This window comes from Antedon mediterranea, chromosome 3, assembly GCF_964355755.1.
Source record: "Antedon mediterranea chromosome 3, ecAntMedi1.1, whole genome shotgun sequence".
NCBI lineage: Eukaryota > Metazoa > Echinodermata > Crinoidea > Comatulida > Antedonidae > Antedon > Antedon mediterranea.
The window spans coordinates 30228407-30372585 of record NC_092672.1 but is presented as its reverse complement, the minus strand read 5'-3'; the positions used below and the strand labels follow the sequence as shown (position 1 = coordinate 30372585).

Here is a 144179-nt window from a genome sequence, read left to right as displayed (position 1 = left end):
CATTTCTTGATGTTGCGTCTTGCAAAACTTGGGATTTTACGAGAAAATTAGACTTTTATACCCAATTTATAACTACCTCATGTCGTATTATTGTGTACAGCGAATTCGACGAAGCGTGACTAAAATTACGAGACGCCGTTAGCGCCCGTTGAAAAATGCATTAACAAAGCTAAAAACCTACAAAATTAATAGTTTATACAATAATTTAAATATAGTTTACAATAAATTGTATAATAAAATACATAACATATAAAGAAAACCCAAGTATAATCTCAAATATTTACAGATATGTGTTTAAAAATGTACAAATCAAAATGGCCTTCCATAAAATAAAGTGCGCCCTCACTCGTCATACTTTTATCGGACTTGTATGGATGGTTATACAAGGCATTAATATATGAAACACGATGCGGTTTGTTAGTTATTGCCTCTGCAAGAGGCAGAATATTATATTTTCACAAATATATTTCCAATTTTTATCATGGAAAAAAAGAATTGTATATATTTAAACACATTACAACCTCCAGTATACCATCATGATGGATTAAGTGTATATTTGTATATCTGCTGAAGCGCCGAATGATCTACTAGTTTTTCTGGTTTTATTTTTAGACATTCTTTTTTTTTAACAGCATTACTTGCGTGGATATCACAATGCATTGCATATTTTAAACTATCATTCGCGATTATGATCTTAATTAGTGTAAGAACCAATCATTTAAGGATAATCCATTTCGTGTAGGCCTATACGAAAGATACTAGGCCCTACCTCAAGTAGCCCTACTTTCACTTTCCAACAATTATTAAGAGCGTATCAAAGGGGCTGGTTGGCATTCGTCTGAATCAACATTTATCATTTTTCCCTTTCACCCGCCGATGCCCCCACTGCCAATGGGGAGGAGGAGCCGGTTTGATCCTCTCTGAATCCGTCTGGCCTTCACATCGTACCGATGTGTGAAGTTTGAGCCAATAAACGTCATTCATGACGATTCTTTAAGTTCGAAGTCGTCTTCCAGAATTCAAAGCATTCTAAATTTAAAGTATTTTTCCGTTTTTCCACCGTTCACATTTCACTAAATAAAAGAAAGTGAGAATGTTGGAGTGTGATTCGCGAGAAACGACATACTGTATTACCCAATTCTCCCAATTTTTTAAGACGTGACGTATATTAAATACATTCTAATATAAAGTGTTTTGGTTGAGAGTAGTCCTACAATTATTATTGGACATTTTATACACAAAAGCATGTCATAAACGATCGGTTCACCTCCACGGCCTGAAAGTTCTCACTTGGGACAAAAAAGTAAAGTCCAGAACAAAAGTTTTATATGCATTTATTTCAAATATTGTTATCCGCCGAGTCCGACACATTTTAATGCATTTAAATAAAATTTAAAAAGCTTGGGAGAACACAGTAGTTTAATTTGTTGGCTTATTCAAATGCTTATAAATGACGTTTTAAACATAAAAGATGTAGGCTATTTTTCCCAAAAGTGAAGATGAACATTAATTAATTAATTAAATGTAAAAGAATAACACAGTTATCCGTCAGAGGTCTTCGAACAGAAAGAATCTTCGGTGGCAGGATTACATTTTCTAAAACACGAAATTGTCTCACACATCATACGATGCCAATAAACAATTCAAAGAAAATTAAACAAAACTAACAATCACAAGGATTCTTTGTTGCGGATAACCAATGAGAAAATATTTCAGAGTACTTTATTAATTTAAATCTTTATTATATCGTATACGCGAAATGGACTGTCATTTAAAAATGATTCTTACTCAAATTAATATTGACTATAATCGCGAATAAACAAATGCATTGTGATATCCACGCAAGTAATGCTGTGAAAAAAAGAATGTCCAGAATATAACCAGATAACTAGAAGATCATTACGCTATAGCATATACAATACGGCGCTTCACTTAATCCATCATGATGGTAGACTGGAGGTTGTAATGTGTTTAAATATATACAATTCTTTTTTTCCATGATAAAAACTAGAAATATATTTGTGAAAATATAATATTCTGCCTCTTGCAGAGGCAATAACTAACAAACCGCATCGGGTTTCGTATTATTAATGCCTTGTATAACCATCCATACAAGTCCGATAAAAGTATGACGAGTGAGGGCGCACTTTATTTTATGGAAGGCCATTTTGATTTGTACATTTTTAAACACATATCTGTAAATATTTGAGATTATACTTGAGTTTTCTTTATATGTTATGTATTTTATTATACAATTTATTGTAAACTATATTTAAATTATTGTATAAACTATTAATTTTGTAGGTTTTTAGCTTTGTTAATGCATTTTTCAACGGGCGCAAACGGCGTCTCGTAATTTCAGTCACGCTTCGTCGCATTCGCTGTACACAATAATACGACATGAGGTAGTTATAAATTGGGTATAAAAGTCAAATTTTCTCGTAAAATCCCAAGTTTTGCAAGACGCAACATCAAGAAATGTTATTACCTATATACATAGAACCTACGGATGAAATTTTATTAGGGTACGTTCTTATACCATGGTGAGGGTGATTTTTGACTGGACTAATATGCCTATTCTTTAAATAACATGTGATGTTACATGCTTGTATCGGCCCCAAAATCACTAAAACGGAACATTAAAGGTTTAGTGGACTATTTGATGAAGCCAACATCAGGCGACTATGATAAGGCGCGCGTTATAATACGATGGATAGCTACCAATATAAAGTATGACGTTAACTACCTGGCAACCGGCCAACGCGGCTCATCAGATCCCCAGGACGTGTTGAACGAATGTACTGGTGTCTGCGCGGGATATTCAAATCTGGTCTTCGCAAGGTGTCGGTAAGAAAAACACTCTACATACTATTTGAACATTAGTTTTGGTTGTGATAAAAAACATGACAAACCGAAAATGAAATAATTGGTAGCAAAATATATTCTACAAAATAATATAAAAATATAAACAATTGTAATTGTAATACTATTTTTTCCTAGGCCTACATAAGCAGTACATAGTAGGTCTACATATACACAAACTAATTAACAATTTTAGCTCATTTCATTTTCTGCATAATGTATAAAACAAGTGACAATTAATTAGCATCATCCGTGTTGATCCGTTTTTAACAAGGAAAATATATTTCTAATTTTAGATTGTGTGATCTACACTGTGAGAAAATTTCAGGTATAGTAAAGAAATACAAAATCGGCGATGACGTGAATGGAAGAAAACGAATATCCAGACATATGTGGAATCGCGTCAAGATATCAAATACGTGGTTTTTGTGCGATGCCACTTGGGCATCTGGTTTTGTAGGTATATACCCTGTATAAACAAATACAAATACATTTATTCATCAAATCACAAATCACAATGAAATATTAGTATTTACGAAGTTTCAAGAAAATGATGGAATGGGGTCTCAGGAAACCAGGTGGTTTGTATGATAGAGAACCCAGATTACTTTAAAACAAAATATTTTTATGGTTGTACAAACTAATAGTTCAATTTTAACAGTAAAAAAGATAATGCAAAAAAAAAATCCTCTATCAATATGGCTGTGAGGTTCTCCTAAGAAACTTTAACTCTCTCAGCTATGGACCCACATTGATCAAACATTGGTCGGCGAATTGACGCTACTCAAAAATTATCAGTGGTAATCTTGATATTTTCATGTTATAACAGAGAAAGTTGATGGCATATATACATATGTTTTCCGTTGGAACGAGGGCTACTTCGTGACACCGCCCGAAACGTTTCGTTATTCTCACAAACCAGACGACAGTGCACTTGCAATGGTTGACGATCAAGTAAGTGATGTAGATGAATGGATGAATCAGGTGCGGGTATACCCATCAGCATATTTTTACAAGGTACATTTTTGTAAAAACCAATTGTTTCCCACTGTTCACGTGTCCACACCTAGTAATAATATACTTTACTAATGTTATATGTTTTAGGTGTCATGTGTAAAACCATCGGTAGCTGAAGGCTATATAAAAACCGATTCCAATAGAATAGAGCTGATATTTCACAGCAAACACAAGATGACATACGAACATAATTTAAAATGCGAAGCAACGAATCAGACAGTTAAAAATTCGACAGCATTGATAGAAAACGAAAACACGGCAACATTATTACTACGTTTGCCACGTGCTGGAGTTTATAAGGTCATATTATTAGGTGAGCCTGTTTGTCTGTCGGACCGTGCAAAAAAAGATGGGCTTGATAAGCTAATGGCATTTATAGCGCATGCGACGGGTGTTACTGGTTCCCAACTATTTCCAGAGTTTACATATTTTCTGGGATCAGTTTCATGTTTTATCGACAGAGGATTTAAATCATCTGTAACACATCCTATTATTGAAACAGTAAATGGATACACTAGATTTACAATCGAAAGACCAGGCCGATGGCTGGTTAATGTTATTAAACTATATGAAGGCAACGTGTTTGCATTTGGCAAAAACAAAGCATGGGGGCCTTGTACATTTAAAATGATTGCTCATAATCTACAAGTTAAATCGCCAACTTCTTCTACGATTTATCAAAAAGACGAAGAGCCTGGTTTAGTGATAGCTTCAACGATTAAACGACGAACAGGAATTACTTTTAAGTTTAAGAATGGCTCCGGTACTGATTTGAATGATTGTGTCGTGGCTGTTTCTGTTGAACAAAATGATGACACAATATTATATACATTTAAGTTTTATCCACCCACGTGTGGGTTTTATTGTCTTGACGTGTTTAGTCAATTTAGTGGTACTTGCATTGGTAGTTGGTTAGTTGATGCTAAGAAAAAAACAGTCACTACCACTTCCTTCAAACGACAGCCGACCATGGGGCCCTGTACAGACCCTTTTTGACTATAGGTTTTCTGTTATTCAGCCAAAATCAGCCGTTATTTCATCTCCTCTAGGCAAGGACACAACACTGACTCTAACATCTTGTACCCATGGAAAGATTCTTGGAAGACTGAATTTTCACAAGCAAACGGAAGATCTCAAAAACGAGTTTGATGTTGCTTATTCCACAGAAGATATACATTGTAATAAAATAGTTATAACGTTTAAATTAGCGCGCACAGGTTATTATAAATTCAGATTATTTGTCAGAAACAAGGAAGAAGGTAAATATGATTATGGTGGAGCCTGGCTTGTACACTGCATATGAGATATAAGTACAAGAACAAAATGTCAATTTCCATTAGCAATGATATGGTCAATTTTAATCTAGTATGGTAAAAATGTTATAATAAATACCCTGATTTACATTAGCTAATGGTAGGTTGACATGTGCTACTTTCCTTATTGTATCAGATTTTAATGTGATCAAGTTTGATCTATGTATTATGCTGCATTCCAGAATTCTCACGTACAAGTACAAAGTAACAACAACAATGTAAGTTCATTCGTACTTCATTTACTACGATAGCCTTCTTTTTATGCTATACGTAAGCTACGTCGTTTTTAACATGTATGTGTAATCATGCATGACGAAGATTAACTAGCGCCATCACATATCTATATTATGTATTTCAAATAACTGTTCTTCATGAACGATGTATATTTTAAAGACTCGAATCATAACATGGAGATGGATGGAGAAATAGTTAAAAACTGAACTTGAGCATACATATGCCACGTGTCAATCTACGTATGAAGCCGAACGCCGATTTCAAGTCGGAACGACTGTGTATTTACTCTCTCAAACTGTTTATTATCGAAAAAGAAAAACAGTAAGTTAAGAATATCTCGACGTTTCGGTTGTATGCTTCTATCCCGAAACGTTGAGATACTCTCAACTGTACATTATTTCCTTTTTGGAACACAGGGTGTACCACAAACCCGAATATTGTTTATCCGACATTATACAAATTTAAACAATATCTAATAATGTTGCTGTTACTTTGTTTACACCAAAATCAATGTACCCGATTCTCATGTATGTAGGAAAATTCCGTAATGCAGCATATATATGTATAACATTGTACGTAAAACGATTATTAGACTTGTAAATGCTTAAAGAAAAAATATATATAAAGCAAGCAATTGACGTGAGAAGTCTGCCTCTATGGGCAACTTTGAATGTATAATGTTAGACATTTGACATAGCATATTATGTTTATCGAAAATAAATTGATACTGATCGTAAGTTCATCGTTTTTAAAAGTCATTTAACAGCACTGGTACACTCGCGCGTACTTTAGTGTCACTTGTGTCACAAGTAGGCCTACACGCATGTCACTTATGAGGCAGTGGTTTAATATCATTATTTTAATTCTTTACCATTAAATTTTGAATCGGCATGGCACTCAAAAAACAAAAGAAAAACGTAGGCAGGTAGTATTAGGCGCTACACTCCACAATCCAAATATATCACTAACTCGTACGTGATTAGTATAATCAATACAATCGTAAAATTACATTCCATGAAATTGTACTCATACGTGACAATTACACGCTGCGGCTATTTTTACTCCAGTTCATTCATAGGAGAAGGAATCTTCTACAAAACCAAAACTTAGCTTTTTATGAAGTAAATTCTGCAGGAAAACCTGACACAAAACGAAAGGCTCTATAGGCCGATAGTTAGGTGTATACTCAACCTTTAAGTCAATGTTTTTGTACGCAAAAACGTAGTACGGATGACTACTATCCTCTAAACTGAATGCTAATAATATTATTAATCATAATCACTTCTTGTACGAGTTACAGTGAGTACATCAAAAGACAACGAGCCTGGTTAAAGCTACAATCACTCTTAAACGAAACTCGGTGCAGCTTTGTCAACAAATAATTCCTCTATGGTTTAAGAATGGCGCAGGAATTTATTTGAATCATTAATATGGCTGATTCTGTTCAATAAAACGATAATTATGTAATATTACAAACTGTTTTGACCTGTTTGGTTAACCCAGTATTACAGCTAGTTGGTTATTTGGTGTTAATAAAAAAAAAAGTAATCCCTCGGACGATTGATGGCCACGGGTTTACGTAGGACAGATAATTTGTTTTTACTAGAGTATGGCTTTTCTGTTATACAATAATGAACCTATACATTAGCGTCACCGTGGTTATACAACAGCCAAGGCCGGCCGTTATTGTCTTTTAATCCCTGTTTGATAGTGGGATAAAAATAACAAACAATTTTCTATAATATCATGATGCCTTAATATTCTATATTCAAACTTTTCCGGGTAAAGCACAATGTTGTGTTCTTATCAATAGACTATACATAAAAGAATCAATCATGCTAGTCTCAAAAACTATACCAACGCTACAAGAACCACCAATACAACACTATTCATTCATATCGGAGCCATTTTGTTTAGATCTGAAAGCTATTGGGTCTGTCACAACTATCAAACACTAATATATTGAAAACATCAAAAGGTAAGTTAGTTAGTAAGTTCTTCGGTCTATTTTGTAGAATTCCTTGTTCGGATTAGTGCACCGTTTTCTTTCTACATCCGCCAAAGTTGTACTTGAAGTTCTGCAAAGGGCTCTAGCCTACTGACCGCATATTTTATTTGTTTTTTTTAATCTGTATCATATAATGTCATCGTCATTATTCAAAAGTGCAAAATTGCATGCGGAAGCCGCTGTTGTCAGATGTAGCATCGTTCCGGTATTCCGGTCGAAAATTAAACCGACACCGCGCTCTCGATGATCGTAAAAATAGTTCACTTATTTTTTTTATCATGTGACTCATATTCGTCTAATCAAATGACATGAATCTATGTACTTTATATAGTTAAATGTTATAAACACACAAAGGATCCGATCGCATTGTATGACACTTTGGGGTTACTCAGTGAAGGTACTTAACTCATTTAGAGTTTATTTTAATAATGCTCTACTGAAATTGTTAGGCTCTCCCTATGGATGTAATCTGAAATTGAAAAAATGGATGAATAATCACAAAACCATGGTTACATTTTATATCGCCACCGTTATTTTTCTTTAAAATATTTTTTCACCATAATATTAAAGTTTGATGGAAAATCATTACCGTGTTATTCTTTTTCAATTTAAAGTTCAAAAATTTAAAACATAAAAATGAATGATTAAAATATTGGCAAATGCATTAAATTATACCATAAATGCACAATTATAATAAAACAAGAAAATAACCTATATATTATTGAGGAAAATTATAATTTTTTTACAGATCAATCCAAGATGGCTAGCGGTGGTGAGTTGGCTATTGGTGAAAAAGTTCTAGAGTGCAAAATATGCTTTAATCGACTCAATGAACACAGAACCTTAACATGTCTTCACAGCTTCTGTCTGAGTTGTCTTGACAACTGGTTGAAGAAAACTAACAAAGTAAGCTGTCCAACTTGCTCTAAAACTTATCAGATTCCAGAGGGCGGTCTAAAAAAATTACCCCCCAATACGTTTCTGAAAAATTTGTTAGAAACAATTGAACAGTTTTCAAATACAGATCAGATAAATTGTATTTGTGGAAAGGAAGGTCAAGTTAAAACCTACTGTCAGAATTGCAGACGATATTTGTGCCAAGAGTGTAGTGACCATCATAAGAACATACCACCTTGCAAAAATCACAAATTGCATTCAGTGGAAGATGTTCGATCTTTGAGTGTAAGTGAAATCAATGCCATACATCCGCCCCTGTGTTCTGTCCACAATGAGCCTTTAACTGTGTTTTGCAAAATATGCAATGTTGCCATTTGTAAACACTGTTCGATCAAGGATCACAAGGAATGGGAAGGAAAAGACAAACACGTGACCATCAGCATAGCAGATGCGTTTAAAACGTTTAAACAAACATCAGCGGAATTGGAAAAAGAGGCAAAACAATGTACAGCTAAATTAAATGATGATCTTAAAGTAATGACTGATCGTGTTAAGAAACTAGATGAAAATAGAGAAATGAGTTTGAGAGGATTGATAATCAAGTGAAGGAATTGGTATCAAGAATAAAAGAAAGTGGTGACAAACTAAAAAGTGAGGTGGAGGAAATTTACATAATCAAGAGAAAAGCAACTGATGCCGAACTAGAAGAAGTGATAACGAAAATATCGTATATAAATACAGACATCAATTTTCTACATCACATAGAGAAGGCCAATGAAGCAACGGCGATGATATCCGGTAATGACGTCATTACAGCACTGGATGAAAGGATCAAGGCAGTACCTAAAACAAAACCTGATGTTAATGTTGAGATAAACTTTGTGAAATACAATCAAGAAGTTGCTTCATTACAGACGGATATTGGAATGGTCAAACAATCAAGGGCAGTCGACTGTTTAGAAATAGGAGAAGCTGAGAGTATGACATTGCCAACAATTGATGTAAAAATAATGAAAACTGATGAATGTGAAATACACGCAAATGACATAAAAGCTACATTGACACAACCAACAGGAGAAACTATCATCTCTGAAGTGGAAGAAGATGACAGCGGTGACCATGTGATAGGTACAAGTGCATGGACTTGGAAGGTTGATGTTAAAGTTGATGGTGAACCCATTAGGAAGTCGGCACCAATGACTGTTAAAGTGGAGAAAGGACTATTGAACACTATAAAAATAAATAAAGATGTTTTTGCTGTAGTTAAATATGGAGACGAATGCTTGCTTGTTTCAAGTATGGAAAATGCCATTCACAAATACCAGCAATCAGGTAAATACATTGGTAAGGTTACACTATCAGAAGGTGTCCTGGTCAACAGAATGTTCGCAATGAACAATGATAATATAGCATTCAGTGATGATTGTAATAAATGTATCACAGTATGCACTATGAATGGTGAGGTGGTTAAATCATTTAGTAAGGGGGAGTTGACATATCCAAGTAGTATCCATGTGGATGAAGCATCACGTGTCATGTATGTAGTTGATCATGGGAATGTAGCCATGTTTAACATTGAAAGCGGCAAACACATTAAGAAAATAGCACCATGGAATAACATGGGTTTCATTGATATCATTGATGTCACCCTTACAAGACAAGGATATATTCTTGTACTTTACTGTGTACAAAGCTGCTTAAAACTATTTGATAATGAGGGAAAGTTTATTAAAGTTCTTGTCAGTGAAGGTGATGAAGATGGTATGGTGAAGCACCCACAAGGAGTAGCAGTTGATGATAATGACAACATCATAATATCAAGTCACCACAAACTACAGCTATTTAGTAATAGTGGGAAGTTTATAAAAAGGATTGATAGCAAAGAAGAAGGAATCACATTTCCTTATGGATTATGCATCGTATCTCACCATCCACGTAGACTAGCAGTGGCAAATTATGGACACAGAAATGTAAAAATATTTAATTATTAAACAATGGTTAGATACTAGCACATATTATCATTAAAGTTTAGACAGAAATATTTATGTTTAAATAAAATACTGAAATATTTCGAATTATAAGTTTTGTTCATATTGAAACATAAATTGATTTGAAACTTTTGGTTATATTAAGAATGAGATTGCTATTTTTAAATATAGTACCAGTTCTAAACATTATTTTACTTCCGAAAATATAATTTTAATTTATTTTGATGTTTATACAGTAGCAATTGTCAAATATATATTTCTAATTACTCTAGGTAACTTTACTTCTTCCATCATTGTATTGTATTTTTAATACTCTAAATATTAATCATTTTTAATGTAAAACATAATTAATTACATACTAATTAAATGTTTAATTGTAATTTAATATAAATGTTATGCAAATGTGAGGCACTAATCTTAGATGACAAACAATATGTACCTTATTAATGACTAATTACATTAACATTTCATTTTACATCGTATTTTGCTTGATTTGAATTGAATTGAAAATAAGTGTTTAGTCCATTTGTTTTAATGGCTGCTCTGTTTAGATGGTCGGGTTAGAGATGTGTTGAAATAAGTTGGTTTGAGGAAGCCTAACATAAAATAAAATAAATAAATAAAATAAAAATAAAATAAAGTATTGTACATTTAAATTACAAATAAAAGAAAAAATTAATTTAAAAAATAACAAAAAAATTGCATGTGTATTGTAGTTCAACCGTATTATGCTATTACAAATGAATATCTTAATTACGATAACCCATACCAGTGCTACTAATTTACTGTTAATAATGAAGAAGCTACATCGTTATTCTTCTACCTGTCATTCGTTGATATTGTCTAGGAATCGGTATGAGACTGCTGCTACTAATTTACTATTAATAAGAGCTACATCATTATTCTTGATTGATGGATTGATTGATTGAAATATATATTTATACTGGGTAACCTCTTCAGTCAAAGACTGGTCTCCCAGAGGGCCCAGTTGGTGATCAGTGGCTGTGATGTACTAATACAGTAACACCGGGGTAACCCCCTACTCGTCTCGAAAGATGTACTAGGTTCTTTAAAGTGCACACGAGCAAGTTGTGTACACTGGACCTACGGTTTATAGTCCTTATCCGAGAAGACTCGTTCTACCACCAGAACCATGGAGTGAGTGAGCCTCGAACCCCTGCCGATGTTATGGCTACGTGATTACGGTTCCACTGTCTTAACCACTCGGCCACTCACCTACCTGTCTTTCGTTGATATTGTCTAGGTATAGGTATGAGACTGCTGCTACTAAGTTAATACTGAATAAGAATGAGAAAACTACACAGTTACTCCCTACCCTACCACTCTGACTTTGAAGAACAAATAACAAATATTTTAAATATCATTAGGCACCACAGCACATTTGGAAAGAAAAAAATGTGTTTTAAATATTCCAAAATAAGTGGGTTTATACTGAAACACATCGAAAAGGACCGACTGTCAGAATACAACAAAAGTTTCCTGTTGACGTTATAGGCTTTATGAAATAAATCTATTTGCATACAAACTTGACAAAAAAAATGGTTGAATGTACAGCCCGATGGTTGTAATGTCGTAAATCATTGCGATATGCTTGAATTGCAATTATCAAAAAACAATGACACAAAATGCATTTATATTTCATTTTTCCAAAAAATTACAAAGTTTCAACAATCATGCACACTATTTAATAATTTACGTCCGCATGCCAAAGATACAATAACCAAACAAGAACAGAGAATACATATAAAAAAAACATCACACGTTTACAACGTGATCTCACATTACACTAGGATAATTCTGCATTTAATCGTAGTTAATAAAGTACAAATTATAACAAGTACGATATTGTCATTTCTTTGGAATATGTGATTATTTAGTAGTTTATCAATGTAATCAAATTAAACATGTTAAACTACAGAAAAACAAAGCCATAGTATGAGCCTTCTCTGAGAGTAGGGTGAACATAACTTATTAATCCTTTATTATAATCATGGTGGTGTCTTTCGCAGGCCTATATGATTCTTAACGTTTCCGCTGGGTACAACACAACATTATGTTAATAGACTACTGTATATAGACGAATCAATATGCTATAATAAAACGTCACAGGAAGCATGACTATAATTATTAGTAAATCATATCGGAACCATTTTGTTTCAACTTACACATGAGAGCATTTGTGCCTGTCTACACAATTAAAGACTAATTAATTGACAAACAAAAACGTAATTTAGTATAAAAGTTCTTCAGCCATTCTGTTCAGAGGTTTTATTTGTTTAATTTTGTTTGCACATCCGACGGCAAGTAACTCACTAATACAGGATAGATAAGCAATGTTGTTTTTATTAACCAAATCTTATTTGAGGCTTAGGGAGTGAAGAAGAAAACAGTCGTGAGTTCACCCTCGCAAAGATTGGATCTTGGAAGGCAAGAACGTTAACAAGGTAAGGCTCTTTTACAAACTACTACTTTGCTCTTTGACAACATTCGCCCTTTCAGAAGAATGGGTTAAACACTTTATATTATTTATTATATAAATAATAAATGTCCTATTCAACTCGTTGAACATTCAATTGTTCAACTAAATATTCTCACAAATCAGCGAATGTAATATATTCACTAGTTAACACACCTACTATTTATAAGTAAACTTCAATTCAATCTAATCATCTGCTTCCATCTTGAATCGAATAATATCGAAGGCTAGGCCATGCACACAATTATTCCGAAAAAAATAGTGAATAGTTATCACTATAGTATTAGTGATTTTTTCAGTGATAAATGCTAATTAGAAATGTTCATTTAAATCATTACCGTATATTATTACATACTGTATATATATTACTGTATTTATAGACTTTTTAAAACGTACGCGTATTCAAGATATCAGAAAGAATCTGAACGCATGTTTAATGTAAATCCTCAACAGTGTCTATCAGACTGTATTATTAAAGTACAATGAAGTATTCTAAACAGTACCAAATTTGAGGAATGCGTTTTACCACAATACGCACATCAATTAAAACTAGAATTTAATTCGTCAATTTGACGAATTATAGGTGATCATTTCATAATTTTACTGATATTTAATTTTTTTTTTCATGCACGTACGTTAAATATGACTGCAAAATATTGATTTATGCAATCCTATTACCTGATGCATATATGCTTATGGTGCTGATTGGTGCCTATTATGTTTCATAGAATATACGGTACAGTGTACTCTATTATCTATATAGAGTGTAACATAGGTGAAATTACGGGAACCATACCATGTTCTAATTTTTTGATATGACGATGTTGCCACAATAAACTTGAAGATCACAATTTCGAAAGATAATCCATTGAGCAAATAGATATAAGAATTGGAAGAAAATTGGCCACGTAGAAGCGCAGTGCGCCCTATTTGAAAATTGTATAACTTTGACGAAAGAGATGAAAAAACTACTTTGTAAATTCAACAGGCCATATATATATGATAACATCACGACATCCGATAGGCTTAATTTTTATATGAATTCATATCTACATTTCATCAGCTTTCATAATAAATTATAATCATCAAGGTCACCTTTAATTCTATAGAGCTGTGAGATATTAAAAAATATGGTGTAGGTGCAAATACAATGACCTACGTTATTCAAATTGTTACGCTTGACGTCATCAAAATGAAAATGTTGACAACTCATGAGAAAGATAATTAATTGAGGAATCATATACTAAAATTTCAGCGAAAATCGGGCACAAAATAACCGAGATGCCCTCTGTTGAATGTGATATATATATGTTATATATCTATGACGAAAGAGAAAAAACCCTAATTTTTAACATTTTGTACGTGAAATGTGTACATTAATTCATATCTACAACTCAATGGCTTCCAGAATAAGTTAACAAAAAGTTTAACAAAAGTTAACATTCTGAAGAATTATTTTCTTTTTAAAAATGTCTTATTTTTCAACATTTCAGCCCTTTGATGCAATTAATGTTGTGACATTTTGGTAATCGTTAACACTAAACTTTTTGAGATATTTGTTCTGTACAATCTGTACAGAGAGAAATAAAGAAGAATCATAAGAAAAAATATTCCAAACAATCATTTTATTCTAAATGATCACCTAATAAAGAGGAAATAACCAATATGCATTTTGTTTTCCACATTAAAGATATATTATTTATTGTTCACAGATCAATCCAAAATGGCTACCAGTGGCCTGGCTAAATTTCTAGAAGATATTGATGAGAAGGTTCTAGAGTGCCAAATATGCTTTAATCGACTCAAAGAACCCAGAACCTTAACATGTCTTCACAGCTTCTGTCTGGGTTGTCTTGAAAACTGGTTGAAGAAAACTAACAAAGTAAGCTGTCCAATTTGCTCCAAATCTTATCAGATTCAAGAGGGCGGTCTAAAGAAATTACCACCCAACACGTTTATGAATAATTTGTTAGAAACAATTGAACAGTTTTCAAATACAGATGAGACAAAATGTATTTGTGGTAAGGAAGGTCGATCTAAAACCTACTGTCAGGAGTGCAGAAGATATTTGTGTCACATTTGTAGTGATGCTCATAAGAACATTCCAGCTTGTAAAAACCACAAGTTGCATTCAGTGGAAGATGTTCGATCTATGAGTGTAAGTGAAATCAATGCAATGCACCCGCCTCTGTGTTCTGTCCACAATGAACCTTTAACAGTGTTTTGTAAAATATGCAATGTTGCCATTTGTATACACTGTTCGATGATGGATCACAAGGAATGGGAGGGAAACGACAAACACGTGTCCATCTACATAACGGATGCGTTTAAAACGTTTAAACAAACGTCAACAGGATTGAAGAGAGAGGCAAAAAAATGTACAGCTAAATTAAATGATGATCTTAGAGTAATGACTGATTGTGTTAAGAAACTAGATGAAAACAGAGAAAAGAGTTTGAGAGGAATTGATAATCACGTCAAGGATTTGGTAACAAGAATAAAAGAAAGTGGAGACAAATTAAAAAGTGAGGTGGAGGCAATGTACAAAATCAAGAGGAAGGCGACTGATGTCGATATAGAGGATGTTACAACGACGATATCGTATATAATTACAAACATTAATTTGCTCCACCACCTTGGAAAGGGCAATGAAGCAACGGCAATGTTTTGCGGTAATGACGTCATCATAGCACTGAATGATAGGATTACGGCAGTACCTAAAACAAAACCGGATGTTAATGCTGAGATTAAATTTGTTAAAAACAATCAACAAATTGATTCATTACAGAAGAATATCGGAATTGTCAAACAATCAAGAGCAGGCTATTTAGAATTAAGAGGAGCTGAGAGTATGACATTACCAACAATTGATGTTAAAATAATAAAAACTGATGAATGTGAAATACATGCAAATTACATAAAAGCTACATTGACACAACCAACAGGAGAAACTATCATCACTGAAGTAAAAAAAGATGACAACGGTGACTATACTGTGATAGGTAGATGTACAAGTGCAGGGATTTGCAAGGTTGATGTTAGAGTTGATGGTGAACAAATTACGAAGTCACCAATGACTATTAAAGTAGAGAAAGAAGGATTATTAAACACTATTAAAATAGGTAAAGTTGTTGCTGATGTAGTTAAATATGAAGACGATTGCCTACTTGTTTCATGTTGGGACAATGTCATTTACAAATACCATCAATCAGGTAAATACATTGGTCAGGTTACACTATCAGAAGGTGTGTGTGTCTACAGCATGTTCCTAATGAAAAATGGTAATATAGCATTCGGTGACTGTGGTAATATCTGCATAACACTATGCACTATGAATGGTGAGGTGGTTAAATCATATGGTAAGGGAGAGTTGACACGTCCACGTGGTATTCATGTGGATGAAGCATCACGTGTCATGTATGTAGCTAATAACCATAATGTAGCAATGTTTAACATTGAAAGCGGCAAACTGATTAAGAAAATAGCACAATGTGACACTCCAGGGTTGAACTATATACATATCTGTGATGTCACCCTTACAAGAGAGGGATATATTCTTGTACTAGTGGTCTGTGACCCAAACTGTTTAAAACTATTTAATAATGAGGGAAAGTTTATTAAAGTTCTTGTCGATGAGGGTGATGAAGATGGTAAGGTGAAGTACCCAAGAGGAGTAGTAGTTGATGATAATGACAATATTATAATATCAAGTGAGGACAAACTACAGCTATTTAGTAATAGTGGAAAGTTTATTAAAAGGATTGATAAAGCAGAAGATGAAATCACGTGTCCTCAAGGATTATGCATCATATCTCACAATCCACGTAGAGTAGCAGTGGCAAATTATGGAGACAACACAGTGAAACTATTAAATTACTAAACAATGATTAGTACATATTATCATTAAAGGAATGTTTATGTTTAAATAAAATACTGAAATATTTAGAATTATAGGTTTTGTTCATATTGAAACATAAATGAATTTTTAAACTTTTGATTATTTAAGAATGTGAGATTGCTATTTGTTAATATAGTACCAGTTCAGCTTTCCAAAAAGAATTACCAAGTTTCAACAATCATGCACACTATTTAATAATTTACGTCCGCATGCTAAAAATACAATAACCAAACAAGAACAGAGAATACATATAAAAAAACATCACAAGTCTACAACGTGATTTCACGTTACACGAGGATAATTCTGTATTTAATCGTAGTGAATAAAGTACAAATTATAACAAGTACGATATTGTCATTTCTTTGGAATATGTGATTTTTGTGGAAGTTTATCAATGTAATCATTTTAAACATGTTAAACCTACAGACAAACAAAGCCATAGTATGAGCTTTCTTTGAGAGTAGCGTAAAAATAACTTATTAACCCTTTATTATTATCATTGTGGTGTCTTTCGCAGGCCTATATGATTATTAACGTTTCCGCTGGGTACAGCACAACATTCTGTTAATAGACTACTGTATATTGACGAATCAATATGCTATAATAAAACGTCACATGACTACATTAGTAATTCATATCGGAACCATTTTGTTTCAACTTACATATGAGAGCATTTGTACCTGTCTACAAAATCAAAGACTAATTCTATTGACAACAACGTAAGTTAGTATAAAAGTTCTTCAGCCATTCTGTTCAGAGGTTTTATTTGTTTAATTGTGTTTGCACATCCAACGACAAGTAACTCACTAATACAGGATAGATAAGCAATGCTGTTTTTATTAACCAAATCTTATTTGAGGCTTAGGGAGTGAAAAAAAAACAGTCGTGAGTTAACCCTCGCTAAGATTGGATCTTGGAAGGCAAGAACGTTAACCAACAAGCTACTGCTTTGCTATTTGACAACATTAGCCCTTTCAGAAAAATGGGTTAAAACAAACTTTATTTTATTTATTATATAAATATTAAATGTTCATGGATTAAATGTCTGGCTGTCCTATTCAACTCGTTGAACATTCAATTGTTCAAATAAATCTTCTCACAAATCAGCGAATGCAATACATTCACTAGTTAACACACCTACTATTATAAGTAAACTTCAATTCAAATTATCATCTGCTTCCATCTTGAATCGAATAATATCGACAATATTTATTTTTTGTAGACAAAATTGTAATATTTCGACAAAATTAGCAATGTCCCCAATTCAAATTATCATCTGCTTCCATCTTGAATCGAATAATATCGACAATATTTATTTTGTGTATTTATTTATTTATTTTTATTTTATGTCTTTAGGCACTGTGGCCAAGGATTACCAATAGTGAATTAATCACTGTCCTATCAGATAGGTGGTAATCCCCCTGATACAGAGGCTATTGTGTGAACCAGTTCACCGGGGTAACCCCCTACTCTTTTTCGAATAATGAACTGGGTTCTTTAAAGTACACACAGGTTATAACTGTGTACACTGGACCTACGGTTTATAGTCCTTATCCGAGAAGACTTGTTCCACCACCAGAACTAGGAGCGAGTCGGCCTCGAACCCTTGCCGATGTTGTTGTTGGCTCTTTAGGTACGATAAACGGCGCCCCTGCCTTAACCGCTCGGCCATATGACTCGCCATTGTGTAGACAAAATTGTAATATTTCGACAAAATTAGCAATGTCCCACACGGCGCCCCGTACTACTAGAGTGCCAAATATGCTTTAATCGACTCAACGAACCCAGAACCTTAACATGTCTTCACAGCTTCTGTCTGCGTTGTCTTGACAACTGGTTGAAGAAAACTAACAAAGTAAGCTGCCCAATTGCTCAAAATCTTATCAGATTCCAGAGGGCGGTCTAAAGAAATTACCACCCAACACGTTTCTAAATAATTTGTTAGAAACAATTGAACAGTTTTCAAATAAAGATCAGATAAAATGTATTTGTGGAAAGGAAGGTCAAGTTAAAACTTACTGTCAGGATTGCAGACAATATTTGTGTCACGACTGTAGTGATTATCATAAGAACATTCGAGCTTGCAAAAATCACAAGTTGCATTCAGTGCAAGATGTTCGATCTTTGAGTGTAAGTGAAATCAATGCCATGCATCCGCCTCTGTGTTGTGTCCACAATGAACCTTTAACTATGTTTTATAAAATATGCAATGTTGCCATTTGTATACACTGTTCAATCATGGATCACAAGGAATGGGAGGGAAAAGACAAACACGTGACCATAATCATAACGGATGCGTTAAAAACGTTTAAACAATCGTCAGCGTAAGATTGGAGAAAGAGGCAAAAAAATGTGCAGCTAAATTAAATGATAATCTTAAAGTAATGACTGATCGTGTTATAGTAGAGAAAATAGTTTGAAGGGAATTCAAAAGCACGTCAAGGATTTGGTAACAAGAATAAAAGAAAGTGAAGACAAATTAAAAAGTGAGGTGGAGGCTATGTACAAAATCAAGAGGAAGGCGACTGATGCCGATATAGAGGATGTTACAAAAGGACGATCTCGTATATAAATACAAACACCAATTTGCTTCAACACCTAGGGAAGGGCAATGAAGCAACGGCAATGTTATCCGGTAATGACGTCATCACAGCACTGGATGATAGGATCAAGACAGTACCTAAAACAAAACCTGATGTTAATGCTGAGATTAAATTTGTTAAAAACAACAAACAAATTACTTCATTACAGAAGAATATCGGAATTGTAACACAATCAAGGGCAGTTATAGACTGTTTGGAATTAAGAGGAGCTGAGAGTATGATTTTTTTATTTTATTTTATTTTATTCAATTTCCAGGTAACATACAAAAATCATAAACAAGGTACGGCATCATTCAACAAAACAGAACAAAAGTACTATCAGCACCTGCGGGTAACCAAAAGTGGACCAGTTCAAAAGAACTGCACTGTCGAGTGGCTTTCCCAACTAATAGTACGAAAAACGCAATAGACATAAAAACACAGTGATAGTCTAGATGAATTCGATATCAGTAATACATTTTTTCAAATCCCTTCTAAACCCCCCAAAGTTAAACAGGACTTTGTTACGAACTTCATGCGGGATACATTCCCATATTCGAGGGAAATTAACAAACAGGGAGTATTTAAATGCATTAGTTCTAGCATACATGTGTTTAAAGGTGAGGGACTCTGGATACCGAGAATTAATTGTAAGGTATTCAAATATATCAAAATCAATTAAATTATGCAAACACTTAACTACAAAAATTATACTATGAAATTTCATTCTTTGAACCATATCTGGTAAATTTAGAATCTTAAGCCTATCAGTGAAATCGCCTTCAACACACAATTTAGGAGACGGGTTGGTGAATTTTGTCCAAGATGGGGAAATTTCTGTCCAGAATGGGGAAATATTTTGTCCAGAATAAGGACAAAAGCGATAGGTGGCGCTATAATCGTGTCCAAGATGGGGAAGCTGTCCAATATAGAGAAATCCGATTTGTCCAAAATGGGAAAATTTCTGTCCAAGATGGGGAAGTGGTGGCGCTATATCGTGTCCAAAATGGGGAAATTTCTGTCCAGGATGGGGAAGTGGTGGCGCTATATCGTGTCCAAAATGGGGAAATTTCTGTCCAGGATGGGGAAGTGGTGGCGCTATATCGTGTCCAAAATGGGGAAATTTCTGTCCAGGATGGGCTTATGCTGTGTCAAAAATAGGCAAGCTGTCCATATAGAGAAATCAGATTTGTCCAAAATGGGGAAATTTCTGTCCAGGATGGGGAAATTTCTGTCCAGAATGGGGAAGTGCTGTGTCCAAGATGGTGAAGCTGTCCAATATAGAGAAATCCGATTTGTCCAAAATAAAGACATTTCTGTCCAAAATTGGGAAATACTGTGTCTAAAATAGGGAAGCTGTACAATATAGAGAAGGCAAAACATTAACACAACATAAGAAACTTTTTTTTGTTTTAAAAACTTTAATTAAGTTCACACTTCTAATCTGAAAACATTACAAAATGTACACAATAATAACAGTACTATGTTAACACTTTAAAAGTACATTTGAAGTGGAAAAGTGTTCTATTAATTATATAATTAACACCGTTATCAGCTAATTTTAAGTATAATAAACATTTAGTGACGGATGTGGTTCCAATTTACTTCTAAAGTAAATTTTCACTGAATGTATACATTTATCTGACGTTAAAAACTACAGTATATTATATTAAATTCCAACCATAAAAACCACAACAGAAAGTAGTACCGTCACCGCCCTTATTATACCACATCAAGAAAGAGTACAGGATATTTATTAATATAATTAATACAGGTTGTCACTTCTTTTTTTTATCATCTTCAATTTCTTTTTATTTCCTTCTCTATCTCTACCTTTTTATCTTTTTTTAACCTTTTTTTCGACCACAGACCACGAGTATTAATCTATCGTCCCACAGGTAAAATTCAGGCTCAAAATAGGCTCTTATCCCCTTAAAATAATTACGTTACTCAGCCTGGAAACAGTTTCAAAGTACAGGTTGGTAAATATGTGACACCTTTATCAGCTATTTTTAAGTATAATGAACATTTATTGAGTGAAATGGTTCCAATTTACCTCTAAAGTAAATTTTCACTGATTCTATACATTTTTATCTAACGTTAAAAACTACAGTATATTATATTAAATTCCAACCATAAAAAACACAACAGAAAGTAGTACCGGCACCGACATCATTATACCACATCAAGAAAGAGTACAGGATATTTATTAATATAATTAATACAGGTTGTCGCTTCTTTTCCTTCTTTTTATCCTTTTTCTTTTTTTTATTTTTTTCTTTATTTTTTATTTTATTTTTTTTACCACAGACCGCGGGTATTAATCTACCGTCACATGCAGTAATTCCACATGGAATTTCGACCACATGATGGAATCCTTGAGTTATTATAGTAACTCAATGGTTTAAAATCAAACGTACACGCCGAATCATTAATTTCCAGCTATAAACAAAGTGATATCATTGACAAATCGTGCAATATTTGGCCTAATTTTTCTCATTTTACAATAGTATACGAGTGTTTGCATATTAGTAATATTAGTGCTTTAATTGCGTTATTTCCTACTCCAAATAGGCATAGTTTAGGGCTAATAATTATGTTGATATTAAAATATGATTACAGCCAGTGCTTTGCATTTTCTGTAAGGTTTATCATGCTCAATTAGATTTATTTTTTTGTTACATTTCTCTCAAAAACTTTGTGTCTATACAAATGTTATTAGTGAGCAACTATTCTATCAATGTGTATTCCTTTAAATTTACCAGGGAGTGAATTGCTATGCTGATTTATTATGTCTACTTATGTTAATCGTTAAAAACTACAGTATATTATATTAAATTCCAATCATAAAAACCACAAAAGAAAGTAGTACCACATCAAGAAAGAGTAGGCCTACAGGATATTTATTAATATAATTAATACAGATTGTCGCTTCTTTTCCTTCTTTTTATCCTTTTTATTTATTTTTTTTTTCTTTCTTTGTTTTTTTATTTATTTATTTTTTTTTTACCACAGACCGCGGGTATTAATTAATAAACAATCAATGATTACAGTAGCCTATTCAATACAAACATTACATTACAAAATGTACCGGTACTGACAAGTGTTCCTCTTGCAAAACTTTATCAGTGGCCCTACGAATAACAAATAACCAATCAAAAGCACCTGTTAATACAAAAAAAAAACAATGAAAATGATGTGACTACTTATTCTAATAAAATTACATAGAATTGTAATAAAATGAAAATATTTTACTAGGATATGGATTTATTTATTATTTTATCATCAGGATACGGTGATTGTTTTTTTATTTCAAAGTAAAATACTCAAATTCACGTTTATAGTTCATTAATTAAATTAATAGATCATAATTTTTTTTAAATGTCACCAACTGAACCAACTAGGATATGCCCTACAGTTGCTTCATGCCTCGATCATATATTATGTAATAATGAGAATAAGATAAGCCAATCGGGTACAATCGCAAGAGGTCTAAGCGATCACTTAATGACATTTTGTACAAGGAAAACTATTAAACTTAAGTTCAATGGACATAAAAATGTATATATCAGATCACTAAAAAACTATACCGTTGATCAATTTAGAAACATACTAATAGATATCGATTGGTCAGTAGTTACCTCTATCGGAGATGTAAATGAAGCTCTGTATAAATTTAATGCATTACTTTTGGCTGCTATTGATTCCATTGCCCCCCTTAAAAACATTAGGATGAAACAAAGAACGGAACCATGGTTAACTAGAGAAATATTACAAGACATTGAAACCAGAGATAAATTATTAAATATGTATAATAAAAACAAGAATAATACCGACTTATTAATACAATTTCGCAAACTAAGAAATAAAATACAGCGTGATATAAATAAAGCTAAATCAAATCATTTGTTAAACAAGGCTGAAGAAAATAAAAATAACCCTAAAAAATTATGGAAAATGTTTAAAGGTCTAGGCTATAGTAATACATCTAAGGATAGTGCTAAAACGGTTATTGACCTGCCCAATGGTACTAAATGTTTCGACCCAGCCAAAATTGCTTCTTGCTTCAACGAATATTTTACTACTATTGCAGCCAATTTGGTCAGTAAACTTCCATCCCCTAAGAATGTGTATGACTGTACGTCGTCCAAACTTAAGGATTTCTATAGAACCGTTAGTGGCAATAACTTTATGCTCAACTCAGTGGACGAAGACTTTATATATAGTGAATTAAACAAACTTAATGCGACAAAAAGCACGGGTGTCGATAAGATACCTCCCCGCTTCATAAAAGATGGGGCTGAAATTCTAAAAGTTCCCATTACCTACATAATTAATTTATCAATTAGTACCAGTACAGTCCCAGAAGACATGAAAAAGGCCAAGGTCATACCTCTTTATAAAAAAGGTAGTAGAACCGATATTGGAAACTATCGCCCTATAAGTATACTCAGTACAATGTCTAAAATTTTAGAGAAGGCTGTTTTTATTCAAATCGAAAAATACCTTACTGAAAACAACGTATTGTATAAATATCAATCTGGATTTCGAGCTGCCTTCTCTACTGACACATGTTTGATAGACTTAGTTGATTCCCTTAAAACCCAAACTTCTAAGGGAAATTTCTCGGGTATGGTGTTGGTCGATTTAAAGAAGGCATTTGACACTGTAGATCATGACATTGTATGTAATAAGCTTAAATTAATGGGTATTGGATCTATTGAATGGTTCAAATCTTACTTATCAATAAGAAAGCAAATAGTAACTGTTGATGATCATTGCTCTCAATCTTGTACTGTTACATGCGGGGTTCCTCAAGGAAGTATCCTTGGACCCCTTTTGTTCTTATGTTTTGTTAATGACATGGTAACTTGTATTGATCCTGATTGTAAACTCCTTCTATACGCTGATGACAGTGCAATTGTTTATTCACACAGAAATCCAGATATTATTTCTAAGAAGCTAGGGTCAACACTAGACTCCTTGTGTGATTGGCTTGTAGACAATAAGTTAACAATTAACCTGGATAAAACTGAGTGTATACTATTTGGTTCTAAGAGAAAAACTAAAAATGTTAACAATTTTAATGTCTCAACAAATGGTAACAATATCAACACTAGTAATTGTGTCAAGTATCTGGGTATTGAAATAGATCAAAATTTAACGTGTTCTGAATATGCATGTAAAACCATTAAGAAAATTAATAATAGGCTTAAGTTTATGTACCGCCAACGTAAGATACTAAGTTGTAAGAATCGTAAACTATTATGCTCTGCTCTCATCCAATGTGTTTTTGATTATGCTGCATCTTCTTGGTTCTGTGGAACCAGTAAAGCTATCCAAAGAAAACTACAAATTGCTCAAAACAAAATGGTTAGACTCATAAAAGGAGTTGAACCCAGAAGACATATAGGTGCTGATCAATTAGACGATTATGGATTGTTAAATGTAAAATATCGAGTAAAGTTCTTGCAAATTAGCCAAGTTCATAAAATATTTATGGGCAGAAGTGCTTCATACCTAAACGAAAACTTTCGTAGAGTTAATAACTTACATGGTCACTTCACTCGTGGTAGTAAACTCAATTTTGTTGTACCTAAAGTCCAAGGCATAGAATGTAATACGTTCTATTTTAATGCAATCAGAGAATGGAATAACCTTCCTGACTATATTAAACAAATTTCCAACACATCTAAATTTAAAACTGAATTGAAACAATATTACAAAATTAAACATAGATAAATTATTATTGTGCCATTATATCAGATGTTTTGCTTATATGCTTATATATTTATGAACCCCGTCTTATAATGTTTGTTTTGTTAAAATTATAATTACTATCTTTTTAGGGACCACATTGGAATTAAGTTGTTTTACTTTAAACGACTTTATGTGTTTTCCCGTGCATCGTCAGACTTCATTAATCCCGCCATTTTTATTTGCTTTTTTGATGTATATTAATATTTAAGGTGATTTTATTTATTATTGATGTATTTTTAATGTTATTTATTGAGATGCCAAATAAATGAAAGAAAGAAAGAAAACCAAATATACAGTACACTCATCTTGACCAACTTAATTTACGACATGTATTTACTTGCATTTACATATTATGCAGATCGGAATATTATATCACTCTTAGATATGATAAATAATTACTGTATGTGATTTTAAACAAACTATTCTTGAAAAGACCTAATAATAAACAGTAGAATTTCCCAAATTGTATTGCAAAAGATAGGACATCAAACTAGTTAAGCACTTACTTTCACTACTTTTAGGCCCTGTCCTCCAATTAAAGAAAAGGGGAATAACCCCCCCCCCCCCCCCCCCCATCACTGGTGCTGCAATAACAACCTGAAACTAAACATAAAGAAAACAAAAGAAATGCAAATTGATTTTAGGAAAATTAAAGAACCCTTAGAACCTCTGATTATAAATGAAAATGAGATTGAAGTAGTAAATGAGTACAAATATCTGGGTTGTATAATTGACAATAAGCTAAATTGGATAAACTAGATGGTACGCTCGCTTCGCTCGCGTACCATCTAGGTCGTGCCCACAGATGGTTCTCGAATACATAATAATTTCAGCGTTAAAAAATTGGCGATTTCAAATGCACGTACCGCAGGACAATAATACATGTCGTTTACAGGAACGAATAAATAGCACTGTGATTTATGTACTGAACTAAAAGTAGCACCCTGGGAATTACTTCCGAAAGAGAAACTTGTCACAAAATGAGACCAATTGTTTAAGTAAAATTTAAACAAATTTAATTTGTGTTTTGTATGTAACATTAGGGTTGAGGGATGGGAAAGAGGATGGGTGCAAAGAGGAACAATTTTTAAATATATTCTTTATCCATGTAGTAACGAAATATTAATTGTTTTCATATAATATACCACTAAACACAGTAAAACATTGCGATGTAACACTTTGTTGAAACTATCACCGTCCTAGTCGATTGAAATATAATGTAACGATACATCACTACGACGTGTATAATATGTTTATATAATGTAAAACAATTTGTGAAAACCACCCCTATTCGTGGCAAATCATAAATTCGATTTAATCGTCAATAAATATTAAATTATCTAAGTCAACTTAATTAGTAGGCCTAATGGTTTTCAATTGTTTCTTAGAGCCAATTCATACTTAATTGGTTCCTAACCCTACCCACCAAAGTTGTTCTGCGTTTAGGGCATGTGATGCACCGTAGGCCTATCCTCTACTGGCTTTACAACGCTACTCATGCCAGTGAGGGAAGGGTGATGATGTCACGTGCGTGGTTTAACTGCAATAATAAAGATTTGTACATAATATACGGCGAATGAAAACGCTAGCTCATTATCCGTTAAAAAAAATCTATATCCAACCTCTGCAGCACAGATTGAAAAAAAAAATGGATCGAATTTCTGTTATGAGTATACAGTACTTGCCTTTACGACGCCTGAGGGAATAGACAGTTGTGGAACAGAGATTGGAATGTTCCATTCATTTCAAAACAATACATTTGCATAAACGTATATTAAATCTATCAAAATAGAATTTTTTTAAAGAAAATCGGCCTGTCTTCAACATTATGATGCTGTACTCTAGCTGTTCAACCGGTTTTCAGCGATTAAAAACAATTATCGTAGGAAGAGATAGGAAAATGCGAAGCCTCCTCGCATTATTGTCTGCGGGTATTTTTCAAGATGGACATCAATTAGACAGTGTATACCACGATCGGAAAACACCCCTATTTGGGGCAAATCGTTGAACCTAAATTCGTTTTAATCGTCAATAACTAATTATCTAACTTAATTTAATTAGTAAACAGGGTTACATCAGGTGGTGAAAATCAGTACCGAAAGTACGAACCAACTTTATATACCATCGAGTAAAAATTCCAGAAATAAACCGCGATTTATCTAATTTTGCCCTTACGTAAATTTATATATAGATAATGTAAATAAAGCCACATGCAAAGCCAACCAAAGGATGTTTATTTTAAGAAAAATGAAGTACCTACAAATTGACAAAACTATACTTAAATTGTTTTATAACTCTGTAATTCTCAGTGTAATACTTTTTTGTAATGTTTGTTTTTATGGTAATACAATGCAAAAAGATAAAATTAAACTTAATCGAATAGGAAATAGAGCAATTAGACTAGTAGGAGAGCACTTACCTGATGTTGAATCCTTGTATAAAGAAAATGTGTTAAAAAAAAGTAAAAAGTATCATTGATGATGAAACACATCCTCTTCACAAACAATTTGCTCTCATGAATTCTGGCATAAGACTACGTACACTTAATACTCCAAAACAAAACGGTTTAGGTGCTCGTTTGTACCTAATGCTATACACTTATATAACTCCAGAGTACAAAGGTAAAATGTAACCGATAATTTTTATCTAATTTTAACAATTTTTAGCCTCTTAACTTTTTGTGTGTGTTTTTGTAAATTGTATTTTATATTTTTGTATTTTGCCAGTTTTCAAATCACATTTCTATTTTTTAAATGGCAATAAAGTATATATGACTATGACTATGACTATGACTATTCTGGACAAAATTTACCCATTTTGGACAAATCGGATTTCTCTATATTGGACAGCTCTATTTTGGACACAGCACTTCCCTATCTTAGACAGAAATTTCCCCATTTCGGACAAATCGGATTTATCTATATTGGACAGCTTCTTTATTTTGGACACAGCACTTCCCCATCCTGGACAGAAATCCCCATTTTGGACAAATCGGATTTCTCTATATTGGACAGCTTCGCTATTTTAGACACAGTATTTCCCCATTCTGGACACAAATTTCTTCATTTTGGACAAATCGGATTTCTCTATATTGGACAGCTTCTCTATTTTTGACACAGCATTTCCCCATCCTGTACACAAATGTCCCCATTTTGGACACAATATAGCGCCACCACTTCCCCATCCTGGACAGAAATTTCCCCATTTTGGACAAATCTGATTTCTTTATATGGACAGCTTGCCTATTTTTGATACAGCATAAGCCCATCCTGGACAGAAATTTCCCCATTTTGGACACGATATAGCGCCACCACTTCCCCATCCTGGACAGAAATTTCCCCATTTTGGACACGATATAGCGCCACCACTTCCCCATCCTGGACAGAAATTTCCCCATTTTGGACACGATATAGCGCCACCACTTCCCCATCCTGGACAGAAATTTCCCCATTTTGGACACGATATAGCGCCACCACTTCCCCATCTTGGACAGAAATTTCCCCATTTTGGACAAATCGGATTTCTCTATATTGGACAGCTTCCCCATCTTGGACACGATTATAGCGCCACCTATCGCTTTTGTCCTTATTCTGGACAAAATATTTCCCCATTCTGGACAGAAATTTCCCCATCTTGGACAAAATTCACCACACCTATTGCAATTTAGTAACCCGTCTTAATGACTTGTTAATAGCTATATTATGTTGTTTTTGATGTGGATCCCACACAGGAGCACCATATTCAATAACAGGTCGACATAGTGCATTAAAAAGTCGTAGTAAAATTTCGGTGTCATTGAAACCTACAAACCGTTTGATAAACCCAAGCATTCTCATAGATTTCATCGATACATCATTAACGTGAGCAGACCATGTTAAATCACGTGAGAAGTTATTACCAAGATATTTATGTGAATTAACAGCTTCAAGGGGATTGGATTCGATTGTATAAATAAAATGAGGGATATAATTACGTTTCCTAGTTATGTGCATGACTTTACACTTCTTTGCATTTAATTTCATTTTATTATCCTCACACCATTTGGAAATTTTACAAAGATCCTGTTGTAAGGTAAGTGCATCATGACGACTGAATACAGGTTTATAAATTACTGTATCGTCTGCATACTGCTTCATAACAGAAGAGGTATTTAGAGGTAGGTCATAAACAAAGAGATTAAATAGAAGCGGGCCTAACACGGATCCCTGAGGAACACCCGAGCCCACTCTATCCCAATCAGAATGCTCCTTATTAAGAACAACACGTTGGAATCTGTCACTGAGAAAGGAGTGAAGACACTTTAGAAGAGATCCACATACTCCCATGTTGTGCAGTTTCTTGATTACTAAATCATGGGGAACACGGTCAAAGGCCTTCTCCCAATCAAGGAATATTGCATCAATTACAGGAGGTTGTCTAACATCCATTGTTTGTGACCAATCATGATATAACGCTGAGGCCTGTGTAATACACGATCTACCTGGATAAAACCCGTGTTGCGTGGGACTTATAAATCCAAAAAATTGAAGATGAAAAAGAATGTTATCTGCTATAATACGTTCAAAAACCTTACCTATAATAGAACATAGCGATATGGGTCGATAATTATTAACATCGTTCCGATTACCTGACTTAAAAATAGGAGTGACATTCGCGAGTTTCCAATCTTTTGGTACAAAGCCATCCGTTACGAACTTGTTAAACATTTTGCACAACACTGGGGCAATAATTGGAGCTGACATGGATAACATTTTAGGTGTAATCCCGTCTGGTTCAGGGGATTTGTTGGGTTTCAATGACAACAGAGCCTCGAAAATAGTTTTTTCAGTAATATTAATGTTATTAAGGGGAACAATATCTGGGTGAACACAATTACAGATCTCATGGTTAACATTGAAATTACGATTAGGTTCGTTAAAGTTTGACGCAAAGAATGTGGAAAATGCATTTACCGCATCAATATCGGAAACCAAGGGTATACCGTTAAAAACAAAGTTTTTGACTTGTCCAGTCTTACGCCTAGTCTTAACATAACTAAAAAAACGTTTGGAGTCACCATTTACACCGGCGGCACTTAATTTCCTAATATATTGTAAATGAGCTTTTTTTGTTAGGTTTCTTAATTTATTACTAAACTTTCTATATTTGTCCATCTTACTTGGGTTATGAGGATGACGATAAGCCTCTTTTAGCATTCGTTTCTTTTTACGAGCCATGATAACCATTTCTTGAGTTATCCAAGCTGGCCTGTTTCTTTTTTTACTTTTGACTTTAGGGATACAATCGTTGATAGTGGCGAGAAAGAGGTCTTTAAAATTTTCCCACATTTCCTCACAGTTTGATTGTTCCAGGCACAGTCCCCAAGGAACCGCCCCCAACGTTGTAAAAAGATCGTCATGGTCACATTTACTATATTGATAATAATATCTATCTACAGGTTTAACTTTACTGCATCTAGCGTTAATATTAAAATAAACCCCAAGGTGGTCACTTGTACTAAGACAACGATTACTTCTGAAATTACATACAATGTCAGGGTTATTGCACAAGACCAGATCAATAATGCTACTTTTGGTGTTAGATACACGAGTAAAAAAATCAACAAATTGTATAGTATCAAGTGGAGCAATAATTTCTTTAAATTTCTTATAAACTAAGGGACTATCAACACCGTAATCATAATTAAAATCACCAGTTAAAATTATACCACAGTACTTATGTAAAATAGATAGGATAAAATCAACGACATCGTGGAATTGATTGAGCCAATCGTCATTTGAACTCGGTGGCCTATAAACAGCACATATTAAAACGTTAAAATTGTTATTTACAGTTATTTCAATAATTTTGACCTCAATGTTAGTAGGAAAGTCAACAATAGAGGATTTAAATGCGTTCTTCAAAGCTAACAGAACACCACCACCGTGTCTTGAACGGTCTTTTCTGTACACAACGAATGAGTCTGGAAACAGTTCCGTACTATCAATAGAGGAGTCCAGCCACGTTTCTGTGACAATCAATATGTCCAATTCATCAATTGCGATACGCGCATGGAATTCTTCGATCTTATTCACCACACTTCTGGCGTTAAATAAAGCAACTTGAATAAGGTTAGTTTCAAAGATGGAAGAATCAGTTGATGTATTGCTGGATGCAAGTGACAATATACTGTTGTTGATCAATGAGTTGTAAAAAAATGAGTCCGATAGTTGTGGTAGGGAGCAGATGTTACACGCCCATGGATTATCTTGATAAAACACATAACTATCGCTGCTCATAGGTATGCACTTGATATGAAATATGTGATGACATTCACAGCAAATCAGACATTTTTTATTGCGTCTCGTCGTTTTAGCGCAAGATTCACATGTATTCTTCGTACTATTACCGTTTCCAATATGCTGGCTCTTGCTCAGCTCTGGGCCTGGGTGAGGATGAATGTCGCCACTAACCAACAAACATAGGTTAAAAGTCGAATAATGATTGGCGTAATATCTCACAGGCCTACTTATATATCGTTTTCTTGTGGTGTTATTGATGCTAGCACATGTATGCAAAAAAAGAGAACATGACTCACCGACACGGATGTTATAGTGAACATTTTCGTTATGATAGCTGAGTTGACGAACCAGACAATCAAATGAACCTGGTTGAAATATGATTGATCTCAGAAATAATGTGCAGAGTAATGTCATCAAACAACTAAATAGAGCCATTATGTTGTTAAATAAGGCAATTCAAATAGGTCCAGATTTGTGTTTGTTGTACCGGTACAGCTAATCAACTAGCGAGTCAGTGTACTACACCGTACTACAGCAGCTGGTTTGGCGCGAAATGCAAATCACGGCGTGATCCGGAATTCCTTAGTTCCGATGGCACAAATACATCAAAAAACATCTAAAATTCACGAAATTGGACCACAGATCAAACATAAATACCATCAAGAATGTTCACAAGTGAAATAATAACGACTGGAAACATCCAAAACACCAAAGCAAAGTCAAATTCACAAGGAACAACTGAAATTCCAAACACACTGAGGAGCACGATTAAAAACACGTCCGTGTCGTTCTATACGTCCTATCAATGATGACAACTGGTCAAGCAATTTATGTTAAAATAATAAAAACTGACGAATGTGAAATACATGCAAATGACATAAAAGCTACATTGACACAACCAACAGGAGAAACTATCACCAATGAATATTAGAGTAGAGAAAGATGGATTATTAAACAGCATACAAACAGCCTCGGATAGTTGGCGTGGTGTTCGTAATGTAGTTAAATATGGAGACGATTGCTTGCTTGTTTCATGTTGGGACAATGTCATTTAAAAATACCATCAATCAGGTAAATACATTGGTCAGGTTACACTATCAGAAGGTGTGTGTGTCAACAGAATGTTCTTAATGAACAATGGTAACATAGCATTCAATGATCGAGGTAATAACTGTATCACGTTATGCACTATGAATGGTGAGGTGGTTAAATTATTTGGTAAGGGAGAGTTGACAAATGCATGTGGTATTCATGTGGATGAAGCATCACGTGTCATGTATGTAGCTAATAATAAGAATTTAGCCATGTTTAACATTGAAAGTGGCAAACACATTAAGAAAATAGCACAATGTGATACTACGGGTTCTGGATTTATAAATATCATTGATGTCAACCTTACAAGACAAGGATATTATATTCTTGCACTTTACTATGACCAAAGCTGTTTAAAAATAGTTGATAATGAAGGAAAGTTTATTAAAGTTCTTGTCGGTGAGGGCGATGTAGATGGTAAGGTAAAGCACCCTAAAGGAGTAGTAGTTGATGATAATGACAGCATCATAATATCAAGTGACCACAAACTACGGCTATTCAGTAATAGTGGAAAGTTTATTAAAAGGATTGATAAAGCAGACGATGGAATCAACTATCCTCGAGGATTATGCATCATATCTCACAATCCACGTAGAGTAGCAGTGGCAAATAGTGGAGACAAAACAGTGAAAATATTCAATTATTAAATAATGATTAATAAGCTTAGCTTCCTTAAGCTTACGACATACACTTGTATGGTTAAATAAAACACTAAAATCATATTCAACCCATAGTGAACATTATTAATTATTAATTAAAAAATAATAACTTGTGAAAACAAATATAATTATAATAAAAATGCAATGTGTAATTCTTAATAATTTTATTAAGAATTAGGTTTATTATTGGTGACGCTGTGTAGCGCCACCAGTCGTCCTGTTGTTGACAGTACAGTACTGTATAATGTTTAAGATTACTTAGAGTTATAATTATTTCTTTATGCTACATAGTAAACGTTAGGGCAAATAAAAAAAGAAATGTTTGCATTACGGCCATAATTTGAATTAGAATATTAGTTTAAAATGTTCATTTAACGTTTACACACATTTGAACATATACACGATTATTCCAGTTTTATTCCCGATTATTTTGTATACGGTATAAAATGTTTATTTAACGTTTACATACCTCGGAACACAATCGAGATCATACAATAATTTGAACGATTATTCCAATACCTTATTTATTCGAATTATTCGTTTATTCAAGGTATGCGTTTATTCGAGGAGGCGTTAATGTTTTGGGTGTAATGGTAACACATTTAATATCGAAAAGTGATAATATACAGTAAGAATTGTATCGAAATGATTTGTAAACTGTATATTATTATCTTGTCAATTAATAAATTCTACTACAAACAGAAATGTATATAATATGCATGTGGCGGTGTGTTTATTCGAAGAAAAAATAAAAGCCCGAGGAGTTTATTCAAAATGCTTTTCTATGGGGGGAGGTTATTCGAGGAAGGCGTTTATTCAAAGCGGGCGTTTATTTGAATAATACGGTATTTATGAAAAAATAACTGAATATAATATTATTAATATATATTTCGGCTCCACAATAATAGATAAAAGAAGGGGAGGTAAAACTAACTTTTCTTTTTTATTTGTTCTCATTTCTTCTCAGTTTATGATTGTAATCCAACCCTTTCAGCTCTTGCTGCTGGTTGGAATTTGATGTTTTTTATACCTTAAATAAATAAATAAATGTTAATTTGTTAACACCAAAGTCAATATACATTGAACGGTGATCCAATTGATATAAATAAATACAAACATGTTGATGAATAATGGAGGAAACTCCCCGGTGACATGAATAGAACAACCAATACATATATTATCGGATTTCTTCCGTACAATAAGAGAGACCGGTACCAATGTTGTGTAAGAAGATTAGGCTCTTGTAAACGCGAAGGAAAAAATTTGAAAAATTCAGTTGGGCATTCTGAATATTTGAAAGAATATTTGGAATATTTTTAGAAACTCCCGAATATTGAGATAATTGATGTGTTCGTTATTGTTAAATGATTAAGAGAGGTCTCTTCCAAGTGTTCTCCCGAAGCAGGTTTTGTCAGCAAGAGACTAAATTGGCTCCAATCGATATTAAAAATGGTGTAAGAAAAGTATATATTAAAAAACAGATCTAGTAGTGATAGATTATGCCTAGCCATCAAAAACATAGACCAAGAGCAATCGAAGGCTATTTGTCAATCGGATAGACAAATGTTATTTGACATTTTGTGTACTCTAGATTGTTACATAGTACATCAATAATTCGGTACTTCGCCTAATTTGCCGGAAGTTGATTAGGCCTATATTGGCAGAACACTGCTTTCGAATATATTTCTTTACAGGCATCACCAGATACCGTGCTTCTTAAGTTCAATACTTTATTAGCAAATTTGAATTCAAAATGTTAGACATTTGACCATATTTTTGAAAATAAATTAACACTGATTTAAAGTTTAGTTCTGTTAAAAGTCATTAAAATCAAGGAGTTATAACTCCTTGCATAAACACGTGATATACACGTGTACTGTACTACGAATACCAGTCTGGTACTACTAATGTATAACTGTAAATAGAGTAACGAAATAAATTTTTTTTTTTTTTAGTTAAAGTGTAGTTAAGATTTTTTTTCGTATTAACTTATGACTTTATGTGAATGTATTTTTATATATTATTTTGTATCACAATTCAATATTAACTATCATGATAAATTTAATATCCTCATCAACAATTATTTTTGTTACTACTTCCTCTTTATGTATATATATAAATATATTTAACTAAAATGTATCAACTCATGTCAGACAAATACAGTATATAGTACTAATTTTAATTTAAATTAGCTTAAGTATCCGTATCCGTCATTTTATGTTAATTGTGTTCAATATGGATGCACCACTTCCTGTGTGTGCCACCGATGTAAAGGTGCAATTTCCAAATAAATTGATTGATTGATATTGATCTATGTGTATCACACAAATATTAACTCAATGTATATACGCACTTTACAGGATGTTGCTAAATAATAAAATTGGTACTAATATTTAAAATCAAACCAAACATTCCGCTGTACTTTCAATGTGTAACCTTACTCTTTAACTCAATTGTTTTCTATTTAATATGATGTTAAAAGAAGAAAATAAATGTTTCGAAATCAACCCCAATCCCAGTAACACACATGCACCTCTCTTTATAATATTTACAAACTGAGTTTTGGACAAAGGAATAAGTCACTACACTCAACAAGCCAAAGATATCACTAACTCGTACGTGAGAAGTAAATAAATAAAATCGTAAAATGACATTCCATAGAATTGTACTCACTGCCGGCGTACCAACTACACACCGCGGCTATTGTTTTTTCAGTTCATTCATAGAGAAAGGACCTTCTACAAAAACCGATTGTTCCCCACAACAAAAGCTTCAGCGCCTACCAGGTAAAGCAGTGTTAATCAGATACTTCAAAACCCATTGTTTCCAGTGGTTATTAAACCTTGATTTTACTACAGTATTATTTTAACGTATTTTACGTTACTTCCGATGAAACAAAACCTAAACAAATTTCTAAACAAGATATTAATATATTTATTAAAATACAACAGAATATTCTTGAATAATTACATATTTTTGTTTATAAGATTTCAGTTCAGGTTGAGGTACATGCTGGTAAACCTGTTACTATTTTTCTTATTTTATCACCCCAACATTACTTAATGAAATACTTTTATATGTGATAATTTGTTTAATGTATAGCCATTTTGTAAATTGTGGTAATTAAAAATATGAAGATTGTGAGAATGAAATATATTACATAGAGATTCAATGCTTTGACCAGATTGCTTGTCAACAGTCAGTCGATAAAATCTAGAGATTGAAACGTTCGAAGTAATAAGTACTCCCGTTTTACTGTAGCCTTTTCAAAAAAGACATATTATACTAAAAATGTTTATTCTGTATGTTCTGTAAAGGAAAATTAGTTTTTCATGCATCCATGCTACGAAACAAATAAAGATTTGAAAATATTATTTTGTCAAAATACGTTTAACATTTTTTTTTTAAATTAATAAAAACAATTAATATAATATTATCCTGCTAATATGAGTAAGAGATGAACTAAATAAATGCTAAATAAATAAATAAAATAGCAATGAATAACTTGTAGGTCTATCATGGAAATAAACGACATAACTGTCACTAAAGCGTAATAACCAACAACTTTATTAATCAATGGTTAATTAAAAAGTGATCGAGTCAATGCAAGGAAGATTGTGGTTCTGAATATTAGGATACTTAGTACTTTATTAAATAAGGCTAAATAGCAGTGTAAGCCAACGCGGACAGATACAAAATCTGGAATACAACATCAAAGGCACTCAGAAGTAATAGATATTAGTCTACAATGTACTTGGTTTAATACAATATCATAAAAATAATTATAATAATTTCATAATTCTATTTTCAAAAGCGTTGCCAAATGTAAATATTGATTACTTAGTCATCCGTCACTATTGAAATGATCGAGGTAGTTTTCCAGTAAACCGATTTATAACAATTGGTTCTATTGAATAAACGTGACGTCATCGCTCCTTTGACTCGCACATGATGATTCAAACGGAAGGGATACCCTTTTATTGTTTGCAAGTCTGTGGTTTGTTGTTAATGCTGTACAGTATTGACAATACTGAATCACTGGGTAGTGGCTATGTAATTGTTCTTAACTCATAGGATGATGAATACATTCAAGGTATTATTGACAATAACCCAGATTTAAGCCTAGAATTACTATAAGAGTTTGTACATGTTGCCAAGTTAGACCAGGCATACCAACATTCTAGGGAAAGATCAAACTTTTTTCCGCTAAGAAAAAATGTATAGGCACAATAATATCAATGATTAACAGTTGAAAATGTGTCTAAATCTTATATTTAAAGTCAAAATACTAAACTATAGTTTTTAATAGGTTGTTGTTATCTCTACATAAACTTTAACTACCGGTACTCTCCTTAACAGGACATACTATTTAAGGTAAGGTCCTAATTTGTATATAATAACTATGAGATATTAACAATTATTGGATGATTGTACATGAACAATTATGGATTAAAAGGTTTCCGTTTGTATTATCATAACTTGTTTTTTTTTAAATTAAATATGACAATTTTCGTCGGTTTTTTTTCTATGATCCTTGAGCACAGTGTGGTTGTTTTTTATTTCTTTTTTTTAAATGATAGAAAAAAATAGTAGCCGGGACGTACAGAATGAAAACAGAAAATAACGATTGAAGTTGAGACTGTAAAGAACAGAAAGCATTTTCCAAGTAAAATTTCTCATAAAAGGATTTTAAATCTTGATTTTAGAGGGGACACTGGACGTGCTTCTCATTTTTACCCTGACATTCCACTACTAATATTGTAGAATTTAATTTTCAACAGCCAAACCTTATAAGGCTCGTTTAACTGTCAATTATATTATTAATATTCTAAGATAATAAGTTTTCTAGAACCTCGCTATCGATAAGAATACGGTACCACTCCGAACCTGTCACCAACAAATATGTTTGGTATTTTATAATTACACCCATGTATGTGAAGTTATTGTACGAAGGAGCACTTATTGTATTGCTGCGACACTAAGTAAACGTTCAGAATTTAGTGGTTGTATGAGCGCTGTGATTGGTCGCAAGTGTGCGGTTACTCACGGTTAATCAAAAGGGTGGAGCCTTTATGAGCTTATATATTGAGTCGATCTCAGAATTTAACTATTTGCAGAATTGTTGCGAGGAACCTGTTTGAAGATTAAATTTTCTATCAAAGGTAAGATTGTACTATTTATTTATATTGATAATTCCTATATAGAAATTACAGATTTGTTTAATGGCTTATAACAGTTATACTGTTTCAAGTTATTTGATATTGTTATTTTTTACCATGATGGTGATAACAATAAAAGCGTTTGTACTGTCAATGTGATGTTGAAATCAGACAGAAAAAAATCTTTTATACTGTATTTTAAATATCATTAGGTGATGTGGTGAAAGTCAAAACAATGTTCATAATAATATCTATACTATACCGTACTATTAAGCTATTTGAATTCTAACAACATAAGTACAGTAATCGATTTGGTTTCGATTTTATTTCAACAAATTATTTTTATATGTTAATATATTTAGATAATAGATGTGTACAAAAGTAGCCGGTTCTTTGTATTATGATTTTTGTATATGTTTTCAAAATTGTTTTTTTGTAATGGTTTGGTAAAAATGGTTTTGCCCCAATATCAGGTAGCATGATTTTTTTCAGTACAAAATTCTTAGTCATATATTTTAAATAGAACCTACTTTCGGAAGGCCTACTGGGCATGTTATTAGAACCGATACACAACTGATAATTATCAGTTTTACTTGTTTAGTTGACTCGTTCTAATTTTTCCGAATCAAAGGTGTAGCCTGTAACAACTATTCTCCGCTGTACCGCCCATGGCAACTGTGATCGATTGGAATCATTGTCGGCTAAGTTATTGATCGACTTATCATTCCCGCCAACCTTGCTTTCCCTACGTATGCAAATCCATTCGTATCAATAACACGTCTAGTTAAGCAAGAAAAAAAATGTATCGGTAAAACCGCAGTATTCCGCGTTATTGAATTGAATTGATCACTTTATTTCAGAATAAATATTCCATCAGGGAAGAGTTAACTCCATAGGCCTTAATACAAAATGTAAAATCACACTAAAATAGGATTTTTTTTAGTGAAGAGATTTCATGTTTATACATACCGAGTTAGTGTATCTTTGGCATTTGCTTAATTATGTATATTCAGTATCTGTTCTTAATAATAATATAGGCCTGTAAGATTTGTAAAGCGCACATATCCACTAAAGTGATCAAGGCGCTGCCGTGGACTAGATGTTACACTTTCAAAAACATGCTTTTCAACTAAGGGTCTCGTACGGTTCAAGTTCTACTTAATAGTTCCTTTGTAACTCAGATTTTTGTTGCATGTTCACCCGAAATTCTATCCTGGAAAATCACTCAACTTCACAGTGACCACACACGCGTTAACAATGTATTGTTTTAATTGCTGTTTTTTTTTTAAATTTAATTACTGTTTTTTTTTTAGTGTATTATTTGAGTCCTTCCAGGCAATGGTGCCTTCATTTATTTTATCTTTAGGCCATTTATTTATAACTACACAACTGTCAGAAATATCACCGTAATAATAGAAACAATAATATGTAAATATTTGCCAATGTCCTTAGTCGCGAAAAGCTCAAGAATTGGTGCCAAAATTTACCGGACAATGCGACAATATTTATAGTGCCAAATTCCCTAATTAATTTAGCGACCATAAATCCGTACGGGTAGGCCTAATCATTTTGAATTCAACAATAGAGGCAGTGTCTGCATTCACTGCTTGAAGCTAGGATTACAGAAGTGGCCTAATATCGAAGGATTGCTCACAGTTTAAATGGGTAGGCCTATCGGACTGAATTCGAAAAGGAAAGGAAAGGGCTTGGTGTTGTATGATAAGGGTGCAGTCAGTAAGATCCTTTAGGGTCCGGGTATGTTAGGAAGTTCATACAAAAACGGATGGTTTCAAACGCGGTAGTAGACTTGGCCTCTAGAGCTTTTAATAATGTTATATAATCTCCAAATACTTCCCTTAAATTAAGGTGATTAAATTATGACTCTTTTTCTTAATGTTTGCCTTATATCAACCAACACCTTAACTCTTAACTATGTTTTTTCATTATTAGTTCATTTGTCATTCAAAACATAAACCTATATAGTATCGTGTAGGGGGTAGGCCCACATTAATTTTTTCCTTTGCAATTAAGGCAGAAATAATGAATACTTGGCGTAATAATGTGACATTTTAGATGTCCCCGATGTACCACTGTACTGTAATACACATACGCAGCCACTGATCATAATTGGGCTCATTGTGAAATTGGGACTGGTCCGTTTTAGAGGTGTTTACCAAACGTTAGTCCCATCCTTTACTTAATATGTGTTATGTATATTTTTTTTAATTTACTTCTTAGTGAGAAGTTAATTAAAAATAAAATATCTCGAGAAGACCATACATTCTTTAAAAAAAGCCAAGGATGATTTATTTTAAATGGGCATTCGAGATTTTTTCAAGATGGGCTTCTTTTCGATGTTTTACGATGTATTTATGATTTAATGATTATACATTATTTATTGTCATTATTTGTGTTTGTAGATTAAATTAACATAATCGTGATGTTTGAACTGAAGACTTTTGTACTTGTGTTTGTGGTAGCCGTGGTATATGGCCAAGTAGAATACGAATGGCGTATCGAAGAATATGGACAGGTATTTTATCTACTACTCTAAATTCATATATCAGTACAATTGCAGTAGAATCTCAAGACCCAATTATAAGTGTCCCCTTAATAACGGAATTATAGGTGTTTATAGAACTAAATCAAAATAACCATATAATTAATATCAAACGTTCGGATGGGTGCCAAGGTGTAGCCGTCATTACCAAACTTGGCCATTGCATTCATTCATTTCATTTATTCATTTGACACAATCGGTCAAGGGGGGTTGCGACAGCAACAATGCGTCATAACACGAAATTGTCCACAACCCCCTACAAAATACAATTATAACAATATTTAAAACAACATTTAAAACAGATAAAATCAAAAATCAAAAACACTCAATAATATTACATAATATTACATTATTACATAACATTACATTATTACATAATATTACATTATTACATAACATTACATTATTACATAATATTACATATATTACATATTACTATATTACATAATGTTACATAATATTACATATATTACATATTATTACATAATATTACATTATTACATAATATTACATATATCACATATTATTACTATATTACATAATGTAACATAATATTACATATATTACATATTACATATATTAAATATTATTACATAATATTACATTATTACATAATATTACATATAATATACAATATTATTTCAATGCATTCCTTTTATTTCCATAACAGTGTAGTGCAACAGAGTGTGGGTACGGATGGCGATTCCGTCAGGTTACTTGTGTGATAGTCGGGACTACGCAAGTACAAAGTGAAATAAACTGCGCAGGAGTCACAAAGCCATCTAATTGGCAGCAGTGCTTTGCAGGAGTATGCGGATTAACAGGAATCGCAACATCTTCACCAACCACTTCTCCTACTCCAGCAGTAGACTACGAATGGGTCTCATATGATTGGGGATTGGTAAGATATTACGTCAATACATTTAAAGCCTTTTGGGCATAACGCATTATGATAGTCTAATACGGTAGTTCGCGTACACGATTATCAGTGCTATATCGCCACATACGTCAATATTTCATATGTGGTGCCCGTATTATGTAAGGTTAAGTGTTATGGTCTATGATACTAGCGATTCATGTGAAACATATGTGATGCTGTATTACGAAATGTTCCAAGAGAATCAAGTGGTTTGTTAGTAGTGTATTATATTACATTATTTTGATTGAATGTTTAATTCTATAATTAGCGCCGTTTGTTGGCTGTTCGACGGAAGGAGACACTGGAAAGGTGAAAATAGTTGTATGCGTCGTTTATTTTGGTTTTCACTATGACGCAATGTAAGTACGTAAGCGCAGCACGAATAATGTGATCAACTTAGGCGATGAATAATCTCACCTAATGCTTGTGATTGGTCAATTAAGCTAAGTGCAAGGGACAAAAAGCTTCAAGACACTTTTTATTCACCACATTTACAGCAGCTACTTTTACATTTATATTTGCAGTGTTCACAATCTTGTGGAAGTGGATTCCAGAGTCGCATTGTAGGCTGTACAGCAAACGGATCTCCGATTTCAAGTGTATTCTGTGAAGGTTTAGATAGCCTAGGACCAAAACCTGAACAACTACAAGACTGCAACACTGATGATTGTCCATCCGATCCAGTAGTATCCGATTCAGGAGTCACATACGACTACTTTTTGGGCGATTGGGATGTGGTGAGTTATGTTATGTAATGTTATGTTAAACAATAGAGCGAGTAGATTGGTTGTTACGATGGTCGCCTATAAGAAACTTCAGACTTGTAATAAAACTGGTGCTTTGTTTAAATAAAGTCTATAGCCACAGACTTGCTCTTTCCGGTAGTCGTGTTTCCTTTTTTCACTATTGAAATATGATAAGAATATCATAATATGTGCACTTCCTCCAGTTCTATCGGTTCTATTTGAGGAAAAGACAAATACGACGATCGGGCCCAACTGTTTTGAGCCTAATCGTCCGTTGTCCCGATCGTCCTGACAACCTTTTATTTTCTCTAGTGTTCTGCAGAATGTGATGGTGGACTACAAACTAGGCAAGTCATATGTGTCGGGAGAGATGAGAGCTACGCTTACCCCGCACAAGACACTGACTGTAAGGCGGTTAAACCTAGCACAGAACAGATATGCAACATGGAACCGTGTGATCCAACCATTGGTACAACATCAGCACCAACCCGAGCACCATCAACTCAACCACCAGTCCAAGCAACAACTGAAGCTTCGACCACCCAAGCCCCATCAACTCAACCACCAGTACAAACAACCACTCAAACACCAACTCAAGATCCAAATATCCAGATAAGATACATCGAGGGATCGTTTGGTGAAGTATGTAAAAACTTTTCTAGACTCTTAAACTCGTTTAAACATGTTTTACCGGGGAAACATAACTTTAAAAAGATTTCGATTAACATGACGTAATGTTACTATAAATAGTATAAATGTTTCAAGGAAGCGCGTGAATGAATCTCTAACTAAAATTTGCTATCACCTCTTTTTACAGTGCTCTGCTACATGTGGCTACGCTACCCGGTCACGTCATGTACTATGCGTTCAGACAATCAATGGTGCCCATTCCCACGTCGATGACAGCGTTTGCCCTGGGACCAAACCAGATGAAATTATTGTTTGTGAAGGACTTTCATCATGCCCTGGCGAATCAACGACTGTAACGATTGAAGAAACAACTCCACTTGCAACGCCATCTCAGACGACCATGTTACAAATCACAACGACAATTGCACAAGCAACTACCTTAGAATTTAAACAAACAACACTTTACATCAATGAGGAGGCTACAACAGAATACGTAGTTGATCCATCCATTGAAAGGTATGGTTTTATACACGTATAGTGGGCTACCCATCGACACATTACCCGTAATTACAATTTCTACATTTTTTATTGTCGTTGTACAGTACTGTATTCTATCATTACTGCGTACGGGGCGCCGTCCGGCGACCGCCGACAAAATACCCGTACTTACAACAAAAATATTACGACCTATCAGTGTGTACGGGGCGCCGTCCGACACAATACCAGTAATTTTAAAAGTGTACATTCTTATTATCGTTGTGTACACAATGTCTTTAGTATTATGTTACCAAATGGGTGGAAAACCATAAACCAAGCTACAATGGTAGATAACAAATCTGCAACAGGAGGAAATTAAAAAAAAAATATGCAAAATGAGTTTCTACTTTGTGTTGTCAATCATCAAATAAACAAATGTCCACTCTTTCTTATTAGACCTACTTATGTCGTTGGTTATTTCGGTGAATGTGACTGTTCAATCAGACAAAGGACTCGTAATGTCGCGTGCGTGGATTACCGCACCACCGCTGTGGTCTTGGTTGCAGATAAGCATTGCGCAGCAGTTGAAGAGAAACCACACGCAACTGAAGACTGTGAAACTAACGAATGTCCACCAGACAGTGATAATACTTGGGTTGCTGAACTAGACGGAGACGTGAGTATTATAGTAGACTTGCCACAAGTAGCATAGCAATTACTAGAAGTATATGTATGGCACGCCCCGTGTGCCAAATGCTTTTCAAAAATATACAAACTACAACGAAACTTTTTAACCAACACATGTTGATTAACAAGCTCTTATTATGTTGTAGTGTTCTGTAACTTGTGGCGGAGGAGTACAGCGCTTCCGAATATCATGTACGAACGGTATAAATGGAAATGTTATATCAGAAAATCTCTGTGACGCAGACCAACGCCCATCAGAAACAGAAGAGTGCGCCAACGACGAATGTGACGAGTAAGAGCAAACTATTCATTTTCGTTCCGATAAATGTAATTTACCTCCGCCAAGGAGGTATAATGTAGTCGATAACATGTGTTTGTCTGTTTGTTTGTTTGTTAGCAGGATCACTAAAAAAGGAGTGGCGTTCTAGTTTTAAATATTTTTAAACTATACATTTTGTGTGGCAGTAGCGTTCAAACACAATTTCCTTTCGTTCCTTTCACGGGAAAGTGTCCTTTGGATAAGATTGTCCTAAAAGAGATGATACAAAATAATATGTATGGGCACAATAAAATTAGAAACCATGCCATGTTTTAAACTTCACTATTTAACTTTTAATTTTATCACATTATTCACAGCATTCTCATAGGCTCATACTGGTCAATTGATGCCTGGGAAGAATGTGACGTAACTTGTGGAGTTGGTGTTCAAACAAGACCTGTCACGTGTTACCGGTATGTCGGAGGTCCAACTAATGAAATCAGTACAGAATGTGACATTGATAGTAAACCACACAGCACACAGGAATGTGACGCTGGACGGTGTCATGGATTCTGGGTTTCTTCTCAATGGTCGGAGGTAAGAAATAATTAGATATCACAGCGGCTATGAAATCATGCCATGAAATGAAATGATACTGTACTCACTCAAATACAAATCCTATTATATAGCGATAACTGAGTGATTTCTACTCTAAATAAAAACAAATCTAAACTTCTTTATCTGTGCCCGTCGTCAAGCCTATACTATAGTATAAGCATTAACAAAGTATTAAAGTACTACAGTTATATGCTCTTGATGCATTGAGCAAATGCAGTACAGATGCGCTGAGTCTATATTGTATTTCCCAGAAGGGAAAAGTGGACGATTTACAACTTCGGTAGTTTTGGCCGTTTTCTAAAGTTTATATAATTTCTGTCAGAGACCAATACATTACATTAATTTGTATTTTCAGTGTTCAGCATCGTGTGGGTTTGGCATACAATCGAGAACAGTAGACTGCAGGTGGGATAAGACGGACTTAACCACAATTGAAGATAGCCGATGTAATAGTAGTAAACCGTTTACACAAACTGGTTGTAAACTCGACGATTGTCCAATTGACTATGGTAAGAATGATGGTGGCCTTCTGAATCCATGGTCGTATGTCATGAGGCCAACTAGCTATAAAGTGTATTTAGTTACTGTGGCCGATTAACCTGTTCATCATATTTGTTTCCGATCAATTTATCTGTTCTGGACCTGGTAAATTAACAGAATAATAATCTAGATGGCGCTCTCTTCCTATCCATTACCAAGTTTTTGGAGCTCGAGCGGAGAACTTACAATTTTTTTTTTTCAGAGAAAGAAAAAAGTTCAAAGCGCTACACAATTAGGGTACTTGACAAAGAGGCTTTTAGTAAAAGAAAAATTAATTCATTCTGATGGTAAACTAAAGTACCAACCAATAGGGCCAAACTAAGAAAGACTTTATAATTATCAATCAAAATCAGCTACTTCATACATGTCATAATGGGTAAAACAGTATATCCTATATGATCTCTTTGAACAACGATCAACATGGGGTTCAAACCAATGTCTACCGATTAAAAGCTGAAAACTAACTAAAAAACAGACGAAAAGCAAATAATGAAATACTTATAATAAGACAGAATGTAATCTTTTTTGTATTCTTTTTTCAGAATGTGGCAAGATGTTGAAAGGTTCAGGTGGAAACATTTCGTCACCATTGTATCCAGAAAATTATCCTAATGACGTCATTTGTAAGAATGTCTTGGTAGCAGAAAGCTCAGACTCTGGTAATGGTTCCTACATTGAAATTAACTTCCGTGACTTGCAGATTGAAGAAGAAACGGACTGCAACTTTGATTATATTGAGGTTTGTAAAATAATATATCTTGGTTGGTACGGTAACCTATATCCATCGTCTTTATGGAATTTCTGCTGGTTTCAACTTTGGCAGTACAATTTAGAATGTGTTTTTCTTTGTTTTCTTCTGATACAAATGAGTACCTTAGCCTCAACATTCATGTGAAGGTGGTTGAAACGACAATTCGAAATGCTGTAGTTGGTTCTATCAGTGGTGGCCTATTTTTCCTCGTTCCTTGTCTTTCATCTTAGATTATTCTCTCTTTGTCCATTTTCCTCCACCATGTTGTTTTAGATAGACTTATTCTATCTTTAGCTTTCCAGGTTGGACCCCTATGTCGTAATACTTGTTTTCATAATGAATAGAGATTTTTTTCTAAATAATCACTTCTCTCTTATTAACTTTTTAGGTTTATGATATGATGACTGGCATAATAGACAGAATTTGCACTGTACCAGACATGCCAATGAAGTGGACGTCTCAGGGAAATACGGTAGAAGTAACGTTTGTTAGCGATGCCAGCATCAGTAAGAAAGGCTACTCAGCTTCTTGGCAAATGATGCAGAAATCATAACTGCCAGTCGATATGGACAGACTACACCAAAACCAGTATACTGTATAAATAGTCTTGTTGTCAATGGTACACGTAAATGTGGTAGGAGTATTAGACAAAACAGTACAGCATTACAATTTACCCAAAGTATAAATTATTATTGGTTGTAAAAGGATAATGGTAATTAAGTACATAAAACTTGTAAATAATGTGTATGTAAATTATATTACGCTTATTTATTATTTTTGTAATCATAATAAGGATGTATAAAATCTTATGAAAAGTTATCTTTTATCAGCGTTATCTATATGTATGAATAATAATTATTTTTAGTATGGTATGGTATTTTATGATATAATCAAACAAGCCTAAAGCTCTGTCTACACTATCAAACTAATTTGACAAAATATGGTAGTGATATGCTCAAACCTGGTAATAATGTGACATCATCATGCCCATGGGCACATCACATTTGTTTGTCACATAAAGTTTGATATTGCAGACAGGGCTTTAGAAGCTATATATTATGTGTATATATTTTAAATTGACATTAATTGGTCAACATTAGAGGTGCAAATTTATGGAATGCTCTACCTCATAATGTAAAAACTAAAGTTAGTATTAAGTTCATTAAAACATAATATTGCTCTTTTTTTTGTTAGTATTTAATACTCAATCAGCGAGAATAATTAACTCATTTTTATATCATCTATTTGTTTCATTGTTTTTGGTATCAATGCTATCGGTCTTAAATACACTAAGATCATCTAGTGGTTTATTTGCTGTATGGTATGATTGTGATAATTATTATTCCTTTTTCAATAACTTGTTATCGTTTATATATCTATTGAGAATCAGTATAATTGTTTCTTACTATTGGGCTGTACGCTTAAAGCTATTTGCTTACAATACTGCCCCTTCATGTGTTTCATTTCATACTTTGATATTTTATTTTCAATTTTGAAATGTTACTTTTCTGTTTCAAAACATTTCCAAATCATTGTTTTTATATGTATGATTCATGTGAATAAAAGTGATTGATTGATATGATTGATATTTGCATTCAACAAAATGCTTATGGCCAATATTAGAATTTGTAGTACTCTTTATTTAATGAACATGGCAATTAAGAGAAGCTCTATTACTACTAGGAAGGTTCCTAGCTCTATTCCTCATAAATGTAAATATTCAAATGTTAACGTTTTAAAAAGTGGGCAAAAACAAAAAACAGAAAAAAAGTTTGCGGAAAGGTGCAAACAAAAACGTATTGTACGACTTATCATTATTAAGCCTTAGCGTAATACTTCAAATCTAATGATAGCTTGCTTGTCTTGTTTTTTAGTATATAGCTTTCATATTGATAATAATAATAAAGCTTATTATTTTGTAATTATATTGTAGTTTATTACTACTCAGGTAACGGGATATTCGGAAACTTGGGTGGGCGTAGTGTTATAACATTGCCTCTAACTCATTTCACGGAAAGTGCCCCTTAATAGGTGTATCTTAAAGGAGGGTTCTATTTAGTACAACGAACTCCCCTAAATGCACGTTTCTTTGTTTTAACTGTAAAGAAAAATTAGGGTTAAATTTATTTCATTTATATACAACCTTTCCTATTGGTATTTAAGTACTCTATGCGTTGTTTTCTGTTCTGATGATGAGAATAGTTTTTCGAAAACAAGTCAATACATTTTAAGGCAGTTTGCCTATTTATCTGCCTCATAATCGTGATTTTAACTCGAAAGTTTGGTGGAATCATACATGATGTATTTGTTATAGTTAGTTGTGGAAACATTAGCAAATGTATATTCTATACTAGTAATTTGGTACAAGGCTAAATTCACGGGGGCCTAGATCATCATATTATTGATAATTGTGCTATAGACACTATTGAAATAAAATTCATAGTATCATGAACCTAAATTAGCACATTGATTACTAAAGAAAGAACCGTACTATACGAATACCAATGTGTTTAGTAGGGAACGGTGAACAGACGTACTTGATGCATTATGGAGATAGATAACAAGTCCAACTTCCAGACATAACAAACAAACCGAATTTCCGTATCTTATTATGATAAAATAACACATTATATATGTAGCGATACTCTAAAAGCAGTATTATTATTTTATTGTATTTAAGTTCATATTTACTTAGTAGCTTGTATATCCTCAATGATCATGCCTTAGTTTGATTTTACACATTCCAATCTCTGAATTAATTAAGACTGTACCTCCTTTATCTAGGTTTCCATAACAACTGGTCCATTTTGTGGGTTTTGTGGTGGGGAATAAGAAAGTTTTATAGCCTGTTATCTAGAAATACTGTGAAATTGGATAGATGAGTCAGATCTGTGTAGTTAGTATTGAGTTTTAAAAGTAAGCAGTTGTGTTATAATTAATAAAAGCATTTTGTATTGGAATTCTGTGTTTTATCGATTTTGTAGCTGAAATTGAGAACCTGGGTTTAAGTTATCATTGTCATTATTTTGTGAAGAGCTACAATTGGTGCCGTGACCAGGATTTGTTTTGTTAAACAAATTTTAATCTACAATGGAATATACTGTATTGGATATGACAGGATATGAAGATACCCGATGTGAAACTGTTCAACCAGAAAACTCGCCATTATGGGAGAGAAATAGTTACTATACTACCCCGATGAGAGCGGATGTGTCTCAAAGCCTAGAAACTCCAGGCCAACCTCGATTACCAAGACCAGTTCAGGGGTATAATACAGCGGTAAAACCATTATTACCAGTGCCAAAATCAGTACAAATTTACACCCCGGCACACCAACTAAAAGGAGTACCAATATTTACGGGACAATCACCCAACCTACTGATTGAGGATTGGACCAGAGATGTTCAACATATCTTAAGCTGTAGCAACATGCCTAGTCACCTACAGTTTTCAACAATAGTTAGAAATCTGGGAGGAACTGCACGGAAGCTGGTGTTGAACTTACCGAGAGAATGCCAGACACCAGAAAGAGCATTCAAAGAACTAAAAGAACAATTCGGAAATGTGTCCTCTGGTGACCCCTTATCTGATTTCTACCAGAGAACACAAAGACAGGGTGAGTCTGCTAGTTTTTATGCCATTGAACTAGAAGCAGTATTACGAGATGTGGAGGAGAAACTTGGGCGAGGTCCCATGCATGAAAGGGATCGAATGTTGACACAACAATTAATGCGGGGAATGTACGACCAAGAAGTAGTTGGACGAATAGCGCCCATGAGACCAAGGTCTATGACATTTCATTCTGTTCTATCAGAGATAAGACTACTAGAACGAGAACGAAAGCAGCAACCGTGCGCACCACACCTAGTAGCCCCTCCCATAACGCCGACAAATGTTAAAGGTTCCGGTGAGGACGCGTCCATGCACAGATTAGTTACGGAGATGGAGAGGAAAATAAGCTTTCTTACCGCTAAACTTGAGGCAAAGGAAGCGGCGCAGCAACGGCCCAACACGACACAACCTAGGGCACTAGAATGCTACGGCTGCGGCCAAATTGGACACATTCGACGATTTTGCCCAAATGCGCCGACGGGAAACGGCAGGTCACCACAACAGTAGGGTGGGTTGGTGGTGAAAAGCACACACCCAAAGGACAGACATATCTTGTCGGGCCAACCAATCAAGCAGAAATATCAATTCATGGAGTAAAATGTAACGCCCTTATTGATTCAGGCTCACAGATATCAACTATAACTATTGAATTATATAACAAAATTCCGGAATTAAAATCACAAGTTATGGAACGCTCAACCATAGAAGTTATAGCGGCAAATGGCCAGAGTGTCCCGTACTATGGAATTATTTATAGCGACATCAATATACTCAATAAAACATACTCCGCTGTTCCCGTGTTTGTAGTCCCGAACAGTAAATACCGCAAAACTATCCCCGTACTGATTGGGACCAATGTTCTACGTGCACAGAGAAACGACAAACGCAACATAAAATGCAAAGATGCAGCCTTTGAAGCAGCATTTGCGCAAATGGAGAAAAGTATACAACCAGAAAATGTTGGCAGAGCTGTATACTTTAATAGACACCCTGCTCGCATAAAACCAAATCAACAAATTGATATACAATGTACTGCAGTGTGGTCTAAAGATAAAATATCAACTGTGCTTGTTGAGCCATTTGGAAGTACTACAAACTTTCTCGTTGGTCGTTCAGTATCCCACATCCGGCGAAACAATATAGTTACAGTGCGAATCTGCAATGTATCCGACAAACCAATCTTTTTGCACCACAACACCACGGTAGCGACTCTATCTCAAATTGCAAGTTTGGACACTTACGATGTTACAGGTGGTATTAGCCAACTTAATATCACATCACAAACTGTTCTGCCAGATCTTTCAGAATCAGACATTAAAACTGACTCTGAACACAAAGCACTAAAATCACTGTTAGACAAATACTCGGATGTTTTCTCAAAGGACGCAAACGATTTTGGCCATACTAAGGCCATATATCACCATATACCACTTATTGACAACCAACCATTTAGACTACCCTTTCGCCGCATCCCACCGTCGCAATATCAAGAAGTGCGCTCGCATATCAATGGTATGTTAGAGGCTGGCGCCATTCGACCAAGCAGAAGCCCATATGCTTCACCGATGGTGATTGTTCGCAAGAAGGATGGGTCAATGCGCATATGTATCGATTTTAGAAAACTTAATTCTAAAACAGTAAGAGATGCGTTTCCAATACCCAGGATAGATGAAGCTATGGATGCTCTGGGTAAGGCCAAAATCTTCTCTACATTAGATTTGACTAGCGGCTATTGGCAGGTAGAGGTAGCAGAAGAAGATAAACCAAAAACAGCATTTACAACACCAATGGGTTTATTTGAGTGTAACCGAATGCCATTTGGACTCCAAAACGCACCGGCGACGTTTCAACGTTTGATGATGTCGTGCTTTGGTGACCAAAACTTTTCTACTTTGTTAATATACTTGGACGATATCATTATTTTTTCTAATAACTTTCAAGAACATTTAGAGAGACTGGAAACTGTTTTCAAACGTCTAAGAGAAAATGGTTTGAAGTTAAAGCCTTCAAAATGCTCCCTCCTTCGATCTGAGGTTAATTATTTGGGCCACATTGTATCAGCCGAGGGGATTCATGCCGACCCTGCTAAAACAGCGCAAGTCGACAGCTGGCCCACGCCGGTTGACCGCAAACAAGTTCTTCAATTTTTGGGATTTACCGGCTATTACAGACGATTTATCAGCCAGTATTCGGAGATAGCTGCGCCGTTATATGCACTAACGTGCGGCGACCCACGACGAAAGAAAAAGAATGGCAGAAAGGCAATGAATGCCAAACCACCACCATTTGTATGGACTTCAGAATGCGACAAAGCATTTTCACTTCTTAAACACCTGTTGACAAATGCTCCAATCCTAGCGTACCCTGACTACAATTTGCCGTTTCTTTTGGAAACGGATGCTTCTGGTATCGGTCTGGGAGCCGTTATTTCACAAGTACAAAATGGCACGCCAAGAGTCATTGCTTACGCAAGTCGTAGCCTTCGCCCATCTGAATCTCGCTATCCGGCGCACAAATTGGAGTTCCTGGCTCTAAAATGGGCTGTCACTAACAAATTTCGAGAGTACCTCATTGGAAATCACTTTACAGTACTGACTGATAATAATCCGTTGTTGTACGTTCTATCCACAGCGAAATTAGATGCGACTGGTCAACGCTGGGTGGCTGCCCTAAGCCAGTTCGATTTTGATATAAAGTACCGCCCGGGAAAAAGCAACGCAGCAGCTGACGCGTTATCTCGCAGGAAAGACGTACCGTGTGAACTGGTCACTGCGGTTCTCTCAGGATCTGCCCCTGTGAATCCGTGTCTGTATGTCCAACCACAAATTGTACAGTGTCAGGCCCACACCAGAAGCAAATCTCGTATCGACAACACTGATGCTGCTGGGGATCCAGTGCAAGCCCCTGATGTTAACACAAATCATGGTTTTGCGCCTGTCCCAAATCTTTCGCAAGCGGACATATCCCGTCTCCAGAAGGAGGACGATGTGCTTGACCGTGTGACATTCTTCCTCCGACGCAATCAAAAGCCATCAGCAGCAGAGCGTCGACTTGAACATCCGAATGTCATCTGTTTACTCAGACAATGGAATCGCCTAAAGTTCAAAAACAACATATTATATAGGACCACCAATATCAACACTGGAGAAGCATGCGATCAGCTTGTATTACCAACGTCTAAACACAAACTTGCTTTTGAACACCTGCATGACAACATTGGGCATTTGGGTTATGAGCGTACCATCGATATGATTCGGCGAAGATTTTATTGGCCTAAGATGGCATCCGACATTAAGACCTGGTGTGACACATGTCAACGGTGCTGTCTTCGAAAAACTTCACCAAATGTGAAACGTGCGCCCCTCGTGAATATTCACACTTACGAACCAATGGAACTACTATGCATCGACTTCCTTGGTCTGGAACGGTCGAAAGGAGGTTATGAAAATGTTTTAGTTATCACCGATCATTTCACCCGATATGCCTTAGCGTACCCAACAAAAAACCAGACGGCTGAAACTGTTGCCAAGGTACTATTTCAGAACGTATTTAGACATTATGGTTTCCCAAAACGTATACACTCCGATCAAGGGCGTAATTTTGAAAGCGCAATAATTAAATCTGTGTGCAAGGTCGCCGGAATAGCAAAGTCGCGTACTACACCCTACCACCCAATGGGTAACGGAACTACGGAGAGATTTAATAGAACACTAATCGACATGCTGGGTACACTCTCACTAGATCGTAAACAGGACTGGAAGGAATATGTTAGCGATATGGCACATGCATATAATTGTACTAAACACGATTCCACGGGTTATGCACCATTTTACTTAATGTTTGGCCGACATGCCAATCTGCCAATTGATGTAATGTTTGGACTTGATAGCAATAATCATAATAGTGATGACGATGATTATGATGAGTTGGTCTTACACTTTCGCGAGCGATTAAAGCTGGTCTATGACCAAGCAGCCAAATCTTCCATGAAAGCCAAAGACAAACAGAAACGCGAGTATGACAAAAAGACAACTCAAGCTCCTTTGGAATTGGGCGACCGCGTCCTGGTGCAAAAGAAACATATTATCGGGAAACAAAAACTCGTAGACAGATGGGAGGAAACCCCATATGTCGTGTTGTTGAAACATCCAAATATTCCAGTGTACAAAGTTGAAAACGCGGATGGTCGTCAGCGAACATTACATAGAAATCTACTGACTCCATGTATGTTTTTGCCATTGGATTTATCAACTCCGACCCCAGACCAAAGCGCTCCACCCTCACCAAATGCCGATGCCAGCACCAGCAACATAGTACCATCTCAGTGTCTTTCGCTAAACCCATACGTATCTCCGTTTGTATCGTTGTCGCCGCCAAATAAACGATTTGTAAATAATATAGATACATTGGATAATAGACTCATACCTCAATCTTCTCAAACACCGACTATTATGTTTGAATATGACTTGGATTAAAGTGAACATTGGAACACTTTTTAAATTTTTTTTTCACTGACTTTTTGGACACTTTCATATGACTATTTGATGACATGTAATTGTTTGAACTTATATTGTATATTTTTATGTATTTTCATGAACTACTTGATAACGTCGGGGGCGACGTTTCAGATGGGAGGGGTGAGTGAGATGTCATCCCTTCCAATCGCCTATTGAACTTAATTGATATACTTTACGTATTAAATTAAATTAATTTATCAAAATGTATAAACAAAGCATAATGAAGGTAGTATTACCGTATACTGTAGAAGTGGTTACCCATAGTGATGGTATTGTAGTACCGGTAGTAATTTATTCATCGTTTCATACCGAGTAAGTATTTACTAGGTCAACATGAGTCTGAACAACAAGTACTGCGCTGTACAATTTCATTTTAGAATGGAATGTATCTTATATTTTATAGTATTCATGATTTAATAATAGACAGTTAATAATAGACAGTTTGCCATGGTTGGTAATATGTGACTGTTTAAGGTGGTAATGAACCGCACTACTAATAAGTTTGTTTTATACAGTATTATCATAGATAAGTTTTGTTTATTTTGATGTTTCCTCATTTTATGCCTTTTTAATAGTTTGTAGAGTTTGTAGTTTTAGTCTAATTCCTAATTAAGACTAGATTATTCGGCAAGTCTCCCTCGGTTTTGAAGCAGGCGAACGTCGTGGACGACGTTCAAGAAAGGAGGGGTGGATGTAGCGATACTCTAAAAGCAGTATTATTATTTTATTGTATTTAAGTTCATATTTACTTAGTAGCTTGTATATCCTCAATGATCATGCCTTAGTTTGATTTTACACATTCCAATCTCTGAATTAATTAAGACTGTACCTCCTTTATCTAGGTTTCCATAACAACTGGTCCATTTTGTGGGTTTTGTGGTGGGGAATAAGAAAGTTTTATAGCCTGTGTTATCTAGAAATACTGTGAAATTGGATAGATGAGTCAGATCTGTGTAGTTAGTATTGAGTTTTAAAAGTAAGCAGTTGTGTTATAATTAATAAAAGCATTTTGTATTGGAATTCTGTGTTTTATCGATTTTGTAGCTGAAATTGAGAACCTGGGTTTAAGTTATCATTGTCATTATTTTGTGAAGAGCTACAATATAACACTATAGTTTAGTTACAGATTCCAAAATGTAAATGTACCGTATTAAATATTATTTATAAACAGTATTCTGCTACTCTTTAAACTGTGCCAGTTTTACTGAATTCGAAATTTCCTTCACGAGATTGACTTTAAGTCAACAATTTATACACATATGAACCAAAATTGTGGAAAGAATTCATAATTCATGTACTGACGGTAATATACTGAATATTTTGGAAAAAATATATGTCTGTTTAAACACTATTTATCGCTTTATGCCGATGAACAACACTAAAATGTATATAGGAAATGTTGTTTCTTTCTCACTTTTATTTAATTTATATTTTATATATTTTGTTTGAAAGGGTCCTGCGAAAACAGATTTGTAAACTTCTTTATGCAGGATCATTGCCATAAATTATCAAAATAAAAAGGAATATAAATTAAATTGTAATTATAAACGATGAATAAATAAATGTGAATAAATTAATTAATTATTCACATTTTTATAAAAAAATATGCATTTTTCATCCAACAAATAAAAGTGTGTGAAATCCCCACATAAGAGAAAGAAAAGAAACTAATGATTTTAAATCAGACTTTTTTTGTATTTACCATGAAGGAAATACATTTCATCCTCCTCCATGGATTTACGTAACTTGTCTAATCTTCTTATGGATTTAATTAAGTTAGGACCCATCCAGTCTTGTCAAAATCCTTTCCAAAAAAGGCCTTTATATTTTAACATTGCGTACATTCTTTTAGACAATGAAATTACAAAAAGCTTATTATCTCGGCATTGTTAGAATTCAAAATGACTCTCAGATTGGAGTAAGTCAGTGAAGACACGAGTTACGTAATCATCATCTCGTTAATTGGCTATTTAAAGTACCAATGGGTTGGTTTTTTTAGACTTATCGCTCATTCTTGGAACTGATTTCCACACATAAGTAACTTGATCTATTTGCAAGTGGTACATCTTAAAACACAGGTAATGTTATAATATTATTTTACAAATAAATTTACAATAATATATAGGTTTTTCTTTTATTTGCAAATTAGTATACTTTGAATTATTTCTGTGGGTTTGTAATATTCTTGCAAGAAACCAACATTTAGAAGTGTCGAATTAGGCATAGGCATAGGTTGAATCAAGTTCTGTCTACACTATCAAACTGGTTTGACACAAAAAAATTGTGATGTGCCAAAATATGGTAGTAATATGACATCATCTTGTCCATGGGTACATCACATTTTTTTTTGTCACATAAAGTTTGATAGTGTAGACATAAGATAATAAAAAAAAGTATTTGAAACAATTATACACTATCGCCCAGAATCCATACACTTCCATACGATTTGATGACTTTTCTAGTCAACATTCCATGACTTTTGAACGTATTCATTATACCTAATATTGACAATTGAATCGGCGGTATTCGCCAAAAAAAAATAAAAATAGAAATTGTAACAAAAATCAAGTAAAAAAAAAAGAATTAGATTATAGAGATGTTAAATTATAGATATAGTTACAAGCAGCATACGGTTTGTCCTGTTAAAGCAAAACAATTATATAAATAGTGACTTGTAAAAAACTAAATATTTATTATTTAACTTCCTTTTCCGATTTTTGTATGAAAGCAATGTTATCATGACTTTGTCTGAAAAACGTCATGTACACAAATAGAAGAATGGTACTGATCTATTGTGATTCTTATGTGTTTTTGAAAAATCACAAACATTGATTTGATTTAATTACAACTATTGTTATAGTAAGTTATGGCTTCAATTAAGAAATTTCTCATTTGATTATGTAATAATTTATTTTATTTTAATTTTATTTTATTTATTCAATTTCTGCCCTATACATAACAAAGAAGACAAAACAATTATAAAAGGAGGCACGGAAAGACCAAACAGGTGCTAAACACCTATCCTAGTTGGTCAACCCAGAACAGAGAAAAATAAATAAATTACGTTCTACAATAAAAGCATCGACAAGAAAGCGACCAACTACACACATTTTCAATATCAAAATTATTTAAAAAATAAATATTGAGATAATTAAGTAATTTGGTTTTAAAAGAACTAACAGAAATATTTGTTGCGGATTTCACTGAGTAAGTTATTCCAAATTCTAGTAACACGTGGGATATATGATTTATGGGGAAAAGTCATTATTTGCTCTATGTTGCAATTTCACAACTTTTTTTAAATATCAATGTACACACTATTTCTTTCTATTTGATTATAAAGTGATGAATCAATTTAATAATACCAATAAAATGTAATAACTGTGATCGGATAACATTCGTTGAGCGGTCATTACTACATCAACGTTTAATATTTAGCCTTGCAGTTTTATCATTTCAAATGTTGAAGTCTTAAAAAGAAAGTTTAATTTCAATTTTTAGAGTATGGTTTTTGAATGTATCAAATCTGTAAATTTTTTATTTTTAAGTACATATATTTTTTACCGGTGCTGAAAGAAACTAGTGTGGTTAAAAATAACTTACCCATACTGGTAATAAAATAATGTTATCACACCTTGTTATTGTCACACCTAAACAAAAACAGATACTTCTATAAAAGTACTTTAGAATTACCCAGAAAGACAGTTTTGTGTGTAAAGCACAGTGTCAAATGTAATCTAAGTATCCTATTGTTTCTGGATTTTGTTCTTCAATAATGGATTGTTTTGTTTGATTCAGCCAGATTGAAACATTCTCCAAAATAAAGACATCGAAACAATGCCAATTAATCCGCAAACAATAACAGTTATCACACATACAATATTTTATATCACATACAAGTTTTTAATGGTGATTTAGTTTGATGAGTATAGTCTTTCATGTAGAATGTTGATACGCCCTGAGTTCTCTATACTTGTATTAAAACAGTCACGTGTTTTCAATCAGTCATAAAACAGAACAAGCCTATAACATTGCTTTAGTTAATCTGTGGATGGCGATTTTACCGTACAGTAAAGACGACTGTATAAAAATGTTTGTTCGCTTCTTTTTTTTACCGGTTATAACATCTCAATTTCAAATTAGTTTTCCTCTTTTTATGATTTTGTTCCTGGAAAAATGCAACGGTGATTTTATTTTTTTATTTAATTTTTTTTTCTCTTTATATAGATACGAAGATACGGTTGTACAATGAATACCTGCCTACGAGTGATAATGGCGGGTGCCATATTCTCTGTTTTAGAGCAACCTACAGTGGTAAACGGCGCACCATACGCGTATACGGTCACAGAATGGAGTGATGTAAGTTTATCTTTTATCTTTCACGCGTAATTAAATATATACCCAATATGTCCCATTCTAGACTTACTGTTGTATCAATATACTGTACTCAGAATAAAGTACAAACAATTAGGCTACGTCAGAGTATTATGGTAAACATTTAACCACCTATCAACTAAATAATATATAAATATATATAAATAAATACATTTCCTTAGTAATTGCTAAAATCATGAATGCTATCACATTGGCCTTTATATTTAGTGAAGTAGCCTACTGTATTATACTTCAAGTTGATTAGTGTACTATTTTAATGTTAATAATGTAGAAAACTCGCGTTTGAAATAATATATACGCCAGGAATTATTAGCTGGTACGGTAAAGCACTGCGTGTAATAAGCACAATTAGCGCCCCAAACGGTTTGTTATGAGTTCACACCCAATTCAATGTTAGATGACTTTCGACATAACAACTTTTCACAATAGGCCTAGTGTGTTGTAAAGGCAAGTCCCGTGTTCTCTGAACGTAGGGGAATATGCTGTTAGGAGCTCATTTTACTAAGCCTCGGCATTATGTGGTAGGGTGGCGAGTTCCTTTCCACGCCGCCTTTTTACTCCCTAGTATTTTCAACCAGGTACTCATTTACAGCTGAGTGGACTGTTAGTTGTCGGGAATTGAACCCGGGTCTATCTGTATGACAGTCAAGTGTCCTAACCACTCGGCTATCAACAACTCCTCGGCTATTGTAGATCTCGAAATTGAAAGAATATCTAGAATAAAAGTAGAAATATTTTTTTAATATTGTAATCTTAATCTTATTGGAAGATAAATATCATATTTACCCGGTATAAAATAATCTAAGAACGCATTTATGCGAAGTTATCTTAATTTTCATGCAAATAAGTTAATGTTCACCGATTAAATGCCATCCGAGTAAAAGCAAGGATTATTAGGTAAATAGGTATATACACCGTAAGCTGGACAGGTAGAAACGATTATATAATCATTACGAAAGTTTTTTCGTAACGTAACTATCAGTAAAGATTATTTTTATTATTCATATAGTGCTCAGCAACGTGTGGAACCGACGCGTACCGTTCACGTGAGTTGACTTGTATCAGTGTAGACACGGGTAATGCCGAAGACTTGAGTAACTGTGATTCACTGACGTTACCTGAAACAACTGAACCGTGTGGTTTAAGCGAATGCGGGACAGTCTCTTCCTCTGGTCATGAATACGTCATTGGTGAATGGAGTGAAGTAAGATTAACATGTGTTTTTTTTTAACATCAGAGACAAGGTCTTAAACCAAAGAAAATAATTCTTAAAACTCTCTTGAAATAAATAATCTGTAAATGGCCACATTAGAGTGTAACATTAGCATTAGAAAACGTATATAATTAACATAATGACACGCATCAACTCCTTTTATGGTGTCTCACCAATGTCTTAATGATTAAAAAAGGTCTAGACTACTACGATTCTTCAATTAATTTATTTCAGTGTACCATGTCGTGTGGCCTAGGATTCATGACACGAACGGTAGAGTGTAGGAACACAGTGACCGGTCTTATTGAAGACAGCCTAAACAATTGTATTGAATTGGGTAACATTGCCATTGAGGAGACATGTAATCTTCAACCTTGTTCTGATGAAATTATAGATGAATATGCGTTTGAAGTCGTTTCATGGAGCGAGGTAAGTGCCATTTTTATCTATTAAGGAGACTGGTTTCTTTTTTTGCACCAATCGGAAGCGTCAGCTTTTACGCATGCGTATTCACATTTCCATCTTCCAAATCCTTTTCTGCGAGTTCCTTGAGTTTTTACTTCAGCTAAACTGTATTCGAATAGTTTCTACTTTTTGGGAAGCTAAAATTACGCAATCAATCAGAGCTTAGGAAATGGATGCCTGCCAACACATTCGCCTAGAGCAGATTTTAATGGGTTTAGGTTTCTACTTCCAAAGGAACAGTCATGTTAATACATTGTGCGCGCGCATGAGCAAAAATTGACACGTTTCTCTCACTGGATTCCTCGACACTGTTTTGTTGGTTCCAGGCTCTGAAAATCGACTGCATATACTTTCATTTCTAACTGTACACGTTTAATATCATTTTTTTTAATACGAAAGTTTTCATAATTTTAATAAATATGCTTTGTATTTTTAACAGTGTTCAGTGACCTGTGGAACTGGAGTACAGACAGGCTCAGTGACATGTAAATTAGTAGAGTCGGGAATGACCGTAGATCTAGAATTTTGTGCAAATCTAGAGCTTGTCGACACAACACAAGAATGCAGAGAAGTTGACTGCGTCACATACTATTACTTCACAGGACAATGGGAAGAAGTAAGATATTCATTTTAGTACAATTCAAATTCTAGATTTATTTGCACTATTTTTAAAAATGTCACTGCTAGCATTTTGTATTTAAATTTAGGTATGTGGATATCTGAAGTATTATTGTTTTTTTCTTTTGAATCTGCCGTTCACTTGCTTCTCGAATATGTACAGTTTGTTTTAATATTTATCAAGGTATTCATCATTTTCATCATGTGCAAAGTTACGCTAACTTTGGTTCGTAAAAACACCCTTAATACAACATTTGTAAGCGGATACAATTTGTTAGCAGATGTTAATTAACTCCAAATGTAACTGCAGTGCCAGTTAGTACGCCTACGACTTAGAGCCAAACGATACAGAGCTAGGTCTAAAAACACCATTAACATTACATAACATAGTTGCGTTTTATATATTTTAGTGCTCGGCTACTTGTGGCAGTTCGTTCAGATCACGTGATGTGGAATGTCGAGAAGTTGAAACGGATCGTCTCGTGTCCGATGACCTTTGTTCTGGTCTATCAGTTGAAAGCTCACAAGAAGTTTGCACAGGGCTTCCAAGCTGTCCTGTTGAAATATCTACTTATGAATATTATCTTACAGAGTTTGGAGATGTAAGTTTAATTCATTTATTTATTTCCAACTATTACTGAAACACGGAGGTTTACGGTAACTTTTAAGCACAGTTTCAATACTCCATGGTTTCAATCTATCGATAAATGCAAATCTTTCCCCGGAAGAATATCTAATTTCTATGTTACTTTACTCGCGAATGTAAGATTGTGCATTGTCAGTGCATGAGAAGATTACAATCCTGTATATAGGCCTAGTATGTGATTAAATATAATAAGTAATCTGAAAGTTATACTTTTAACCTTTGTTGTTCTTACCTTAATAGGAGCCCTACTGTAATACAAATTTACATCAGAATCTATCGCACAGAACTATGAGTTTATTGTATATTTCTCCGTAAAATCATCGACCAATTCCTATTAAAAAGACAGATTTCTCTGATTAATGCACCAATGCAAAGAATATGTTTATACTATTAACATAAGTTATTGTTGGTCTCCATTATATAGTGCAGTGAAACATGTGGGTTATCTTACCGTACAAGAGAAGTCTCCTGCCGAAATGCAGACACTTTGGAAACTGTTGATATTGTACTGTGTGCCTCATCGCCGTCATTTGTCAATGCCATCACCGAAGAACTATGTAATGTTCCAGCATGCGCTGTGATTACCTATGAATTTGGAACAACTGATTGGTCAGAAGTAAGTGATAATTATTGATAACTTGAATATACTATTAGGGTACAATTAATGATGGTTATGAGTTGAATGGGCCGGAGGAAAAACTGTTTTGACTATTCTGTTCAGGAAGGCGGAGTCAGCCAGGCTTTCATACTCAACTAAAAAGACAGTGATTGGACAATCACATTCCAAGAATATATCATCTCTGGATTTACGCAACTAGAATATGGGCATGTTTACTAAAATGTAACGATCTTAAATAATATTATGCAATAAGTATTACCATGACATTTTTTGCGCGTCATAAAACACAAAACTTTCATATTCATGATTTTATCTTAAAGTGTTCAAGAACATGTGGAGATGCAACTCGTACTCGCGTAGTCTACTGTCAAGAGACGCAGAGTGGCACTGTCGTGGATTATTCATTCTGTGAGGGACTTAGTTTGGAAGGCTTCTACACCAGTGAACAATGTGAATCCGTTAGCTGTCCAGGCGGAGCCTATGAATATGATGTCAGCGAGTTCAGTGCGGTAAGTGGAATAGTATGGTACAGACATAGCAGATATTATCAGGGGCATCACGGATATTTTATATTTTTGATATTTTATATGTGAATTTATATTGATTTGTATTTTGTATGTATATTTGTTACTATCTCTGCAGTGTATATAAGAGGAATTTCTGATGTATGTTTTTATATATTGGACCAAAATAAAGAATAATAACTAATAACTTTAATTTAATCTAAGGAAGATCATCATCATCATCATCATCATAACATTTATTTCTTATCATTTCAAAGTAAACAAAATATCAATTTAAATATAAATAATCCCCGAAACCTCGACTAAGAAATACTGGAATGGTGTCCGGCGGGGGATAGTTTATTACCATTAGTTAAGGTCTAATGTAAAGCACCTAGAGGGGTCAGTGATCCATTAGGCGCTATATAAATACTGTTTATTATTATTATTATTATAATCAAGAGGTAAAACCCACTTGGTGCAGACCTTACACACAGCTCACTTGCCGTGTCTTATCAACCACTTTTAAACAGTATAATTGCCTATAAAGTTTCATTTTATTACTGTGCGTCGTTCTTTGTATTCATTAGTATCTTAACAATTGGCATATATGCCTAGCGTTTTTTCAATTTGATGTATTTTTTTGTAGTTTTGACAAAATTAAAATTATGTCAAGAACAATGCATTTCCATTGTATGTGGACCATGTACCCATTTTTTTAATCTTGGAAGTATCTTAGGCACTAATGCTTGTTTCTTTTCATTATAGCGCAAATAGAATGCGTTTTGATTTTATTTGAGTGTCGCTTCTAGCGGTATGACACGCCATGTGTGACAAAATGTCAATGTATGCAATTCCTACACACAATAATTGTTCCATTGCATTGTCTAGATGTCACAGACTGACAACTGTAATATCCGTTAGAAAACACAATCTACAACACATTTAACTACAAATAAATGTTTCAAAAATTAGTAAATTTTAATTTAGTTCTGATTAATAAATTAATTTTCATTTCAGTGCCCGGTCACGTGTGGTTCAGGATATAAAAACAGAACTGTTGAATGCCTTGACATAAATACTAATACGTTTGTTGATGTCAATACATGCGCTGAAAATGGACTCGGGGTGGTATCCACAACTCAAGAATGCTCATTCCCGGAGTGTGTAGTCTCTTATTCATACTTGATTGGAAGTTGGGGTGAAGTAAGTATATATATATATATATATATTCAGGTAAAGCAATATGTCAGACGGTTAGATTAACTATTCGCGAGAATCAAATGAACAAGTTATGAGCATGCGCGTATTAGTATTTCAATCTTCTCGATAACTTTTTTAAAGTTTGGTTCCACTAACACGTAGACGCAACGCAAGCGAGTTGACCGATGACAAGCGACAGTTCGAATAATTCACGCTTGTGATTTGTCCTTACGTCTTGTGTAAACCAAGCTTAACGAACTGATTCGTTCACTTTAATAACATAAGTATTTTTGAATAGTTTCTACTTTTTGTGAAGTGAAAACACTTTGTAGTAGAATAGTAAATAGAGGAGGTCATTACACTTTACACAGTATAGGGACAGCATGATCTGCATAATATGCAGGTGGTTTTCTACCTACTTTTAATTTTAATATCCACGAATTTGTTGCAGTGTTCTTGTGATACCAATACACAAGCAAGATCAGTAACATGCCAAGACGACAGTACTCTGGCATCTGTCGACGTCTTGTTTTGTATTAACTATGGCCTCGGTGAGGTTTCCAGTATCCAGGCATGTATCGCCAGTTCTTGCGCAGAATACCAGTATCTTGTTTCAGAATGGAGCAGTGTGGGTATACAAATCTAGTTTACGTGGGCCTAATGGTGACAAATATCTACGGCGGCTTTCTCTTTTTCAAAGTCACCTTTTTCATAGAGCAATATATAAATAATAATTAAATAACAATATAAAGTAATAACTAATTAGTATTTTGGAGAGTGTATGTACATTATCACTATGTTCACTTTCTGTTTCCAGTGTTCAGCAACGTGTGGATTTGATGCTGTCCGTCAAAGAGAGCTATTCTGTCAAATCGTTGGCACAGATACCAATGTGGACATAGGATTGTGTTCAGGAACTCCGCCACAGACAATGGAATCATGTGCATATCCAGACTGTCCTCTCTTGTACGACTATTTTGTTAGCGGGTGGTCTACAGTAAGTAATAATGACAATCTATTACATTAAATTACTATCAAAAGTAAATCAATGGTGGTAGCTGCCAGAAAAATTACCATACTTTGAAAATGTAGAGACTAGACTTAATATCATATTCAACTCAATCATTTTCAGTGTTCAGCCACATGCGGAGTTGGAAGTCAAGAAAGAATGGTTCAATGCCGTAACTTAGAGACCTTCATAGAGGTTAGCTTGAATACTTGTTTTGAGAGTGGACTGGGAGTGATTGAATCAACCCAGGCGTGCCAGATCATCGAGTGTCCTTTGGAATATTTCTTTTTCATCGGAGAATGGAGTGATGTAAGTACATTTACATTATCATGTATAATTTCTTAATTCATTTAAACAAGGCCATATACATGGCTGCAGTCGCGTGCTCAAGTTAGTGTTTACCGACCGACCAACCGACGGGCATAGTGAGTTGTAGAGTCGCGTAGCACGCGACTAAAATGCTTACCACAATAAAAAAAATGTTCCATATTCTGCTACATTTGTCATCTTCTGCCAAAGAAAACAATTAAAGTATTTGCACAAACAAAATTTGAACACGTGACATTCATTTAAAAAGGCATTTGAAACTACAGTACTACAGTATGCTGCGTGTTACTTTTTGGTAAATCATGGTCAATACATAACAGGTAATTTTAAAACCACAAATAACGTCCTAGGCGGAGTTAACTATCAATAGTCATTTAATACAATACTGATCTTATAGTGTTCAGAAACTTGTGGAACTGAAGCGTATCGAGAAAGAGATGTTATTTGCAGAGTTGTTGGCACAGAAACCAATGTTGATAGTGGCTTGTGTTCAGGAACTGCACCAGCGAGTACAGAATTGTGTGGATATCCAGACTGCCCAGTGTATGAATATGTTGCTAGTGAATGGTCTTCAGTAAGTTTCTTGGTTTTTTTCTCAAGTTAGTACCCAAATACCAAAAGATAACAGACATCTAATTATCTGTACTGTAACTAAGTCGGTCAATAATGTATTTCCTTTTCTTGTTAGTGTCCCGTAACTTGTGGCAATGGTACTCAAACACGCATAGTCACGTGTCAGGAAGTAGTATCCGGTGTGTTATCCGGGGTAGCAGTTGATGAAGGGTTTTGTTCAGGATTGACAGCTCCTTCAACAACTCAGACATGTTCACTTTCAGGGTGTCTTGTTTTCGAATACCGAGTCACTGATTGGTCAGAGGTAAGCCTCCACAAATTTCACTCTTACACTTTAAGTAAAATTTATTCTTATTATCTTAATATAAAATTCCGTTCCTTTTTTCTTTCCAACAAATTTGTAGTAAAAAGTAATTATTCTATTTCTATACAATCGCAGTGTTCAGTAAGTTGCGGTGCAGGAAGCAGAGTAGCAACATTAGTAGAGTGTTACATAGTGGCTACCAACAGTTTCCCTGTTGACGAATCGTATTGTGAAGGATTGCAGCAACCAACCACTGTTGAGTCATGTAATCTTGGGACTTGTCCAGTTGTTGAATACGAATACGTAACCGGAGAATATGGATCGGTAAATGAAATGAATATTATTTTCAAACATATATAATATAAAATGATGTTCAATTAAAAAAAGTGTTGTATATTAAATCTCAAGTGCATATCAGTCTTTCATAATATTTAAATCATAATTTATTAAAGTGTTCAGAAACGTGTGGAACTGGTGCTTACCGGGAAAGAGAGTTATTCTGTCTAATCGTTGGAACAGGAACAATTGTGGAAATTACACTGTGTTCAGGAACTCGGCCACAAACGGTCGAATCATGTGGATATCCAGACTGTCCAATCCTGTATGAATACATTACTGGTGAATGGTCTACGGTAAATATTTTGCTTCATATCAACGTAAAAAGAATCATATAACTATATATGGTTGCAACAACCTCACACTTCAAGAGCAACACTTATTTTTGAAATGAATTAAATATTGAACAATTCCTCAGTCCGAATGTATTTGTAATTCCTTTTTTCTCTCTTCAGTGTTCTGTAACGTGCGGTGATGGCATCCAAACACGCTCATTCATGTGTCAAGAAGTATTATCTGGTGTAACTGTTGATGACCAATTGTGTTCAGGATTGACAACTCCTTCGACAGTTCAGACATGTTCACTCTCTAGCTGCCTTGTTTTTGAATATCAAACAATTGATTGGTCAGAGGTAAGGTTTCTATATTTTAAAGATATTTACCTACCGAACACGATTGTACATAAAGCGTGGTTCCCACTAGCGACGCAACACAAGGACGTAACGCAACGCAAATGAATTGACCAATCACAAGCAATGGCTTATTCGCTTGTGATTGCTAACTGTCTATAACTTCGCTTGTCATTGGTTAAAACGCTTACGTTGCGTTTACGTCCTTGCGTTACGTTCTAGTGGGAACCAAGCTTAAATAAAGTGGTGTATGTCTTCGTAAGATATTACACCGAGCGATTAAGTACACAGTATTGACCAAATCATTGTAATGTTTACTTCCATAGTGCTCAGTGACTTGTGGTTCAGGAAACAGAACTGGTAGCTTGCAGTGTTATTATGTGTCAGATTCTAATATGTTCCCTGTTGTTGAATCATATTGTATTGGACTGCCACAACCAGATACAGTAGAGACTTGTGACCTTGGGGAATGTCCAGTAGAATACGAATACGTAACTGGCCAATATGGATCTGTAAGTATTTACTTCTTATCAACGTAACATAGAAAGGATATATTCCCATTGCAATATGAGTTTATAAACAATGACACTGCCATGTTTTCATCAAAGAATATATTATACTAAGTCGATTATACTATTTCTTATAGTGTTCAGCAACGTGTGGAACTGATGCTTACCGTGAAAGAGAGTTATTCTGTCAAATCGCTGGAACAGGAACAATTGTCGACCTTACACTGTGTACAGGAACTCAGCCACAAAGGGTAGAATCATGTGGATATCCAGACTGTCCAGTTCCGATCGTGTACGAATACATTGCGGGTGAATGGTCTACGGTAACTTCATTTTCTTATCTGTCTTATGTATGTGGTTTCTCTGTCTTGAATTTATTCAATTCTGAATAAAGTTTGAACTATAAAAAGGAACCTGCCTTAACTTAAAATGCCTTTCTTAAAATACATTTGTTTTGCTACATTCGTGCACAAAGACGGATTATCGTTCCAATAAATTTATAACAACATCTATTGTTTCTTTTTAGTGTTCTGTAAGTTGTGGTGGTGGTACACAAACACGCATAGTCACGTGTCGGGAAGTAGTATCTGGAGTAGAAGTTGATGATGGGTTGTGTTCAGAATTGACATCTCTCCCAACAACTCAGACGTGTTCACTTTCAGAGTGTCTTGTTTTCGAATATCGAGTCACTGATTGGTCAGAGGTAAGCGCTAACATATTTCACTGACACTTTATGGCAAAACTAATCGTATTAGAAAATTCTTTTCTTTTTCTTTCCAACAAACTTTTAGCATAAATTAATTATTCTGTTTTTATATCACCATAGTGTTCAGTAAGCTGCGGTGCAGGAAGAAGAGTAGCAACAGTAGAGTGTTACATAGTGGCTACCAATAGTTTCTCTGTTGACGAATCGTATTGCGAAGGATTGCAGCAACCAAACACTGTTGAAACTTGTAATCTTGAGACTTGTCCAGCTGTTGAATACGAATACGTTACCGGAGAATATGGATCGGTAAATGAAATGAATATCATTTGCACACATAACATCATCTAATCAAAACAGCGATGCTATGCTAACTACATATTCTGTAGTTAATCAACTTTAATTCAAACGAAACTCCAGCATAGTTCGACAGTATCATTATATGTACAATTTATTTGCAATTCTTGCTCTTTTTCTAGTGTTCTGTAACCTGTGGTGATGGAATCCAAACACGCTCATTCACGTGTCAAGAAGTATTAACAGGAATAGCCGTTGACAACCAATTGTGTTCAGGATTGACAACTCCCTCCACAACTCAGACATGTTCACTCTCCAGCTGCCCTGTGTTTGAATATCAAGTAATTGATTGGACAGAGGTAAAGTTTTTAGATCATTTTTAGAAAGTACTGAAAACTATTTGTGTTGAAACACGTGACATGAGTTTGTATTTTCATTGCAAAAGCAAGAATGTTTTAATAATAAACACAGTTTATACTTAAACGTTAATTCAAAAGAAGCTTCAGCACACAGTTGACTAACTCATAAATATTTTCACTTTCATAGTGTTCAGTAACTTGTGGCTCAGGAATCAGAACAGGCACATTACAATGTTACTACCTGTCGGATACTCTTAGCTTCCCCATAGATGCGTCATATTGTACTGAATTGCAACAACCAAGTACAGTAGAGGCCTGTGTTCTTGGCGAATGTTCAATAGAATACGAATACGTAACTGGACAATACGGACCTGTAAGTGCTTACAGTAATTGTTTTTAAACTTCAAATAAAACGTTGCGTTTATGAACAATAGCGTTGCATCAATATTTTGTTTAAAGAACACATAATCGAGGTTAGTATTATATTTCTTACAGTGTTCAGTAACATGTGGAAGTGATGCTTTCCGTCAAAGAGAGTTGTTCTGTCAAATCGTTGGAACAGAAACGTTTGTCGACCTTACACTGTGTTCAGGAGCTCAGCCACAAACCGTAGAATCATGTGGATATCCAGACTGTCCTATCCTGTATACATATGTCGAGGGAGAATGGTCTACGGTAATTCCTTTTCCTTTTTTATTCTAATCAAAGACAACGTTGACATTAAAATCTTTTTCTCTAAAAGTCATTTGACATGTCTGATATGGACAGGCTACATAAGCACACACCCTCATTTTAGTAGATCTAGTTTATATTACTATCTGTTTTTCTTTGTAGTGTTCTGTGACCTGTGGAAATGGCGTCCAAACACGACCAGTGACATGTCAAGAAGTATTAACTGGTCTAACTGTTGATAACCAATTATGTTCAGGATTAACAACTCTCTCCACAACCCAGACATGTTCACTTTCCAGCTGCCCAGTGTTTGAATATCGAGTAATTGATTGGTCAGAGGTAATGTATCTGCTATTGTTTCACAAACTTGATGACAGTTATTTGTGCTGTACTTTTAATTGCAATAGTTACAAACACTTTACTAGATTGTAAACTAATTTTCACTTCCATTTGTAGTGCTCAGTAACTTGTGGCTCAGGAATCAGAACTGGTACATTACAGTGTTACTACCTGTCAGGTACCATTGATTTCCCAGTTGATGGATCATATTGTGCAGGACTGCAACAACCAAGTACAGTAGAGGCCTGCGTTCTTGGAGAGTGTCCAGTAGAAGAATATGAATACGTAACTGGACAATACGGATCCGTAAGTGTTTGCAGTATTGTTAACTACTACTACTACAGTATTAAATACCACAGTATTAAATACTTTTTTGAAGAAAATTTTCTTCAAAGAACACATAATTAGGTTATATTATATTTCTTATACTGTAGTGTTCAGCAACGTGTGGAAGTGATGCTTTCCGTGGAAGAGAGTTATCCTGTCAAATCATTGGAAATCAAACCGTTGTCGACCTTACACTTTGTACAGGAACTCCACCACAGACGGTGGAATTGTGTGGATATCCAGACTGTCCAGTGTATGAATATGTTGCTGGTGAATGGTCTGCAGTAAGTTCATTTCGATGTTACTTATATTCTGTTGCTTTGTCTTCCGCTGTTTCTGCCGCAATCGTCATCTTTAAATGGTGCCTTTAACCGAGTGATTTCTGTTGACATTTTAGATACCTGTAGTAATATGTTTCCAATTACTACAGATAAACTTGACGTCATTCAAAATAGATTAATCATGTATATTATTATCATTTTTAGTGTTCTGTAACGTGTGGAAATGGCATCCAAACACGAACTGTCACATGTCAAGAAGCACTATCCAGGGCAGTCGTTGATGGTGGGTTTTGCTCAGGTTTGACACCTCCCTTGGAAACTCAGACATGTACATTTTCCAGCTGCCTTGTTTTTGAATACCAAGTAATTGATTGGTCTGAGGTAAAATGTTCATCATTGTGTCAGAAATTACTGTTTCAAAAAACATGTATGCCATTTATTAGAAGTATGCAGTAGTAGCTTCAGTAGAAACTTTCTTCAGTAGAATTTCCTACAAAATGCTAACTCTTATCATGTTCACTCCAATAGTGCTCAGTGACTTGTGGTTCAGGAATCAGAACAGGTACATTACAATGTTACTACCTCGTGTCTACCAGTTCCTTCCCTGTCGATGCGTCGTATTGTACAGGATTACAACAACCAACTACAGTAGAGGCCTGTGTTCTTGGCGAATGTCCAACAGAATACGAATACGTAACTGGACAATACGGATCTGTAAGTTTTGCAGCATTTATCATGTAACTTTACAAAAACTGAATTACATTCTACAAAGGCATAGGGAGTCTATGGCAATAACAGTGCAAACAAAATGGTAATCTAATATTGTATACACATTAATGAATTATTGTATTACTTGTAGTGTTCAGCAACCTGTGGAACTGATGCTTACCGCGAAAGAGCGTTATTTTGTCAAATTATTGGAACAGGAACATTTGTCGACCTTACACTGTGTACAGGAACTCGGCCAGAGAGCGTAGAATTGTGTGGATATCCAGACTGTCCAACCCTGAATGAATACGTTGCTAGTGAATGGTCTACGGTAAGTTTACTTTCGTTTGCTATTTACACTAATGATTTGAAATTATTACATCATGATTTTTAGAATAATCTATTTTCCATAATAATCATGTTTTGTTCTCTCTCCAGTGCTCTACAACCTGCGATGTCGGAACCCAAACACGTATAGTCACGTGTCAAGATGCATTATCTGGAATAGTAGTTGATGACGTATTTTGCTCAGCATTGACACCCATTTCTACAACTCAGACCTGTTCGATTTCAGTCTGTCCTAATGAACTTCAATTTGAATTTCAGGTCACCGATTGGTCAGAGGTACGTTTTGCACAAACATTGTTACAATATTTTATCTGGACTAAAATCGTGTATTATAAGGAAATGGTAAATTGCTAAAGTTGTTATAATTTTAGAAAGTTTGTGTTACAGTAATAAAACTAATACAAATACCCTTTACATTCATAGTGTTCAGTAACATGTGGCGCGGGAACAAGAACAGGAACACTAACATGTTATCTGGTGTCTACAACTAGCTTCCCCGTTGACGCGTCATATTGCGACGGTTTAGAACAACCAAGCACACTAGAGACATGTGTTCTCGAGGACTGTCTATTAAAATACGAATACGTAACTGGAGAATACGGATCTGTAAGTGTTTATCATTGTTATTAAAATCACAGAGGTTTATATAGTCTTGCACTGCACTAGATTATATCCTGTCGTATACGCAATTGTATTAATCATGGTTTAATATATTTATCATAGTGTTCAGAAACGTGTGGAACTGATGCTTTCCGTCAAAGAGAGTTATTCTGTCAAATCGTTGGCACAGGAACATTCGTGGATATTACACTGTGTACAGGAACTCAGCCACAAACCGTAGAATCATGTGGATATCCAGACTGTCCAATCCTGCATGAATACATTACAGGAGCATGGTCTGCTGTAAGTGTTTATGTTTTTCAATCTTACTTATACATATATTTTAAATACATCTAAGCATCAACACATTTGACATAAAGACATTCTTCACCTAATCCAAGAGAGATCATTTTATATGTTGAAGTGTTAATCAAGGTTGGACCATTGTGCGAAACATATGCATCTTCGTGATGTTACTACTACCACCACCACTACTAACTACTACTACTACTATTTCTCCAACGTTTTTACAAAACAATAACATCTGCTCTATTCTTAATATAGTGCTCTGCCAGTTGCGGACCTAATGTGCAAAGAACGCGTTCTGTAGAATGTGTTGAGACACAGACTGGGAACCCTGCCGACTTCAGCAACTGTGGCCCCATGCCCGCCAGCATTGAAACATGTTCAGATGTACCAATAACGTGTCCTGGATACTTCTACTTTTACACTGGTTGGTCATCGGTAAGTTGATTCCAATGCGATTTATAATAATAACCGATACTGACTAATTTGTTATCCCATTTTGCCAAACAGCATTACCAATGTCTTTCTAGTACAGACTAGTCACGTTCAAAAAGAAATCCAATCAATGTCTAACCTCATATGGACGCAAAGTTGCAGATACTCTCTGTTTTTACTCTCTGATAATAGAATTTTACCAACCAAATATCAGTTGAAAAATACACTCGAGTATCCTCCTGCCTATGTGTATGTCTTCCACAAACTGGCAGTAATTCCTTCAATTGGATTTGATGTCTCTTTAAAGTAGGCATCTGTACACAATCACATATTTACCAAAACCGATCAATTACCATTTACAGTGTTCCGAGACATGTGGACCAAACTCTGTCAGAACCAGAGATGCCATTTGTGTTATGGGCACACAAATTGAAGTAGATGAGACTGAATGTATTGCACAAGGAGAAGTAAAACAAATCACAGAAGAGAACTGTTATATTACTGGTCTAGTTAGCAGTTGTCCTTTTTATGCTTTCTCAGTGGGTGAATTCGGAGAGGTAAAATAACATTAATTTTATGTTGTTATATTAACTTCAATCTGTCAATTAACAGTGTTTGATAATATTGTGAATAAACTTCCTAATCATCTTTATTCTTTACTTTTATATAGTGCTCAGTGACATGTGGATCTGGTTTAAGAGTTCGTAAAGTTGAATGCGTCGATCAATCTACAGAAGTAGTAGTTAATATTGACCTTTGCCCTGGAACTTTACCAGATACTACCGAAACGTGTGAGCTTAAGACTTGTTTGACGTAAGTTGTTTTGATTTAATTGAGTCCTTGAGTCACTGTACTCAATTGGACATGTAGGCCTACGTCAACAATTGTACTATAAACCTAAAAAGTGTCATGAAGCCGATTCTATGTTTTCCCAAGTATTTCAGTCGTGCTTACTGTTATGTATTTTCATTTGTAGGTACGACTTTTTCCTCACTGGTTGGAGCGAGTGTGACTGCAGCACCATGTTACGTTCAAGAAATGTCTTCTGCGTCGGGATTCCTGAAGATGGCAGTCTAGCAGTCAATGAGGTAGACAGTGTATGTAATTATGCGGGCGTCGATAAGCCAGCTGATGAAGAGAATTGTACACCAGATCCAGTTGTTTGTCAGGGTAACTGGGTTGCTGAAGATTGGGTGGTAAGCTTCCATTTTTAAAGTTCTCAGTCATAATTCCATTTTAAAGCTATAACACACATCCGGGCGAACGAAAGTATAGCAATTGATGCAGTACTGTACTGGTAAATATGATGTTTAGATATGAAACTGTCTTTTATTTTATTACAGTGTTCGGTAACGTGTGGAAATGGAACTCAAACCCGCGTTGTATCTTGTACAGACAGCTCTGATTCTAGTCGTATTATCGATGATGTATATTGTAATCCTGATACTAAACCAGACACTTTGCAGATATGTAACCTCGATGCATGTATAGTGTAAGTTACAGCAAATTTGTGTAATAAATGATAGGCCTAAATGAAAATAAACTAAAGCTTGGTTCCCGCTAGGACGTAAGCGCAACGCATGCGAGTTGGCCAATGACTAGCGACTGTCGCTTGTGATGGTCAGCTCCCTTGTCATTCATCAGCCATCGAATATTTTAGCAAACCATTATTTTTGAAAGGGCCATGTAATATTCTGCTTACAAACTCGTTGCAAATAGACCTACAATAACTGTTCATCAAAGATGAAACTGTAGGCCTATAATTATATGTTTAAAACATTTGTATTTTCTTCACTAACAGATATCAATATAGATATGATAATACCGTATGGAGCGAATGTAGTGTCAGTTGCGAGGGAGGAACACAGTTTCGAAGTGTTTTTTGTACCCAGTATACCGATGCCAATGACAATATCAGTTATGTTGACGAAACGTTTTGTGCAGGTATCGAACGGCCAACAGATTTAAGAGTGTGCAATGATCTCCCTTGTCCTGGAACGTATTACGCCACAGAATGGGGTTTGGTAAGTAACAATAATATTATAGATATACTATACAATATATTATAGAAATACTATATACCTGTACTATATTATAGACATACAATATACCCAAGAACCTATAGGCTATTTGCTATATACATACAGACTAAATATTGTAGCCACTGTAAACATATGTGATCATATGAAAGCCGTACAGTATAAATATATATGTATTTTTTAAATATACTAAATGTCTATATATAACTCACCAAATGAATATAATTGCCTATCTGTATCACCATATAATAAGTATACTCAATGTCTAAAACTACAAAAAAAGTCAAAACATTAATTTAATTCCCACAGTACCGTGTCAAAATACTCCTTTGGCATAAAACAATTGAATTAAGATATCTTTTTTTTATTTCAAACACCAGTGTTCTGTAACATGTGGAGGTGGTGTACAAACAAGAACTGTCGAATGCAGAATGACAAAGAACGATCCGTTGTCTATAGTGGAGGACAGCGTTTGTATCGGAACCAAACCAATCACTGAACAAGAATGCAGATATGAAGCCTGTCCAGAACCATATGGCATGTACTTTAGTTCTACCGACATATCGTAGTGCCGTACTCAATTTTACTTACATATACGAAATAGTATCCCATTTTATGTTTGCTTTAAGCTTGGACAATACGGTCAATGTTTTCAAATATTGGAATATAAGCAGTACCGTATTTAAGAAGGTTTCACCTCCAATACATTCTATATATTACTAACGCTATTATCCATGTCCATCAAGAATGCATTACTATCTCATTTAGAAATGTCTAGCTTTTCGGCCTAGCATTCGACAACGATTTACGATGAATAAATGGAATAAAAATAACTGGGAATTTCAAAATTCAACATAGATTTATATTATAATAAATACCCTCTAAAGTCGTTTGTAAATTTCTATTACAGATTGTGGAACAACTTATACCGAAGAATCCGGTATAATCTACTCACCAGAATATCCACTTGGCTACCCTAATGACCTGCATTGCACCATCAAAATTGACCTTGATAATGGCGTCAATATTGGTTCATTGGTTCAACTTACTATTACTAATTTTGACCTCGAAGAGGAGGTAGATTGCAAGTTTGACAAACTGGAGGTTAGTATTAATGTGATCAATATCGTCAAAGCTTAACTAAAACCAATCACGTGATCAAATATATTATAACAGCACTAAACCAAAACCTGTTGTTGACCACCTTCTAAATCAAACGATAGATATTCGCACCGTCCAATCTGAGTGTTTTCCACCAATTTTATTGCGACAGCCAAATGCCAAATTCGGTAATACTAGGCCATATCTATGTCACAATCATGTTAGACAGGTCATCAATAATTTACTAATTGGATGGTACATTAGTTTAATTAATTTATGGATGTTGTATGAACTCAATCGGTAATTAATATGTATATCATTGCTATTTCAGATCAAAGATGGCGACAACGTTGAAACATTGTGTGGAAGACTTGATAATCTACCCTACGTTATAACTGCTACTAGTTCAAAGGTCGAACTACATTTAAATACAGATGCAACAATAACAGGTGGTGGTTATATAATAACTTACGTCGCTGTTCAAGCAACTCCATAAACCCCAGTTTCGTCGTAGTGTAAATTAATCAAATCTGTTCATTAAGGCCTAGTAAAAATTCGATGGTAAAAAACTACAATTAAAACTATTCGTACTAGCTTTTAAACTTTTATCAATAGGCGTAATCAAACTGTTTTTCAAAAATACATTGGGCCTACTAACACAAAACTAACATGTAGGTGGTTATTTTGTAATTGTGTACAGCATTATTTCTATTTTGTAAATAATAGGTGTTTCAACATTTGAGCATTTCACATTTTATTCGCATTGAGTGATATTTTTATATTGGTTTAAATTGGTGTTTACTGTACATGGAAGTATATGGTATGTCACAAAGCATCATGTATTACACGTTAAAACGTTCAGTTCATTTATTTTTTTCATTTATTCTTTATATCAAACCAACAGTGTAAAACACCAATAACAGGTTGAAAATAAAAGCTAAACTATAAAATATGAGCCAATATAAATATATACAAATGAAAAAGAAAATTTAAATAATTTCATTAATAATACATTTAAATTGAGAAATATTACAGTTAAAAATATCTAAAGAATTATTTTTTTAAATACAAGAATTGTACAATGACGAGAGTCTACAGAAAATACCATTTTTACAAACATTGACACGAGAAAATTTAACATGAAGAAAGGGTTTACTACGAAGATTACGAACAGGAACATTAAAATAAAACAACGAAACAAGATCACAATCAAACTTAGAAGTAAGACATTTATACAGGAAGTGCAAGTCCTGTCTTGCTCTCCTAGATGTCGGGGAAACAATAGGAGGCAGGTTGGCTGCTGGGCCGACAAAGCGCAAGAACTTGTTATGGGTCCGATCAATTCTGGAGGCTTGAGAAGCAGAGAGTGAATTGTAAATAATTGAACAGAAATTAAAAGATGGTTGGACGAGGGAAAGATAAAGCGCACGTTTGGTGTATGGAGAAAAATGTTTGCAATTGCGCCACATCAGCCCAAGCAGCCTATTGGCCTTTCTGACAACATGATCAACGTGTGAAATAAATGTCAGTTTACGGTCGATGAAAATGCCGAGGTCCCGGTAAGAGTTTACACTTTCAAGGACTTCTTCTTGAACTGAGTAAGCGAAAATAATAGGTTTTTTCTTAAGAGAGCAAGACAGGACTTTGCATTTCTCGGACTTTAGGGACATTTTCCAGTCGGAAACCCACGTACCGAGTCTTTCCAGATCTGCCTGAAGTTGTTGTATATATATTTTTGTAAATTTGTTCAGATATGTTTGTAATAAATCTGAAGAATTGTTATATAATCTGTGTCTTTCCATTGTATATCTTTCGATAGTGGCTAAATAAAATGTATCGATTTAGACAACATTAATTGCTTCTTTGAAATGAGATCAAAGTCGTAATTTTGCTACTAAACTGCTGATCCGATATCGGCACGATACATTACATGTACATACGCTTTCTATCGGCATTGTTCCGACGGTCAATATTTGTTTATGGCAGCAGCTGTCGGCACTGTCTAACATTCATAAAATTCATGTTTTAATATATTAGAAAGGTCAACCATGAGTCTATTTGTTTTCTATTGACAAAGTTGACTGACCTCCCTTATGTTGTATTATCGGCACAGGACTTAACAACACACGGTCAACCGTGCCGATAGAACACTCTATATTAGATGCACGGTCAACAGTCGTGCAAATAGGAAATGATAGTCCCTTCCCTCGAGTCCAATCACATTCATTGTTCTTCTGATACAACTGAATTATAGAATGTGGTGGTAGGCCTGTTTACGGGTTTAGCCTACATATCGTAAGGGCCACAATGGAAATAAGTTTGACCTTTGGTTACTTTTTTGTGTTATCCTGAATTCATTCTTTGTATTTTTTATGTTGTGTTATTTTATGAATTCGAATAAAGAAATGAAAAAAAAAATGAAATGAAAAGAACAACGAAATGAAAAGAACAACAAAATGTGCCCATATCATCTCACAACACGTTGGCCACAGGTTAATCAGGCCCAAGAGTAAATTATGTTAACAGATATAATATTGCCTCAAATCATGCAGGTTTTATCACTGAAAACCCAACCTTAATTTTATAAAGACCTCCTAAAGCCGATTTTCCACTAGGCGAATTTGTTCGAGCGAATCGAATGCGTCAGGTTATACGTATGCGTAGATAGGGATTTGGAAGATGGAAACATGAATACGCATGCGTATAAGCTAACGCTTTCGATTCGCGCTAACAAATTCGCCTAGTGGAAAATCAGCTTTAGGCCTAACTAGGTTTAGGCCTCTGCTGGGCAGGCCTAGTTGTAGGCCTGCCTAGGCTATACATCATTTAAATTATGATATAACTGAGGCTTACACATTATACAGTAGTAGATAACATGACCATCTTACCTCAACTCTTGATTATAAATCACCGTGTTTATCAATCTCCTCGTCTGTGTTCTGGGCAATACACCTTCTTCGTTGTCTTCATCAGTCATGCTAACCGCCTGTGAACATCATCATCGCATGTTTAGGCCTAGACTGTAAAATCAGTCCAGACTGGGCTAGCGAGCTGCTTGGGTGATTTTTACAGGCTTGCTACTATTGCTTTTACATTTTCAACGTTTGAAGATAAGCTTACCTGCAATATCAAGTGCTTTAATTCCATTATTTCAATCAATTGGTTTCAGTACAGCAAGACAGACTTGAGTTATGCAGCCTACACCACAATCACACAACAAAAACACGTGTCGACAATTACGCATGCCCACTTCAAAATAGGCGGGAAACTATGTAATCTTGACGTCACTTTCAACAATGTGCTTGTTTTTCCTATTGATTGTATCATAAAAATGTTTATACTCAAACTCTGAACACACCATGAAATAAGTTCTACATAACAAAATACAAGATTGTCTTTCTATTCTTTTATTCATTATTCTGTCTAACGCAAATAACACTACTCTTACAAACGTACACAGCATTATCAATAGTCACACGTAATCGATTGCTGATTGGTCAAATAAACCAATCAATTCATTGAACGTTTTTTAAAAATTGTATTGTTCATGTGACTTTTGTTCCAAGACTCAAAATATCAATTATTTAATTAACATAATTAAAACAATATTTGTAAAATGATTTGATAATAACCTTAATAAAAACATTAAAAATAACTTTAACAATAAGTATAGTATAAAAAAACAGTTATTGTTATAATTAAAGTACTTTCATCAATGAAAATAAACACTATTAAATTGTGAAAATTAAAAACAATTCATTTAACTTCAATGATATGTATAACAATATACTTTTTCAATTACAATTAATACTCAACATTATTTCAGCAAGCAGTGTAAAAAATGAAAAAAAAAAACTTATTTGAAAATAGCGTTTTGCTTCACACACACTGCATATTCATGACCTCATTACACAGCTGCTTATGCATGGGTGGGTTTATGCAAATTAATTCTGACTTTTGACCAAGGTTTAGTAGGTGGTATGATTTAGGAAAATCCATGAAACATTAAACAATATATGCAAACTCGCATTTGAGCAGTACAATGAATATTCATAATTAACATCTAATTTGAATATTCATAGATACCTTGCTGACAGTGGGGGTGTGTTCAGTTTCCCATAGTTGCTATGCAACAATAAGCATTCAAGCGCAACTATCTATATAAACAAACTATATTCTAAAAATACTAAATAAAACACTCACAATTTACTTAAAATACAAAATTTACAACCCTACTGAAGATAGAACAAATCTAATGTTTCTTTCATGATTACAGTATGTATATGTCTAATATCAAACTACAACAGAATTTTATTTAGGAACATTAGTGAAACAACATTAAAAGCACACATAAAACAACAATAACAATTTTAAAAGGACGGATGTTTGAAAGTTTCCAAATAAATTGTATTATTGAAGCAAAAAACACAAACATCCACTACAAACAATTGTTCCCTATTATTAAAAAAAAAAAGCGATTTTATATAGTAACTACAATTATTAATATTATTAATAATACTATAATTTTGCTCAATACTAGAATTCAGCAAAAAGAAACATGTTAAAGGTACAGGGTTAAAAATTCCTTTTACTGTGTACTCTGAAATATGATTCTGTAAAACATAACAACAGCCTAAAGTTGGCCATTGATATAAATTCTATACCTCAGAATAACGTGACATAAAAGGTAGGCATGACAATGCATAATGACTGAAAGAATCGCAAGATAGCTTACTTAAATAACTAAACTTGACAATTGTTTTGTTGTGAAGATAACTGTCAGAAGTGTTTGTATTTGTATAAAAAATAGGCATTGGTGTTCTCTTTGTTTAATTGTTTTAAAGTTATTGCATAGGATTTTAATAAGAACCTTTAATTAAGCAATTTATATTCAAAATTTCTATCAACAATTTATAAAAAATATTTTACTTTACAAGAAATACATACTCTACAATTAATTTGTTTTTATTATCTATACTTTGGCCAATGTGTCATTCTAATTTGAAAGAAAAATAATTGTATCAGGGGTAGAAAGGGGGTCAGACAGGGGTTCGGGTGTGCACCCTTCAGTATTTTGGTTTGACTTGCTATGCTATGCTAACAATACAATCAAAACAGTGAAAGTGATGTGGCACAAATGATGGACAGAAATGACGACAGACAAGGTAAAATTAATTTAGAGGAATAACTATCTACACTAACACGATTTACTGTTTAGACATTGTTTCCCCAAAACATACCTATACTGAACATTAGAACCCCGATTTTGAGACATACAAGGGGTAGTACAGTCAACCCCTTGCGGGACACGCCACTTAAGCTTGGTCCTACTATACACAACACAAGAAAGTAACCACACAGGAAGTTAGTCGACCAATCCTGATGTGACAGATCATCTGAACTGTTGCTTGTGTTGCATTTCACTAATATTGTACCTTCGTCATCAAAGTGGGAACCAAGTTTTAAGGTGAAACTTTGATAGGTCCTGAAGGTGTCCCTTAATAGAGGTTATACTGTATGGCATTTCGCATATTTCAAATTCAATATCTAAATATTTAAGATTAAAATGTATATACAACTTTTGGTGGATTTGTGTGTTTAACAATAATATTGAAATTAGGTTTAAAAAATTAATAATTCATTTTTTAACTAAAGTGCAAGACTATAACAAATGTGATTAAATTTATTAATATTTCATTGTCAATGATATGTTAAAATCTGTCATAATAATAGATAACTAATACCTCAAAATACAAGTATTTTACTGTGATATTATAAAAAAAAAATTAATTAATTATCTTTCAATAATATAAGGCAAATCCATAAAAAAGACACATTCAAAATGTTTTTTACACATCAGTAAAAAATAGTAGGCACAAACATTATTGTAAGATCTAAAAATGTGTTTTAAGCATCATAATAGAACCGGTGCAAACTGGTATGAAGTGGTTCTTATATTTTAAAGTACTGTTTAGCAATAATAATTATCTTCTATCGACTGATGAATGACGACCTATTTTGTTCAGCTGCATGTTCACTTGTTTAGAGATCTGCTTGGTGTCATAGAATGACCAATGGTGCCTCTCGGAGAACGCATACCTATGAAAAAAAACACATGTAAAATGTTTGTCGAAATTACAGCCACACAATCGTACTTGCATGACCGTGTGTGTAAATGTACATCTTCATGAGTAGTTATAGATGTTGGAATCATTACTTTCGGATAATAAACTTGGAATTGAATTGCAATGAATCCAACCATGAATAATGTGTCAGACAAATGAACGAGTAATTATTTATGTAAAGCATCGGAAGACAAAAATAGCAAAAGCATGCAATAACTAAGGATAGATTTCTACTAAACGGAATACAATAATCTTGCTATTACAGTCAAATCTTTTGAAACTGGGCAGACTATAAATAAATCTCAATACAGTAAAACCCGGGGACATCTTCAGGACACAACACAATTTCCCTTTAATAGGGGTGTCCCAAATGAGGAGTTTTACAGCACTGTACAAGATTTCCCGTATAATTCCCGAGTCTCTTCAAATTGTATAAAATACAAACTGGTTTCCATTTAAAAAAAATGGACATTTGAGCCAGTTTATTATATATTATTTATAGCTGGAATTATTCGGTTTTTGGAGAGTTGACTGTATTACACTGAAATACTAAAACTAATATTTTACTCAATGCAGTAGAAATAAACCAGAAATTAAAACAAGCAGAAACCCATACCTCTAGCTGGGGTGGACGTGGCCTGGGCAGGCAACTGCACCGGTGAGGCACTTCGAGTGCGCCTTGAGGCATTCAGACTGACCGGGGGTGATGCCCCACCGTAGCCAGAGTATCCCATAGATTCGTCAAGTTTACGTGTTTCATGCTCAAGGAGTAGGGGGTCAAGTGTTGGGTCACGTGAAACGTTGTGCAAAGAATCACCTAGAAAAGAAGCAACATTGACAGCAGCTTAGAAACAAAAAGAATTACACACTACTGTACTACAATTTGACAACTAGCTGTAATAAAGAAGTAATGTGCCAAAAAGTTAAAGGTCAAAGTTTCAATGTAAAATTGTTATTTCAGACAACAATAAAATATATTTTTAGTGGGTAAAATAGGTATTTAATAGCGGCACATTAAAAGATACAACAAACCTTTAAAAATGGTATTACACAATTGTGGGAATGGCTCAACTTGGACTGCCTGCGCATAATCTATGAGCTTTGTTAATATGTACACGCAAATTGAATTGGTTTTACATTGTCGCTAACGCTGCATTATAAAATCTAAATAATCAATGAACAACACAACTAACATTGCAACTAAGCTACATTTTAATGGCATAGTTTTGCTATACTAAAGAGTAAATTAAACCAGCAAACATTAGCTGGTTTTTTAAATTTTCAACAAGCAAGTTTATAGTTTTCTAGTGTGAATTTCAAGCCCTGCATTCTAGCTCTAATGAAAACCATCACCACAGAAGGAAGGGGTGGGGAGAGGACATAATATTAATCATAACAAATCCTTACTTAGCATATTCCTTAAATCCTGTATCTCATCATGGTTCTTTGCAGTGCGTGTAATATACTGTTGTCGTTTACGCATTTCTTTACTAAGCTGATCCTTTAGTGTTGATACCTGCTCCTCTAGGCCCTTCACTCGTTGTCGGTGTGCTCGTTCACGGGTTTCTAGGGTGCGCTCTGCTTGAACTTGAGCTCCACGAAGCCTGTCTGTCTCCATCTCCATCTCTTGTCGATGTCTGGTGGTGAGATCTATCAAGCTGAAAGCAAATAAGAGTATGTATGATATAATGTAATTATTATTTTGATATTCCAACGATAACTCTATAGTGCAATTTTTGTTTGTATTTCGTTTTAGCAGTATTTTAACATTGGCCTATAGCATTTGTGCAATTCCCTGTCTACACTATCAAACTTTATCGACAAAAAATTGTGATGTGCCCATATATGGACATGTGATGTCATCACTACTATATTTAAGCATACCACTACCATACTTGGCCACATCACACTTTTTTGATCAAACTAGTTTGATAGTGTAGACAGAGCTTAACTCCGAGTTTGGCAAGAAAAGTTCACTGTTGTAGACCAGTTAACAATTTTCTGCAAACTGGAATAGTTAGGCATTCTTCATGACAAAGTAGTCTGATGAGGTTTAAGTTGTTATCAAGGTAGAAATGTATTAACAAAGTGTTTGTCAGATATGCAATTCTTACCGTGTGGCATGCTGCTGTTCAGTTTCTGCCAGTGAGCTCTGCAGTGTCTGAACCTGACGGTTCAAGTCTGTGTTCTCTTGTTCTAGGCCTGACAGTGTCTTATCCAGCATACCTTTCTCAGAGGATACACGCATTACAGCCTCATCAATGTTGATCTTCTCACGCTCAACCTATGTTGAATAAATATTTACGTAATAACAAAAAATGCTTACTTACAAAACAAGTGTGACTTGCACTTACATGCCCTACAACCCCATTTTTCCAAAAGTGTAATTTTAAAACTAGAGACTAACAGCAGAAATAATATAATATATTATTAAATCAACAAGAATTATTGAAAATGATCTAACCTTGTCTAATGTCTTCTTAAGGGCATTTTTGTCTTTCTCAAGACGACCGGCGTTTCTTTCTATTCCGCGCTTCTCTGATTCCAAATTGGCATACGCCCTCTGGAGTGTAACAATGTGCTCTTGGAAACCTCGTTTTTCATCCTGTAATTTACGGATTGTTTGCATGGCACCTTCTTCAGACTCTTGTCTCTGTTTCAAAAGCTGAAATTAAAAACAATTTTAATTGGTCAGATGTTTTCCATACTTTGAATAGCATACTAAGAGATTAAGAACATCTTCTGAAAAAAATGCAAATAATTCTCGAACCCACAACCTCCTAATTACTACTAGCCTGGTACTCATACCTCAAGACCACCACGCCGGAGAGGGTTAGATTCGGCACAAGGAAGCTGATAATGTTTAGTTATTTAGTTATAACTTTGAAATCAATTAACTCCATTATATTTTCATTAATAAATTCGCTATATATTTTAAATTCTTAAACCCATACCTGCTGTGAATTTCGGACTTGAGCCTCAACCTCCGAGTGTCGCACCTCAAGGTCAGAGTTATCGTTCTGAATTGCCTGAAGTCTCTCCATCAATTGATGGTTTTGTTTCTTTGTGTCTGATACAGTTTGCCTAAAATTGAAAACAATAAAATACTGAAAGTTTGCATGTAAAAATCAATATATTGATATAAAGTTTGTGGTAGAGTGTAAACTAAATATATGTGGTGATTGGCAAACTTTATATCAACCATAAAATACTATTAGATAGAAGCACATTCATTATTTTATCCGTCAAGGTATAACACCTCAAGTAATCTTGATAGTCCCAACCTATAAGATATCAGTGCAAAAATTCCAGAAAGGATTCTTATATGATAGTGATACATTGATAGGAATATTGATCTTACCTTGCAGCATCCAGTCTTTCCTGTAGAACTCGTCTGTCGTGTTCGCTGCTGGTCAATGCCTGTTGTACCTGTTGGATCTTATCTTGAAGTTGGTTTGATGTGGATGTGCTATCATTAAGTGACATTGAAAGAGATTGTACCTACCAAACAAAAGACAGAAATCAAGAATTAATTAAGTTATTAGATCATTAATTATTATGATAATACTAAAATATTACTAGATTCTAACAAAAAATAAAACTTCTGTCACCTAAAATCAAAGTTTTGTCATGTCTTTGGACCATTCAATATTCACAAACAGATACACTTTATTAATCAGTACTTCCATAAATGAATGCCTGGGTAAGAGGAGGGATGTCGGTTGATCAAACCCATTACTGTTTTTATCTCAAGTGTCCAGAAGGCAGGAGGAAAATAGGATATTAAACAAATGTGGAGGTAGATGGTGGAAAAAGAGAAAGCCATTGGGAAAGAAATCTTAAAACGAAGCAAAACTTGTGCCAAAGACCAGGTTCACTTGAGACAAAAACTTGCAGCATTTAAGGGCAAAAGGGCCCGGAGAAGATTGGTAGGTTGGAAAGTATGCATCAAACAGGATGGTTTATTAAAATCTAGCTAATTCTGATTTTGTATGTTATTTTGTGATTTACTAAAATGAGTTTGCCAGACTATAAGATAAAAAGTTGCGTTTAAACCCTAACCTTATCTTTAAGAGAGCTTTCTCCCTCCTCAGTTTTTGCCAATGATGTGGAGAGTCTGTCAACAGTAAGCTGTAGCGATGTTCTCTTGCTCTCAAGATCTTGGATCTGTCTCATCAAGGAATCCATTCGCTCTTTAAGAACCTATCAAAAAATAAAAAGAAATAATATTGATTAAAATCATTGTTAAACAAAGATATTTTGTAAAAAAAGAAATGAAATAAGCCCTCATACATTCGGATAAATAAAGGAATTTAACATATACTGGTCCAAGAATTAACTAAAAAACTCCTGTTAAGTCTGGTATTCGGAATGTTTTTCTAATGAAAGAAAAGTTTGGTTTTGTAGGAGATTCCAGTTTCTGAGATTTTGGAATTGGGAGATTTGACTGTAATTAGATAATTAAGACGGCATTAACCTGGTTCTCTGTGATTTGGTCATTCATTGATAGCTGCATTCTTTGAAGATCTCCTTCCAGAGCTCTGCGCTTCAACTCCAGTTGAGTTCCACGGTTGTCAGACTCCTCCAGCATTTGCCTAAGCTGCTGCTTCTCGCTGTCCAGTCGCTGCTCATTCTGTTTCATTTTGTTAACCTTATCGTTCAGGACTCGTTTGTCACCTTCTGCCGCTTGTAGCGATCGTTCCAGAACGCTGGTCTTTTCTTGAGCCCCACGACGTTCACGCTCCATTCTCTTGATGGTCTCCTCTTGGAGCATGAGTGCAGTTTGAGCGCTACTCAGACGGCCATCCGCTCCTCTCTTTCCTTCCTCGGTTTCACCGAGTGATTTCTGCATATGTTGCATGCGCATTTCAAGACGCCCTCTATCCTGTTCTAGGTTACTTATGTCTTGATTTAAACTCTTAATCTTTCCATAGGCTTCATCCTAAAAATAATATAATTAAATAAAAATAAATATTTTTTCATATTTTTTTTTATATAAGAAATAACAAAATACATTAACAAACTGTTGCTTCCTATTATCACGTGAGACACACAATTATTGAATAAAACAATATAGTTAAACACCTACCCTATCTCTCTCAGTATCTTTAAGCTGCTGAGAGAAATCTCGCAAAGCAATACGGAGAGTCTCAGGGTCGATGTCAGCAACAAGTTGTTCAAGACGATTCGGGGACATACTACGACCGGGGCTACGAGAGCGGTCAGGTGATCCGGTAGTCGGTATCGGGCTACCACGTCCATCTGTGGTTGTAGTGAATGTGTTGTCAAAACCTGGTATAAAGATCGTTAGTATTATTACACCACAACCGTAAGCCATGCATTAATAATGAAGTCAAATTTTAATGAGTGAAAATAAATATTACATGATAAAAATGAATAGGCAGTGATAATTAATGTTCACACCAGCATCAATGACAAGTTGGATTCAATAACACTCAAAATAATATTTAAGAAATAAATCTTTGTTGATAGAAAATTTAAAAAAAATCATCCAGGACATCATCTCAACTCAAATATTTTGGAGTTTGGGGTATACGCAAAATCTATCACAACTCAATCTTTTTGTTTCTTAGTAGAGCATGGTAACCCTAGCTAATAGTGCAAAATAATATAATTCAAAATTCAAAATATTGATTGATTGATTGAATTGATTGAAATTTATATTTATACTGGGTAACCTCTTCAGTCAAAGACCACACTGTGATACAATGGTGTTCATGCTCTTAAACATCAAATTAATAAATACATACAATTTGGAAGTTGGGGTATTTGCAAAAGTTATCACAACTTTGGCATAAAGTATTTTAATCTATTGCTTCAAGTAGAGCATCGTAAAGAATTAGGAACTTAGTATATTCTGAATTATCTGTATATCAATAATCTGTATAGAATATATTGTATAATAAAACCCAATTTTCATGCAATTATATGTGTGATTGTGGCATGCAAATATCATAATTCATAAAGATGAACAAAATGGTTTAAATAGATTTAAAAATATACAACATGTTATACATGCAAAAAGTAAAAAATAGTATTTCTCCATATTTGTCTGAAAGACAACTAAATTCCAATTGTCAAAATATTCATATATTTTACATAATAATATTTTTTAGTAAAGTGGTTTACTAATTATAAATAAATCAAAATAATAATATAGATTTATAATATAATAATTTAAATAATGGACAACATTCACAAAAAGCTGAAAGCAACACATCATTCAACACGCTAATTTTAAAACATTTCACTCAAAATCATGAAACTTGCAAACAAAAATTAAATGATGTAGTTCTGAATGGTGTAACTACTTCTTAATAATTTAGTTTTTGTGTAATAAAATATTTGTGACAATTTTTTAATTCTAACCTTTAACTGGAGACTTGCCGCGTCTCCTAATGGGGCTAGGGCTTCTGGTTCGGTAAGGGCTAGGAGAGCGGCCAGCAGCACCAATCCCAAGTGTCCTCCTTAGAGTGGAGTATAAGCTGCCTAACTTGAATTCTGTTTCTTTCTTGGATCCTGCAAAAAGAAGTAAAATCAAAATGTGAACTCAATAAAGAGGTCAGAGGTCGATAAATAATTAACAAACGAACACATTTTCACATACACATGACCACTCATAAAACTTTCCTTCTTGGCTCATAGAGAATAAATTTAAAAAAAATCAATGTAATGTAAAAGTTCAGAGGTTGTTAACTAATCAACAAACAAACAAACAAATTCACTCATGCATACAAATCTTAAAACTTTTAAACATTTCAAAGTTATTTTGTGTAAGCTTGGGAAGTTACTTCAACAGTTACTTATTTAAAAAGTATAAATAAGACTTTTTTTTATTTAAGAGGAACAATGGCACCAAAATTAAGTTTCTATCAAAATTTGTCAACTTACTAATGATTTTTTAGTAATAATTTCATACGTTTTACTTTACAAATTGGCTAAAAAGTGACAAGCAGTGATGATAAGTGAACACATCATGATTTTACGTTTGATGTCTCTTTACCTTCAATCTGTGCTAACTGTGCTTCTAAGCCGTTGATACGACCCTCCGCCGCACTGAGCTTCAACTTCACTTCACCGAATTCACCACCGAGTCCATCCAAAGCCAATTCACTGTTTCGTAGACGTTCCTGAATTTTGCGTTCTTTCATACTAGCTTCGTCTAAAGCGGCGTGGAACTGCTTTTCTCGTAAGCGGACTTCTTCGTTAAAATCGTTCAGTTTTCTCTTCAGGTTTTGTACCTCTTTACGTGCACCTTCACGACCTGTTTCTGTCTCCATGACCTAAATAGACAACAAATATAAAATTTGTTAAATCAAATATTGGATGCAATAAAATAAAATATATTATACTTCCACAAGAAAGTTTTTACTATTCCAATCTCCCAAGATATTTTACTTTCTTTAGAGACTTGTATGATGAACTGGAAAATCTTGAAAGAATAATTTATCTAGATATTTATTAAAAACAACAGATAATAGCATACCTTTTGCTTGAGGCTAAATATCTCTCGTCTGTGATCTTCAATGACCTCATTATCATGCACAAGTTTTCCTTGTAAATCTTTGTTTTCTTTGGCTTTCTTTGTTCGGTCAGCCTCTAGAGTTTTCACCTAAACAAAATATGTAATTTTATTAGCTTTGTATTGGGCGACATATTACAAACAAATTGAAAGAGTTACATGAAATAAACGATGTATATGCATTGTAGAATTGGTAATATAGTGGAGCTGTAATTTGGTGGTTATCGTGCTTGCCTTCCCATCTCAAGGTCCAGGGTTCAAGACTGACGGAGTGCCAGAGTTGTAACTTACGACTCTTTCTACTCCACTCCCTAAGCCTCAAATGAGACAGTTTAAAAAAAGCATGATAAATTATAAAATAGTTTATCCATCCTCTGTAATGGGCAAGTTACTCACCTGTCTTCTAAGTTCTTGCAACTCGCGCCTCGCTTCTAATCTAGATTTCTCAACTTCTCGTAGACTTGCTCGTAGATTTACTGCTTCGTTCTGTATACTATCCTTATCTTTATCAAGAACTGGTGTAAAACAAAAATATTGAACAATAAAAGATAAAGATAAAAAATCATTATTTTTGTGTACTCTCTCAGAAGGTCAGCATCAATTTTCATGTCACTATTTTATATAACAAAAATTGACAGGAATATGGCACCCTGGCAGCCTGTAAATATGTGTCCACAAGCGTAGTGTACAAAGGCCAAGGGTTTTCAACAACAATTCTGTAATTTATAATTAACCCTCCCACCTTTTGGATCTATCTACTAACATTTGAATGTAGGCCTAGGCTGACTGAATGTATAGGCTAGCTGTAGGCCTAGGCAAGTTGACTGAATGCATAGTCTGGCTGTAGGCCTAGGCTGACTGAATGCATGTTGGCTGTTACTAGGCCTAGGCAAGCTGACTTAATGTATAGGTTGGCTGTTACTAGGCCTAGGCAAGCTGACTGAATGTATAGGTTGGCTATTACTAGGCCTAGGCTGACTGAATGCATAGGCTAGCTGTAGGCATAGACACAATGTATCTTAGACTATTGTAACAATACTTTTTTTTCAGGTGTAAATAAAACTTACTTTCAAGTTTTTGATTTTTCTCATCAACGCTTCTGTTTAGTATTATCCTATCACTTTCAATTTTCTTGATTTTGTTTCTATGCTCTTCATTAGACATTTGTATCGCTTCTTTTGCTAACACCTCATCGTTAAGTTGACGTTTTAAGTCCATTGATTCTTTTCGCAATAACTCCCGGCCTTCATCGGCTGTAAAAAAAAATCAAAATAAATATTTAAACTGATGATAAATGTACGCATTTTCTAATTAAATTTTTATTGTAACTTTGTATATATTACTATGTACTTCAGACAATTGTCCTATTTTCACCCTTATAATGTCACACTTTGTTGGGTTCCAATGGTGTCCCCTTAATAGGAGTAAATGGAGTGTTATCTTAAATTCTCCTTTCTAAATGTATATATCAATGTATGGATTAATAATTGGATAAAATCAAAAAAATGATTAAATCAAAAGAGTATCTGTTGTTAACATACCCTCTCTGATCTTTCGATGGGCTTCTATTAGATCTCGTCTGACCCCATCACGACCTTCCTCAACCATCTTCAGTTGAGTCTTGAGCTCAGATACCTCTCGCAATAGTCCTTCCTTTACCTTTTGTAGATCCTTTATCTGATTGCTTAATTCCTTTGCTTCTTTCTCCCGTTCATTCCTACCAATAAACAAAGCAAATTAATTATTTTATTGACTTGACTAAAATAAAAAATCATAATGTATTTTTTGGACTTTTATTGTCAAATTTGCAAATAGTCACTAGAATTACACTTTTCCTAAAAATGTTATGATTTCAAGTAAATACATACTGTTTCTATTTTACATTAACAAAAGGGGATTTAGGACATAAGCAAAGTTCAAAGGTCACTTTAATTCTTTAAAAAATACTTACATAGCTTCCTCAAATTTAGAGGTCAAATCTTTGAGCTCTTCATGGGCAGCTGTGATGGCATTCTACAAGTTAACAAAGCAAATTGCAAAAAGGTAATAAGAGATTCGCCTAGTATATCACAGCAACACTGTCTAAGCGAACCAATCCACTCACTATAGGAATTTGGAATCTTGTTTTTATTCTTTAAAATACATTTTGAATCCGAAAAGGTAAACATTACAAGTAAAGACATTTGTATTTGGAGACACTATTAAGGGGACACTGTTAAGAAATGAACAATGTATGTTTTAAAACTACAGCCAACATCTATTCTGAGAATTTGTTGGGTTGCAAAGGTGTCCCTTTAATTATTCTTAAAATTTGTCAACATACCTTGTCTTGTTCGGATCTAGCAAATGACTCTCGTTTGAGTCGATCCATTTCCATCGACGCGTTGACAAGCTCTCGCTGAGCATTGCTCAACTTTTCAGCTACTTGGTTCTTATCTTGTTGTGCGATTGAGAGAGCCTAAAAATAATAGTGTTATATTGTTGTTATTTCAAAGTTACTAATTTCAGGAAATCTTTTAAGTAAAATATATTATGAAGCTAGGGGAAAACTTGTTCATGAAATAGTAAACAGCCATTCTCAGATGTATAATCACTCAAATAGATGATAAAAATAACTTAATAACTATATTTTATTTATATTACTCTTTAATCTGTTTATTGCAATGACTATTCATAAACTTCTATATTGGAACATAACAAACTAAAATCATATATTGTAGTGACAATAGCTGCAGTAGAGAAATTATTACAAACACTATACTACAACCAATATTATCATTATTTGTACAGAAAACTAATATGTTGCAAACAAGAAAAAATCAATAACCTGTTGTTTGCTGTTCTCTGCCATTAGAAGACTCTCATCACGGTCTTTCTGTAGGTTGGATATTTCTTCCGTTAGATTCTCTTTCTCAAGCTCAAACTCTGATTGCATCTCCTCCTTCTCCTTGGCCGCTTCCTCAATCAGCTTTCCTTTCTCCTCGTTGAACTCTTTGCTGATTCGATCCTAAATTAATTAGAAACAATTTTATTAATATTATGCACATTCGCTATAAAGAGTGCTGATCTGTTTTGCTTATCAGAAATTGAGGACTATACAAAACATGTACTGCACAAATAATAGGAAGTCTTATTTCATGTTTTTTTTACACATTTGAGTGTGAACCATGCAGTCCAACATCATGTGCTATAGTTCTCTATGACAGATTTGTATGTGTTAGAAATAGACAGCAGACTAGTTTAACAATGTAGGCCTACTACAATTTTGATTTACAATAACATTGTGTCATTTTTACAGCAACTCTGATTCAAGATGCAAAGTTTGATGGCCTAAGAATATATATTTAATGTAGCCGGTAGCTAGATTTGATCAAGACTTTCAACTATGTAGGCCTACTACAATTTTGTAAGATTTACGATGGCATTGTGTCATTACTACAGCAACTCTGAATCAAGATGCAACGTGCAAAGGTTGATGTCCTAAGAATATATATTTAATGTAGCCGGTAGCTAGATTTGCTCAAAACTTGTGATGATAGAATTGTGATATTGATATTCAGCCTACCTTTTCTCTAGCTAGGCCATCGACCTCATCTTCATGAGCTTCTTCCTGCTGCTTGGCCACCATCTGAGCGTCGTTCTCCATCTGAGCAATTGCTTGGTTAAGCATCTCAATATCACGCTCGCTCTTTGCGGTCAGGATCTCAATTTCTTTGTTTACACGAGCAAGGTCAACTGAAATGTAAACAAAGGATTATTTATTAATCATCTAATTAACATAAAATTAATAATATGTCAATAAAGCTGCTCTTAAATATTATTTACTTAAAATAATAGTATTTAATCTGAGATGAAATCAATAAATACATCAAAACCCCTGCTTTGAGGCACCCCCATTTAGGGAACACTTTTCAAAGAGAAAAATGAGACAATAATGAATTAACACAGGCAACCCCTATTTAGAGACATCCCTATAAAGGGACACTTTGTTGGATTCCAAAGGTGTTCCCTTAATAGGTGTTCTACAGCAATATAGATTATATTTATTATTATTTATATAAGTTTGTATTAAGTTCAGCATGTATAAAATCAACTGGTTCACATCAAAGAAAATTAGATTTTAATTTAATATTTCAATGTATAATGGAGGTTCACACTAAAGCAAATAAAATACATTTCATATTTTACAGTATATGAGCTGGTTCACACTAGTGTAAACTAGATGCATTTGCATACTTTCATGTATAAAGACAGGTTCACACTAAAGCAAAATAGTTCATTTGCATATTTCACAGTTAGTATATGGGCTGGTTCACATTAGTGTAAACTAGATGCATCTGTATACTTCTGTGTGTTCACTTTAAAGCTGTAAATAAGGTGCATTACATACGTTGTATAAGTGCTGGTTCACACTAAGATAATACTATTTACCTGTAAGCGCTTCTTTAGAAAGTTGTAGCTCTTGAACGTCTGCTTCAAGTTGTTCTTTACGGTTCTCAAGCTTGACGGCAGTCTGCTGCATCTCGTAGAGGGCAGTCTCTAGGCTCTCTTTGTCGCTACTCAAAGCTGCAATTACCTGAAAGATACGATGAAAGAAACATAATTCTCGATTCTAAAGCATTGTTCTTAAAAAAATTTGGTATTAGACATGTTAGTAAAAAAAAGGATCATATATAATTATCATTTGAATAAAGATCATCATTAAAGAATAATATTTGTGTTATAATAATTGAATATATATACTAAAAATCAGGTGATTAATAACAATAATATCATCCTGGATTTATATAGCGCCTAATGTTGTGAAACTTCTAAGCACTCTGTACATACTAAAAACAGATTTAATAAAAGTATTAGACAATAGATAATTGATGAAAACCATTTTTTTACTATAATAATTTATTTAAAATAGTAAAATTAATAATTACATTTCTGTATTATTTATTACGATATTTTCTTGTACTTTATATCGCGGGAAGGTATAGAAAGGTTTAAGAGATTTTAATATGGACTTTAACCACTAAGACCTGGTGGTTACAATTCTCAAAATAATTAGTCCGAAGTTTAATTTCAAGAAACTGTTCTAAGAAATAATGTTAGTCAACCCAAGTTAATTTATTAACTATATTAAATGTTACATTTTAAATTCCACCACCAATAGCAGATAGCTTCCCTGTAAATGCAAAAGCAAATACTATTTAAATCCACCTCTGCCTTAGAGGAAGCACTCTGGTGTGCATAAAAGCTACTCTCTAGATGTATTTTATCACTCCAAAGCAATCGCTCTCTCTACATGCAAAATGAATAATGTAAGTGTGCAAACAAATATACCATCAGTATTTTTTCTCTCTTCAATGAAGCATTAAATTCTTCTCATTTTAAATTCGCGATTTTATTGATCTGAATAAAGCTCAAAACTTTATGTGACAATATAATGTCATGTGCCCATATATGGACATGATGATGTCATATCACCTACCATATTTGGGCACATCACATTTTTTTTGTCAAACTAGTTTGATAGTGTCCAAAAAGAATCTTCTTCCATTATGCTTAATCTTAGATTAAGCATATTTGGTGGAGAAGTACGTATTACAAATCTGTATTATAGTAATCTTAATAATGTTTGTGTTTTTTCAGCAAAACTGCAAATCAAATAACCAAACACAACGAGGAACTATAATCTGGCATAAAACTTTATTTTACAAAAGTTTGGTTAGTATGGTTCAGCAACACCATTAATACTTTTAAACTTTAAACATAATTGTATTTTTTTAAATAATAATCTGTTAATTCGTCACTCGTCACACGAACCGGCGAATCCGCAAAATGTACATTTCGAGAAAATCGCGATTGTAAAAAAGGCACTTTTTGCACGGTCATTTCTCGCAAGAAAAAAAGCGAATGTCCATTATTTTTGTGTTAATTATGTAAAAATATATCAAATGAATAATTTTAAAGTGTCCATAAAAAAATATACTCATTAATTAAAGAGTAATCACTTAATTAATACATTCGTCAATTCGTGTGAAGATTATTTACCGCGTATCGCGTAACTAAGCGATATTCGACGCATATTCGTCACTTCGTGTGAACAAGAATCTTACGCAATGACTATGAAATATGCGGTATTCGCCGTGATTGCGTGGTAATGAATAGGCAGTTCCACGTAAACATCTTAGACAGGGCCCTAACGATAATAATATAAAGTAAACAAATTATTCTGTTAAAAATGCAAAAGAACAATCACCAATCAGTTGCAAAATATAATTTATAGTAGCCTAACTGATGCACAAACATCATTTTAGCTATTGTAAATAATGGAAAACCGGAAACATGGTTCATTTAATTATTAATTTATACATTATTTGATCTCTACATAAGGCAAGGCAATGTTAGATAGTTCGAATAAACGTTTTTAATTCAATATTCCCTTAGTAGGCCCTACGGGAAGAGTTAAAAAATAATTTAAACAGTCCATTGTACAATACGACGACATATTAGGCCTACAATCATTTAGCCATTCATGGCCAATATAGTATTTATTAAATAACATTAAATGTGTTATCTGCCTTTTCTAATATCCGTATTAAAAGTCTAATTTAAATTATTTACTAATTTAATGTGATACAGTAGCAATGCGGTCTTATTGTAGGGCATATCACAGGATAATGTGCAGACTACCCTATATAGTATATGATAGTATTTAGTATACCTGTAGCCATGCCCCAAAGATATTTGGTGACTCACTGATTATAATAATTATACTGTAACAATCTAATTTAAAAAGAAAAAACAAAAAATATAAATACTCTAACATCAAAATGTATGAATTGTTTAATAAAAATGTGTACACAGAAATTAAAGTTATTATCCTTAGTAGCATTACCAATTAAAAATAGAGGTGAAATTTGATGTTTCTTTTTAATAATCAGGTTATTTATTCTCAAAAAAATTGAATATTTCAAAATACTTAAGACTATAACATTGATTTAGGCCTAATCGTTACCGTACCGTTTCGTGTATGTGTTGTCAGTGCCATAATTGAATGTAATGTTTTGCTAGTGCTCGAGTGAACGTACGAAAGAACAAACATCGAAACGTTGCATTACATTTCCTGAAATGTATTTATATAATTAGCTTACTAAATAATTTATCAATAACCACAAAAATCAGTTTTTACTGGGTAAAATACTGTTCAAAATTCTTTAATCTATGCTCAATCTAACTTCGCGGGACTGAAAATTGGCCATCAAAATGGAATGTTCCAGATATGCAATAAACCAATCAGATCACATGCAATTAGTGACGAATTGCATATTCGCCGTTTATTGAGGCGCGTAAACAGTGTGCGTGATGCGCGTTTTACTCACACGAAGTGACGAATCGATATTCGACGCTTCGTGTATATATTCGCAAAATTATAATTTAAATAATTAATTATTTAAATAAGATAAGCAGTTGATATTTGCATCAATTGTTCTTTAGAATAAATACTTTCGAAATATACAAAAAAAAATTTCGCGCCAAAATGACGATTCGCCGGTTCGTGTGACGAGTGACGAATTATAACAAAATCAATATCACTATTCTAAAGGCTGAACCAACTTACCTCAGATTGAGCACGGTTCTCGCGTTCTGAAGCTGTCAGCTGGACTATGAGACTAGCTTTCTCCTTTGTGAGATCTTCTTTCTCTCGAGCAACTCTCACAACAGTGCTTCCTTGTCTCTCCAGTTCACGGCGGGATTGCAGCAACTCCTCTGCAAGACTCTTCTTTTGGCGACCCAGCTAATTAGTAACAAAAATGTAGAGTACAGTTTCAGTTTAGGCTGGTAAATATTATTTGTACAAATGAAATAAACAAAACCCCTATGTATGATCATTTCAAGTGGCTGAAAAGATAAGTCTGATCAAAAACAAACAAATACTACTAACGTGTGTCAACAAGACTTACCACAGCCAAGCTATCTTGCAGATCAGTCTTTTGTTTCATCATCATTGTAAACTCTTCTTCCAGACGCTCTTTACTCTGTTCCGCAAGGTTTAGGCTCTGATCCAGACCCATCTTCTCTGTCTCGGTATCCATCTTTTCGTTCTCAACTCTGACAAGCTCTTCTCGGATGCTGGACTTCTCTTGCTCAAGTTCACCTTTCTCAGACAATAAAGAAGCCTTTTCACTTTCCATCTGTTATAAATAAATGTACAGGTATCATTTTTAGTTTTTTGTTTGTTTTATGGAATTTTCCAGTTACCAAGTAAAAAAAAAAATAGTATATTTTATTTATTTTTGTATTTATTCCTTTCAGTGAAAAAAAAAAGGAAGCACTGAGAGACAAAAGCTGTCACAGACAACTATCACCAAATGGTGTGTTTCTCTATAAGGGTAGAACCCTTCTTTGGAGCACCGCTTGTCAGAAGAGACCTCTATTGAATGGGCTCTTGGTCATGAAACGAACAAGAAAAAATATATGGCCTATTCAGAAGACACCTCTATAAAGCTCTGTCTACACTATCAAACTAGTTTGACAAAAATGTGTGATGTACCCAAATATGGTAGTGATATGACATCATCATGTCCATATATGTACAAAGTTTGATAGTGTAGACAGAGCATTAAGGGGATACTTTGTTAGGAGTTCTAACTATATTTAAAATATTAAATTTTAAAAAAACAAATAACTACCATCATGATAATCTTGTTGAGCTCAATCTTATCTTGGCCTAGGCCTTCATTCAGTGCTTGCATCTTAATCAATGCATCCTTCAGCCTAGACTCCTCAGTCTTAAGCCTGTTCATATTCAGCTGTAACTCAGCCCGGTGGCTTTCGACCTGTGAAAGTGCTTCATCTGCAACGTTAAAGAAATGCACAGTAAGTGATCATGAACAAAGGATTAGACTTCTAATAATTAACCAAGTTGAATTTACAAATTGGTTTTAATATGTCAATAACCTTTAATAACTGGCTAATTGTGACATAATAAAATACCTTTTTTACTTAAGAATTATGACATGCATGTACAAAGGTCAAATGTTGTTAAATATTGACATGGCAAACATGAGGCAGTTTCTATACTCTATTGATTACAACAATATTTACTAATAACAATAAGTGGCCAGGGGGAAAATGCGGTATAAAGACCTAGGCTGGAGCCTTAGGCCTAAGTCAACATTGAGACTGCTAACCTAAATTTTCAGTTTCAAGAGAGAAAATGTTATTACTGTATCTTAGACCACAGTGTTGATGTTATTTAGTGTAAAATAACTGTCAGATGTCTATTGAAATATATAGCACTGGTTTTCTAATAGTAATAATCTAATATTATTAGTAAATAGTGTTACTTACTGATCTCAGCTTTTTCTTGTTCTAAGACTTCTTTCTCGAGAATGGCTTTATTGAATGCTTCTTTGAGAGCAACAATCTCTTCTTTCAAGGAGGAGTTCTTGCTTTCAACTTGATCGATTAACTTGTGACTGTCGCATAGAAAGAATTTTTTAAATAAATAGTATAAGAATTAATTGGGAATTGGGAGAAAACAAAGACTAGATTCCACATACCTTCTTTCAATTTCCTTCTTCTGTCTTTCCATATCCTTGTCCCGATCTTCATTCTCATCCTCCAGATTGTCTCTTTGGCGCTGCAGTTCTGAGTTGGCAGCTTGTAGCCGTTCACACTCCAAGTTCAAGGCTTCAATTTGATCATTGAGTGACGCTCTCAGGTTCTCAAGAGCTGATTTTTCACTGAAAATAAAAAGGTAAATATATTGATCTATTGTCTAAATTCTATCTATCAGATCATGCTGTCACACTCACAGAAAAATATAAATTATGATTATTCTGCTAAAATTCTTATTCCATGTTACAACAAATAGTTTGACAGGAGTCTGGCCAATAGTGACATTGCTTGCATGACTCTTTCAGATAGTAAACAATACCTGGCATAATTATGATTATTACACAGCTTTTTGAAAAACACTTTTTAGCCTTATATTACATGGACAATTTTATTTAACTAATTTAGTCATATTTACCTTCCTGTAGCTTCAAGAGAGTTTCTCAATCTATCACGATCTCTTCGGATGTCCTCAGCCTGCCGTTTAGCAGACTCAAGTTCCTCATTTAATGCCATGTTCTGTCGCTCTTGCTGACGTTGGTCATTCTCCGACTTTTCAAGATGTTTCTTGAGTGCTTCTCCTTGATCTTTGGATGAGATCAATTTCGCTCTTAATTCCTGCACTTGTAGCTGGCGTTTTTGCAGGGCAGCCTGCACGGCAGAGAATGTTGACTCGGCAAACTGTGGCGAGCCTGGACGTCCTGGAGAAGGAGCGTTCCTAGAAGGTGAACGCGAGTGTCTTGATGGTGACAATGATCTACCACTCCGCAGAAGTCGTGATGGAGACGGTGACCTCATCGGGGTGGACCAGGCGTATGGAGTCGGGAAAGTTATCTCACCATCCTCTTTAGCATTCTCTACCGTGGTCGTATCTTCCGCATCTTGAATGACAGCTTGCGCAATGTCACGGAGGGCGGTATGTAAAGCTTCGCACTCCTCTCGTAGCCCTTGCATGTTCTCACCATCGGGGAAATCTTTGCTGGATTCGGTCTTTCCAGAATCATCATTGCCTTTGTTCATTGTGTGTACTAAGTTATCTTTCTCAGCTATCTGGATCTTATATTTCTCATTCATCACAGTCAACTCGTTAATTCTAATTAAATAAATATATATATAAAATCAAAGAATTAATTATGTTGGCCAAGCTGACCAATCAAACATTTGAGGAATCAATCGTTTATTTTAAACATTTTTTTGGTAATTGAGCTCTATAAAAATAAACAGATTAATAATTATAATTGGAAGGTAATATTTTACATAGTAGTAAATTATTTGGAAAATGAGGGACATTAAAGAAATGTGTGTGAATTGAATTGGGAGCGAAAGGATCTGCTGCAGTAACTACATACAATTTTGTTTACTGCAGTAACACATGACTTTAAATTTGTTTTAATGTAATAGTTAATTCAGTCAATGCAATATGTATGTATCATTAGTGTATTATTATCAGTGTGTATTGTTATCAGTGTGTATCGTTATCAGTGTGTATCGTTATCAGTGTGTATCGTTATCAGTGTGTATCGTTATCAGTGTGTATCATTATCAGTGTGTATCATTATCAGTGTGTATCATTATCAGTGTGTATCATTATCAGTGTGTATCATTATCAGTGTGTATCATTATCTGTGTGTATCATTATCAGTGTGTATCCTTATCCAAAGAAAAACTTGCTAAATAATGTATTTACTGCAGAAACTGCAGTAGAAAATTATTGACATGGTTCCTTATAACACACTGTCATTTTGATAGTAAACATAAACCAACCTTGAGTTCAGATCAGCTCGCTCAGCCTCAAACTTAGCTTGCAAGTCCATGTTGTCTTTAACCTTTTCTCGCAATTGAGTCTCCAACGCCAGTCGGTCAGAGCGTTCTTTCTCAGCGTTTGCACCACTGGTCAGTTCAGACGACCGGATGTTTGACCCAAGGTTGAGACAAGCAGTTTGCATGTTACGTGAAGTACGATTTAAGTCGGATCTCATGTGAGAAATATCCCTACAAATTGTAAAAATATAATTTTATGGAAGATTAATGTGAATACTACCATAATCAGTCAAAAAATGTAAAACAACAATTTTAATTTCTGAAAAAAAAAGGAAATAATGTAGCTCTGGAAATATAGGTCTAAAATAAGGAAAGGGAAAATAATTTATCTATTTCATGATGAAATGTATTACGATGCATTCATTAAAGATGTATTGTCATACAAAAATGTTTTTCAAATGTGTGACAAATGACATATTCAACAAAAACTTTTTAAATATTTTTTCAGGGACACAACATATCTTTAGTTTACAAATCTGTTCTAAATTGAATTGAAATAAGCTCACAGTTTATTGGTGGTTTATTAAATACTGTATTCAATTATTCAACAAACTCCTGTCACGCTAGCGGCATGTCAAATAAATGCGAGTGAATGCAAACAATCCAATAAGTAGATACTATTATTATTAAATTGTTTACTGTAAAACTCAAAACTGTCAATTGATACATAATTATTGTTATTAAGTGACACCCCCACAATTTTATTATTCAAAAATTAGCAAACAAAACTCCACATAAATAATTTAATTCAACAAGCTCAGACAATCAAAGCAAATTTAAATTGAAACAGCCAGACATCTTTTTTTATGTGACACTAATAAAACTCATCATTTGGCTAATGCGAAATAAACAAAAAATGAATTATTCGAGGATCTGGTACTTACCGTTCGGTTGCCGATTTCATCTCACTGAATGAACGTCTGAATCCAACGACTGAACGCCACAGTGATAGGAGTCGTGCATGTTCGTTGTTGAAATACTCATTAAACGACTGCAAGAATAGGATTGAGTATGTCGTAAATACATGCGATTTATAAATTCATTAAAAAACAACAATATGATATCGCGTACAATTATTAAATGCTGTAGGAAACTACTTGAGATTGCCATCAATATTATTAGTTCAATTGAAAAGATATAAACTTGATGATGCAGCAGTTTCATAATTACTGTAGCAAACTAACAGACAAAAGATTTATTGTCCTCAAAATTCAATTAAAAAAAATAATAAAAAATTAATCTAAAAATTATGTGAATAACAACATTACATAAGAGTATTACAAAATGTTGTGATTTTATTTTAAAGTATTGTTCAATATGTAAAAAAAAAATATGGTTTTTACATAATTCAAAGAGTAGGTTTGCAGATATATTTTTTTTTATTCTTTTTGTTTTAACTTTTATATTATTGTTATACAGTATATATTATTTCATATTATTGATAATAACAGTCAACATGTATGTTTATGTTAAGGAAATTTTTAAAAAATACACAAATTTCTATGATCATTTACAGTATGATAAATTTATGATTGAGGCAAGTTAATTTCATTCATTTTTTTAATTATTTTTCATGCACACGATTAATTTGAATTTTCCTTTGTTTGCATCATGTTTTACCGTTAATTGCCCGACAGCATAGAATTTTATACTTATTATAATTTTAATCAATATTTTGATGAAAGTACACTTCCATAAATGTTAAGATAAAATATGTAGGAACTATGTTTAAGTACTGTCAATATAAAGCCATAATTATTATGTAAATAATTGTGCACTTTAACAATAACTGTATAAAAAGTCAATAATCAAATGCTATTCAGGAAGAAACCGGCAAATAAAGTAAAATGCCCATAACGCAACAATGTATTGATCGCTCTGGGCTACAGTACATCGTTATTTTTAATAATGGCAACAATAATTTGTTTCTAATATCGTTTCCAGGGACTCAAGTTACACTGTTATGGAATAATTAGTTGATGGTATCTAGAACATGTTGGAATAAAAAGTTGCAATAAAATGTAATACGGAATGTAACAAAACACTAAAGTACAGTTACTATTTTACAGAAATAACTGTTATTATTAGCAGAATTACTTGAGGACATAACCTGAGATTTTTCAAGCTTATTTTCCGTAAAGGATTGAACGGTAGAAGACATACCTTCTCGTAACGAGTAATAAACCATTGGAACAGTTTACCAGTTGACGTTATTAATTCTGAGACCACTAACACCTTCAAGAATCGCATCGACACAATGTAGTTGATATGGGGTTAAAAAGGCACTCGCCTAAACTTTCCCATTATAACTAAACTAAACTATTATACCACAGTAAGTTAGCACAGAAATATTACAGTAACTACATGTATACTATATTTAATACAGAAACTATCATTTTATTATTATAACAAGTTTATAGCAAAATTATAATATTGAATGCATAGCATAAATAATATTTAAACAAGAAACAGACTATTGTTCTTTGACATTCTGACTGTCCACCCAAGTTCTGGTGTAGTACTCACCCTCTCCTCTGATCTCCACTCAGACTCTTTCGTCTCCAACTCATCGCGTGCCTTTGCCCAGTCTTGTGTCAACTTGTTGATGTCTTGAGTGAGATTCTGATTGGCCGCGGTTGCTTGGTCCAATTGTTCACGTAACATCGAGTTGACATGTGCCAGGCTGGCACTTCTCTGCTGCTCTTCTTCGAGTTTAACAAGCGCATTTTCTAAATCTGAACTATGTTCTTGCTCAGTCATGCGTAGCCGAGCTTCTGTGCTCTCCAGGCGGGACTTCAGATCATCAGTGGTTGAACGAAGCTACATGAACAAAATTATTTATCTATTTTAATCATGGTGTTATTGTTAGGGTGGCAAGTCTAAGACTTGGCACCCTAACAAAGTTTAACAATGCAGAAATATAGTTATTGCAATCAGTCACAGGAATAAATAATGGCACTTACCGATGCAGCATTATCAGACTCTGACAAGCTCTTGTCTTGTACCTGCGCCTCAAGTTCTCCACACTTTCGTTTATACTGAAGAACCTTTGAACAAATATTTTTTTTAAATGAAAGGAATTTAGTATTGAAAATTATAACAATGACATAATTTAACAAGACAAAATATTATAAATTTTAAATCTTTAGTAGTGTAGAAATAGATTTGCAAATTGTATATGCATACAGTAACCATTAGTCATTTTCAATGTCAACTATTAAAATCTCCAGTTATTTTTTCTTCTATTCAATAACAAGCTAATTCAAAGAACACTGTCTTTTAAATCTAAGGTTGATACACTTAAGCCTTTTAGAAATTAGAAATTATGATTAAAATGATAAAAAGTAATGCACTTTATTAGGACATAAAATTGCGATTGCCACTATGGCAACCAATCCATATTGTTCGCTAGTTTGCTATTAATTAGATAACAGATAGTCATCTCTTTCTGATTGTTGAGTGCATTTAAATGCCAGCTTTGGGGAAAACAATTTTTCATATAGCTCATAATTATTTTTATAAATTGTTTTTAATAGTTTTCATAAATAATGTTTGATATTAAATCTCCAAGTTGTGTCTGTTTGGAAAAACTTATTTACAAATTCACAACAACAATTCAATTCTTTTGCTGTGGTATTGGTCTCAAAACAATAATTATGAAAAATGTTAGTACTGGTAACAATATGTGTACAGGGCTATCAGGCTACTGATGATATTATTCTCTATACTGTATGCAACAGCAGCAATAAAATGGTGACTCTCTTCTACTGTAGCTAAGTATGTAGGTAATGGAAAGAGTGTGCAGAACACTAAGGTAAGTCTATTTCATGCCTAGCTTACTGTACCTGGATAAACCAATATTAGCCCTTGTTTCTCAAGTGAGAGAATAAAAAAAGTTATTGAAACACCCGTACAATACCCAGCAATGGAACAGTCAACCCCTCTGTAGAAGGAACATAACATTCCACCATCTTCATTTCAGGGAGAGAGGGCTATGCACTGTTGGTTTAACCAGGTAAATGGCACTCATAGACAACCAAAACTCCTGTTGATTTGTTTACCTTTGCCTGCAGTTTTTGAACGAGCTGGGCCTGTCTTTGCTGACCATCCTGATATGCCTGCAACTTGCGTTTGTAATTTGAATGTTCCTCTTCTAGCTTTCGACGCAGTTCAATATTCTGGCCAACCAGACTCTTGTTCTGTTCTTCACGTTCTCGATCGTTGACATCAGATTTAAATGACTGTTCAAGCTGGAAATGAAAGAAAAAGTATATCAGTATCAAAATATTCAGAAAGGCCAAGTATTACTGAAAGCACAAACCAAGAACTAGTAATTTCATTATGTATTACTGCAGTTTAAAGCATTTCTCACATCTACTTTGTGTTAAAAATATAAAATGTAAAATTGAATTCCGGCAAGTAAAAAAAAAACGGTATGATGATGACCAATGATGGGTCACAGTTAAAAATAACATTACACTTACAGACAATTTTTATTTTCTAAGATCATTCTGTGAATTTACACAAACCAAAAGTTGTGTAACATAAATAATTATGGTTGTGTGTCAGGATGCAACCAATTGAGGGCAGGGTTCATGGAATCTACCATTATTATAGGGGTATTAAATAAAATTCAAGTATATATTTGAGTATATAGCTCATTGAGCACTGGCTCTAATACTTGAAGGAGGGGTTACTATATTGTGTACAGTACAATATGCCAAGGTGGCCTCATTGTTCCCAGGTCTGTATCAGGTGACCGGAAACATGACAACACAAACAATGCAATAAAATTGGTAGCGTCTCCCTCTTGTAGATGACAATGATAATATTGATTATGCAAATGAGCGGATCAATGCATCGTATCTTATTTACAGCTCTTCTTCTATGCAAAAGTTTAAATTACAATGTGTATTTTCTATTATTTTATAATTTAAAGTTTTTTTTCAAATTAGTTTTTTAAATTATACTATACAGTAGCTTTGTTTAAAACTTTATTTAATAAAAAATAGTTGATAATATTAATTGTATTGGGGTAAACAAAGCACAACACACAAAAGTGTCCTAAAGAAATTAAACTTCTAAAGCATTGCTCCGTGTCTGAACACAGTTTTATTTTCACTGAAGTTTATAATTTTACCTCTGCTACAGTATCTCTACAGCATTGTGTTACACAAATATGCCATAACTCCATCAGTGTGAACATGGCCTTAATGTTTACAAATCATGTACAATACAATGTTTACAGTACTTCAAGGTTTGTTTTCACACTAAAGTGTTAGCTCAATGTTAAGCTGACAATAGGCTGATGATAGATGAACAAAAGAAAAGTAGGTGTTTTTTTTTAGAATTAAGAAATGACAAAAGGAGTCACTGAGATTTCTTCAAGTGTCTGATCAAAGATGAATGAGAAATGTTAGGGTTTCTTTTTAATGGTGGATAATGACACTACATGCAATGCACCTAAATTGAAGATTAATAATTTAACATTGAAAACGCAGAGGAACAAAGATTCCCCGTCCTTCAGATGGAACATCAAGTACAGTACAACTGTCATTACTATACTACAGTAGATAATGCATTGTGATTACACCTTTATCAAGATTAATTATTTGAAAAGGAACAATGTTACGTCCTTTAGATGAAATAATAAGAATAAAAAGGTCTTTGGAAACCTCACTAAATTTCAAGAATATTTGCCCACTGGAGAGGTTGAGATTATATAAATCGCATGCTTGTCATCTACTGTATATAAAATAATGTACAATTTTCAATATAATTTTATTTATTTATTTATTTATTTGGTATAAAAAAATAAAATAAAATAAATAAAATCAATTAATTAAGGTGTTGCTGTACGTCTTTATATTGTGTTTTTTAAATTGTATTGTACTGTATATGTTTCTAAGCTCATGAAAACAAATTCCATGTAATGTAATATTATGTGACAATAAATTGAATCTTTACCATCCTACAGTACCTTAGAATAAAAGCCTCAATTACAGTATGTATTGTCAATGCCATGTATCCCAGATTTTATAAAATATTAAGAAAGTACAGTGACATGATTGCAAACAACAATCATTGTGTCCAACAGTAAGGACACAATATGACTTAAGTTATTGGACTTAAGCTAAAGTATCTCACAATCAAAAGCCCAACACACTATACCACACACTCGCAATAAAGAAAGGATTAAGTCAATGTAAGAACCATGTATTATACTTAGGCCTACCACATAGGCAGGAAGAACAACAAGTTACATATTAATTTCATATGTGTCATGTAGAATTTCGGTGTACAGTCAGTCTACAGAAATTGAATTACAAATTAATTCAGAGAGTTTGCCAATAATGCCAATATACCAAATTACTGTATACCATTATTGTTCACAACAAAACAATTGAAATTCAACCTGCACTTACAACTCTGTCTCAATCGAATAAACCAACATACAATATCCCGTACATCTGGACCTACAATTCAAAAACTGCAACAATGCAGCTATTAGATATGAGATGAAGTCTTGCGGTACGTGATGCGTGTAATTTGTTGTTACGCTTAGCGATGGTCGAGTTATACTTCATTAACTCTGAACACAACCCCCTCGAAAAATCTCTAGAAGGGTCTTTTGTGTTTAGAATAAAGAGTTGAGTAATTATGTATTTAATATGCACCTCACGTTTAATTAAGTACATATTAATAAAAGCAAAATTATAATCATTGAAGAGAAAAATTCTCGCGCCAAGTCAGAACTGATTATTCAAATATTTGCTTATTTACACCATCTGCAATTTGAAATAAAATCATGGCAAAATATTTTACTGTACACCAAAAAAAAATAATAATTAGTAATTTTGAATAAATTTATTGAGTACCATTATATTTAAAATATCAAAAGTAGTGATAGGGATAAAGGTGATAAAAGTAGCCTACAATATGTATGGAATGAATGGATGATCTACTGTATGCTTCCTCATCAGACTGTGGTGGATACTGTACATACACACAGTACTGTACTGTACATACTGTAACAGACTAAAAGTAAGTTTAAATATGCAAATCCAGATCAATTATAAATTATTACTCTGTTAATTATTAAGAAAATCAATTAGCAAAGCGATTGCATTGCATAGTTTAATGTTGTTGACAAACTGTCTCAAATTTCAGAATAAATTGGAACTTCATCCAACTGTTATCAACACTGTCCTTTTGTTAATAACAAGTAAATGAAATTTTCATAATATTGACCCAAGTTTAAAGAACTAAATATTCTATTATATTGAGAAAAAATGAAAACAAAAAAGATACACTAAATAATATAAACAATTTATACAATACTTTAGTTATAGTTAGTAAGAATCTTTACAAAACAATCCAGGTGTCAGAAATGTTAACTGTTCAGACTATAATTTTAAAAACTTACCGCAGACGGGTACACATCCGAAAGCACATCATCCACCACCTTACTGGTTAATTTATAGGAATCCATGAAGCCTAAGGCTAAGCCTAGGAAAATCCTGATTTAAACTGATCGACAAACACAAGCCTACACAGTCACAGTTGGTCCTGTTTATGTTTGAATGGGGTAAACCAAACAGAAAGCTTCATTCGTATGCAAATTAGCCAGGGATTCCCTCATGACCTAGTTATGGTCATGTGATCAGATTCAGACTAGTCAATGACTGACTGTACTGTAGTTGCCAAATTCATCAATAAAGTTTAGTCTGTATACTATAGTCAACTGAAGGTTATACAATATGTTGGTTAATAGTACAGGTGATTAAATATTAACCATTGGCTGGCATTTGATAAAATCAAATTACTAATAGCCTGCTGTTGATGTCAAGTGTAAAGGAGTTTTGACCTTAACAGAATTGATATAATGATGCTTACAGTATGAAGAATAAAAAAGGGACTTGTTTTTCATGATTTTCAAACCAAAACAAATCTCAAAACAACTACTTGTAAACTAGGAACAGTCAATAAAAATCATTAATTCTATTCTGGATATAAAGTACCAACTACTGTCAGTGTAAGGCATGGAAAAAATGTACTGTAAAACATAAAATAAAAATTATAAATTTATCAAAAGTGTTGTACAGTACTGTAACTATACAGTACCTCAAAGTGTGAACAATTTTAAAATAAAAATCAACATTTTCAATGGTGTACAGTAGCCACTGTGTAAAATAATGTTACATTTTGTTTTAATTATTGAATGCCTTTATCAATCCTTATTTTCTGAAATTCTAACAAAAAAAGGTTTTTATTTTTTACCTATAAAGGCTATAAATATAATTAAAGAAAACAAAAATTCAATATTTATTTTTTTACTGTTATTAGAATAGAACATGTACTGAACTGTATAGCTCATTTAGTCAGTAACATTTTTTGCAGTCAAAACTGTTTAATTAATCAAAAGAGAGATCTGTACAGTAGACACAAGGGTTTGCTTGTAGGCCTGTTGTACAGTTCTTCAAGAATGCTAATTGTATCATTAACAATAAAAGAATTATCTCAATGAACCAAGTCAAAATAGCTCTATTCAAATCTAATGATAACACAAAACAAGATAATGAGCTTTACGCCCTAGATAACACTTGAGAACTACTGTAAATTTAGATTTTAAAAAACAAGCAGACTAATCTATTAAAACATTAATTAAGGCCTTATTGTTACTATGGAGGAATAAATTAGATAATAATTTACTTTAATATGCATCGACCAAATTAGGCCTAAGGTACTGAGGTAAAGATTTTCCCTATTATACAGTAGCATTAGAAAAATAAAAAGGCAAATTACTGAAAAAATGAAAATGCTAAGGGTATCAACAGTGGCTGGATCTTAATGGAGGCAGGCTACTAAAATAAGCAGAAATCTAAACCAAAAGAGTAAAGTAAAACAGCTAAAAAGAAAAGTGCATAATTATACTACAGTTCGGATAACACTACTGCGTAATCATTCCGCAGGGCTTTCTATTCACCCACTTGAGCGCGCAACTCATGGACGATACCACTACCTTGGAGGGTTTTCTATAATTCCATTCGTTTTGGACTTATTTTCGCTCCTCAAAAGGGAAAAGACCTATGTCGGTTTATCCAGGTACTGTACTTTAGACACAAAAAATACTAAAATATTTTTTAGAGGAAAAGAAGATATGGCAAATGCATCAATTTCATTCATGTATGTGAAAGTCTGTACACCAAGCAATTACTAATATTATTATTAGAGATTTGGGGATATCATATTTTTAAGAATAAAATTTATTAAATCTTTACAAAACATTGAGAACAAGAAGAATGAGACATCCAAGTGTTTGGTGGAGTGTTAAATCTTTATTTCAAGTTCCTTCCTAAACCTGAACAAGACTTCCTGTTGACAGCAATATCAATGAACATCCAGATTACTACAAAATCCTCTTCACTACCGAATTCTGTCTTTTTAGTTTGAGTTTAAAAGGCTTAAATTGAGGCTTAATCTTGAATTGAGGGTTAAGCCCGGTCTACACTATCAAACTTTACGTGACAAAAAAATTTGATGTGCCCATTTGGACATGATGATGTCATGTATCATTACAATATTTAAGCATATCACTACCATATTTGGGCACATTACAGTACGCTTTTTTTGTCAAACTACAGTAGTTTGATAGTGTAGACAGGGCGTTATGAAGGGTTTAAAAAAATGTGGTTATCATTGTAAAAAGAATCGTCATTGATCGATCCAATGTGCTGGACAATCATTTGCAACAGTAACAATAATTCTCAATAAAAAAAATGTACACATACAGTATCTGAAATAAAATGCAGTTTCTTTAGTGACACTGTTGATGAGTGCATTCACCCACAGCACAGTAGCGATGATGGTGCTCTCGTGACCCCAAAGTTTTACTGTACGGTATGTCCAACGATTTCAACTTAATGTAGGAAAATACTGCAGAATGGTGCCCACTTTTTTTCTATTACCAAGAAGACCAATACAATTTACAAACAACTGAAATTTATTTTAATTTATGTATTGTAACCTTAAATTCCAACAGCTGTATTTTACTAGAGCACTAAAGAAATTATGATGCGAATTATTGATGTACAGTACAATAGCTAAAAACATGTCAGGACTTACAATTATTTTACAGTACGATACGATACTAACAGTATAGCACTTTCTCTATCTCAATTCTAAGGCATGTAAAAATGTGGCATTCTACTGTATGATCATGGCAAGTTTGGGACGGGGTACTGATACTGCACTGTAGGCCTACAGTTACAGGTTGACAGCATGGTGCAAAAACAAAACCTGGATTTTGACTCCACTAGACAGAAACTAGTCTCGCAAAATCATAGTGTACCACACTTTATCAAGATTAAAATACATTGTTTATCATATTTTTAAATTATGATGCTAATGAATTTATAAAGAAATAGTTTTGTTTCATTTTTGTAGCAGATAAATAGAGTAGGGCCTACAGAGAGCTGTATTATTACTGTATGCTAAATTGTAAAATAAAACTAATTAATTTTTGATTTCCTTATCTATGTTGTTGTTAATGTTAGTTTCTATTTATTAGTACAATATACAGCTTGTTAATGTTATACAGTAGTACTAACAAAAGATTGACAAAAGATGAAATCATCACCAAATAAAACTAAAAACAAAGAAGAACAGAAGAATGGCAATGACAGGAGAAAATGGAAATTGCGAACTGTAGAGGATGAATTTACCCAGCAATAGATCAACACAGTCTGATGTTACGATATGATAATGTACAGTAGTTATGTTACTTTCCAATCTTAAAAATTTACAAACTTTAGGAAGCACCATTATTTGAAGGGATGTAAGTATTGTTAGCAGGTGGAAAAATTAAAACAGAACTTCCAGGAAGGTAATACTGTTACGTCCTGAAACACTCAACAAATAAAACAAATTAGGCTACTGTAGTTAGTAGCAACCAAAGCATATTCTACACATTTTGAAAAGGTGTATTGTGCCATTGACTGGGTTAAAAGTGGCAAGAGTAGTGTTTGATCACGCACTATTAAGCAAACAAAGCACCTTTGAATATCATGACTACTATCACTAATCAAACATTTTGTGGCCTGGTATCATCACTCATAATGACGCTAACTCTGTTTGTAAGGGTCAAAGTTTACACTGGAACCGTTAGTCTGTCCAGTTTGAGAATAAATGGTTATAAAATTAGGTAAAATGACAATCTCAAATACTACAAGATTGATTATAATAAAGTTTATTAAGATAATAAACCGTTTTGAATGGTAATATAATGGTTTTAATTATAAAGATGTAGACAGGCTTATCAAAATGTTATACAGAGCAGTATCACATCTTCTAAACAGGTACTGTACTATAGTATTGTATAAGTATAAAAGCTGTGTCTACTGTACACTATCAAACTAGTTTGACAAAAAATTGTAGTAATATACCCAAATATGGTACAGTAGTGATATGAGATCATAATGGGAACAACAACATCAAATTGTTTTGTCACATAAAGTTTGATATAGTGTACAGTACAAGAAACTTCAATTCACAATTGTAAAAAAATGTCATACACATACAGTACAAAGAAAGAGAAAAACAAATTTGCAACAACTTACTCTATCTGCAAGTGCTTGATATTTAATCGCAAGTTCGTCTCGCTCCGCCCGGCTTCCAGCGAGCAGGTCCTCCACTCGACTAAGCTCATTCTGCAGCATACGATTCTCTTCTTGCATCGACATCATGCTTGGTGTCGTGCCGTTGGTGTATTCCAAGGGCGTAAGGTCCTCCTCTGATAAATTTTTTGTGATAATCTCACGGATTCGTGCCGGAACTTTCGTTGGACTATTGTCCTCGCCTTTCACGGGTGGTAGCTGGTCGTCGTCTGGGTTGGAGAGAACGGTATCTTCCAGTTTCTACATTGGAAAAGAAAAAGTATTAAAATTATTCCTTCTCTGTAGAATAAAGCAGTGAACAGTCCGAGTGTTTGAAATTGTCTAATTGTTGTCAAAGACAATTTGGCAAACTTCCTTAGCATAGTTAAACAATATTATTATGAGTCACATTATTGGGAAATCAATGATCTGATTGGTAAATGAAACATGCAGTACTGTACATTAATGTGTACTGTAGAGTACAATAGTGTATTGTACTGGCATGTGAAATAGTAAATATCAGAAAGCAATTAATATACCATATTTGCTCCATTTTTCATGTTCAGCTTGACTCATATCGTTTTATGTTATTGTTACTGTTACTGTTAGGGAAGTTTTTGAGCTCAGTATTAACAATATTAATATTATTACTGTACTATCAAACATGGAACTCCTAATGCACTTGTCAATTGTATGACCCACTATACGACCCCCGGGAGAGGTGCGTCATTTGTCCGATGTGCGTCATACTTTTGAATACCATGACGCACCCGTGCGTCAAAAAGGTGATTTACCTTTAGGTGACCATGACGCACCCATTTTGACGCACTGTGACCATGTTGTTTATGATATGGTGGGTGGTAAAGTGACGGACATTGACACACCTTGTTCATTGATGTGACGTACCATCTAGGTTTTTTGACGCACCCCTGCGTCAGTAATTATTTATAAATGACGCACCGATGACGCACCTCTCCCGGGGGTCGTATAGTGGGTCATACAATTGACAAGTGCATAATGATAATGAATGAATAATTGTTGGTTTTTCAAATTGAAAGTGCTCAAATAACCTGTATTTATAAATCTAAACCAGTCATTCTAAAGACTGAAAAAACTATCAAACCTGTTCTTGTGGTGAATCCATGTCAATTTTTTCAGTCAGTGCAAATTTTCAGAACACTAAAAAAGGCTAAGCTATATGCATGCCACAAACACACTACAGTTAGTACTGACCATTTGGTCAAGCAGTTACTTATTAAAGGTTAGTATGTCTTTGGTTTTTAGAGAGTTATCATTCAAATATTGACATAAAACAATTGTATCTGATTACACTGTAGGAGGCCTGAACTGCCAATTACATGTCTTCTCAAAAATGGGTGAGCAAATCCAGTAAATTAATGTCAATCATTTAATAAAGACCAAAAATTATTAAGATGTCATGCTTTAAAGAAGTTTACTAATTATTAATAAACATTGCATTTAATGATGAAGATGGTAAGGTAAAAAGACGATCTGGCCCTGTTATATCTCCCAAGTAAATTGTTGATAATAATATTAATAATAATATGATACTGATTTATGTCAAAATCTCATCATTGAAAAAAAAAGTAACATGTGTCTAATAAAATGTAAAATAAATACTTTTATTATAATATTTAATAAAAGATCATAATCCCAGATCCATAATTTGTACAATGGATGAATACCCAGTTTACAAGTTTACAGAGTATACCGGCCTTATCTACAATAACCCTGCCTGGACTGGAACAACAGTCATGAACCAAAAAAGGAACTACTGTAGGCCTACTGCTGTAGGCCAAGTCTCTGAAGTTGAATCAAGTGCTGAATAAATGTAAAACTAAAGGCAGCCTAGACTAGTAATATCTAGAGTAGTAGGCCAGCCTAGCCCTGTCCTCTGTGCTTTTAACTTATATTTATAAAAATAAATCGATAAACTTTACAATTCATTAATATCAAAAAATAAAATTTTTTTTAATTGATTTTTAAATAAATAATGTTTTACCTGGATCACTCGTTCCAATCGTTCATCATATTGTGATGGTGTAGACATGTCCAATCAATATATAATAGTAAATACTACACAATTAATGTTTCCTAATCTTAATCTAGGCTAGGCCTAGCCAACAAGGAAAACTCGACTCTTTCCCGAGGTAGGGCAGGCAAATTTTCCCTGACACCGCAACCTGTTGACACAAAATGTGATTGTTGCAGCAAACGCCTAACTATACAGAAATCATATGGCGTCTACAGGCTAATTTACGATTAAACATCCACCAACACGTATAATTCTAAACAATTTGCAACTTTTCATTTGTCCACTAAGTCTATTGCATCAATAATATCGTCTTTTAACGACACTTTTCGATCGACTTGCTCTACCAGGCCCCTAGCTAGCTAGGCCACGCGTCACACACAGCGAGTTGGAACGAATCGGAAGGAAGCTAGGTGCTTCACGGAAAGAAGGTCGAAGGGTAAATAATCAGGAAAAGTGGGCGGAGTCGACGCGACCCCCAGCGAACAGACGCTATGAAGCGTCCCGTTGCCAAGAGACGAGGACTTTAAAGAGCATGATGTGAATAACTTTGCAGAAATGTCAAAGAGGGCCAAACAATAGTGTTTGGACAACAATGAATAAAGAACTAAAATGTAATATAATACAGTGATAATCAATCACAAGTAAACTACTGTGTTTTAAAGTTAAACTGTGCGCATTCATAGTTTATTATTTATTTATTTATTTTGTTTGCTTTGCCTTTTTTGTAATGATTTTATTTATGAAAAATAATCGCATAATGAATGTATCTCTCAGATTAAATTATAAACCACTTATGGAATTCATAACTAAAATAGGAATAGGTAGATATAGTCTGTATCTGTATTTAAAATGTAATTGTACTTGTATGTCTTTCGATAATCTAAAACAAAACAAATTTTTATTTTGTTTTTGTAACTCATGACTATATTCACTATTATGCATGCATATCTTAATCATGGACCATTTGTAAGAACATTATTTTCAATGAAAATGTCATCCATGTAAAATAAGTTTATAAATTAATAAATAAATAAATATTGCATTGATCGCGCATTATTTTTTTTTTTACAATTATACAAATTCACATAGGGCCGCATATCAGTCAGAATTAGACTGTGGGCCTACTCAACACACAGACCAGTGAAAGCTATTAACTTAGGAACCAGATTTAGTATCTCCACCAGAAGACTGAGATTAAAGTCCTGTGTAGTGGAAATGATGTGAGTCATTGGAAATTTGTAGTGCCAAGTCCACAGTAGGCAAGTTACATTGAAGTTGTCATTATGGGACACAAACTTCAGTATGTAAACTGCATAACCTCTGCAAAATAATTTTCTGTATTTTTCGAACTTTCCAGTTCAACTTACTGATCCATGATAGCAAAATTATCTTGCCAAATGAATTAGCAAACTAAAGCTCTGTCTACACTATCACACTATAGTTTGACAATACGTGTGACGGCCCAAATATGGTATTGATATGCCCTAATATGGTAGTGATAGAAAATCACCATGTCAATATATGGGCACATCACATATATTTTTGTCACATAAAGTGTGATAGTGTAGACAGAGCTTCAGCCTTAGTGTAAGGCTTATACGTTGCTACTGCAGAACGCCAATTGCTGAATTTCAGTCGGCCTCGATCTAATGTGCCATGAACTTAACTAACTATACTCACAATCATTTCAAGATAAATCACAATTTTCGTCTTTCGTGCACATGCCATGTGCCAATGCTCTCAAGATCTTGCATAGGCCTACCCTAATTTATGCAATATACTTTACTGTAAAGACGCATACAGTATACATAGCCTGATTCTTAAGAATATTTCCTATACAAACTTGAAAGAAACGACCAAGGCTGACAAGCGTCTATTCACACTTTGCAAGACAATAAGACTGTTTATACGGCCGCATAGTGTATGCATGGACATTCATACTTATTTGTATTCTATACACACATGGTAGGAAAATATTATCTGAAAATCGATATTGTTATGTTAAAGGGAGAAATAAAAACTCGTTTGGACGGCCTACATGTGCGTAGTCCTAATTAGTGCGTACGCGAAGTGACGATTGTACCAGTGGTGTAATTATGACCGGCCCTCCCCCTAACCCCTCCTGCAAACATCACCCGAACTCCTCCGCCATAAACATCTGGCCCTGTAGCACACTGGGTAGGTCTAATAATCGATCATTTTCAAGAATACATGTAAAGTAGGCCTACACAATAATAATAATAATGAGGTGTTTTGGGTAGAGTTAGTCGTTTGGATCTTTGGATCGTTACTTTAAGAGAGACATATGTTGCCATAGTTACGTAATCAATGCTAATGTATGGCCGCCATTTAACACAGATAGAAGCAAATCTGTTCCAAGTATCATTATCGTAATGAACATGTAATAGTGTAAACAATGGCTACATAATCCCGTACATAATACAACAGCTACCCTCAAATACTCGTGTTATATTTCAATAGGCCTATATCAGGTATTTTGTTGTTTCAAGTACCGGACTACTGAATATTATAGAGAGATCATGAAACGATTGTAAATATACCGTATACCAAACAGAGATGTTATTAATTTATCTAAAGCTCTGTCTACACTATCAAACTTTTGACAAAAAGTGAGGTTTTTTTACTTATTTTAATTGTAATTTTGCTTTTGTTTAAGTGGTTTTTTTGTGTATAAACGATATGAAAATAAACAAATTAAAATAAGTAATGATATGCCCAAATATGGTAGTTTGATGACATCATGTCCATAATTATAGGACACATCACACTGTGTTGTCACATAAAGTTTGATATTGAGACACAACTTTAACATGGTTTACACTCGCATTTTCATGATGCGGTAAGTGCGTGATTATAGAGGGGTTCATTCCTACCCTCACTTACAGATAATCTCCCTTTTTATTAGGAAGAAGTCTATACAATACAACATAAATTGAGCTGCTCTAGAGCTTGACCAGTGTTGAAATTATATATCTCTCAAATCATTTCATTATTTTTTTTTTAATACATTTTTTTTTCATTTCAGAACATTTATTTCTCTTTTCTTTTCTATCACAGAGTTTGTGATAAAACAATTATAAATAAGAGCGGCGAAACCCAGAAAGCGAAAACTTGTGGAGGGCTGCCAAAAAATAAAAAATAAGGTACAATTTAGTCAACAACAAAAAAGGTAAACAAAAGAAACCGAAGACAACAACATACAAAACAAACAAAATATTCCACAATCTAGAATAAGATCCAGTGCACACCACAGTAAAACTATGGAAAGAAATAAAAAATTTTAATAATAGCTATGTTGTATATTTTTTTAAATTTTTGTTTTGTATTATATCTTTAGAACTGCTCGAATGCACCATCAACGGATAGAGTGTATAGGGCCTAATGTAGTCTACAGCTGCAGTTCAGACGTGATCCGAATTTTAAAAATGTTGAGTGATGATTCCTGAGGAACGAACGACCTTGGAAATATACTTTACATGAATGATGTTTTTAAATATTTTTATTACAAAAATCGATATTGATTTTAATTTTTGTAATAATTGTATGTAACCGATCGAATGAAGGCAGTTCCTTTCACAATATAAATATTATTAAAAAGGAAGCTGTCTAATTAGAGACGAGACTAAAATTATATTATTAAAAAAAAAATTTTTTACTTGATATCATCGTCATAGGCCGGAACTTCAATAATTGTTTGATCAAAATTATTTAAATTATTCATGTCATTATCATTATTATAGGTGCTTGTTTGTTTTGTCTTTGGACATGTTTTTATAAAATAAAAAAAATAAAAATTTGTTTAATAACATCATCATGTTGTCTTTGAAAATAATTATTCACATCGACTTTACATCATTATAGCATCATTTACGTCATGATTTGGCATAGTGATGGTAAAAGTGGGAAAATCCTTAGCGACAATAAACATCCTGCAGTAGGCCTATCCTTTCTATATTGACTGCAACATGCTCATACCATATTATATATATGACGTTAGGCCTACTCATAAATATTACCTAAAACAACCTATAATATAAAGACTAAATAAACTCTCACTATACTACAGTGATCATCACATGGGATAAAGATTGACGTCAGAAGACTCGATCCAGGATCGTGTGTGATCACATCTACACATGATGTATACACAACTTGTCTATTAAATAAAACACTATCTATTTTAAAGTGTATGGAATAATTATATCATATTACCCGTTCAATAGCAGTTTCCAGTTCATCAGACGACTCGTAGAAATGGTAAATGGTCCTGGTTCGTGACGTCACCTCAGACTCGCCCGATTCATCAGAAGACATCCCGTAGAATGAAGACTTCTCGATAAAAATTTGCAGATTGGCCAATCAAAAGGGATGATGGTTGTACAAAACAAAAACACAACCGAAGATTAGACAATAATAATGTTTGTGGGTATACGCCCTCCAATAATCCTATTGTCTTCGGTTCGAATCGTCGGTTTCCTCAATTAATTCCGGTAGGCTTCATTACAGCAGGGAGATGAATTGTTCAATTCTAACGATTCTTCCTGGTTAGCCTACAGACCGATGGAAACTAATAGCATAATGGTTCGCCGCGTGTATGTTTTATCCTCCTGTGACATCAAAGATAACTGGTAGAGACTGCATAAACAAAAATACTATTTTTCATTCACTCATTATGAGAGGCCTAAACTATGTTATGCCGGCCACACCCAACATAAATTATAATATCGCTACTTATGCAAGGCTAATGCTTTATCACGTACACTTAAGAAAAGAAGCCTTTTAACAAAAGTCGATGGTAGCGAGTTATTTACTACAATAATTAGAATACTCATCGACAATTCCACTCACCGTAAGGCGCGCTACGAGTGATAATCGTGCCGTTTCAGCGTTTATGCACAAACACAAAAAGAATGAGATCAATGTATTGGAAGTACCTAAATTCATAACACAGTTGGAATTAAAATTGTATATAAATTATTTATTTATGAGTACTGCTCCGGGTACGGAACAATTATGGCATTTTATTCATTTCTTATCTTTTGTAACATTTTGCAAATTAAATTGTTTATCTTTTGTAACGTTAATAAACTTTGTCAGGGTCCAAATCTTCAAATCAACTATAAAAAAAACAAAAACAAAATGTGTTAGAAAGGCGGCGCGATGGATAACTATGATGATTTTTTTGTGATAATGATGTAAAATTGTTTACATACATTTTTCAATATGAAATATGAATTATTGTGTTAAAGCGGATCCCAAGAAATCAGACTGTGATAAATCAATTTCTAAAAGTACGCCCTCTATATCAACAATATAAAACTTTCAACAAGCAATTCCTTAAACAGAAAAAAAGACGACAAAAACAGTCCTAACTATAGGCCGTTATAAGGCTGTTATAGTCGTATTTATAGGTTGATTGTTATGGCCTCGAATGCAGATAAAAAAGGATTGTTGGCACTACGAGTCAGTCAGGTAAGCATTGTTTGAAATAGGTAGACATCTAGGCTAGCCTAAGTAAGGCTAGCTAGGCCTATCTTCTTCCATCATCCCCATTTACACAAGACCAGAGTGAGTAATCTGTAACCAGCCTCATTCAGGAGTCGGTTTGCCCCAACCCACGTGTGGCAATTCTTCAACCCCTTGATTCATAAAAACAGTATGGGATCTGTGGCAGTTTTAACTATTGTACTAATACTACACAACCTAGAAGGCTTCCTTATTAAATAATACGCAAATGCTAAATTAAAAATATCTACTCACAGTACTACAACCACACCAGTCAGCCTCAGGACAGGTATTCTGCTGTAAGCCTAGCCAGGCTAGGCCTACCTAGGTCTAGGAGGCTAGCCTACTAGGCCTACATACAAGCTAGAGTAGTAGAAGGACTCACTCAGAAGAAGAGACAATTTAGGCCTATGTTTCCTATTACTTTATAATGTTTTCAGCTTGATTCATCAGAATTAGATAATGAGATTCTGCAGATAATCAAGGCACAATTATCAAATGTTTTCAAGTTTTTAAAGGTAAATGTTTGAATTTGAACTTTTTTTTTAAAACTCACTTACCCAATCTGAAATTTTAAAATTCCAAGATCGTGTATAATTTATATGATATTTGTCCAATACAACATAAGTTTTATTAGGCCTAAATTAGTTTACCCTGTTTACTGCCAAACTCAGCCCAATGATCTAGCTAGGCATATATTACTATTAGTAATATAATAATATTCTTAATTTTTATAATTTGTGTAAATAAAAATGTTTATAAAAAATCAGTAAATATTTTTGTAATTTTGCAGTCTGATTTCCTACCAAGGTTTGAGCCTGAACTGAATACTATCATACGCTTACTGATTTGGAAGGTAAAAAAGTCATGTTTTTTAATTTGATTGATTTAATTTAATATTAATTACTTTTTCAATACTTACTAGGCCAACTACATTTTTTTTTGTGTAGCTGATATTTTTTACTTTAGTTAACAAATAAAAAAATATTATTTTGTTATTTTATTTATTATTGTTTATTTGTACCTAAGCTCAAGTTGTTTTATGGGGTGGGGTGGAATGTGAAGTCTTAGCTTGTTTTGTCCTCCTGCACATATTTTTATCATTATAATTACTTTTTATTAAATGAAGAATAATATTCATCAGCTAGCATATAGATATACTGTACACCCTAAATAGAAACCCTGTTTTTTAGTCGCGTGGAAGCGACTCTATAGTTCACTATGTCGGTCGGTTGGTCGGTCTGTCTGTCGGTCTGTCTGTCTGTCGGTCCGGTATCACTATGCGTTTTATCGCTTTCTGACCTTATCTTGATATCAGTTTAATCTAGCTAGGTCAATTTTTCACAGTATATTCCTTATGGCCAGGAATCAATGTGGTTATGTTTTCACGGTGCGCAATAAAAAATTACGCGGTCTACGCACGATTTAACGAAATCACGTTTGTAATCATATCTTCACAACCATGAATCACAATTAAATAAAAGTTGGTACTCACAAATTTCAGGGCATAAATCATCATATGGCAATACAATTACGTGCGTAGCGCATGTAACGCATGCGTACGCGCGCTTAACATTTTCGAAATTTATTTTCGATGAAATAAGAGTACGTTTCAGGCAATTTTAAGCGTTTACAAAATTGCCATGAGTGCGCATATTTTTGCGCGCGGACTGCGCGTTAAATGTTATTGCGCACTCTTTTTGCCCGATTTCTGTTTTCTTGACTTACTTTTCAACTCGAAATTACGTTATACGAGCACGTCAAAAGTGACAGGCTACGCACGTGTAAATTAAAAAAATATAAATGTTTTTAAACATTTCAACATTTTTAAACATGTTCAGTAATTTCGGTCAGTATAGTTCACTATGTCGGTCGGTCGGTCTGTCTGTCGGTCTGTCGGTCTGTCTGTCGGTCTGTCTGTCGGTCCGGTATCACTATGCATTGTAGCACGCGACTTAATGGCTGTTGGCCTTGTTTTTTATAGGTCTAAAAGCAATATTCCTAATGTTCAATTATTTTCTCTTAATTTCAACAGTATTCTGTATTGTCAAATGATGCGACACTAGGCCAGCAAATGTTAAATCTCAAGTACAGGAATGCGGCCAACTTCTCCCCACTACAAACCCGTCAGCGATGGCTCTTTGGAGTTGTCTTGGTAGGGTTAAAATGGGTCCAAGAAAGGAGTACAGAGTTGTCTGCGCTTACAAGAGAAACTGCATTTAGCTGGGTAAGAATTTAAAGGTTTGATGATGACTTTTTTACCCAGCCTAGAATTTAAATATAACCACTAAAACCGTATGTTATTTTAGATTTTTATTAAAGAAATCACTATCACCATTTGTCAATTATTTTTGTTTTTTGTTTACAATAAAGAGATTTATCGTTGGTCAGATTACAGGTTCGGGCCAACATTATTCTACTAACAGTAGTTATCAGCAATAAGCAACGTATGATTTAATACCCAAATAAGTTTGCTAAATAATTGCATACAAGTTAAAGAGAGTAAACAAAATGTAGCTACTGCAGTAACTGCAGTAGAATAATGTTGACATGGTCTTTGTATTTGTCATCTCTTTAGGTAATTAGATTCCTAAACATGGCAGAGAAGCTGTTAAAAGTTGCTTCTTTAGTTAACTTCCTCATCTTTCTACGTAACGGAAAATATCAGTTTTTATTTGAGCGTCTTCTGGGAATTCGAGCAACGTTCACAAAACCGCAATCAGTCAGACAAGTGAGTACAAAAAACTGGATGAGTTAATGCATGAAATTAATCTCGTATTGAATATTTTAAGAGTATTATAGGTGCACTAACATGTGTTATTTCTTCTTTACTTATTTCTGTTGTTTTTAGGACATTTCTCAGGTAAAACCAGGAAAATTTGCTAAAACTAAACTCTAATTAATACCCTTTTCACATCTACATAAGCTGTTACAACTTGTTACGTAACAAGTTGTAACCAGGTTTTATCTCCCAATTTATTACATGCATTCATACGCAAACCGTGAGAAATCTTGAGAGAAAGCGTAGTTGCGTACTATTTGATGCTACTACTTTGATTGGTCAGTTTAATAGCAGGGCCAATACACACGCGCGCAGTAACAACTTGGGACATCTTGAAATCAAAACTGGCCTCTCTGTTTTTTCAAGAGGTTTTCCTCAAAATTGCCTTCACGCTATGGTTGTTACAAGTTGTTACTTTTTGCAGGTGTGAAAAGGGTTTAAGCCAAAGGTGTGGGAGGTCCTTGAGTGTAGTTGTTGGGAAATTAATTGTTGTGCATCAATACGTTAAGCTCTGTCTACACTATCAAACTAGTTTGATAAAAACTATAATACCAACTATAAAACCAAATAATGGTAATGGTATTCCCAAATATGATAGTGTTATAACATCATCATGTCCATATATGAGCACATTGCATTTTGTTGTCATACAACATTTGATAGTGTAGACTGGGCTTTAGCCACTACATGAATAATAAATGGTTTATTTCGCATTTCAGGTCAGTTTTGAATTCATGACAAGAGAATTGTTGTGGCATGGATTCTCAGAGTTCTTGTTCTTCCTCCTTCCTCTGATCAACTACAGACGAATTCAAAATTTCTTTCAACGAAAGCTCCGCACTCCTAGTTCATCAAACCCGTCTTCTCGATCCCTGAACATGTGTAAAGAATGTGCAATATGCGGAGAATGGCCAACAATGCCCAGGGAAGTTGGCTGTGCACATGTCTTTTGCTATTACTGCATCAAGGTAATACTGTTCTTTGCTTTTGAATCAATATGGGTTTATTTAACAATAAGAAAAATGATGTATTGTCACTGATATATTCCATCGCTAACCTCTCTCATTGACCTTCATATTTACTGTACAAGCGAACAGAAGTTAAATATTATAATTTGAGTGAATAAATTAATCGATTTGGCAGAGAGAGTTGGATATAAGGGTTTTATACAGTAGCTGTACATACAATCTGATTGTACAGTAAATGGTAGTGGGGATAGGTTCTTTTTCATGGAAAATCATCTGTATATAGCAAATTTTAGATGAAACTTCAGAAACAGTGGAGCAAGGGTTAGGGTTGAAAGGCACACAGGCTTGAGGTGTTTGTTGTGTCATTTAGTTGGCATTGGTGGATGTGTACGTGCCCAATGTCATGAATGGTGAAAAGGAAAATTAAGTGAAATGCCAATTCAAATATCCAGCAATATTATACAGTATATACTATTATTATAACTAACTTTACAACTAAAATTCCACGCATATTTTTAACTCAAAGATTGTTGAATCATAATATTAATAGCTCAATTACAGTTGTTAAATAGGAATATAATTTTAAATATAACATAGTATTTTTATATGGGATTGGTGAATCTTTTTTTATAAATTGTAATTTTATCTATAGTAGTATGATGTAATTGTGAATGTTTTGTTTGTTTTACTATATTTCTGTCGAGGGAAACAATTTTTCCATGTACATTTTTATATATGGAACAAAATTATTTGATTTGATTTTATATTTGTTTATTAAATTCACAGAGCAATATGATGGCTGATTCCACTTACTCCTGTCCATCATGCAGTTACAAACCAAGTGGATTGAAGTCTATTCAACAAGTGACAGTTGAAATATCATGACATATATAGAAGATACTGTATGTAATGTTGTGAATAATTCAATAATCAAAGCATGTTATTTATTGAAATTTATTTAATTAAATTGTATCAAATCACAGGCCGTGTCTTTGAAAATTGCAGGTGTGCTACAACTGACACTCCTCAACACGTTTAGGGGTATGCTAGGTGGGCGGTTTATATTTTTCTAGAAGATTGCCAAATTTAAGTGGGCTGTAAATGGTACACTCAAGGGCATATTAGGAGTGTGTTAGGCGAGTGGTCGAACTACCACGCCTTAAAAGACAGGGCGGGCAATCAACCTAAATTAAATAAATGATAACGCAGGGACAAAATATTTACCACCTGAAACGAGGCATAGTCATGGGATCACACCACAGTGCACAGATAGGTAGGCTAAATTTTAAATGAACTTGACTTCCAAACAAATTGCATGAAACATGCAAACTAAAGCTCTGTCTACACTATCAAACGTTATTGGATATCAAATAGGATATCAAATGTGATGGGCACATCACACTTTTTTTGACAAATTAGTTTTATAGTGTAGACAGAGCTTGAGTGGCTGAGTAGTTAAGACAGTGGAACCGTAATCACATAGCTGTAGCATCTGCAAGTACACACACAGCCACTATCACTCACAGCTACTGATCATAACTCTGAGAGACTAGTCTGTAACTGAAGATGTTACCCAGTATAAAGAATAATAAATAAACATCTTTCTTTTCACGGAGCACTTTGAAAGAAAATACCACATTGAAAGCAATAGAATTAATTAAATCACAATGTGTATTTTAAATAATCAATGATTTAAAAAAAATCTAGCCAGCAGGAAAGTGTACGTTTGTTTTAATAAAATACATAAATTAGTTTTTTCTGGTGTAATTATTCTGGAAATTATTTTATAATAGAAAATAATACTGTATATTAATGAAAATGTATAAATAAATATTACTAAAATTAAATTTAATATATCACTTCTTGGTATATTGTTTGACGCACACCCCTCTGTTTGGGACACCGTGTTCAACATCGCCCTCATCTTGTATAAAGCATTCATAACCTGTCGGACACTCAAGTGGCGGGCTATCATCATCCGGAAATATACTTGTGCTGCATGTCTCCTCTGTTAAATGAAGGATATTTAAAATATAATACATGTAAAAATACCTTAATACTTAAAGGGAAATGGAAGAAACTAACAAGTAACAGTTACCCCTCCCCTAGATTCGTGTTTACATCTCCAGAAAATGAGGGGAAGAATACTCTTCTCCCACAACGTTCCCCCCCCCCCTTCTGTTTTGCTCTCTCCAGATGGGTAACCTCAAATAATTGACTAAGAGTGGAAGTAACTTGTAATTTGTAAAAATTCAAAACGTACCTGCTAAGTTGTCTTCTGGTCCATCGATAAGCCAGGCTTTTCCTATTTATGAATTGAAAATGATAATGTTTGTTACATATCCATGACTTTCAGAATCTAGACTCGCCCCAAGTCTGTAGATATTACCTTTTATGTTTAAATCAGTCCATCAGTCGGCGTTTCAATTTTTGTCTGAATACTACAGTACTACAAAAATATGAGCTCATCATGTCTGAAACGCCATATGTGCCAAAATATGTATCTCTTTACTAATTTCGGCCTAGAATAATGTCGTACGTGTCTGTCTTGTGACATCATCTCTTCCATTAGGAGTTGGTCTTCGATGCTCCTACACTGTATCACGCATTTAAAGCTTACTTGTGACGTTGTTGATCCGATATTCTAATCTTTAGCATCTCGCCCCATGCCTAAACCAGCCTACGCCCTTTTATCTTAGAAATAAAAATGTTAATACCTGATGTTCTCTGCCGAATTGGTTCCTCTAGCCAATCAAAAACTGAAAGAATGAGTGAATAACTAAGTAATGTTTGTTATTTTCAAATAGTTAAACAATATATAATAATATGGTTGGGGCGGGGAGCGAGATTCCTGTGATATATAACCATAAACCATCCACTTTCGTCATACTTGAAACCGGACACTTGCGGGGAGCGAGGTTCTTCTTGAATATCGCCCCTTTCCCGATATAGTTGAGTGATAAGTTATGTTCTTACCAAGTGGAGGAGTTATCACTTCCATACACGTGTAAACGCAACCATTGTGACAACATTTTTCACCGTGTCCACACTGTGAATCGGCTAGGCACGTACAAGTGTTGCATTCTTGCGTGTTGCCTCCATTCGTAGACGGCGGACACTCTCCTTCATTGGTCTCAATATTGCTACGATGCCTTCCGTGCTGTGGAAAAATAAATTAAGAAGAATAATCAGGGAAAAGAGTGAATTTTCATGGAATTTCTAACATGCCAAGCACATGTGTGCACATAATTGTAGCCAAACAGTGCTAATTAAGCGTTATCAATTTCTTTATAGTTTAATTGCAGTGGTACTTTAATTTATCATTAATTATTTTTTTAATTTAACATGAACCTGATTCTTAAGCTCTGTCTACACTATCAGAAAAGTGTGATGTGCCCAAATATGGTAGTGATGTGCCCAAATATGGTAGTGATATGACATCAACAAAAAAATGTGATGTCCACATATGGGCACATCCAATTTTTTTGTCATAAAGTTTGATAGTGTAGACAGAGTTTTAGTGTCGGAACAGTGGGAATCTACTGTATATATAGGTTGAGTGTGTAGTTTTAGTGCAAACGTGTATTTTTTTTAATGATTTATGAACCATTTTTTTGATTTAACTTATTTGCCGTTTTCAATCTCAAAATTAACTTCTTTTTTATTCGTTTTGTTTCATTTGTATATTTTGTTTATTTGGACGAAATTAAAGATCGAAAAATAAAGCCGAAATGCCGTACTGTGTCGTCAATTATAGAAGCAGCTATCATAGTATTTCAACAAAACAGTTTTGTTTCAAGAAATCATGAGACGTCTTATCAATGAATGTTATTCTCTGGCTTTCACTCACTCCCGCTGCTACAATGCCGTCTACATATTTAAGTGAAGGGACACCACGCTGCATGAATTAGGTCAGAATTAAATCAAAGTGATCTCCTACAAGGCAGATCGGCTAGTGTATCACCAGCAATACAATTCCTTGGCGACCCGATGAATTTAAAATTAACAGTCAACATTAGTATTATGTTTCTGCAGAAAAAATAGAAAATTAACTTAATGGGAACTTTATTTAGGCAGTGGTGTAACCCAGGAACCCCAAGTGACCAGCCAAGGCTGGAGGCCTTTTCGACATATTATTTTAATGTGTGTTTTAACTCTGGACACTGCTCATGGGCCCGATCCGAGGCCCCCGGGTTTAGCCAGTGAGCTCATAGCCGCTACGCCACTGGTATTTAGGCGTATATACTTCGTTCGTTTTCTAGCATTCATTGACCGAAAAAGGGTTTGTTTAATACACAAAATTGTCGAGTTCTCGAGTGATTCCTCACAAGAATAGGCCCTATCTCATCGTGAATTTGTGTACCGTAAGCCTGTCGTTATATGGAGTGCTCCGAAATGTTAATGAGTGCAAAGTTTGTTTTCTTCTGTCGCGAGCAGTCAATCATTGCCCCACCAAAAGCAAAATTATGAAAACAAATGGCTAAGAATCTTTCATTCGTAACATCAATATGGTTCAGTATCAGCAACATGGAGATCCAGTTACCAATTACTTGGAACAAAGGTGTGAAAAAGATATTAAAATCATTCTGAACAAATTGAATTGCATTCAGTTAACTTGCTACCAATAACAATTCCAGGCAGTTACATTCAGAAGTATCTACATCATGTGAATTAATAATAATATACCCTGAATGTACCATTAAGGGTGACATTTCGCACCGATGAGATTATACATTTCTAGCCTAATTCCCACCTCTGTCAACCCTCCTCTTTCCCTTCTAATTCAACGAATAAATTATTGCGTATTCTCAAATGTAGGCCTTTCTGTACATTTTTGGGTTGCCCTATGCAGAGTTGGCCAAAATATCCAAATGCCGGGTTGCAATTTATTCAACTACTGTAATAATAAACAATACAAAGGCTGTTTTGGTAGGCCACACTTACTTGTTTGACCTAAATGACTTATCATCACAACAAATCTAAAGCCAAAATCTAGTTCAATGTGTGATACCCCCCTGATCAGACCTAATTCTAGCTATACTATGTTTGAACCCAGGCTTAGTTAATTCCCACACGCAACCCAGGGACGTAGACGCAACGCAAGCGGGTTGACCAATGACAAGCAACGAGTTCGAATAATCCACCGCTTGTGATTGGCCAAAGCACGTACGTTGCGTTACATTCTTGCGTTGTGTCTTTGAGCTTGGGATTCTCACTGGAGACAAAACGCAAGGACGTAGACGCAACGCAAAAGAGTTGAATAATCACAAGCAACGAGTTCGAATAATCCATCGCTTGTGATTGGTCAAATCACTTACGTTGCGTTACATCCTTGCGTTGTGTCTTTAAGCTTTGTTTCCACTAGAACGTAATTCGCAAGAACGTAAACACAACGTAAGCGAGTTGACTAATGACAAGCAACGATATCGCTTATGATTGGTCAAATCACTTACCGTATATTGTGTCTGTAATGGAACCAAGCATTATTTACCCGGATAAGTTAGCTTCATAGACCAATTATCGATAACATTGGTTAAACAGGTTCTTGGACTTAAGAATTTACATTTTACACAGACGAGCGGTAACGGTAATAATATAATATAGAATCTTATGTTATTACTCATGAATGGGTGGTTTCCGCTCAGGATACATACAGATTCTACGTGGGACAAACTACGTTGTTTTTTCCACTGCGCTTACCGTTACCATTTGTCTGTGTAAATGGCCTTAGTTCAATGTAACCCAGAGATCGAATTATGTCCTAGAAGAGTGGGATTAAGTTGTGGGGGCTCAGCTCATCTCAGGTCTCAGCATCCTCGTTATTTTGGATCATGACCATCTCTAATGTAGGCCTACAACTTTTTATGCGTACCTAGGGACAATATAGACCACCATTTGAGGTTGTTTGTTTGAACTGTCCTACTTGTCAAAATAATGATCAGCTAGGCCTGCATGTGTTTTGTAAACATATTGCATGGACCGCAGAATTCCTGAGAGACAAATCATGATATATGGTGCTGAGATGTTTATTATAGATAACATGTTGCTGTAATCGACTCGAAACACGTCATAATTATTTAGAGTAGACATGGTAAGACAAAATATGTTTTTACTTCAACAATATTCTTACTTTTAAAGATGTATTGTCCCCGAAAACATAATAATAGTTAGTTACTTTGAATAGTAATGTGTAGATTTAATCAATTTAATCACTTCCGTAGAAAAAAAGGGAAACAATTAATGTTTTCACTTATAAAATGACAAAATAAATTGTTAAATTCAATCAAAAACCCATTGGCTTGTAGCCAATTTGGATATTTTTTGCTTTACTCACTTTATTTTTCGGTAAATGCATTTTTTTTCGATCCAATTTTTGGTCAAAGCGGATAATTATTAGGTGACATTAAAATGGCATATTCAACAAAAATTTAAGAATTATTTTTTCAGGGGGACAGTGCATCTTTAAACTATAATGTTTTTTAAACTATAAAAACTATAGGCCTATAGTTCAAAAGATATTTCTCGGGCCGACCGAGTAAATTACCGTTGTTTTCTGTGGTATTATAGTGGTACTGTATAAAATAAACGAATTCTAATCTAAAGGCCCGTTTGGACGCTTTTATGAAGAAGGGGAATATGAGTCGAGAAGAAACACTCTTTATTCATTATTTTTTCGAAATAGAACTGTTTCATGTTTTATGGGAAATAACATTTGACTATTCAATCTTAAATCTAAATTTCGTTTACATTTATTTATTTTGCCTTGATACAGTCCTACATATTTTAAAATATGAGTTGAATTGGCATAATTTCATTTTCCAATTAATGGAAACGGAAATGACATAGGGCCTCCTCTGGGTAATTTGGTTATCCCTTATATTTATAAATTGGGATTTAGGGAAGAAATTGTGAAATTGTATTTTGAAATAGGTTAAGGCCTGCTATCGCTGCCATGAGGGGCGAGGAGGCTTCTCTGGTTAAAACACGGCAATCTAAAAACAGGATTCTGAGCTCGCACTGTATACGCGTAAAAGTCCTTTGATCTTATGATTGGCTGCGCAATTCATATGCTAGCGGTTAAAGTACCAAGTATATTGTTTCTGGTTTGTTTAGGCGGGGTGGGAGCGATGAAACTGATCGTGTCGCAACTACACATACAATCTTTGATCTAACGGTGCTCAGAATCATGTTGTTGGACTACCTTAGTTTAAATCGTCAGAAAGTGTATAGAGCTTTTGTATGCCTTTATTGTGTATGAAATATCGGTTAAGGCCCATTTACATTTATCGACGATAAATAGACAAATATGCTTTTTTTCATACTTGACAAAACGTACAACAAAAGAAAGAAGAAGAAAGAAAGAAGAAAAAACGTTTCATTCTAGAACTATAGAATGACCATCTATGCTTGCTTTTATGAAAACGATATTTTCCCACGTCCAATCAAATGACGTCATGATTAGTAAGAGCAATAATATCGTGAAATGATTATCCTGTAGTTCTAGAACAAAAACCTTTCTAATTTATCGTCGATCGTTATCGTCCTAGTGTAAATGGGCCTATAACCTGGCCACGAATTGAACCCACCATTTACTGAATTGAACCGACCATTACCTGAATTTAACCCACCATTACCTGAATTGAACCCACCTATACCTGAATTGAACCCACCATTACCTGAATTTAACCCATCATTACCTGAATTGAACCCATCATTACCTGAATTGAACCCACCATTACCTGAATTGAACCCACCCATTCCCTGAATTGAACCCACCATCACCTGAATTGAACCCACCCATTACCTGAATTGAACCCACCATTACCTGAATTGAACCCACCCATTCCCTGAATTGAACCCACCATTACCTGAATTGAACCCACCCATTACCTGAATTGAACCCATCGCCATTACCTGAATTGAACCCACCATTACCTGAATTGAACCCACCCATTACCTGAATTGAACCCACCATTACCTGAATTGAACCCACCATTACCTGAATTGAACCCACCCATTACCTGAATTGAACCCACCCATTACTTGAATTGAACCCACTATTACCTGAATTGAACCCACCATTACCTGAATTGAACCCACCATTACCTGAATTGAACTCACCATTACCTGAATTGAACCCACCATTTTACCACTAAGTTACATTGTCACTACTTAATGAAGTCCAAAGTTCAAGTTGATTTGTTTAGTGACGTTGAGTTAGTGTACGTTATCTTGTCTCATCAAACTTAATACGAAGACAATAACCCATTCAGGTAATCACCACAGGTGTCTGGTAACCTAAGGCTAATGTGATGATCAGATACCGCCAAGCAGACGATGGCTTATCTTGTATCTGTTCATTTCTGTAATTTAAACTTGACATTATATCTGCATGCTTGACCTGACCCCTGGATGGATAATCGTGACTTCTTACCGGTGGGCTTCATTATTATAAAGTACACTTTTTGTTATAAGAACATTTGATATTGAGGGAGGCTTGAATGAGGCCATAACAAAAATATTAATTGTTTATCGTCCCCTCCCTTAGAGATGAAATTTGCTTTCCTCATTTTTTTTGGCGTAAAATAATTAATTTTCTAAAGAACGTATGTGCATGCTGTTTGATATATTTTACTATAGTGTAGGCTCAATTATCCCTGGATGATGATTTGGCTTTAGGCCTAGTAGTAGTAGTATAGCTACTACAGTATACCTTTGTAGGAGGAATTTTACAATGAATTTTAGTGATTGGAAATCATCATTACAATAGATGATAACCTGTTATTCATTTGTTGATGTGAATGTTGGTCCTGCTAAATCGGACTTGATTACAAAGTACATTTGAATAAATCCATCGCTTGTGATTGGTCAAATCACTTACTTTACGTATCCTTGCCTAGCGGCTCTAGTAAGAACCAAGCTTAAACAACAATAATGTCTTTAATACTTACATTACATATGTTCCTATGATGTTTGTGGTGATGTGATCGAGAGTTGCCAGTTTCAATCAGCACAAGTAGGTATACTCCTAAAAACACCGCACTCACATGCATTTTCAATGTATTGTAGTGTGCGTACGAGACCACCTAACTGCTCACACAGAATAGTAAGCAGGCCTATGCGAAGTTATAAAAACAGTTTTTCACGCCAGCACTCTGATAAAGACCGAATGAATCGCAATTTAAATGTTTAAAACACGCAGACAGATTGTATCGTCATAAAAGTTGAGAACTCTACTAACCGTCCTCCCTTATATGAGGGTCCAATGAAATTTACTACGGAATGTACTACGTTGGCTCTTCTCCAATGAGATCCCTGAATTTGAGCGCGCTTACAATCTGAAACAAAACGTTAAATCGTCTGATCACAAAAATGTAAAATCGTTTGTCGTCTGATAATCATCTTTGTTATTCAACACGTAAAATGATCGTCTGGTCCCGTTCTAAACTAAAGCTGTTACACTATCAAACTTTATGTGAAAAAAAGTAATGTGTTCGTATATGGACAACCATGATGTCATATCACTACTTTATTTGGGTACATCACACTTTCTTTGTCAAATTGGTTTGATAGTGTAGACACTTGTCTTTGCTGGCAACGTATTGTCTAACGCGTTCAACAATTATCGTCTGATCGTAAACGTAATCCCTTCTGCGTAAAAACGTAAAAACTAAGAATATGTTGATTCCACGCGTGACTTTATCGTTATTCAACGCGTCATTTCCGCCTGAATCAACACGTAAATCTGCCGCGTTAATCCAACGTGTACTTTTCTGATCTCACGTGTAGACTAGTCTAATCCTAAACCGTCGTACAATAATCGTCTCTGCCAACAGTTACACGTCCGATTGATTCAACTCTTAAATATATTGCGTTATTAAACTTACGTACCTTTAACGTTTGATCCCACGCGTAAGATTATCGTCTGATCCTAAACGTAAACAATATCTCTGCCTGCATGTGAATTCAACGTCTGGTCCAACACACGCCGAACTGAGCTGTGTCGACGGCAGACAACATAATTCCCACTGGTTTAAATTCTTCAGTAAACATTCCTTCACGTGTGGCCAGGGAGTTGTTGGTATCGTTTTAAAAGCGGCCACAAACCGGCTAAACCTAACCAATTACTTTCTCGTTATAAAGCAATGGTATATTGACAGATAGTATGATGTTAAGGTCATGCGCCATGTCATTTAGAATTCTCAGCGAATAATTTTCTACGGTGTTACAAATTTGAAAAACCCAGACGAGACTTTTATGTAGGTCGAAATTGATGCATTTTTATTAATTTTTTGGCATATAGACATGGCGCAAGCGAAAACACAACAATTGTTTTCTCTTTTGTTGGGACAGCCCACTTTTATTGCACAATGGATATTTAAATGATATTACACATTCTGAGGTTAAAAGATTATAGAAAATATTTTCGTATTATTACGTCATTAGCTGTGTGAAATGTTCATTTTTTAAATTGAAAATTTAATAAAATTAAACAGAAAATCTGTATAAATCCTATCGACAACAACCAGCAAAATCCGACGAGTCGTTGGATAATAATTCATTTAAACAATATCAATAATGTTATAAGTTAAAATTAATATTGTTTTGAATATATTTTTAAATTTCTTGTAAAGTTGATAACATTAGGCCTATCTTTTAATATTCGTTTCAGCTAAAAAGTTTTTTTCGGTTTGCTGTCGGTTGTTTTTCTTTAATTTTTTATTTAAATTTTTCTTAGCTAGAATGTTAAATAGTCGTAATCAAATTTCCTTCTTTGAGCGACATCATGCTTTTTTCTTGATCGTCCTGATCGTGACATGCATGGTGCACGCCCTCTATCTGTTTCGCTAAAACACGCACTTCTCCAATATCTATACAGATCGATAATATCAGCTAAATAATAACAAGCAATTATCGATCCTTCGGCAACGATAACAATGAGAATTTTATTCCGATCTTCGTTTAATGCGATTTAATGATAATGGAAATTAGCGTATAGAATTTCGCTTTGACCTGTCCGCCCTTATCGCGCCTTTGTATCGTCTGTCTAATTATAGACGAAAACCGTGACATAGCACTATAACACTAACCCAGTGGATACAAACCTTGTTTGCCTGAAACAGTGTAATTCAATTAAATTTAATTAAATTTCTTTTTATTTCCGAAATATCATCCATATTAATAAACTTATAAACAGAAAAAGAACAATCGTAAACTCTAAACTTAAGTATAGAATGCTTCTCTATTTACAATACATTTTGGAGTTATGGAGCATATATGTTTGCAAACACAAGCAACAAGGATATTAACACTGTTCAACATACGTTGGATGAAACCATAGGTAGATTTTCGCATGTACTCATTAAAGGAGTACATTTTATCGATTTTTTTTGCTTTTTGACAATCCGCCAGGATAGTGTCCTGCGTTTTTCTATGCTTGTTTTTGTTTGTTTTGCTTTTTGTATTTTGTTTTTATTTTTTCTGGATAATAAATGAATATGAATATGAATGTTGTAGAGTATATAATACTAGAAAATAAGTCTTTTTTACACTAGGCCTACTCATTTGCATGTTAAGACTTTACATATTCTCTCCTATAACATTAGGATCCAAATGAAATGGGCTTAAATTAGAATAAATCTCAACATCCTGTATCTGCCATGGATAAAGTTATTAAATAGAAATTATTGCTTTGCTTTCTTTTATATATTATTAGTTTATGTATTTTTTTTCTTTCTTATTTAATGTTATATAATAATTTAATGTCGAACTTAAATTCTTTCTGACTTAGGTCTATGATCCCCCCCATCCCAACCATGACTGAACTAATTTTCATTGTATATATATGCAATTTTATTTATAACTAGTTTATCATTATTTTTTTGTATATTATATGTTATATTGTGGAAATAAATTGATATGTTTATGACTGTTTATGGCCGCCCGGCTCTAAAATTAATCTTTCAACCTGTTTCTTAAAAACGTATACTATGTATTACCGGCGAAATTACGTCATAATATTATATGACCATATATTTGAACAATAATAGGTATCCATGACAACGGCAACGGTAGAATAAGTATTTCATTGGATGATCCCAGCAAAGAAAATAAAAATACATCGTGAGCTGATTAAATATAATAGAAGCAAAATACAAAGTTGCAGAAAAATCAATAACTGGTGTGGCGAAAAGAACATATATTTTAAAACAGTATTACAAGAAAAGGACTAACATGTGCGTGTACTTTGTCCCGCAGGCATAATAATATAATAGTAGAGTTGTTGTACATAGGCTTGTCATCAAGAATTGCATTTCAGTTTTAAATATTCTTCTTGATCATTATCAATGACATGTTGTTCCTGAGTAGCGCAACATTAACACACTCAATACCTTTTCTTCAATTCGTTTCTTTTACAAAATCATCGGCATTTTATTTCGGATTAATTATGTATGATGCCAAATTTTTTTACATTGATTAGCTGTGCTTATTGTTTGTATTAATTAATTAATCACTTAATTCAAAATACAAATTCCATATATACAACAAACAATACTAAACGGAAAATCACACTAAAATAGGATTTTCTCCCATTTAGTGAAGAGATTGGAAGACCATAACTGATAGTTCCTTGTACACCAACAAGATCATTTTCACTATTCAAAACTCTTATTCTAAAACCAGACGCACTAAAAAAAAAAAAAAGAATAAAGAAAGAATAATGTTTAGATTGTATTGATTTAATAATTTAAGTAGGCCGAGTTCTAAATTTGAAGCTTTTTAAATGGGGGGGGGGGGGAGGCGGACGTACATGGGGGAAAGAAAAAATACCCCATCAATAGCTCTTGCCTCGTCACATGTATTATGCCTATACGGTAAACAAAAAAAAACAAACAAAAAACATTCTTGTTAATAATATTGATTAATCGATAGATGTTTGGTTCTTATTTCAGTTATCTGCAAAGTTAACTTTAGCCTATAACCATCATAGGTTTGTACAATCAATCAATCAATCGTTCGATTTATATAGCACCATTCCAACATTCATTGCTCATGGCGCTGTAGAAAAAATCAGAAAAGGCCCGGTGAGTTTTGAGTAGATTTAAAGTGACTCAATAATGTTTGTGTTTAATGTTCAAGGGCAGGTGGTTCTTCCAGAGCCTAGGTCCAGCAACACTGAAAGTCCGATCTCCCCAACTATGTTTGCTCCTCGGAATGTCCAGTAGCACCTGATGACTAGATTTGTACACTACAAATACGATGAAACAACTTTGTATGTAATGTGTATGTATACGTATTGTTTTGTATTTCAACGTTACTGTATCTAATCTACAACATTGTTTCATTCAAACGAAAATTGAATAAAGAATGTTCCTCTTTACATGCGTCATTATTCTTACGTGGGGCAATTTTGTATTCACTACTACTAATAATAGTATGTAATAATATTTTGTTTGGAAATTTATGCCATTCCCATAGTTCAACAACATTTGTTTATTTACCTAAATCTAAAGTAACGAAAATTGACAATTATACAATACTAACTAAAGGCCTATAAACAGTACAGAAATTAAGGGTGTGGGTAGCACATTTCGGACCCCAATAAGTAGAGGGACTACCGTTAGTATGGCGACATTATCAAAATATTTCTTTTCGTTGTTTCACGGGGAAGTGAACCCTTTAACATATAGGTGCGTCTCTCCTGAGGGGTGACGGTCTTTCTGTAAATCGTCTACTGACGTCATGGATTGAAATACTGGATTAGAAATTAAACAAAAACCGTCTCATAAATATGTTTCATTTATTTTGTTGAAACACATGTAATAATATTTGACAGTTAATACATATTTATAGAATAACAACCAGCACCAAATAATAACCATTTCTCTATAAACAAGCAATTTTTTCGGCCAAGTGTTAATACAGTAATTAAATATAATTTGATTTAAACAAAGATAAATGGTACATTATACTGAATTATAAAAAAACAGATTAAAGGTAGGGCCTACCAATTTTGTACACATTCGCAGTAGGACCCCTATAAGAGGATACGTTCGGCGTTAGGTGTTCCCTAATATAAAGCTCTGTCTACACTTTCAAACTTTAGGCCTTATGTGACAACAAAATGTGATGTGCCCATATATGGGCATGATGATGTCATATCACTACCATATTTGGGCACATCACAATTTTTTTGTAAAACATAACAAAGGATTTTCAAAATCTTGTGTCCATATTAAGCCTAAATAAATACTGTTTATTTAGTTTTAGTAAAACAAATGTTCAATTTATCCAGTACAATAGAACCTCTATTAAGGGAACATTTTTCCACGAAACGAACGGGCAATAACCTACTGCCAACCCCTATTTAGGAGACACCTAAAGCTCTGTTTACACTATCAAACTTTGTGACAAATATGTGATGTGCCCATATATGGACATGGTTATATCTCTAACATATTTGGGCATATCAAACTAGTTTGATAGTGTAGACAGAGCTTTGAAGAATTCATACCCTTTCTGGACTATCCCAGTCATTATACAATAATCATGTGTGTACAAAATAGTTTACATTGCATTTGTTAATTAATTTTGTTCATTTCTTTTGTTCTTAATTTTTTACTTATTAATAATGGTTAATTAAGTACTAATCACAAAAACATATTTAGACTTGTTCATTAACTTGCAATTGGTTGAGAAACTTGTTCATATTTGAATAAAATTTAAAATCTTGACTATTAAGTTTTTATTATTTGTACAATAAATGTTTATACAAAGACAGAATGACCACACTAAGAAAGTTTGCAATACCATAGAGGTATTGGTTAACACAATTTGCAGATAAATTAATTCACCAATTCTGATAATAAATAAAGCAATTACTCCTTCAATGGTAGTACAGAATTGTATAACAGTATTTTATAATATACCCTAAGGAGGAGATAGATCACCCAAAGTGTCATCATTATAATTAGTTGGTAATGCAAAGAAACATAATAGCATTACAGTAATAATAATAATAACAATTCTTGTACAGTGTACAGGAATAAACACCAAAATAATTAATTACAAATTTTGAATCACGTCATAATTTTGACCTGCAAATACTTAACTGAACCTATCAAAGGTATATATTATTCCACTAATAAATACATTTTATATTTATTATTATACAACAACAAAAAGTATAGAAAATGAGTAAATTATTATCATATTTTGGTAAGAATACATTTTTAATAGTATGTTATAAAATCAATTTATCCACTATATCTCTATGATTTATCTCTCTATTTATAAAAATAATGAATATATTTTGTAAATATTGACAACATGTTGTTGGATCTATTATGGCTTCCAAATAGCTATAATGATGTTGAAATTCCTTAGACATTTTAAGTCATTTTTAAATAGTCGTGGAGAATGTTGTTTGAGTCTATTTGAATCTTTAAATTATGGCTTATATAGTAGCTATTGTATACATGATAATGTTCTTTGACATTTTAAGTAACTTTGTTAAGTCAAAATCCTTGAGTTTGAGAGTAATTTAAGTAATTTTCACATTTCTAATAATAATAACATGAATTCTTTTTCTCACAATTATACAATTCACAGCATACTGACTGGGAACATATTTTCACTACATAATTTAAAGCTCTGTCTACACTATAAAACTTTATGTGATAAAGTGATGTGCCCATATATGGACATGGTGATGTCATACCACTACCATATTTGGGCATATAATTACCATATTTTGGCACATCACACTTTCTTGATAGTGTAGACAGAGCTTTAGTCATAATTGCTGATCAATCTTAATTTGGAGTATGAAAAACATAGTTTTGTATTGCATTTTTGGATTTTTGTACCATTTGATGAATGTGTAGTAATAAGGTGATATTGTGTAACATTTTGCTGTTAAGCTCTGACTACACTATCAAACTAGTTTGACAAAAAAGAAGTGATATGACATCATCATGTCCATATATGGGCACATCACTTTATCACAGAAAGTTTTATAGTGTAGACAGAACTTTATATACTGTTCCCTGATATTATTACTGTAAATTATATAACGTAAAAAATAACACTCAAAAATAAAAGTATCATAAATAAGAGATTAGAGACTAAATTAATTTGGACAATTGGTATTTTCTACCTCGGAGAATTGGAGGAAGAAATTGAATAATGACGACTTGATGAAGTTGTCGGCTGCGACATTGATAACGAGTCTGAGGAATGGCCATCAGCTGCTGTGAAAACATTATATGGTAGGGTCAAAGTGCAACAAGCCATGCGTAACGCTGCATCGGGCAGCTCTCCAACCACATCCCATTCGTCTTCATCGATACTGTAACTATGCACGTCACGTTCTCGTTGCCGGCTTAGCCCGTTATAACCACCAACAATATAAATCTTTCGGTTTTCTGTAACGGTCACTCCAGCCATACTAAGACCGGTCAACATTGGCGAGACCATAGTCCATGTGTCTGACTCCATTGAGTAACATTCCACGCTCATAACATCTACACGGTCACCGTACACATTTAAGTGGTTCCCACCCATGACGTAAAGTTTGTTTTTCACTGTACACATCATATGGAAACCGCGAGCCACGTTCATTGGGCATTTATTGGTCCATTCATCTGATACGTGATTATATATGTAAACTTCCGCACTAAAATTTCTATTCATAAAACCACCAGTAATATACAGTTTATTTTGTAGGACACAACCAGAGAGGGCGTACGCTCCTGTGTGCATCCGAGCAACAAATTTCCATTGGTTGCGATTTGGCTCGTAGCATTCTACGGAGGAAAGGGCACCTTGTTCGTTCTTACCTCCCATTGCGTACAAACATCCGTGGTATGCTACTAACGTAAAAAATGCCCGTCTCTGTTGCATAGGACACATCTGAAGCCAAGTGTTAAAGCGTGGGTCGTAACGATGCACAGTACCAATGCTGTCTTTACCGTTTGAATTCAAAGTAATTTGTCCGCCAACAACGTATAAATATTGATTCAACTCTGCAACACAGTGATCGACTCGTTTCATTGGCATTGATGTCAACGATTTCCATTGAGCGTGAAACTCGTCAAATATCATCACCCTGTCACTGACGCGCTTAGGAGGTGACTCGCCACCAAGCGCGAGTATTACCTCATTTGTTGAGCGTAGCTTTGTGCGAGGCGATTGCATAGCATGCTGTCGATGTGGTACAAGATGATAATTCAATGCTTCCAAAAGATATTGGTGACATTCCTGTTGCTGCATCATAAACTCTTGATTCTGAACGTGATCAACCAAATCATTTGATGAGATCAACGGAAAGCGAATGTTCCTCATTAACTGCGCCGCGTATTCCTTTCTTTCCTCCGACTCGTGATTCAACCACTTGGCACCGATTTGAAAGAGTTGTAATTCCGAGTTTGTCGCCATTCGATCTTGGCTTAAGAAAAACGTCACTTGTTCTGCGTTTAATGTTTGAAACTCCGGTGTATGACTGACCGCAATGAAATTATCAATTATAAAATCTTGCGTGACTAACATTAATCCACGAAATTCAAACTGTTCCGCAAGATTCAAAATATGAATACAGTTTTCAACAGTTAAAATGGACGTTAAATATTCCAAACACAGTTCAACGACTTTGTTCATTCGGAGTTGTAAAGCTGTGTAAAGCACTCCCTCTACGTTTTCTAATGTTAACATAATCTGTGAAGTATACGCATATTGAATGATGAGTTCAACACCGCGAGGGTTAATGGAGTTGCTGAGTTGCACATCATGAATGTTGTCGTTTTCAGTGAACACTCTGCGAAAGTAATCGCTACAAGACGCTAATACGGCACGGTGAACCATAAAATGTTGCTCTCCGGCGATCAATGTTCCGTCACAAAGAAGACGTTCGATACGCAGTGAATTCAACTGCTTCAGTAAGTCATGGCTGTGCTCAACATTTTGGAAACTTTTGCTCGGTGGTGGCGCTTGTGACTTGTGATAGCTTCGCTGAGAGGTCATTGACCTTTTTACAACTGCAGCTGCCATTTTGCCTGTAAAAGAATAATTAAATATTACAGTAGGGGGTGGAGAGCATAAAGATATTAAAATGCAAATCATTTTAACGGGCCAATTTTCTATCTTTTACAATATTTTGGGTGAAATAAAAGCAAAACAGATTTCATAAAAAAACATAAACATGGCGTCATCTCTAATAATAATTTAAAAAATCAACTTTTTATAGAAATTAATATGAAAATTATTTTAAATTTGCTGTACTCCTGGCCTACTGTACAGTTCATGGAACATACTGTTAGTTTTAAATGACTTTCTTTGTATTTGCCGCAATGCATTACAGTTAAAGTCAGTTAATTATAACTTTCCTCCAGATTGCATACTACAGTATTACACTTTTTCATTAATTAATCAACTTATAAAGCATTGTGCTGTCTTTACATGATCTACAATATGTTTATCTAACACTTTACCTTGATGCTAGTGTCCAACAAGTACCTTTTCACTAAACATCTCTCCACAAGGCAGACAAACGAACAGCGTTACCAACTGACCACACATGTGTATATACAACAATCAATATCTATTCCACACACACAAAAAACGTGATAATCTTGAAGTCAAACTGCAAATAGAGCATACAGCATTATCACATTAATCAATACTGCTCAAACTCTCTGGATATTAATTTAATCAACTGATAAAACTGAAATGAAATAAAAATATTTTTCAATATTGTACACTTGTCGTCGTGATCCTTGGGTGTGGGTATAAACGTAGTATGTGTAATATATTCGTTTTATGGATTATCACACCACTACAATAGGCTATCAATGCTAATCAATATTTTATAAAAATTCACAGCAGGGGTTTGTACTAAAAAAACAGATAACTATTTAAAGTACAATATAATCATACCAGCAAAATAACAATTTATGCAACAGGATTCAGATATTTTTCTATTTTTTACTATCTGCCATTTTTATATAATATTACTGCATTTAAATAGTTTTTAATTTAGTTATTCATGTCCTTTTCTTCAATAGTGTTGTTTCTTGGACTGCACTGAATATTGTGAGTGCCACTGATTCAAAGCTGGATGGTTAACAGATAAATAAATACAAAAATGATAACTAACCATATAAAAGCCATTTAAAAATAGGTGTTTTGCATTTAACTTGACTCGATCACAGTGTATTTTTTACATATTTTAAAAATTGTATTTTTTAGTTATCCGCTTAGTAGCGGATAACTCCTTGTAATCGTCCTGTTTCATCATATTTTTTTTTTTTTTTTTTTCTGTATTATACTTCTTTCCTTCTGTCATTTTTGTGCGTCGCGTTTCTCTGAAACGTGTAAACAGAACATATCGTAACTTTGTCAACATATCGACATTTACGTGAACTTGTGCACCTCCTATTTTTGAATGACGTCAGAGTTGCGCAACGTGACTTACGCGCGATTTTATGAATTTCAATGATTGATCATAGACTAAAAACCAAACATAATTTTGTTTTGACACTTTGTGAAAATTTAAGTCACATCAAGCGCAAACTTTCTATGGATTAAAAATAGCATTTTTCACAAAAAGTTACGCGCGCACGCGCGTTTAAAATTTTAGAGTGCGAAAAATCAACTTCTAATCAACTT

The 144179-nt window shown here is 34.1% G+C and overlaps 7 protein-coding genes and 2 long non-coding RNA genes across 12 annotated transcripts; 5 read left to right on the top strand and 4 right to left on the bottom strand.

Annotated features, from left to right (window-relative positions):
• The first annotated feature begins 3308 nt into the window (after positions 1-3308).
• LOC140043961 (uncharacterized) lies at positions 3309-4122 on the top strand. The gene is made up of 3 exons (XR_011844452.1): positions 3309-3322; positions 3692-3879; positions 3967-4122. It is a non-coding gene; the product is annotated as an uncharacterized lncRNA (long non-coding RNA).
• A 4071-nt stretch (positions 4123-8193) lies between these two features.
• On the top strand, positions 8194-8937 carry LOC140044281 (E3 ubiquitin-protein ligase TRIM56-like). The gene has a single exon (XM_072088759.1). The coding sequence runs from the start codon at positions 8194-8196 to the stop codon at positions 8935-8937; it is 744 nt and encodes a 247-aa protein (XP_071944860.1).
• Positions 8938-14539: 5602 nt separating this feature from the next.
• On the top strand, positions 14540-16696 carry LOC140044280 (tripartite motif-containing protein 2-like). Its single transcript, XM_072088758.1, has one exon. It carries the CDS (start codon positions 14540-14542, stop codon positions 16694-16696), a length of 2157 nt encoding a protein of 718 aa, XP_071944859.1.
• Positions 16697-38197: 21501 nt separating this feature from the next.
• LOC140045185 (A disintegrin and metalloproteinase with thrombospondin motifs 9-like) lies at positions 38198-47482 on the top strand. Its single transcript, XM_072089989.1, has 12 exons — positions 38198-38250; positions 40668-40780; positions 41478-41708; positions 42251-42463; positions 42785-43114; positions 43290-43618; positions 44036-44255; positions 44413-44558; positions 44903-45122; positions 45499-45652; positions 46226-46422; positions 46823-47482. Exons 2-12 carry the CDS (start codon positions 40688-40690, stop codon positions 46985-46987), a joined length of 2298 nt encoding a protein of 765 aa, XP_071946090.1. The 5' UTR covers positions 38198-38250; positions 40668-40687; the 3' UTR covers positions 46988-47482.
• A 14721-nt stretch (positions 47483-62203) lies between these two features.
• Positions 62204-79649, bottom strand: LOC140043827 (uncharacterized). The gene is made up of 3 exons (XR_011844414.1): positions 79548-79649; positions 62352-62485; positions 62204-62231 (listed from the first exon to the last, which is right to left on the bottom strand). It is a non-coding gene; the product is annotated as an uncharacterized lncRNA (long non-coding RNA).
• Positions 79650-79818: 169 nt separating this feature from the next.
• Positions 79819-119647, bottom strand: LOC140045184 (uncharacterized). Of its 4 annotated transcripts, none has more exons than XM_072089984.1 (34): positions 119472-119647; positions 113147-113443; positions 105590-105778; positions 104492-104575; positions 104055-104348; positions 102413-102519; positions 101472-101699; positions 100126-100800; positions 99653-99835; positions 99441-99568; positions 98780-98943; positions 98051-98281; positions 97708-97884; positions 94527-94671; positions 93661-93830; positions 92923-93102; positions 92419-92553; positions 92047-92108; positions 91637-91812; positions 91163-91348; positions 90492-90610; positions 90060-90185; positions 89577-89856; positions 88943-89092; positions 87642-87844; positions 87030-87494; positions 86615-86755; positions 85914-86053; positions 85507-85636; positions 85017-85217; positions 84667-84836; positions 83960-84210; positions 83169-83369; positions 79819-82526 (listed from the first exon to the last, which is right to left on the bottom strand). In XM_072089984.1, exons 1-34 carry the CDS (start codon positions 119571-119573, stop codon positions 82462-82464), a joined length of 6555 nt encoding a protein of 2184 aa, XP_071946085.1. In that variant the 5' UTR covers positions 119574-119647; the 3' UTR covers positions 79819-82461. The 4 variants fall into 4 exon arrangements, with proteins under 4 accessions (XP_071946085.1, XP_071946087.1, XP_071946088.1 ...); XM_072089986.1 differs by lacking the exon at positions 119472-119647 and adding an exon at positions 115206-115603; XM_072089987.1 differs by lacking the exon at positions 83169-83369.
• A 945-nt stretch (positions 119648-120592) lies between these two features.
• On the top strand, positions 120593-125440 carry LOC140045182 (peroxisome biogenesis factor 2-like). Its single transcript, XM_072089982.1, has 7 exons — positions 120593-120731; positions 121205-121282; positions 121558-121620; positions 122800-122991; positions 123343-123495; positions 124266-124514; positions 125301-125440. Exons 1-7 carry the CDS (start codon positions 120681-120683, stop codon positions 125397-125399), a joined length of 885 nt encoding a protein of 294 aa, XP_071946083.1. The 5' UTR covers positions 120593-120680; the 3' UTR covers positions 125400-125440.
• An 808-nt stretch (positions 125441-126248) lies between these two features.
• LOC140045183 (WAP four-disulfide core domain protein 1-like) lies at positions 126249-134527 on the bottom strand. Its single transcript, XM_072089983.1, has 6 exons — positions 134406-134527; positions 133466-133852; positions 127491-127674; positions 127232-127273; positions 126778-126819; positions 126249-126522 (listed from the first exon to the last, which is right to left on the bottom strand). Exons 2-6 carry the CDS (start codon positions 133565-133567, stop codon positions 126371-126373), a joined length of 522 nt encoding a protein of 173 aa, XP_071946084.1. The 5' UTR covers positions 133568-133852; positions 134406-134527; the 3' UTR covers positions 126249-126370.
• A 5259-nt stretch (positions 134528-139786) lies between these two features.
• On the bottom strand, positions 139787-142563 carry LOC140043826 (kelch-like protein 13). Its single transcript, XM_072088295.1, has one exon. It carries the CDS (start codon positions 142560-142562, stop codon positions 140670-140672), a length of 1893 nt encoding a protein of 630 aa, XP_071944396.1. The 5' UTR covers position 142563; the 3' UTR covers positions 139787-140669.
• Positions 142564-144179: the final 1616 nt, after the last annotated feature.

Excerpts from the sequence above, each read along its gene's own strand:
- LOC140045183 (XM_072089983.1), bottom strand. The coding sequence starts at position 133,567 with ATGCATGTGAGTGCGGTGTTTTTAGGAGTATACCTACTTGTGCTGATT. Across the intron at positions 127,274-127,490 it reads AGTGATAACTCCTCCACTTG|TTTTTGATTGGCTAGAGGAA; the intron begins GTAAGAACATAA and ends TCATTCTTTCAG. Across the intron at positions 126,523-126,777 it reads ACCAGAAGACAACTTAGCAG|AGGAGACATGCAGCACAAGT; the intron begins GTACGTTTTGAA and ends TTCATTTAACAG.
- LOC140043826 (XM_072088295.1), bottom strand. The coding sequence starts at position 142,562 with ATGGCAGCTGCAGTTGTAAAAAGGTCAATGACCTCTCAGCGAAGCTAT.
- LOC140044280 (XM_072088758.1), top strand. The coding sequence starts at position 14,540 with ATGGCTACCAGTGGCCTGGCTAAATTTCTAGAAGATATTGATGAGAAG.
- LOC140045182 (XM_072089982.1), top strand. The coding sequence starts at position 120,681 with ATGGCCTCGAATGCAGATAAAAAAGGATTGTTGGCACTACGAGTCAGT. Across the intron at positions 120,732-121,204 it reads TGGCACTACGAGTCAGTCAG|CTTGATTCATCAGAATTAGA; the intron begins GTAAGCATTGTT and ends TAATGTTTTCAG. Across the intron at positions 124,515-125,300 it reads TTTGCTATTACTGCATCAAG|AGCAATATGATGGCTGATTC; the intron begins GTAATACTGTTC and ends TTAAATTCACAG.
- LOC140044281 (XM_072088759.1), top strand. The coding sequence starts at position 8,194 with ATGGCTAGCGGTGGTGAGTTGGCTATTGGTGAAAAAGTTCTAGAGTGC.
- LOC140045185 (XM_072089989.1), top strand. The coding sequence starts at position 40,688 with ATGTTTGAACTGAAGACTTTTGTACTTGTGTTTGTGGTAGCCGTGGTA. Across the intron at positions 44,559-44,902 it reads GCCAACGACGAATGTGACGA|CATTCTCATAGGCTCATACT; the intron begins GTAAGAGCAAAC and ends CATTATTCACAG. Across the intron at positions 45,123-45,498 it reads TTTCTTCTCAATGGTCGGAG|TGTTCAGCATCGTGTGGGTT; the intron begins GTAAGAAATAAT and ends TTGTATTTTCAG.
- LOC140045184 (XM_072089984.1), bottom strand. The coding sequence starts at position 119,573 with ATGTCTTCTGATGAATCGGGCGAGTCTGAGGTGACGTCACGAACCAGG. Across the intron at positions 105,779-113,146 it reads ATCAAGCACTTGCAGATAGA|CTTGAACAGTCATTTAAATC; the intron begins GTAAGTTGTTGC and ends TTTCATTTCCAG. Across the intron at positions 98,944-99,440 it reads ACAAGAAAAAGCTGAGATCA|ATGAAGCACTTTCACAGGTC; the intron begins GTAAGTAACACT and ends TTAACGTTGCAG.